Genomic DNA, 127829 nt, shown 5'->3' with positions numbered 1-127829 from the left:
GAAGCGTTTTCTTCTCAAATCAAATATAAGCACTTCGAAACGTGTCGAACTTCTGGGGACACTTTTTCTCTATATGAAGAAATGATCATAAAATTGGATGAAGCCTGAAATATATTAACACTAAAATATTTTCATGTTTACAGCGATGTTTCTTTCCTGTGTCGTTTGATTTGATTTATTATGGGGTTTATCTCCCTTTCCCATTTCTAATTCAGCCTTGTCATCGCCATTTCTTTCCTTTTACACAATGTCGATTTTGGTTAACTCGTCACATATCATTGACGTGAACACGGATTATTAATTTGTTTATCAGCAATAATGTTTACAATTATTAAACGTGGAAACGATGAATAACAAGAACAGCAGATGCTGATTAGCATTTTCGCACCGAGAAGTTAGTTCCATTTAATGTTAAAGGTGTTTGGACATTGCATTATATTTAAAAATAATAATAATAAAGAATAAAAGAAATTCTTAATAAAAATTCATAGTCAAGAGATTTTAAATTAATTTTGTAGGTGAGAATGTATGTCAGTTTTTGCAGGAAATTATATGTCTACGAAATGTATTAAACAATTTGATTAAATTTTTATTTTTTTTTAAATTGGGATGTTTATGATCAGATTACTTAGCACTAGACTCCATTAATTTCAGTACAAAATAAATCTACGAATTTGTATACAAGCAGTTTATTATCAAAAATGCAAACTTTTCGAAATGGAGTTGTGCATTTATTGTTTTGAAACAAAGGTTAAGTCATTTCCTTGGATGCCCATTAGTACGTTCTTCATGGCTATAGTTTGAAGAAAGTATATTACTCCATCAGCATTAACACTTGGGATTCCTCTTTATTTTGCCGACTACGAAATTTTTAACACGTAATCATAATTATTTGATATTATACATATGTTTGCAGGATTAAAAAAGGAACATCACAATGGGGAAAATATTTCAGATATCTCTATTTGAAGTCTCTTTATCTTTGTTCTTACCGGCAAAATGTACAATGTACAAAATCAAAATGACAATTTACAAATCGTCTATTTCAGTCTGATCAGTAAAGCACCAGTCGAAATGTGTCAAATTACAAAATAATATACAAGTTAAACATTTTTCGAAAGACATATGCTATTTTTATTCTGTTCAATTGTGTCACCTGTTTTAGAACATAATAAATATATATATTTGATAACAAAAAATTGCACAAGCGGCCGATTATCCCCTTTTTTTCGTATACCCACTATAAAAAATCACATACGTTGTACTGAGAAAGAAAAAGGCGATTGTTTCCACTTACAGCGTCTTGTAGAACCTCTCAATGATGAATTTGGATTTCTATTTTGATAGTTTTGGTTTTGAGTACTTTTCGTATATAATTATTCTTTGGATAAATTTGATTCTAATGCTGCTGATGACATATTACCCCACGAAACACGTGTACAGCATATAGAAATTTGTTTTTTATTCAAAGACCTGGGCCATTTGTCCTTGAAGTCCGACTACTAATAGGGTCAATATCAGAACGTATTTTTGCACTCTGTGATTAAAGAAGAGCACACTATTATTGATGGCCTGCTTTGGCTGATCTAATTGTTTTTGGTTAAAATCACCAAACATTATACCTTATATAGCTTATTGATATTTAGAAGCGCCCCTAGCCCAACTGACCTGATAGTCGTTCCAACATTACAACTACTGCTTATTGTTTTCTCATTTTGTGTTATGGTCAAATTTTCTTTTAAAATAATGGCACTTATTAACTTTGGTAAGTTTTTTTCCTATTTCGTCAATGGACAGTTAATTCGTATTTTCCGTGATTTGATGTTATAACACCTATTGTCCATGGATTCCCCAATCGGCTATATTTAACCGAATTTGAGACGGATTTAAAGATCCTAATTTCATGTATAGTAATAATTTTTCCATGAACAAATTAACGAGAAAATTGACCCAATTACTCACTAATCAAAACAACTTATCAACTATGCGTAATTGATTAAATGAATAATACCAAAATACTAATAAAGGAAAGGGAAAAAGTCAAGTGGTCAAATTAACTATAATAGAATAAATTGGGGTAAGTTAATCCTTCCCAGGGAGCCTGTTACAAAAACATAAATTCATTATATTCTAAGTACTCTCTTTTGAGTTGAAAAACATGCATAATACGAGGCAAATTATTAATCGGTCTTTAAAACTTTCCATATGAAATAGTTGATAAACGGTAGAACATATTACATGAATAATGTTTGGCTTTTCGATTATTTGAAACGTACAAAACAGTGCATTGTCTATATTTTTTACTCATTTGATTAAAAAGAATTACAGTAGAAAACCATATCATCTATCTATAACAAATACAGTTAAACGGCAGAGTCAGAACTTAAAAATTTCTTAATACTTTCATGACTATTTTTTGAACAAGTCTAAAGACAGTCTCCAAATTAAAAAAAAAACAATATAAGTATATATTTATATTTTTTACCCTCATGAACATCATTACAAAATTGGTATTATTGTACTATCTAAGTGTAACATTCAATTATTAAAAAAAAACACTTGAAACATATGTCAAGTTCTTCTCATAGACAAATGTAAGTGAAAATCAAAATTTAATAGGGAGTGAGTTTCTTTTTACAGAATTTTGAAAACCAAAGGTTTTGACTTCAAAATTTACAGTTCAATATTCATAGCAAGTACCAAAGTAAGGTACCAGGTTTTCTAACGATTAGACATTTAAAATGAATATAAATGTAATTCATTTTCAAGCTAAAATATATAAATCTACAACTATTTCTCCTGTTAAACAGTTCATAAAAGTTCAGTAAGTTGAAATAAAATATACAAGCGTCAAAATTACATGACTACATGAATAGAACATGGTAAAAATAAGCGAAATTTATTAAGTATCCTCTCGTCCTACAAAATGTAACAGTTAAAAACTCTTTGTTTAAAAAGCTAAAATACATTTTAGTTTGCCATGACCTGTTTTGAGTAAGACTTTACCTACTGTCTAATGCTAGTTTAATACCAAAAGATAATTGATGTAAACATTCAAAAAAGTTAGTCAATTTTAGATTACAAAAAAGGAAAACAGTTCTTTACCTATATGTTATAAACAGCAATAAAGTTGATGACTGGCATACCAATACATTGTGCGAAATAAAAAAAAACTTACTGGGAGTGTCGTTCAAATGACATATTGTTGATAAAATATAGAGCAAAATAAAATGGCAGATATTTCATGTATCAAAAAAAAAAAAAAGAATTAAACATAATCTGCTTTATAACTGACCAATATTCAGTATACTGCTTCATAGAAGAAATAGGCAAAAGGAAAAGCATATGGTCATAACGCAGTGATGATCTTTGTATATATAAAATGTCCTATTTGATAAATGAGGAAAGTGTAATGTTAAAAAAATGTGGCATCCAAATAAACACACTTTAATGGTGTGCAAGTTCATCGGTACAAATACGTATGTTTTTGTTATAATGCAACTGTAATGATATGTATGGCAATGGGAAAGACTCCATAAATCTGTTTATTTGATTTTTTAAAGTAAAATATTACTTACTAGTTGAGCGAGAAAAGCTAGTATACTGTGGTACGTCACTTTAACATTAATATTTTGTACTGCAAATGCTAATTTTATCTTTTCTGCGATATGAATATTGTCCGCATGAAATTACAGTACATTGATCGACGCGATATCTAGACATGACCAAATCTCTAGATGATTAGACGATCCAAAAAAAAAAAGTCATGGAAGACAATATTACAACAACCTCAATATGATTAATATGTATCGTACGCAGTCTTCATTGGAAAACATAAGCTAATTCTCGTATAGCAGGCGTTGATTCGCCAAACATATTATATTCAAGGGACATTTAATCTAGTCATATATATAAATATATATTTAAACTGGCGGTTCACACGTTTGTGTAATGTTCTTTCATCAAACTGGGTTATACTTATTTCATGTTGTTTCATCTCAAATATATAACAACAACTTTAGACAGATGTGTAAGTAATAACAAGTTATAACAGTTATATACCATCATTAAGTTCTTTTTTTTAATATTGAAACAAATATTTTGCCATTCCTTTACTTATTTATAGTTCTTCGGTAGAACTGATCATTGCTGGAGTTAGCTTCCTATTTCGATATTTTTGGTTTTGAGTACTTCTTGTATGTTTATTTTAATGTATTTACTTTCAAAGTTCTAATGCTACTCCTTGAAACACGTGTACAGCATACCGAAATTTGCAATATTTACATGATTGGTATCATTTAGAAACCAGTGGGCCGATGCCACTGCTGGTGGAACATATGTTCTCAAGGGTATTCGCCAACCTCATAGTTAGAGTTGTCTGACCATACCGGTCAATCACGTGGTTACAATATTGAAGCTCTTTTGCAATATTTTGTTAGAACTTCCTAGTGCTGGATTTGACTTCTAATTTCGATGTTTTGGCTTGAGTATTTTTTTATGATTTGAATTTGAACTTCCTAAGTTCTAATACTGTTGCTAACAAAAGCACGTTTACAGTATATCAAATTTGTAATATTTATATGATTGGTATTTTAGTATTTATAAAATAAAAGCGACACTTGATCAGGACAATGTAGTTTGGAAAATATCAGAGAACATTGATTCGTCGAGGTTTACTAAAAATAAACGCTTTGATATGAGCAACTCGGCGGGTGTTTCTAGATAAGCAAAGGACGCTAACCCGACCGGTGCACCTAGTCCATGCGCCCAGTTTTTAGTGGAGTCCGAGTTGCTCATTACTTTTGTTACTCTGTATGTATGATTTTAGTTACTTTATGTTCTTTGTTGTGTATGTCTGGTCTTTGTCCCTGGATTAAATTCTTTTGATTACCGCTATAAGCTTGGTTCCCTTAATTACTCTTTGCTAGGCTAACACTTGGACGTTAGAAAATATCATAATATAAAACAGACAATGTATTTTTAAATGTTCACATGTCGTGTTTATATTCGTATCACTACGCCTTTTCAATCAAGGAATTTGAAAACACCCTCACACAATGAAGTTCCTTAATGTGGGTGCAATGTAGCAATACTTCCTTAAAAGTGTAATCAACTCAATTGTTGAATAGTTACTCATCCCCATGGTAAACGAAAGTAAAATTGAAAATGCTATTCTATTGTTATTAGAAGTATATTCAAATGCGCTAATTGATTCCCAAAGCCGCGATAATTTGTCGTGAGTGTGTCTTGGAGACTGTCGCAATTTACAACGATCCAATCAGATGACAAAAACATGTCATGTGAGTCCTTATACGGAGGCCATTATATATGAGAATATAAAGTATTGAGACAAGAACTTTATGTGTGGGAACATTGGAGATATTTTCAATAAATAGTATGCTTTCTTTCCATTGACAAAATCATCCAGAAAGGTAACATTTTAAACATCTAACTATAGTATTGCTGTTGTATTTATAACTTTTGAACGTTTTTTTTTTTATTAACTGCAGGTTTTCTTTCCATGAGGAACAACAGTATTGCCTTTGTATTATTTATGATGTATTGTTAAAGAAGCCACGATCAACCGAATTGCCAATAATATTCTTTTAAAGGAATTACTTTTTTTAAAAGAGAATTTCTCTATTTAAAATTGTGTTGCCAGTTTTGTATCAAGCTAATCTGTGACAAGTATATTTTGCAAACTGTAATTTAGGCTTTATTTGACTCTGCTCAACTTCCATGGCAATGTAGAATTCAATACCTAACATATTATTTTAACTGATGTAATAACAGCACAAATACATCAAGAGACCTTCACAAGAAAATCGCTTAATGTTGAATTTAAATATGTGTTCGTATGAACTTGTATTCCCTTTCATTTCAAGGCATTTTGTATCTTAAGTTCATCGGGAGAAACGTCAAGAAAGTTCACGTCCAAATCATATCACAGTTTTACATATACCCTAGTAGTATCATATTACTTTCCAATAAATGTTTGGTGTTAATTCCAGTTCTTAGTTTTGTAGTATTTTGTTTTAAACTCACCGATGTTATTCTAAAAGCCTTATCGTGTAATTGACACTAGTTGCGTCATCTTTTTTTCAATATTTCAACTACGTATAATATGTAGAAATGCAGTCCTATCCATATCATATATTTATCTTCCGTTACTATTGTTTCAAAAAAGATCAGGTTCTAAATACGATAAAAGTTTTTTTTATATATTCCACGGCGACAAGTGTATAATGTTATGCTTTTTTTAATTCAAGAATTCTTTTTCCAAAAACAAGAGAAAATCAACATTTCACTAGATAAGAGAGATACAATGCATAACAATGAAATACAATAGGTCACCAATAGAACATTATTCTTTAACAGTAGATAGACTTTAAATTTAAGTACTCATTCATTAGGGAACTTTAAAGTGTAATCAGTTTCAATGTCTAATCCTTCGCATATTAAATAAACATAATTTTAATACGCTATGACTTGATTCGACATTTTAATGTTCCCTTATCACCCCGAACGAGAATATACACACAGGGGATAAAATAATTGCATAATGTCGCTTAAACAGAGAACTACTACGGAAACAACAGAAGATTATCTGACAACCAAAGACAAATTAATGACATTTGTTGTTAAACAAATGTAAAAGACTTAACTAGAAAACATAATGGTGAATATATTTCTTAATTACGGTAAAAGTAAAATTGCGCTTAAACCGTATTAGATACAATATAAGAATCATTTAATTTATAACATGAAATGACAGTTTTTTTTTCAATCATTAACAAGATGAAATGTTTTGTATTTATGAAAAAAAAATAATGAAAAGTGCTGCTTTTGATCCTTTTATATACGTTACGTATATTTTATACTTATGATATTCTCACTCTGTATGCTTATATAATTGTTACATCTATTTTCAGATTTGTAAATAATGAAAGCCATTTCACTACAAATATGTATACTAGTGGTTGTGACGCTAAGTTTGCCTTGCTCAACACAATGGGCACATACATTTGGATGGGGAGGGGCTGGAAATGGAAAAAGATCTGCACCCTCCTACCAGGAACCACAATGTCAAACAGATTCTGATATCTTAAGGATTGTCTCACAACTCATACAGGTAATAACATATAGATTTAATTTTATATATGGATTTATTTGTTGCTAATATAACGGCGATATCCTACTGTTTCCAGTCCGTGTGCGATTGTTGGAGGCCTTGATAATGAAATTCTTCTCTTATTTACCATTTGTGTATGTATTAATAAATCATTTCAAATTCGGGTATTGTTAAATCATTTGGTGAAATTGATATTAGGTGAAGACTGTGTGCCTGAAGAGTTTAAGTATTTCTTTTAAGTGATTTTGAATATGTATATATCAATCTTGTATGTTCCAATCTGTGAGTAAAAAAAATCAACGTTCTTGGATTTGCGCCTAGGGTATTGATTCAAAAGTATTGATTCATCGGTTTTGCACTTAAGTTGCTCAAGGATGCATGATTGATTTCATTGTTCATTTAGTTTGATTGAATGTTAAAAAGATTTGCTTTTCATTTTGCTATTACAACTTCAAAACGTATGTCGTCTTTTTGGCTTAGGTTGTAAAATGAGTTAAAACTTTGGGAACACGTAATACTATAGACTTTGTTCACAATGATCCATTGTAAGACACTTTTATAAAATCAAATAAGTATTACCTGCATCATTTATCTATTTTTTTAAAAGTAATTTGAGTAGTTAGTTGACGCGCGATTTGGTTTGTCCATTACTTCTCCTATGTTTCGGGCCTTTTACTTTATCACTAACAAACGAGTATATATTTTTTACTTGAATCTCATATATATATTTATATATGGTTAACAAAAGCTATATTTTATATAGTCAAGTTGGCCGAGTGGTCTAGAGCGTTGGACTTAGTGCGGGCGGTGTTGCCATAGATGTCACAGCGGTACGAGTTAGAGTCCCGCGGAGGGAACGACCAAAAATTTGCATCGCAAATTTGACAGTTCTAACATCGTTGTGAATTTTTCAGACCCTTCCATAAGGTTATGTTATCTTCCTTGTATCAATTTGATCCGATGGAGCAGTGTAACGAATAAAGTCGTCACATTCTGAGACGTTGTATATATATATATATATATATATACATAAAATTTAACCAGAAAGGAGTGTTGTAAATTTTAATTCGAACTATTATCTTTCAATTCTTTTACTACTCCATGGATCCTGACATTTGCCTATGGTCTAGTACATCAAGAAACAATTATTCTGGTTCCTTCATCAAAATGAATTTACCATTTAACATGGCCGTTATTGAAGAATACTGTGAAAGTTCATTTAGTCGTGGAACTAATTTTCGTGGTTAAGGGGAAATATATTATACTTGGAGATTCTTGAATTCATTGGTATTATAAACCCTTGCAATATGTAATGAGAATTCTTATTTCCTTTATCATTACTAATTATTTGTAATCGTTTACTCAGTTCACTACATTACATTGTATGTAGATCGTCTCAGTCTCATGTGTTCACGTTTAGGCCATGTTGTAGGACTTTTTACGATTTGAATCATCTCACAGCTGACGCTTTGGTATTTTTTGCCGATATTTGTCAACTCTTTCATACAAACAAATGTAAACGTAGTGAACCAAATTTAACAAAACCTTGAAAACCACGAAAATCAATAAATCTTTCAGTTAACAATTTAAGCGACAAATGCCATATATTCGAATTTTGGACACAAATTATTGAAATTTTATCATGCATTGATGGTTTAATTTCAATCAATTATCTGAATAAGCATTTTCAACTGAGGCACACACTTTCTTCCAAGGCTTACTATTATCTTTATAATGTACTGACAGACAATCGGTTGATGTAACTACTACTTTATACAATTCTTAAATATTCATGCCAGAAAGACGACAATAAGGAAAAAAATAAGCGAAGAGATAAATTGAAAATATACTTAAAATCGATTCAAAGACGCGAGAACAACTGAGTACAAATGCAATAATGACGTATTCAGGCATCTCATTGACTTTATTGGTAGGTCATCCCGGGTCATCACTTATACGTGTATAAGTTTACAATGTTCTTATATAGTAAAACTTCGACTTATTGCAGCCTTGTTAAAATAAGTTAAGCCAGTCGGTAATAAAATTGTTTAGGGATTAGCCTTATATTCACGTACATCATATTAAATCTTCATCTTGGCAATGTCTTGTAAAGATTGTTATAAAACTCACAGATTGCAACTTTAAAAGGTCGCTTTGATTATACAACTATGCTATTGGAGAATTGTCAATTATCGGTTTTCTCTTTGACATAATTTGATAAATTATTGACCATCCTTAAATGTTGATTAATATTTGGTTTGGACTGTTTTGATAAGTTAACGTTTTCTATTGAGGTTTGTTTTACATTTGTCTCGTTGAATACACAGGAATGGTCGGTATTGCTTTAAGATATTTACAAAAGGGGTAGATTCGTCTAACACGATTCGGGCTCTGTGTTTTTGTAGACTTTTCAGTTAACTGTACATGCAAGACTTCATGTTAGTTTCAAAATGGTATAAGCACTAGTGCATACTGTTAATAGCATGCCCCCAAGTAGTTTGATAAAATTTGATGTTTACTGATGATTTCGACCGGTGGCAATAATTATGCTGCCCGTTTGTGTTGAAGTATACCGGAAATAATTTACCGTAATGGAAGCGGCAGGTTAAGCGAAATTAAAACCATTACTTACTGTCTTTACCAAGTCAGGACGATTGTTGTCAACTTCCCGGTCCCTGATTTTGTTGTACAGACTTACATTTGCTGCACATATGTCCTTAATCTTTTTGTTTATGGTCACACATCTGTTTCATTTTGAACACTAGTTTTGTACTTATGTTAATTATAATATTTCGATAAGGAAAACAATATTCGAAGTAGACTTTGTTATGGACTAAACATATCTTTTTTGCTATAACGATTTATGTTACTCACCATATTTAAAAGCTTATTTGATAAAACTTGAATATAAAGGCTTGGTTTTGTCATTTAGTTAGAAGCAAAGAGATTAAAAGCATGTGAGGAGAAAAAGATTAAACCACAAGACATGATACCTGACTATGAATAGCTGAAACAAACACGTTTTGGTTTCACAAAGGTAAGCAACAGGACAATTTAATTTATCAATGACATTGAAGAATCTTTACTAAATCGTATTCACAAAAAATTTTTCGGATGAATTAAATCTTCTTGGAAAACATAGAAATCCTGTGTCAAATCGTGTCAATGACGTAAAGTCATGTTGACGTCATAATAGAAAATATCTACAATGTTCTGTTGTTTTAATTACTTTTATTTGAAGAACAAACTAGAAATGCTAAATTGCACATAACGTATAGCATTTACTTTTTCGAGTTTGATTTTTTAAAATGTTTTTTTTTAAATAGAATGCATAATTTACAGAATTATAAACTTGAGATTTGTTAAAGAGGAGGTCCTTAGATACCTGGATTCCACTATCCGACATTCAATTCACGAGTTTTAACATTAGACACCTTTTCTCTTTCTTCCTAAATACTATAAAAGAGTATGTTTGTGATTATAAGCTACATGGTTATGTGCCCATTATTTTGCATGCGCTTCTCTGAGGCGCGATGACATCATAATGAATTTCCTGTACAAATGGATTGTTTTCTAAACATAGATCGAAATTGGTTTAATGCTGTTTTGATAAAGAATATAATTCGCACAAATAAAATGTACTTTATAGAAAAGCAGAGGAAGTACACTTTATCATCAGACATATACTTTAAAAAAAAAATTTCAGGTGGAAAAAAATCAAAGGATTCAAGAGACAGCTTAATGCATAGACTCTGTAAAACTTTAGGCTTTCGCTTAAAAGAATGTTATTTATTATTGGTCTTATAGAAATTGTATGTTTTATTCGCTTTCAGATTAATGTTAAGGAATGAATCAAATTTTAAGTTTTTAAAGAAGTTGTATGTTGTTCATTTCTTTTAATATTTGTTGCAGTCAACCCATAGTAAACATGAAAAGTTTAACGTTTCCTACCCGAAGTATGAATAGCTATGAAATGTAACCTTATTTTGACAAAACAAAGCTTCTTTGCTTTCTTTTCAGAATTGTACTCTTGTCCACGTGGCTGAATCGAAGTAGGGCTGTATGAATTGTTTTCAACATATGAGATTTTTATTCTACATCAGAAACATTGAATATTAAAACAAGTATAGGTGGCTGAATCGAAGTAGGGCTGTATGAGTTGTTTTCAACATATGAGATTTTTATTCTACATCAGAAACATTGAATATTAAAACAAGTATAGGTATAATCATAAAGACATAAATATTTTTTGTTCTTGATTATTTGTATTTTGAAGTGATTTTTGTCATATAAAAGGCTGTTTTCATATTTTCACATATCCTGTCTGAAACTGTCATTGATGCAATAAACTCGATAGACTTGATTTATGGTTAAATTGTGATAAATGAAAACTTCAGTTTCATCCTTGAAATAGGAACCTACGCAAATCAATGATGAAATGTTGCTTACATGTTATTTTTAGGAATGTTAGAGAAACAAAATATCTCTGTCTTTTACTTGTAGTCATTTGAAAAGTATTGTTTAATCTTTAAGAAATATTATTTCGTTGTCTGTGGCCTTTGTTATATATTTCGCTACATAGTTTCTATCGTTTTAATCCGTCAATATGCATTCTAAGCTATATGCATTCACGTCTATTGCTTGAAAGTTTGTTCATTCAATTCCATTAGTATAAATTAAAACTCTTATTTTGGATCTATTTTTAAGCTTATATTTGTTTGTTATTTTACAACTACCATTTTTCATGACATTTGATAACTACCTAACCCTCCAACAACTCAACAAGCTAGTTATTGCTATTTTCTTGGAGGATGAATAAAATGTGCCCATTAGCGGATATACTTTTCTCATACATGTGTATGTCATGTAACGCAAAGCTAGTTTCCATTAAAAACAGTGTAACTGCAATCAATGTTTATTTCAGCGATTCGGAAACTTGAGTAAATAGCTTTTGGTTCATTTTTCAGTGTACAACTAGTTATATTTGGAGTTTGCAAGAACTTGTCGATCATATTGATCTTCTGTACCCTTTTTAAACTTTTTGGGTATGTTCTATAAGACATGGTATAATCATATCTACATCCTTATCATATTCATTTTCATATTTTTGTTCTGCATATACTAGCGTGCAAAACTACTTAGTGGGCGTTTCCAAATAATGGGAGAATACTAATCGAACATTTTTAATACATAGGACTAGTTTGGAAATTCTATATTGATGATTATTTTTCAGTTGTTAATTTGTCTGTTAAATTTCTCTTTTATTTGTCGTCTAAATTATGATTTGAAATAACTTTCTCAAACTTTCTTTATCGATAATGAAGTTCAATGTTGAAAATCCTCTGAAAAATTTCATTTATTCCAGATAAGTATTATGTTCCTGGGGTTCAGTTAGTACGCGCGTATTATGGTATGTATCAATGATTTCTCAAAGACGAATTTTAATCATTCGTCACAGAAAAAGAGTTGTTTGAACAAATAGTTAGAGTGAAAATATGCAGTCTGTCAAAGACAAAATATTTTCACATGAAAATAAAGACATGTCTTTTTGGAGAAAGAGCCTGCCTCTTTAGGACTTATGGAATTTAAATAGCCCAAAACGTGTTGGATGCTAGCACAATTCTTAACAAATAGTGCGAATATATCATGGTTACTTCTGCCAATTCTGTCTTTATACAGCTGCGGTTGCAATGCATCTTTTAATCAGCGGAAAAGTACAGTAAAAAAACTATTCAAATAAACTCTAATCATTGCAGCGACCTCGACCTTCATTAAAACAAAGAAAAGGAATCTTTTATTGCTTACTTAACATTGTTATGACTATTGTGATGCATGTGAATTAATTCAATGTTTTAAATGTCTCATATCTGTCTGTTATTCAAAGTTTGGCTTGTGCTACAAATCACATGGGTAAAATATACACATTGTATGTATTAAATTCGCATTTTTTTCTTGATAGACATGTCCAATCGAATATGCCTTTTCCCCAAACTGATGCTTTTTTTCATTTGCTTGGACTTACGTTGCTATTCACAAGTCATTGATCATCACATGAAATTAGACTCGCGATAGTCAAACTATTTCTTGCACTACTGATGTTGTACAAGCATGAATGCTTAGTTGTGCCATTCACGCTTAATCGTACATTTATTTACTCGTTTGTTTGTTTGAGCATAAATAAGGAACTCCTTCCTTTAAAATTCATCTTTATTTACCTGTCTTTAGTGGGGGTTTTATTGCCGCCCGTTAATGTATATGTCCGTAAGCTCATGAATTGTTCTTTGTATGTTGATTTATTTTGGTTTATCCTACTTTATTTGTCTATGGATTTTTTTCCTGCTTTCCCAGTCCCTTCGTTACTTTGCAAGAATAAATAAAAAGAATAAAAAGTTATTTTTTTTATAAAAGGTTCTTTAAATAACCATGAAACATGTCATTCCATCTAAGGCCCATTATACAGTAATGAGTATTCTTGTAAATATTTTACAAGTTACAAAAAAACTTAAAAGTGTACGTATAAAATTTACAACGAGGAAAAAGCAAATCGAAAACACTACGAAAAACAAATAATGATAATGAAATAATGGTAAACTATTTTTGAGAAATGCAAATACGTATATTGTACCGGAAGCGTTTATTTTTTCATGGGATGTCTTAATTAAAAGTCAAACATAGAAAGATGTTACAATAAATCAAGGAGTGTATCGGTGTTGAAAGACATTGTTAAGCAGAGAACCAAGCGTGCGCAGCATCAGAATTAAAACTTTTTGGGGTAACTGTTTCTTTACGAAACTTAATGAAATTCTGAATTCTACATTTCATCGCGACCTATGACTAAACACAGTAGACAATGGAAGAATGATATTTTACAATGATAAATTATATTTATGGAATGTTCAACAAGACAAAAACGTATTAGTGAAAACATAACAATGTATTATTTTCCCTTGACATGAAAAAAATAACACACACACAGAGTTATTATCTTAAGTGTCATTGGTGAGACAAATTTGATAAACTTATCTAAGCTATCACTGGATCAAGGGACAGCGGATTTGAAAGATGTATACAACAAGAAGAATCAACCATATAATATTTGTGTTTTAATAGGTTTTCATAACTATCTTTAAGACCTTTATTCTCTAGGTTTTTTAAGAGACAAATCAGGTTGTAAAAATAATCGGCGGGGAAACAGAATTCATGAATTGATAAACTCTGGACAAAAGTCAAAAATGAATGTTCGTATAACAAATGGCAATGTTAAGGTAATAACCGGAAAGTTGGAATATATATATAATAAAAAATCGACTACGGTACTGATAGACGGGATAAGACAGACCCTAAGTTGATTTTTAAAATCAGATAGTGGTATTGTGACACTTTCAATGTATTGGCACATAAACATTGAAATTTCATGCTTGACTTGTCAGCCGCAGCCAGCCCAGTGGTGTAACGGTTCGTCGTCGTTCATTGAAGACCCATGGGTAGCCTTGAGCTGACATTATTCACCCTGGTGGGGTTGTCTCTTCGACATGTTCACCTATGATTTTTCAACTCTTTATACTTCTATTCCCCATACTCAGTTAAAATCCCGACTCAAAAACATTAATCATCGTTGTTATTCAAAAAAAAGACGGTACACCTTGATACAAATATGTAGTTCTTGGTAGAGATTCCTCATACTTTATAAAAAAAAAACAATTCCAAATCATCTCCAACTATACCGAAGAATATGTTTTCAAAATGCTAGGATTTGTTCTCGACAACATATTTTTCCAGTGTGGTGAAGGTGTTTTTCAACAAACGGTCGGCATTCCAATGGAACAAATTGTGCTTCTACACTTAGAGATCGATGGTAAAGAAAACTATTGACCAAACTATACGACAAAGGCGTTGACTTTTCATTCTGTATTGTAAATGTTCCTTCCATCTCAGGCAACATATCTTCTGCTTCTGCTTAAGCTTTTTTCATATCACATCTCAAACGTTATGCCAGAGCCTGCCGTAACTACGCAGATATTTTGTATCGCACTAGACTTCTTACAATAAGACTTCAGGAACAGGGTTATGTTGCTACAATATTAAACTCATCACTGCAGAAGTTTTATGGTCGTCATCATGAACTCGTAAATCGTTACAATGTATCCATCTATACCATGAAAACTGATTTGATCAACATGTCATAGTTTCCCTTTCCTCTTTCTTCTACCCTGGACTTTAACTTTTTATGAGCATTTCTGCTGGTGTTTCCAGAAAGGCAGAGGGCACTTACCATACCGGTCTGGTTCATGCTACCAGTTTTTAGTGGAGTCCGAATTGGTCATTTACTTTTGTTATTTTTGTATATATTAGTTTAATTATGTTTGTTGTGTATCTGTTTCTCATGTCTGGTCTTTGTCCCTGGATTACATTCTTTTGATTTCAGATAGAATCGTTGTTCCCTTGATTACTCTCGCCATATCGATTCTTCTTATATTATATTTAGCTCATAAATCGAACTTTATATTCAAGGTTTGAAGCGTCTAAAGATAGTACGAAGCAAAAAAAGACAAGAGAAAGACATTACAAATAAAAATTAAGGAGCTCTCAAAGACGATGAGTCCAGCAAGTTAACAATTGTCGCTATATCACTACTGCAAATATCAAATTTGTTTCATGTACATTCCCTTTCCCAAACTTTGTGTACGAGTTGAAGGGATATCTGAAGGAACCTGTTGTGCAAACGTTTTAACGTATACTTATTCATTATCTTAGTACCGCCTTTCTTTCTATTTTTCTTTTTTTACAGAATTACTGTTCGTTTTCATTCAAATGTAATTTTTATATTTTTTTCAAATTATTACAAATGTTATTTTTTTGCTACAGAAAAGTAACTGATGCAAGTATACTTGACATGGACTATGAATCATATTTAAAGTTACCGAAATTGTTCATTTAAATAAGCAACTCATGTACGGTAAAGGAAATCATTGACATTTTCAGTAGCAGTCTTTATAAAAAGTCAAACAAGATGTGATGTCAAACTCCCACGGAAGTTATTGTTTTGAATATTTCTTATTCAGAAACAGATATGCACCACATAAAGCCACAGTGTTTTCATTTGCTTTTGCACTTTAGAGATAAAAAATATATAGATTATGAATAAAATTGGCAGTTTGCAAGTTATCGTTTTTTATTTGGTTTGATTTGGCTGTAATGAATGTAATATTTTCTCAAATGCAGCCAGGACTATCGTACCGTAACATATACAGACCGAAAAAAAGCATCATTTGTTAGGTGTGTTTTTCTGCACCATAAATCACCTCTACAAAACACAGTGATTGTATTTTGAATGGACTGGTGCTTAAACTATTATCATGAATACCAAATTTTGAAATGTCATAAGTGGCAATCATTTACAATTAGGTATAGACTATCATGTCAGCAACAGTGCAGTGGCAGATCCAGGAAAATTTGTCATTTTCATGTGTAAAATTGACAAAAGATGGCAAATAATGCCCTAGCACCACTCTTTTTTCTTAGAAACCCCGGCTGGCACCCCTCCTTTTCAAAGAGTCTGGATCCGCCCCTGCCCTGCAGTGCACGTTATGAGGGAGTTCTAAATCTGAACTTCAACTTTCAGTACATAACTCTCATTATAACAGGGCAAAAATCAAATTTGTTTTCATACCTTTTAAATGGCTATTGCTGTAACAAGCTGGACTGAATTACAAATAAACAGTTTCTTTTATTAGTCAAACATTCGGTCGTTTTACACACCCTTTTAAAAGATATAAATTAATGAACATTTTAAAATAAATGATGTCTGAATAAAAAAAAACCCGCAGAACACGACATCACAAGCAGAATTATTTCGATATTAAAGTAAAATGTTGAAATGATGTGTTCTGTTGAATGGATTCGATTTAAATTCAAGTAATTGCTGGTTATAAAAGAAAAAATGTTCTCATTTTGCAATATTTTCTGACGCTAAACTGATGATAAAACCATTCCAAGGTGTCAGAAACAGAGAAACAGAAGTTTGGTTTTTACTTATTATCATTTTTCGTTGTACTTGTTATTTGCAAACGTTCTGAATAAAGGTAAGAATAATTCCATGTTAAAAAAACATTAAATTAAAAAAAAAAAATTACACACAGAAAAAGAGACTTATAATTATATTTGATTGCAGGTCTATGATAGAAACAATAAGTCAATAAACAACAAGCTCCTCTTACAACTTTTAGCAAAAACCAGGTGAACGTCCGGTGTCATACAATATTAGTTCCGGTCTGTTAGCGGTTCCGGTAGGAACCTATATTCTGTAATCGAGGTTTCTACTTCCGCGTATAAATCTGGTTCCGGTATAAACAAAATAAAGATGTACGCCTACATTTCACCTTCCGATTACAATTTTTACCAAATGTTATGAAAGGAAGTGAATTATTTAGAAAGCAGACAAATTAATATACACTACCTGATGTTATAAATGTTATTACAAAAGTCATTTTATCTTTTAATGTGAAAAAATGAGGACGGTCTTAAGAAATTTTGACACTTAATTGGATCATGAGTTAAGTGAGTATTCCGTTCCTTCTATTAATTATAGAATTCATTTTAAGGAGAGTGCCTAATTATTGAATTATATAGATATATCTTTGAATATTAATTAATCAACTGATATACAACATATGAAAAAAAATCAGAGCACATACATTCATTCAGCACCAATATTGTCACGTGCCACCCATTTAAATGAATAAAAGAATATATATTTAGTACCGGGCATTGTACCAGAGTTGTTCTCCCTGAATACAGAAGAAGCACCTTGACAATGTGAAATAAGCCTGAAAAATCTCACTATCTCTGTTTATATATTCTGGATAAATGTTTTTGTAAATGACTATATTTTCTTTGGTTTCCCTGGCATTACTCAATTGAAGCAAATACGGGGATACCAATACTGTATACAGACATTATATTTTCCCCTTTTAGATTAAATGCGAATGCGTTTTTCGTGTATAGGTGCTGTACCCAGCCACTGCGTTCTACAATATACCAGTGCTGTATCTAGACCTACATATGACGGACGCTTATTGATGATCATATGTGTTCAATTCTCGACAAGTGCGTGCGTCCTCAATCTCCCTTTGCTAGTCCTTATTCAAGAAAGCAAATGCAATTCTTGTTCAGAATTACTTGTATTCGTCCCTACTTTAACGGTAGCAGCCCACTTTGGACCACTACAGGCCAACGAGTCACAACACAGACTAATTACAAAACTGATAATCATTGGGAGTTTTTGCGGTCTTGACTATCCTTAGGATCGACAACCCCTTAAGGGGATTCTGTTAGTAAATGTTTGTTAGTAGTTGAAGATAGCGGAGTCCAGTCTTCGGGATACCCGACAGAACTCAGTCAGAGTATGTCCTACCAGCGGCTGGGCTGCTCTGTTGACGCTCTGGCCTACTCCCAGACCCCACGTGGGTCCGAGAGCGTTTCCCCAGTCTTACAGTTTGGGAGTACGTCAACGTGTAGAGTGTTTTAAAAACTACGCACTCTGGTTTAAATATACCTGTTTATGGATTATTCCATTATAATTATGGACGATTCCAACTTAAGTAAACATCCTATCGTTTAAATTTTTTACAAAATAATAATTTATCCTAACCCGAAAAGCTTCTCACTGTGGGTTATGTACTTTACTGATCGGATTATTTACGCATTTGAACACCTTCCCGTGATTTTGGAACCAATACTCTAGCGATAATCAAAAGAATGTAATCCAGGGACAAAGACCAGACATGGAAAACAGACATACACAACAAAGACCATAAAGAAACTAAGATAATACTTACAAAGTAACAAAAGCAAATGACCAACTCGAACTTCACTAAAAACTGGGAGCATGGACCGGGTGCACTGGTAGGTAAGCATCCTCTGCTTTTCTAGAAACACCCGCCGAGTAGTTGTTCATAAAAAGTCAAGTCCGGCGAAGACGTAAGAGGGAAACTATGACACGTTGAACACTTCAGTTTTCATGGCGCAGGTGGATACACCATAACGATCCACGAGTTCATGATGACGAGCATAAAACTTCTGTAGTGATGACTTCAATCTTGTAAAGTATTTCAAAGATCGTCAGGCGATATATTTTGAACATAATTTCATTACAAGATCATGCATAACTAAATTCAAGCCACTGTCTGGAAGTAGTCTTGTTAAAGATCAAGTTCAAATCAAACTTACATGAATTTTCTACTAGTTGTGTTATCTCTATCCTGTCTATTCTCGACTTTTTTCACTGAATGAATAAAAATATGATGAGGGATGAAATTTTAAAAAAGTTATAGACGTATGATATTAATCACTATTATTCATGTTAAAAGAAAGTACTTTTTTTTAAATCCTAGAATATATTTTTAGGCAATAACTTCATCAGTTTCTGCTACAAAGCACATTTCATACACTTTTGCACTCAATTTTTACTGTCTTGTAGTTTCTTGACCCAAAAATGTGCCAATTTTTGTCAATTTAACAAAAACTTCTGGCTGTAATTTCAAATGTTTGCCTTCAGGCAGCAACCATTTGACTTTCTTTAGGGATGCTTTGGATTATATTGGAAAACACTTTGTTCCCAAATGTCGAAAATAAATTTTGTGTTTTACTCCCAGCTTTTTATAGCTTTATCTGTATATTTGATTTTTTTTGACCTCACGAAAAAATTCCTTTCCACTCAAATCCGCCCCAAAATCAATTGGTTGCTGCCTTACACCTTACATCCTTGAATATAAATGTTTGATGAAAATCATTTTATGTACCTAAACCATTTTCTTGACTTATGCCGAACATTGATTTATTTTTTCCCATTGATATATGCAGATTAGTAGTAAAAAAATAGTTTAAACACTCTGCAAAACTAGTCTTCTTGGCCTTGTATGAAAATTCATAATTTTCTTCTCTCTCTCTTTTTTTTTTTTTTTTTTGGGGGGGAGGGGACTATTCTGTCTTCACTGTCATCGAATGCTACTAAAATGTTTATTAAAGTTTTTACTGCTTGTTCAAAAAAGTGTTGTTTTTTTCGTTTTTTTTTGTGGGGATTAAGAGAAATTTCTCCTGATTCTTTTGACTTTTTGAGTTATATGAGGTACTAATCCTATGGAATTGTGTTTATTTGCATTCTTTTGAAGCTTATTACTTTGTTAACAGATTAATTACCATCAATTTCAACCAAAATAGTTCCTTATAAGAAGGAACTACTAAAAGTTTGAATAACGCGATGTCTGGGCATGATTCTGGTTTAAGTCTTCAAAAGGTGAAAACTATAAATGTGTTTCTTTAACCAGTTCACCATCATAAGACACCATTATTACATTTACATTTAACCTTTCCATACATATTCCATGTATGTGAAGCAAAGCAACAACAGTTTTACCCCCTCTCATGTATTGGGTGATTTTTGTAAACGGCAGAAAAAATATGACTCGGTAAACAAATCGGTTTTTATGGTGTAGATGGTTACACCATAACGATCCACGAGTTCATGATGAGGACCGTAAGACCTTTTAGTGATTATGTGAAGCTTGTAGCAACACACCCTTGTTCGAGAAGTCTAATAGTAAAAAGTCTAGCATGGTATGAAAGGTCGGCGTAACTTCTGCAAGCCCTGTCATAACGTACAGTCGCATACTTTGCAAAGCATTGATGATTTGACAACATTTTAGTTTTTAATATATAAAAAAAAAAAACAAAAAAAAAAACAAGGAATATTAATTTCAAACTACTTTCTATTTTTTTTCTAAAAAGCGGCAATGATTTTTCATGGGAAAAAATTCCAAGAGATAATTCGGGCAGGACGCCCAACTGGTAGAATATATAGCATACAAGAGGCTATCAACCCGGATTTTTGGCATTGAATTTTTTCCTAATTAATTACGAGAGTGACATTCGTAATAATCAAAGTTGCCTTTTGTCATGAAACAAAATATCCAAATTTGATAAAATTCTGCCAAACAGATTTTCAATTTAATGCATGGACAATTTCAAGCTGCTTCAAGGTGTATATTCCCAAAGTAACAACAAATTTTTCTTTAGAAAATCCTGATAATAAAATGTATGTTCCAAATGGTACAGTAACAGAAAAGATGTATGTTTAAATTGTCAACTTTAATTAATAAAGAAAAATGATTATCATTGATTTGTGCTGTAGTCCTGAAATCATGCAAAAGCAGAAATTAAATTCGATTAATCATACTAAATAAAACAAAATGATAAGCATCTACTACTCCTGGAACTACAGATGACATTAAAATCATTGCTAATTTATAGTTTAAAAAAATCATTAAAACAGGACTATTTATGATAATACAACAGTTAACAATTACCTTAAGTTCATATTCCATAAAATGAACTGAGTCAATTACAATTATTTCAAAATAGAATTATGGCAAGAAGTCTTGCTGAATTAATTTTCTTTATACATATGAGACAGAAAGAAATGTTCTTCCTAAATTAAAATACATCATTACGCAATTATAAAAAAAATCGGTAAGGTTTACTAGAATCTTTTTGGCAATTTTTTGAAAATAATAAAATGTAAATTAAATTCAAAGAAATTGATAAGAAAGAATATAATAATTTACTCGCTCACTAAATGTAATGATATTGTTTTTTTTTCCTGAAAACCTAAGCATGATAATCATAAAAAAGGGATACAATAAATTTTATACAAAAAAGGATAATATTAAACTTGGGGGGATTTAAAAATCATTTTTGAAACAGTTCTTTTTTCTTCATAGGATCAAAAAATGGTCTTCAAAAATAACATTTAGTAAACATATAAGATACATTTAACAAAATGTGAAAAATACATTGGTTCATTGAGGATTTTTTTTTCATTTAATAAGTTGCTTCAATTTAACAATCCACAATGTAATAAAAACAACAGTGATGTACACCAATCACAAACATTTTTACCAACATCATACAATATGCAACTTCTTCATTGAGGGTAAAACTCAATCAAATGATCAATACTTGAACTATGAATCATGCAAAATGTGATACATGGTTGGAAAGCCTACTTATTTTTATTTTTGATATTTTGTATAAAATGTTGTTATGTACAGAAATTAACATATGGCTTTTCATATAACCCTTGGTCGTAGGAGATATAAATTATATAGAACATATTGCAGTAGACTTTAAAAGAAAAAAACTCTGTAAAAAAAAAACTGAAATTCAACAGAAACTATCAGATTTTGAATATTTTATGTGAATTATCTCTTAAGACCATACAGATTGAAATGAATAATTACATTCCATCTTATAGACCCATAAAACAACATAATAAGAAGATAAAAATGTGTAGCCTTTTTGGGTTGTCTCACATATTACAGAATATGCATGATTCATACGACAACTGCTACTTCATAATTACAGAAAAGACAATTCATACTTTATATCTGAAAAAATCTATAAATAAAACCCCAAAAAATTAAAAATTACATTTAAATATTTAAAAATATCTTGTCCTTGGCTATTGTATTATCAAGTTGTTAACAAAAATGTTCTCGTAAAGCAGCTTTAAAAAGTTTTATTGACAAAAATATTTATCTCTATATTTAAAACAATTTAATAATTTTGTGCACTTTGATTTAATAAATGATGATGCCCTACGGTATATTTTTCGGGGAATATTCTATGTCCTACAGGTATAAATCAAATAAACAAGTAAAATGACGATAAAATCATCAAAACAAAACACAAATCACAGAGATAAACACACAACACATCAAACATTTATAAACAAGGTCAACAAAAAAACAAGTAAAGAATAAAAATTGCGAAAAGGCAAAAATATTTTAAATAAGCTTGAAGCTCATATCAAAAGTAACAAAAATTTTAATGATAAAAAAAAAACAAAACTATAAGTTAAAGGACGGAATTACATGTGAGATACATTTGCCCAATTTCAACCTTTGTTTTCTGTATGTTTTAAATTTAAAACACTTTAAAAATTTCATTTGGCCACCAGGAATATAATTTTTACCTGAAATAAAAGCCTAAAAACTACCTCTGACAGCAACAGACCTGGTTTTATGCCACTTTTCATGTTTATAATTATTATTTTTTGCTCTTAATTTTTTTTGTCAATCTTCAGGGTTCTTATGGCTGATAAAGTCTGGTTTGATCAAATTCAGTTAAATCAACTGTTTTGTTCCTTACATCAAATGAAATTTTTCAGATGGTATACATCTTAAGTGTCAGTCCCTGTAAGAATCAGACAATAGGTGAAACATGGCATGAAAAAAACATCATTTCTATAAGTGTAATTTGACTATTTGCACAATCAGAATCAAGGAAAACAGACAAGATTTTCCATATCATGCTGGACCATTGAGTTACAATTTCAATGAAATGCACTGAAAATGAACATTTCAAGGGCAGATAACTCTGTCAAAAATCTCATTTTTCTAAGATTCTATTGAACAATTTCCGAGCAAATCCAATGACGCAGAGATCAAATAATGGTCTTTTCAAATAGATAATGCATCCTTGAGTAATATTTTATTGTCAGATCGGTGAGGTTTTGACAAGCATATCTGATTTTTTTTCCATTTTGCCTGATTTGTACAAATACTTACACTTAAATAGGTTAAGAGCCTCAGCATTAAGTATAGTCTTGATAGGGATAAAGCATAAATGGCAAAAAGAAAAAAAAACAATAATTTAATTAAAAAAAATATCAGATTTTTTAACACATATCTAATCTAAATTTACCATTTTAATTAGCAATAAGCAAACAATAAGCAAAATCCCTTATCCCAGGTAATGTAATCAATTCTAAAAAGTTTATGATCTTACAAGAGAAAATAAATTTAGATCAGATAGAAAATCTCTTCTAAATCATATAGACCCTAACAACAACAAAAAATGGACATTTTGCAAATTCTACGTGTTTGCGTTGTTTAACCAAAATGTATTTTTGAACATAAATAACACAATGTGCTACAAATTTATGGAATGTTTTTAAGAATGGTTTTAATCATTTGGCAAGAATTTTTTTTGAATTATCATCCATAACAATAATTTCAGGAATGTGAATCAAATCATCTGATAACCTTATGAATACAAAAAAATAGCAGAAAAAATATTTCTAAATGATGACAAAGTTGACAATGCAGTATACCTGTTTGCAGTAAGGTGTGACAAACTTAAACCACTAATAAACAATATTACAGTTTGTTCTGCTTAATTTCACCATGAAATAGGGTCTGAACAAAATGACTTCCAATTTACAACTACTCTTTTTCTTTTTGTTAGCAATAGAAAACAATAATATCTGACAAACATGGTTGTTGTTTCTCGTTATTGTTCAAATGAGGCCTTCAGTTCAATCACCATCCTGTTAAGTCATTCTTTGGGTCCGAGTGACCAACCTTGTTGCTGTAACATAAATAAGATAAAAATATGAAGTCTATAGTAATACATTTTTGGCATATATCATTCCAGCATTGATTAACACTGTTTTTTTTTCAAGCTTTTGCAAGGTGTGGCATATATGGTATTCTTATAGGACAACAATTTCCAGTCTTCATATTTAGAACAGGACCTGATGTCCTTGACCAGTAAGTTATGATAAAACTATGTAACTCAAAAGAATAAGGAGGAAATATGAAAAACTTGAGATTGGGTGCCAAGGGCCACAAAGCTTAATGTATACACAAGTCTTAAACACTTAATATCACAAAATCTGTAAGGAAGGTTAAAGTTATCATTGTTGACAATATTCTCAAGAATTAGTATACTTCAAGTTTTGTGGTGCCTTGATATCAGATTAAACATTCAAAGCCTGGAGCTAAATTTAGAATTCATCCCTAATGTCTTACAGCATCATTCCATAGGTCAACAGATAGTTTAGCACCCTAAAATATATGTTTTAATGGTTGAGGAAAATGTGATGTACATCTTACTGCAAAATTTTTGATAACTTGAACAAATGTGTTTTTTTATTACATGTATTTGACACTTATTATCTTGACAGTTTTTTACTTACAAATAATGATACTATAGCATGACCTTAATACTCATTTGTATTAAATTAATTGAATGGGTGTCATCAACAAATAACTGACATTGAAAATATGGCAATCTCATTTGATATTAAATAATGTGCTAATATAATTACACTGGGCCAAAACATTGTTCTGTTGAAATAAGACTTTTAAAAAAAGAGAAAATCAGAAACTTCGTCACTTAACAGACCAATATAGATAGATGCCAAATACCTAGGATATGGGTAATCTGACTTAATTTGTATTTTACTGTAGATGTTCCAGAAGTAAATACATGTTATTTATATATGCTAATCAAAATACTGATAATAATATTATCAATGGCTACTTGTGCCAGACTAAGATAAATTTTATCCATTGTTTTCAAATCTATGAAGTAATCTTCCTGAAATATCTATTGAGACTAAAAATATGCCCAATGAAATCATGAAAAAAAAACACTCACTGTTTGCTTGCAAAGTCTGGGCTGGAGCTGTGTCTAAAAAAAAAACAAAACAACCATTCATTAATTTGTATCACATTATTTAAAACTACAGATGAGCTGAAGTATTGTCTCTTTAAATACTGAGAAATATTCAATCAGTGAAAAGATAACCAACAACCAAAGTTAAAAAACGAAAAATTGAATACAATTAATTAAGAATTGGCTATGATAAAAATTTAGTCTATTGAAATATAACATAAATTTTCCATGTGTATATTGTTTATTGCGTGAAGTGCAAAATTTTTATCATAGCCAATTCTTATAAATTAATTTTAAAACATATTTTTATCTTTAAACATGAGAAAAGTAGAGCTCTGAATTTAACTGAATAAGGGCGTGTCAATATTTTTTTATCCATTGAGATATAACAAAATTATTTTAACCAATCAGATTACAGTGTTTATCTCAAATTAATTATTCAAAATTGTGCATCTTTTCAGAGATCAATGGATGAATATCTCAATACTAGAAACTGAAGCAAAAAATATCATTTTGAAATTCCCACCCCAATTTTTTATTTTGTCAATTTTTTTAGGGGCAGGAGGGGATGAGAATCTATTATTTAATTTTATTTGGCCTTTTATTTCTTGGTGACCAAAACAATGTTTCTTCTCTGAAGCTGATGATGTGGCTATGGATTTAGAACATATATATACTTCAAATAGCTAAAATTAGGCTAGCAAATATCTGGTAAGAAATAAAAAACTAAAATACTTCCACCTGCCCATTTTTTGTGAAGGTTTGATGAGAATCTACCATTCAAGCTTATTTAGTCTTATGATATTAATTCAACATAATAAATATATTACAAAGAGACCTGTAGCAAGTCTAATATCTTCTCAGAGTCCCGGGTATAGAGAGTTCAGAACTCTATCAAACAAACTACACAATCTTAAGTAACTAAATTTAACTCAAAACACAATTCATTGTTAAGACATATTTAAATAAAACTTTATATACTTTAAATAGTTGTATATTAGAAGCACACAAATCCTTTTCAGTACATTATCTTTAGAAAATTAGCTTAACTGGGAAATGGTTAAAACATTATCTACAAATATGGTCAGTGATTATGATAAAATTTTAGACAATTCCCTTACTTGTTAAAAAGAAACTAGTATCATGTTGAAAATAAAGACAAGAAAATAAATATATAAATATTACTGGACATGCTCACTCATCCAATTACAAATGTTTGTGAAAATCTTATTTTTATGTCAATGGCATACAAGCACATTATCCAAATTGATAAGCTCAGGTTTAATAACCTCACCTTGAGTGTTTGTTCTCGCTGCAATTTTGAAAATTACAGAATGTCAGCATAAACATAGGTGTGGCCAAATATTTGCAATAAAAATTACAAAAGGCTATAGAATTGAAACTTTAATGTACTAAAATTACCTGACACTGATTCAGACATTGTCTTACTATTAAAAAACTGTAAACCTTTACTTTTGTTTTCATAATCTCAAAACTAATATATTTTGTCAATAACAAGTGGTCTGCTTCACAAAAATTCAGGCCAAAAAAAAATAATGTTAGTAATGGTGTCACTATGCTATTTTCTATGACAATGTCACAACTTTGATCAATTTTACAATGCTCACAACTTTTTTTTATATCCTCCTGTTCACATGGGATACAAGTAATTTTTAAAAAAAGTAAATCATAATTTGAATCCTATATCATCCTGTGGGCCGGTGGCCTTGGGATGATATAGGAGTCTCTGGTTAATACAGCACGTGATACAGATTTTGACATGTAATATTCAGAATCTAATCATTAAAGTCATTTGGGATTATTTATAAAACCCTAAATTTTTTGAGACTTTATATAATTCCTTGGCAGTCAAATTCTAAGTTATATATATATGAAAATACATGTACTTTGTATACCTGATGACCAATGATGCCATTAATGAACTGACAATTACTTTTCTTTAATATTTTGCACAAATCTCAGGTGAATAACAACTCAACTAAAAATTTTTGAAACAACTACAACAAAAAACTTTAAAAACTTCAAATTATGAGCAAACCAACCTGTTCCCAAAGCGTCTTATTCCTCCTCTATTGAAAACATTATAATGCCGTTTTAGGTCTACGTCTAAAAGGTTCACAAATTTTTCATATAAGAAATAGTGTCAGTCACATGTTCATAGACTTGATCATAATATTGCAGCACTATTATATCTAGTAGATGCCTAAAAGTTTACAAAATACTTCCAGAATGAGAATTTAAGTTGGTTATATTTTCACAAAGGTCATGATTGTTTGTAACATATTCTCTTGCAGCTATACATCAGTGTAGTAAGCTCATTATATATTATCTAAGTTGAAATGGAAAAGCTAAGGCCAAGAGCAACATCATTTTTCTCAATTTGCTTTTTTTTGGTACAAATATATTAAATATATCTAGAAATCAACTGAAAAACTATTTACATTTATCCTGAACATCTGACGTAGATATTTTTTTACTGGTTATATTGGGAAAAAGTGTGAGAAAATTTTACAGCCATTTTCTCATTTTTCAACTAAATTTGAAATATCAATATCTGAAAAAGGCAAAGTTAACAAACACTTTCATTGTTATTTCTGGAGGTTATGAGGTAAAAATATCTGGATAATGTAATAAAATCTTTGCATTTTTTTTCTTCATGTGCCACACCTAATATATATTTTGCCTTTACACAATTTTGTTTTTCATCAACTGAACTTATGCACATATACCACATGCAGACAATGCTACTAGTGAAACTTTTTCCTTGCATTTTGAACAGGCAAAATTTAGAACTTTAAAAGCCGAATCATGGATAAAAATTAGGAAATACAAGCTGGTAGCCCAGACCATGTTTTTGTTTAATATTTCCTATATGTTCAACAAAGTTTTACCCAAAAGTTTGGTTGCCCAACTCAAAATCTAGTAGCCATTGGCTACCAGGCCACTGTTTATATTTTCTTCCTGCTGGATACATTATAATCAAGATATCAAAGAAAAATCTTACTAATTTTGTAAAGAAGTGAATATTAATACCAGTTTGTGTACTAGTGATATGAATACCTTATAAACAGTAATGATATTCTAATTTGACACCTAGACTTTAATATCTACAGGAATTTGTGATTTTGCAGAAACATGGGTGCTGCTATGATCTAAACATGCTTTTTTAAAGACACTTACAGATCATTGTCAATTAAATTATACTGATCACAGCAGTATTCAGGGGGACCAATACTGCCACTGGAAGTTATACACAAATCTAAATTTTAAACTACCATTAATCAAAGGACTGGTGTTAAACAAGAAAGTCTATGTAAAGATTCACCAGCAATTTCTGATTGCTTAAATGATTAAAACCTCTGACCGAAATAGGAAACTATGATATAGCATTTAACATAGAACAACAAATATAGAGTAAATTAGGTTTGTTATTTTGCACATTATAAATCACTGACATGAAACATGTGAAAAATGTTCTTGTACAACCTAGCCTCATAAAATGTCTTTCCAGAATATAGTAATTTATTTAAGTTTAAAGATATAATTACTTTATTAAAATGCATGATTTATAGAAATACAAAACCATTAATTCTCACTTCATAGGTGAAAAAGAGCTTAGTTACCTGTTAACTTCTGGTAACTGGCCACCTCTGTAATGATAGAAACAAATTCATATTTTATATTTATTGATGACATAGGCAGTCCATAAATGTATAAAATAGAATATTTACATTTTTAGCTAAAGTTTATAAAAGTCTTTGGTATTCTACTTCTAAAATTTGAGGTAGTGGTTACAAAAAACTGATCTTTAATTTTGAAAATGTTCAAGGAAATAATTTCCAACACTATAGAGCTTAAATAAGCAAAGTTTATTACTTTCTGCTCGTGTTATCATATGACCAGTTAATGTCTGGTGATATGAATATTTCATATCCATGCTATCTATATCATACAGTCAATGGTAGATAACTCACACTGATCAAATAGAACTCAACTTTTGCCAACAAAATAAATCATTTTTCATTAGTTATAATGCAAGTTTTTGAATTTCATTAAACTTATAAAAGATCAAACAAAATTGAATTTTAATTGTATAAGTTTATACTAACTTATTAAATTTGAAAGTAACCATGGCATGAAAATATATTCAGTAACTAACAAAATCCTAAATAAGTAATAGGTGAATATACTGTGGTATTTACAAACCCTTTTTCATAGCTGTCATCAAAGTCATGCATTTTCATCCTTCTGTAGTGCTTGGCTAACTTGGTAGCAAATATAATACTTGGTAAAAAGAAAAAGATGCACCATCCTAGTCCAAACCAAAATCCATTCTGAAAATAGTTCAGTCTCATCAGATCATTTTACTTTACAATTTTTCAAACATGCGAACTTGAAACTTGGAATACTAATAATCATCATGGTTTGTTTTCTTTTGAGGTTAGAAGCAAACAACAGGTCAAAAGGCTTCCTAGAAATAGATCTCAGAAAAGCTGCTTTAAACTTTAAATAGTGCAGTACGGAACAAAATTTAATACATTATAGTTTTGAAATAAGTCATATTGTAATACCATAGTATACTAACCAGAGTATCCACTAAGTATTTACAGAAAGAGACAACAAAGATGTCATTATAGAGATTCCAGACTGGTGTACAAGCTCCTATCTCATTGTTCAACTGAAATAAAAATAAGTTAAAAGAAAAAATGCAAATGCTTGTATTGAACGGTTCATATTATTTCTTTTTCTTAATTAGAGTAACACTATGAACAAAAGTTAACAATGCCATTCCTAATATTTCTGTTGTTGTTTATTTTGATTTAAGTAGCACTCCAGCTAAGAATCATGCAAAATGTGATACATGGTTGGAAAGCCTACATATTTTTATTTTTGATATCTTATTTAAAATGCTTTAGTAAACAGAAATTAACATTTGGTTTTTCATATAACCCGTGCTCATAGGAGATAAAAATTGTATAGAATGCACTGTAGAATTCGAACGTAAGGGAGATAACTCTGTAAATGACACTCAAATACAATAGAATCTATTGGATTTTCAATGTTGATTATCTCCTAAGAGCAGGCTGATTTGAATGAATAATTACATTTCATAATAAAGACCCATAAAACAACTTAATTACAAAAATAAAAATATGTAGCCTTTTTTGGGGTGTATCACATTTTTTGCATGATTCTTACAAAGACAGCTACTTAAACTTTCAAAGAAGTTCATCCTGCCTTGAACATACTACAAATGGTAAATGGTCAAATACTGGAATATGGCATATTACTGGAACATTACATGAATTTATAGATAATAAGCATTTCCCAACCTTACATGATTCTGCTGAGCAAATATTTTGTGAACATCTATCTATACTTACACCATCAAGTGTATCATTGACCAAGTAATCAACAACTTTCAGTATTCTGTTGGCATAATTCTTTACTTCCTAAAGAAACAAAGGTCATTATTTGCTATTTCATCATTTGTGTTTTAACATAAACAAGAGCCTCTCGAAGAGCCTGAATCACTCACCTGGCAAACCATGCCCTATTAACTAAGTAAAGGTATCAGGCTTTGTTACCATGTTAGACAAAAAAATCGCTGAATAGAGCATATATTGATGAAAGCCTAAGGCGCTATTAAATGTTGGCAGTGCCTTCAAAGTGTTTTTATAACCTCTTCAAAAATGCGGGCAGGGGTCAGGGATGGTTTCAAATACTTTATAAGTAATCAAATACTTTCGATTACTTTTTTTTTGTCAAATGCATTACATCCCAATATTTTTTTGTCAAATGCATTACATAGCTAAAATGTAAAAAGTTATAAATCTTTACTTTTGTTTTCAAAATCTCAAAACTAATTTATTTTGTCAATAGCAAGTGGTCCGCTTAACAAAAATTATGTTAGTAATAGTGCCACCATGCTATTTTCTATGATGATGATTTTTAAAATGTATTGGATTTTTTAAAAATACCTTTGAAAATGTAAATAATTACTTTTCAAATACTTTATGATTTGAAAGACCACATTATATGACAAATAAACAAAAAAATTACCTAAACAGTCAAGCAGACATCACAAAATCAAATTGCAAATGAATTTTTCTTTAACATTTATCACTTTAAAAATAGAAAAAAAAATCATTTCACTTTAAAAACACACTATTTTTTCATGTTATGTTTGACACTATCTTAAAAAATTTTAAACGATCAGTTTGTACAGTATATCCTAAAAAACACTTATGCTACTTTTCATTAAATTTTGTGTGAATAGATTTCAGAGAATATTTTCAAAGTTGTACACCTGAAAAATGACCAAAAAAATCAGTTTCTGGGCCAATAACTCATATATCAGGTGACAAATCATTTCATAAATTTTGGCATAGGTCCGCCTTCTGATGGTGAATAATATTACATGCCATCAGAATTTTGCTAAATTCAAGTTTTTGAGTTATTTGCAAAAAACTGTATTTTGACCCTTATGTTCTATTTTTAGTAACAGCAGCAATGTTATTTCAAGGATAAAAAATTCAAATATTCATTATGTGCAGGATACCCTAAGAAACAATCATACTTCCTGTCATTGTATTTGTTTCAGTAATTTCTGAGGAGATGATTTTTTTAAAGTAACAACATCAAAAACAGCAAAAAATGTCCAAAAAGGGCAATAACTCCAACATGGGTTAACAGACTTTCACAAAAATTTGACCACAGAGAGATCTCATCATGCTGAATATTTACTACATGTCAGAATTTTGTTAAAATCTAATGGTTTTGGAGATATATGCAAAAAACTGCTCTCTGACCCCTATGTTCTATCTATAGCAACAATGGCCACATTTTTTTTAACTGATCAAAAATCCAGTCATTTCGTGCAGGATACCCATAGAAACAAACATGCTAAGTTTCCTCCAAATCCATTTAATAGTTTCAGAGGAGAAGATGTTAACATTATAATTAACGATGAAGATGTTGAACGCTAAGTGAAGGCAATAGCTCAGCTAAAAATAAACTTGGTATGTTTTCATTATACAGGGATGATTTTACGAGGTCTACAAAGTGGAAATTGGCAAAATCGGAAGTAAATATACAGTAAAAAAAGAATCATAACTGTAAAATTCGGATTTAAAAAAATCATCCCTGATTATAGCAAAATTATTCTCTAATATTACGTGCAGCTATTTATTAGAGAATAATTTTACTAAAAGTTTTGCCCATATAACAAATTTCCTGTATAAGTATAAGTAAATCTCATAACTCAGAAACAAAAAGAGAAAATATAAATACATTACATGCCCATGAGATGGAATCCATCTCTGTGGGCCCTACTGTGGTAAAAGTGCTGTGTATTAGCCATGCATAAAATCATTAATTAGATCTTGAGGTTTAAGTTCAAGTAACTATGGTCTTGAGGTGATCTACATTCCTAGCAAAAAGTGGTAGGCCCTAATACAAAAGGAACAAAATATTAAAAAAAATAAAAGCATCTCGTAGCCATATGATCCTGCTGTCGCAAAAAAGAGTTGAAGTGCAAAAGTCCCATCAGTCCTTTAAAATCTGTTGAGTCAAAATGACGGGAGGACATGACCTACTACAAATGACAACTAACAATCCCACAAAATTTGAACAAGATCTATCAACTGTCTTCCTAGGAGTTGTGTCCACAAGTGTTACTGGAAGCATGGACACCAGTATTTTCTATGTCCACTTATATGTGTTTTAGGGGTGTGGAGGGGACAAAAAGTATACAGGCGTGAACTAAATTTATGCATTAATGAAGATATGCATTGGTATGGCAATCCAAAGTGGACAAAATTCAATATTTTGTAATATTAGAAAATAGTTTTTTTAATATTACAAAATCATTTTTTTAATATTAGAAAATATTTTTTAATATTATAAGTTCATTTTGTAATGTTCAAATTCCATTTTTTAATATTATAAATTCCTGATTTAGTAATATTACAAAATATCACACATTTAGAAATATTACAAATTGAATTTGTAATATTAGAAAATGAATCTGTAATGTTAGAAAATGAATTTGTAATATTAAAAAATCACTTTGCAACATTGCAAAATTGGTCACAATTTTTAATATTACAAAACGATTTGCTAATACTAAAAAATTGTAATTGAATACAACAAATACATTTTCTAATATTAGAAAATCAATTTCTCATGTTAAAAAATCAATTGAACTATGATTTTTTAATATTAAAAAAGGGTTTTGCAATATTAGAAATCAAATTTGTAATATCAAAAAATATTTTTTCAATATTAGAAAACACTCATTTTTGTCCACTTTGGCTTGCCATACATTGGACTAAAATATTCTTGAAATCTCTGAGTGTATTTGTGTTTTTGATTGTTTGCACAATATGTACACAAGTCAAAAGTGCAATGCATACTAGAAAATTGAAAACTACATTTCCAACTTCAACACAAATATTAAAATAACCTTGACAAATTAAAATGCTCCATCTCAAGCCTAAACTCCAGTATAATGGCAAATATAGAAAAATTACCTTAAATCCATTAGAAGCATAGAAATCTACCCCTTTTCCATTACTTAAGTATACTAGAAGAGGTATTACTCAAAACAGTTTTTACAGACAACTGTTTTCCTTTATGATAAAAAGACAACAATCTTAATAATACAACTTTGATCAAACCATTCCTAATTACTGTCTTACATCTTTAATTGCCTGAGATCCATTTGTCTGTAAATAGGTCTGGGTAGAGTTAAATGCATCAATAGTGGTGTCCACATTTTCCTGAAATAAATTATATTTTTGTCTTGCAATTACTAATAATAAACTAGAAATACTATGAGCAAGCTTACAAAAAGAGTAACTACTGCATCAATTAACCTTCCAATTAAAGTTTAAATAAAATCCACAGGGAGGTTTTGGAGGAGTTTGCCGTTACAAGATTTTCATGTCAATATTTCCTTCAAAATAGTTTGAAAACTAGACAAAACTGTGAGAAACATGGTTTCTTTGGTAATGAGTTGTTTCATACAAATCTGAACTCCTCAGCTTTTCTCCACAGACAAATTTTTAGTGTAGCGGAAATGGCTGAATAGTTCTGATTGGTTTCACGCCTTACCTGTCATTACTTCTTAGAGGGGATAATAGTATTGTTAAAAACCTTGAGATAATGTCTTTGACAACAAATGGGAAAAGAAGTGGAGATTTATGGAAGGGGCAAAACAACTGCATAAGAAACAGAATTCAACAGATGAAAAGAGGCTGCATATAAATAAGATCTACGATATGGACAAATAAAAACACAAATTCCAAACATCATGCCAATAAAATAACCAATGGTTGGAAATATTGTCCAGAAAACAACACAATTAAGAATACAGTGTGTGCACAACTGATATTGAAAGAAAGGAAGTCTATGTAACAGGATCATTAAATTTAAACTAGATTCACTTTTTGCACCAGTCAACGATAGTCCAGATATGCATGACATTTGCTGAGCCATTTTTATAATTATTATAGATTGTTAAATAGATATGTACTTCTGGTAATAAATGATCATTTTTATTATGTCTTTTCTCACATCCAATTTTTGCAGGACCAGTAAATTTTCTGTAGGACCAGTTGATTTTTAGTCTACTGGTCCTGCTTGCTAGTTAAAATTCTAGGTTAATATCTACCCGTTGATATACCCCCAAAATTTTTTTTATCCACACGAAGGGAATAAGAAAAACTGATTTAATATGAATTTATAAAAAAATTTATTTAATACAGACAAAACATAATACTGTGAATTCTGAAAGTATAGCAATTTTCATAACTGCCAAAATGATTACATTGTATTCACAATAAGGCCACAGTTTTTTTTTAATTTATTGGTTTACAGATTTTTGACTGGAAGGAATCACGTTGGTCGGATAGAAAAAAAAAAATATAAAATGGATATCTACTTTCTTATATTCTAAATATTTTTTATTTTTTTATTTTCAAAGATTCCATTATCTAACCTAACATAGTTTAGAAGTGGGCATGTACCTTCACATCATTTATAAACACATTCTCATTCCAATTTTTTAAGTGTCCAATAAATTTAATGTGCAATACTTAATGTTAATTTCCTCTATTTTTTGTTTCTATAGCCTTCCTTGCAGTTAAAATTTTAAACAAATTAAATTGACTAATGGTTTTTAAATCTAAAAAATACATAAAAAACAAGTAATTTGTCAATTATTGGAAGACAAACTTATCTTTTTTTTCACTATGATTTCCCTTTAAAATGTCATTTAAGAATTGTTTATAAAATTTCAATAATAATGGAGGGTGAAATTGTCTTTAGAAAAAAAAGAAGGCAACAACATTATGTTTTAACTGAATTTTCTCAATTGTTTTATAAGTTTTCTTGCATATTTCTATACAAAACATAGCTTTGAATGTCCCGCCAATTATCTCCCCTTTATTATCAACTTCCTGTTGAGAATAAAAACAAACCCACAAGGTTTTTAAACTTAAATCATTTACAGGAACTGTTTATATTCTTTTCAATAAAAGGTATTTTAATTTTATCATCTCTAGCCAGTGTTAACTTATTTCCCAAACTACCAAAACCCTTAAACATGGTTTTATTGATGTGGTGAAATTTAAGCTGCTATTTAAAATAGTATTTTGGAAATTCTTTCAATCTTCTCACTAACTTTACTTTGTCAAGTAGTTGAATGAACAAAACTAGAAGCAAGCGTTGTCTGGTACTTAATTACTAGAAATCATGGACTTGAAATCCATCTCTGTGGGCCCTACCCACTCACCAAATATCAAAAGCCCATATCATAAGACAAAAAAGTTACAGCCTGGACATGAGGTTGTCACAGAAAAACAGGAATTTGACCTTGAGGTCAAAGTTCAAGGTCAAAGGCTACTAATTATGGTATGGCACACATTGTCTTTAAGTGATCTACACACATGTCAAATATGAAAAGCCCACATTGAAAGACAAAAAGGTTACAGCCTGGACACAAGTTTGTAACGGATGGATGAATGGAGGGAGTGATCAATATAGGGCGACCCCAACTTTTCATGGAGAGGCCCTAATAATAAAGTTTTGAAATCACTGGTATTAAACTGATAATAGCAATTGCAATTTCAATTATCCCAATATGGCGATGGCAAAAATGTTTTGAAGTTAAGCTCTTCAATTCAGCCATTTGGCAAAAATAGATTTGTCATATTGTGCTAATTTATTCACTATGTTTGAGTATATAAATTACTATTATCATTCAAGACAGAACCACTGTATCATCCTGAAATTATAAATGGAGATTTCCTGATTGCTAAGACCATTATATTGTACCAATACAACATAGCACGTAATAGTATTAAAAACCATTAGTGTAGTTATGCTTAGCAACAACATATTACATTTTAGAAAATTGACTGAAAAGATTTTTACCTATATTTGTTGTTGCAATATTGGGAATATTGTAATTGCAATATCTAGTATCAGTTTATCTTGTTTTTTTTTCTGACTGTTAGTAATATCAATTCAGCATAACATAGTGATATGTGTACAGTAGACAATAATACTCACTGAAGTACCATTCACAGCTACCTCTAGGGCATTAAGTTTACTCTCCAAATCACTCTGCAATCATGATAGAAAACAAACAGGATATTATCAGTATTAAATGTTTGCAGAGAAAAAAATTGTAAGGACATTTTCCCAGGGATTCTGACCACAAATAAGGCCAAATTAAAAATGCGGCCATATGTCCAAATTTTCATATGTCTTATGCAAAAATGCAAATTTCTGTAAAATGGGTAAAGAAAAGGTACAAAATAAACAACAGAAATCAATGAAATGCAATTTTCCACATATTTGGTCTAAAATGAACACTTTGGGTTGGAAATTCCAAAGGAGCACCACTGCAACAATTACAACTTATGATTTTTGTGTAGTGTGGGTCATATTTAAATGCCTAATTATAGCCGTTACTCTGGAGTACTTTTTAATGAACAATATACAAGGAAAGTTGGCCCAAGTCCCAAACTGACTTTGATTTAATACAGTAAATGTACCACAGGACTCTTTCTACTGTAAAAACACATTTTTTTGTTATGTATATTAACTAATATGATTTAAAGCTATGCCTGTGATTCTTTGTTTATGTTGCACCACCATGATTCTATGGGCAAAGTCTCATTCAGTGGGGAGAATGTGTAAGGTTTTCTGGGAAAGCTTAATGTATCTCTACATAGCCAATAAGTTCCAAATTATTAAGTAAATAAATATATATATAAAATTGTATCCAGACAAAACAGTGCCTTCACACTTGCACAATTGTCTACTTCTATGTCAACAAATTTCTTGAATTCCGTAAGAATATATTTAGTCATTCATAGTTCTGGTCTTACATTCTACATATATACAACATCGCTGACGCTCCAGCCATAAAAATTAGTCAAACAAATCCATAAAACATGTGACCCCTGTTTACCTTCCTTAAATTTCTCCTTTATTTCAATTAATAATTACCTTGCAAATGTATACTTATTTCAAGTACAGTTTTTTTCTACTTTATTTTCATAGGTCACCTTGAAATATATGATCTGTAGTTGTTTTCACAAAAAGTTGTAAGTGTAAAACTAGACTAAAGTAATGATGTCATAATAGATTATCACATTGTGATGTCATAACTTAAGATCAATTTTACCCTTATGACTTTCGTCTACAAATCCATGTCATTTTTCATATTAATAAACTAAAGTGATCTATTTTCATTGATTTGTCATTGATAAATATTAATCAGTCAATGATCAGTTTAGTAGTTGAGTTATATCCTGGTTATAATACAGCACCAATAAACATTTAACTGATTTCTTACCATTGCACCATTGAAAGCTGGAAGTTCATTATTGTTAATGGCATCGGTTTCATCTGCTCGAATGCTGAAATTAGCCTTAAAAAAGAAAACAAAGACAAATTTAATAGCAAATGTGTAAGGTGTTTTTTAAGAATTAACTGGAGGGGTGGGTAGGGTGGCACCTCTTTTTACATTTGATGGTTGGTTGTTATTTAAGATGGCCTTTACAATGAAAGAAATAATCAATTAAAATTGTATGCATGGTAGGAACAAATACAATTACTTATGACATTGCCGTAATACACAACACATATTTTAAGAAAATTATCAAAATTAACAATTATGGTGAAATTTAAAAAATTAGATTTGTTTTAATATTTGCTTTGTAACTGTATGTAGATCTGAATCTAATTGTACCTGTGTTCCAGCAAGGGCTCTCAATTGGCTCGACAATTCAGTTAAATTTATCTTCATAGAATCCTGAGCAAACTAAAAGAAAATTTGGAAGATAAAAAATTATTCTAGCATCAGTGAAAAAGGAACAAAATTCAAATCAAATAAGGCTATAGTATAGACAGATTAGGTTCTCAAGCACTGCCGCATCCCTAAAACACCCCCTGGTGGTGACTATTTTTCCTCTGTGAAAAAAATTAATAATCCAGATTTTTGTCATATCCGGGCTGGGAAACTGTTAAGGTTTTATAAATTTGTCATCAGGATCTTTGTGTGCTTAATGGGAAGGTTAGAAATGTTTCAGCAAATTCAGTTATTTAACATAGATTAAAACCATTCAAAATTGTTTCAAGGAAAATTTTGATGCAATGGAGTATCTATCATACACGTTTTCCTTCACATGCATGTTTTCTGAACTGCATAATAAATTTTTATCAGCTTGAGTGAAATATTTCACAGAAAAGTTTGTATACAAATTTTCTTCTGAAAAAATAATTCCTGTGCAAGAGCCGTAACTTCTGTAAAAATCATTCAACCGTGACAAAAGTCATACTTAATTTGTAACTTCTCATAGTAAGACTACATACAAAAGATAAAATCAATAAAAAAAATTACTTAATTTTTCCACATGGTTTCCGAGAAGACCTTCAGAATTATTCACAAGAAAAAACAACAAAAATATCTGTTTCAGGGGCTTTAACTCCTACATCATGCCACAAATCATTTTGAAAAATTTGGATATGGGTCTATCTTCTGATGGCAAACAATAGAATTTCACTAAATTCAACAGTTTTGCACAAAACTGTATTTTGACCCTATGTTTTAATTTAACAAACAGCTGCCATGTTTTTTCATGAAGCAAAAATCCAAACCGTCAATTTGTGCAGGATACCCTTAAAACAATCATAGTCAAACCTCCATGTGTCGAATTCAGATTAGTCAAAATCTCTGATAACTTGAACTAATTACAAAGTCCCAGCAAAACTCCCCTTACCCTAATACAATTTTACCTTGAATCGAAACCTCGGATAAGTAGAGGTATTCAATCAGTCCCCTCTATAGGACTTCCAGGTTAATCAACCCTGATGTCTCAAAGTCAACTAATTAGTCGGAAAACTGATTGCTTTATTACAAATCGTGATCAAAGTGTGTTTTAACGACTATTAGACTGGCTTTTAAATTAATTAGTTGATACTCTTGATGGCCTGATTTGTGTATTTTATTAATTTAAAGTTAGTGAAAAGCAACAAATTTTATTAATTACATATCAGAATTCACACTAACAGTGATATCGGATATTTTCATATGAATTGTAGGGTATCTTCAATTCGTTTCACTAGTGAATTTGAAATTTTATCGTAATAATGTAGAGCACATGGTTTGATACTACTCCTGATTGTGAGTAGCATGTTATGAACTACGAAATTTTCAATACAGAAAAAATAAAAAGGAAATTTCACTTAAACACTCCGTTCAGTATTTCAAACATGATATACAACACACAAAAAAAATATCCTCTGATATGAAACGCAAGACATTACCAAGTAGCGTGTAAAGTGAAGTGCATGTACATGTACAAGCACAACAAACGATGTAAATGCAGAAACAATCATTGACCAAACTACTAGTATTTAAAGTTTATCCTTGACCTCAAATTACTCGAACCTCGGATAACTCAAATATTTTTGCATGGTCCCTTTGACTTCGACTTAACAAGGTTCAACTTTACCTCCTTTCATTGAATTCCAGTCAAACTTCGGTAGCTCGAACTCCAAGGGACCATTGAAATGTGTTTGAGTTATTGGAAGTTCATATATTTTCGGATTTTTTTTCGTTGCTGGTCCAAGTTCGACTTTATCGTTAGAAATTGCTTACTTCCTACGAAGTTGTGTTAGTTCATGGATCTTTTTCATTCGCTTTCTGGAGATTATGTTGATTTGTGGACAATAAAAATGCTGTGTTCGCTTTTAAAAACATTCAGAGTTTGAGTTCCTTGGTCAATAATTTGTTTTCATCTGATTTTCCCTCATGCTTTCATCATAGCAACTTCAGAAAATTCTCGAACTTCAATCAGTGTCATGTTAAGATCAAAACTACCTAATAAGTGATGACTTAAATATTACCTGTAATTAACTAAAATGGCACGGATTAATGATAGGATTTCAGTTTTTCACAACTTTTATTACCCAAGCTGACAAAATGGCTAACGAGTTCGAGTTAGTGAGGGTTATTCTCTAAGATTTATCACTGAAAGGACCAACTAGTCAGTTTGAGTGTTCGAGAAATCCAAGGTTATTTATATTGGTTATAAAGGAGAAAATTTTGGTACTTTGAATTGTGTTTGAGAAATCCAGGGTGTTCGAGTCATCGGAGTTTGAGCGAGTTAAGTTTAACTGTATGTAGATTGATATTGAGAATGAAGCTATGGCGACCATTTTTTTTTCTCTGACGGATATAACTCAGTGAAACTGTAGGAAACCATAGGACTACTACAACGTCTTTCGAAAACCACAATCATTAGGAATTCTAGAGTTTGTATAAATCTGAATTGGCTATATATCACAGCGAATGAAGCATAAACCAATCCCACAAAGACGTCCCGAGTGTCATTGTCGGGTTGGGACTAAGATACCCCCCTCCAAAAAATAGAAAAAAACATTAAAAGTATGGCACAACTCACATTAAAGAGGTCAATTTAAAACTTATATGAACTTTTGATAGATATTAAATCCCCTCAAGATGAACTGAAAGAAAAGCAAGAGTCCTTCCAAAACATTGTCCAAAATTGAATCTCCTCACCAGAAGAAAAACTTGATAATAATCTATGCAGCATTCATGAATATTTCAAGAAAGAAATCAAAGAAGTAAGACAAGAACTAGAACACAACTCTAAGGTCACTTTAGAGTAACTGAGGCCAATAAACAAACCAGTACACTTTGCTGAGACCTCTGCCAAAAAAAAAACCATAAAAAAATTCCTCCGTGTATAAATTGATTTTTTAAGAATATTAAGTCCGACGATATAGAGAATACAGAAGACTCAACTCATTAGAGAACAAATGTCGAGATGATTATTAGAGAAATAGATGCAGATAATGTGGAAACTATAAATGTAAATGAAAACAGACAGACAATCCGAAAATGAAACAGGCGCATCCCATAAAAAATTATGATTAGTCGTGGTTGTTTACTTCCGGAATGATGAGTCCAGATAAAATGTGCTGATCAACAAGAAGAAACTGAGACAAAGCAAAAGGTTACCTCACATATACATAGTAAACAAAAGTAAACATAAAATACAAACTGAGGCCAACCTTCGTAAGTTGCTAAAATCAGTACCAATGCTGAAAATGAGAGGAGGTCGAGTTGTGGACATCCGACTGCCAGGTGAGCTAATAATCAGGAAATAAGAAATTATACAGATCTTTGTCCCTCCACTTGTGTACCATTAAGCTCAGGGAAAAAAAAAGAAACTGCAGCTGTCCTTACTCATATTATTGAATACCACCTTTGATGCCATTTATAATTTTAGGCAAAGGGAGGTAACCTATCTGCCCAAAAGACTAATTTCCTGTCTCATTGAAGAAAGTAAAAAAAATGTTTCTCTTGCTTGAAAAAAATTAACAAAAATCATGGAAATAAATCACTCATTAAAATAAGTTCATAACAGAACCTGTTCCCTGAACTGTGTAAAGTTGATATTCGCTGACGTCTTCAAATCTTCCAGCTGTGTTTTTAAGTCATCTGTAAGTATCTCTAAGCTTGATAGGTCTATGTTGATATTATCCACTTGACTGTTCACATCTAGGGACTACAACAGTAAGGAAAGTGAAGTAGGATACATTCTGAATGTTGGGGTTCTATTTCATTGAATTCTGCAAAACATCTTGTATACTTTTTGACATTATAGAAAAAGCAAAAAAAATTAAGGACACTAATTGGGACAAAAAAGAAGAGAAAAATATATAAGGAGTAACCCTTCTATGCTCCAGATACAATCTTTAACCCTGGCTCACCATGGGGAGACAATCAAGAGGCTCCTTAATCGCTCAAATGGTTGAATTTTGCCTTTCAAATTCTATTTTTAGTAACAGCGGCCATGTTTTTTTCGACGGATAAAAAATCCCATCTATGCAGGATACCCAAAGGAACATTCATACCAAGTTTAGTACCAATTGATCAAGTAGTGTCAGAGGAGAACCATGACAGACACCAAATGATGGCAATAGCTCACATGACGTTCAGCTAGGTGAGCTAAAAAGGAGTTTTAGCCAGGATATAAATAGTTCATAATATACACATTTAAAGAATAATCAAGGGAACCAAGGTTATAACGGTTCAAAGGGACAAAGACCAGACATGGAAAACAGACATACACAACAAAGAACTAAAGTCATACATACAAAGTAACAAAAGCAAATGAGCAACTCGGACTCCACCAAAAACTGGGAGCATGGACCAGGTGTACTGGAAGGGTAAGTGTCCTCTGCTTTTCTAGAAACACCCGCCGAGTTGCTCATAAAAAGTTAAGTCTGGGGTAGACAAAAGAGGGAAGGAAAACTATGACTCGTTGAATAAATCAGTTTTCATGGTGCAGATGGATACACCATAACGATCCACGAGTTCATAACGACCATAAAACTTCTGTAGTGATGACTTCTATCTTGTAGTAACATAACCCTGTTTCAGAAGCCTATTAGAATTCTAGCGTGATACAAAAAGTCTGCGTAGTTTCAGCATGCTCTGGCATAACATATGAGTTGTGATATGAACACTCCATACGCAGGTGCTGAAGGAATATTGCCACAGATGAAAGGAAAGTTGACAATTTTGAATGAAAATTATCACACTTGTCATAAAGTTTGGTCAATAGTTTTCCTTTACCATCGATTTCTAAGTGTAGGTCAAGATATGAGGCTGACTTCACAGTGTCTGTAGTATCCTTTATTTCAAGTTCTTTAGGGTAGATGCAATGTATCAAATCCCCGACTTTACATCTTTTAGTTCTAATAAATAATAGCTTATATGTAAAATAGAATAAACTTAAATAAAAACAAATTCTAAAAACCAACTCTTCTATCTTACTTTTTAAAAGATATTTTGAGAGTTCATCTAAAAATATCATAGATCAATTCTGCTCTAACATCATATCCAAAACGCAGATAAGGTTATGTGCCCTATTGAATACCAAAAAAATATGAAAATGTTTTTAGATATCCATATGGAGAATCTTTCTTTTTTAAATTAAGTCAATTTATAAATGCATTATACTTTTTTCTTATTTTTAACAAAATAGAAAGTTTCCTTACCCCAGATATATTAGTCAATGCTGAAACATCAATCAAGTCCTCCAACTGGAAAGCAGAATATGCAGATTTTCCTGCTTCACAATCTCTGAAAGTTACTAGATATATATTAACTGTTTTTTGGGGTTTTCTTGGTTTTTTTTTTCTTCAATTTTTAGTAAAACAAGTTTTGATTTATCACATGTATGAAGAAATGAATAGATATAAAATCAACGAATGTCACACACATTTACCTTTTTTGAAATTTCAAGTAAATACTCTTTTTAATTTCAAATGACTTTTATCTAAAACATTTGTAGAGTAATCTTATCAAAATACATTCCCCAATAGTACCTAACAAAGTTATAAATTCAACTGGATTGCTGTACACATAGTTGTATACCCCAACCCCTTATGAGACTTTAATTTGCATATGTCCAATTACTACAAAATTTATCTACCCGGTATTCAAAATGGCAGTATAGTATTCATAGAGTCAGTCTCCTTAAGAATAAGGTAGTGGGTGAAACATGGTATGGAAAAAAAAAACACAATTTTGAAACATCAGAATCAAAAGGAAAAAAAACAACATTTTCCACATCATTTTGGTAAACTGAGTTATAATTTCACTAAAACCTACTGAAAATTAACATTTCAGGGATAGATAACACTGTCAAAAACCTTTTTTTCTAACATTCTATTGAATATTTTCTGAGCAAAGCCAGTGATGCAGAGATCAAATAATGATATTTTCAAATAGAGAAAGCACCCATGAACATAATTATATTATCATATACTTATAGAAAATAAGTATCATTTCTTACTGTATAATAAAGCAAGTTTAGGGCCATAAATTTGATATTTTTTCAAGATTGTCTAAGCGGGCTGATATCAAAATGTTATAACATGCTTTGGAATGATATTACAAGGCTTTCCGTAATTGATATTACACCCCTTTCCGTAAAAGCTCGGCAATTATAGTATTTGTTTACAATATGGCGTCTAGCAACAAAGCAGACAAACAGCTGGGTATGATGGAAACAGAGATTGACGATACCATAGAATATATAGAAGAATATTAATACAAAACGTAAAACTCTGAGTGATATGAAAGTGCTATCCTGTTGGATGGAAGAACATTCAGAACAACGTCAAATTAAAGAAATTCCAGATCCCGAACTGGATAAAATATATTGGCAAGTGACAGGAAATATAACAATTAACTTTTCAAGTAAAGTTCATGACAAAAAAAAATATCAATAAAAATTAAAATTTTCAACATCAAATATCTGTTATTATCCCTTTATTATTTAATTGTTGACAAATAAATATTATGTTTTTTGGTATTTTAAAAATGTATGATTTAATAGCCTTATTTTGCACATCTATTGTGAAGCAATTGGGTTAATAATACATGTGATAATCTGATATTATCAGACTGGTGGGTTTTTGACACATTTTTCCCATTTTGCCTGATTCTAAAAAAAACTTGCACTTAAAACTTCTTTCCAATGAGTATTAACAATTATGGAAGCAGTCAGGTGTTTTAGAGGAGATCACAGGCACTCCAGGAAATATACCCTTTCCATGAGTAAATGCTTGAACTTACCCAAGAACTTTCTTAAGAGTCAAGGAATGTGATGAGTTCTGAAGAATGACTTTCCCTAGCAAAGAACCACTTCCTCCATACATGGAACTGTATATTACATTATCCATTGCCTGGAACAAACAAATATTGAAAATGATATAATACAATATATGTAACTGAACCAAGATTAAGATTGTTTTTCCACACTCCATACAGCAGTTGGAGATGTCCAATAACTGGAAGACCTAAAGGGCCAGAATTCTTCCCAGGAACACATTATTTGTCACATGGATATTTGAAATAAAAAATTTAAGAATTTCTAGCAAATGAACCTTTTCCCTGTCTGCGCAAGGGTCTTAAAATATAAGCCAAAAATAGAGCATTTAATGGTGAAAAAAGAGAGATGCCAAAATGTTCAAAATGACTTAACTCCTCGTAGTTTCCATTGAAGCAAGTGTGGACACATTATTAGTTATTATCACAATTATATTACATGAAGAAAATGAGATTATAACAAAAAATGAAAAAGTCTCAGAGGTATTCAATTTTTGTAAATGTTGCCAAAGAAATAGGTAAAGATTATAATTTTGATAAGAGTAGCCACCCAAGCCTTCAGAAGATTGAAGAAAAGGACTTTAAACAGAATAACTTTGAATTTGTTCCAACAAATGAACCTTTTGTATCAAAGGTCATTGACAAATTTAATGTGAAGAAAGCAACAGGAGTTGATAAAATATCAGTTAAACTCATGAAATATGGCAAACCATCCTTAGTGCCAACAATAACTAAACTAGTTAACCATTCAATAGAAACTTCAATATTTCCAAACAGGCTAAAAGAGGCACAAGTCACTCCATTATTTAAAAAGAATGACCCTTTTACAAAGAGCAACTACAGACCAGTCAGTTTACTACCTATTCCATCAAAAATATTCGAAAAAGTTTTAGCTGAACAGTTGTCTACTTTCTTTGAAACTATTTTTGATAAATTTTTATGTGTATTTTGAAAAGGTCATGGTTGCCAAACAACATTATTAAGGTTATTAGAAGACTGGAAACAGGTGTTAGATAATAATGAATATGTGGCAGCCATTCTTATGGACCTGTCAAAGGCGTTTGTCTGTCTGCCACATGATATTTTAATTTGTAAGTTATCAGCATATGGTCTCAACAGAAAGTCTACTGACATGTTATTATCATATTTGTCAGGGTGTAAGCAACAAATAAAGATTGGCTCTTGTGTCAGTAGCTGGGCAGAAATTCAAAAGGGGTTCAGCAAGGATCAATTTTGGGTCCTTTGCTGTTCAATGTGTTTATAAATGACATTTTCTATTTTATTCAAAAAGGAGATTTATACAACTATGCTGATGACAACACATTATCTTTTCATTTGCCAAATTTAAATGAAGTAATAGATGTACTACAATCAGAAAGTACTATTTTGACAAACTGGTTTCACTTTAATTGTATGCAGGCAAATCCTGAAAAGTTTCAGGCCATAGCTGTTGGCAAAAAGACTGTTGATAATACACCCACTTTTGATATTGGATCTGCAAAAATAAGCTGTGATGAAACTGTAAAATAATTATTGGGAGTAGACATAGACTTTAAACTAAATTTTAATGTCCATATACAGAACTTGTGTAAAAAGGCAGTGCAACAGTTAAATATTTTAGAAAGAGTAGGTAAAAACTAGAGCAAAATAAATTGACTAACGATATTTCACACATTTATACAGTCAAATTTTAACTTTTGCCCACTATCATGGCATTTTTGTTCAGAAGGTGATACTCAAAAAATTGAAAAAATACAGGAAAGGGCTCTAAGATTTGTTTATGAAGACTATATTTCAACATATGAAGATCTTTTAATCAAGGCAAAAATGCCAACAATGTATATAAAAAGAACAAGAACAATGGCAATAGAAATATTTTAAAAAATACTTAATTTAGCACCTCGGATCTTATCAAATCTTGTTGAAAAGAAAGACCAGAAGTATAATTTTAGATACACAAATTAATTGCAGATTCCAAGTGTGAAAACTACTAGCTATGGCAAGAGATCTTTCAGGTATGCTTGCACCTGCTCTTTGGAATTCATTTCCAGAATCTTTCAGGCAAATTTCAAATTTTAATCAGTTCAAAAGTCAATTATCTTTCTGAAATGGTTAAGAATGTACTTGTTTTGTATGCAAAAATTCAGATTAAAATTTTCTTACTGATGCAGCATACCAACCACACATACTAGACTTCTTTTTATTTTGGTTCAGTTTTATTATTATTTTTTAGTTACTTTGCTTTAGTTGCACGATAGCTTTATTCCTTATCTGCTTATCATTTTATTCTTTAGCTAGTAGTAGTAGTATTTTTTTAGTGTTTGTATACTTCAACTGCTTATATTCTCGCATCATAGTACTGACTGATATAATTATTTGTTTTTATGCTTGTCTGAATGTCTTGTGTGTGTATATGTATGTCTTGTTTTACTTACCTGCATGATTATGTATGACTGTAAATATTGTGTTTGTTGGTTCAAAAGCTCACAAGAGCTTATGTTTATTGTTTTATGTCTTGCCAACTTTAAATAAAGCTTGTCTAAGTCTATGTCAATGTCTATGTCTATTTAGAATAAGACTTACAGTTCATTATGGACACAATAACTTGTCTTCATATAGCACAAAATTTGAAATTCAATTAAAGTTAAAAAAAGTTCTGCTTTTAGAGTATTAATCAAAGACATTGGCATTTGATCCCTATAACAAAAAACCTGTAAGAGATGTGAATCAGACTGAAAAATACAGGGACGTATTTTCATAAGGAATGCAATAAAAATAATTCAAAATTGGACCCCCAAAAAAAGCTGATTTCTTTGAGTGTGGCCCAATTTCGTGCACCTTTCACTCCAAAACAGCTAAAGGTAAGTCTAACCTTAAAAAAAAACTTTTCAGGCAGAATTTTAAAAGGAACACATTGGCATTTGATTCAAAAATCTTTTCTATCAATTCTAATGACAACACCTATTTTCCCCCATTATCAAAATGGGTTAGCAAAAGCCTCCAAAAACTATAAGGCCCTTCAACATGTCCCTAGGAGTAATGTGTTAAAATTTCAATGAGATTGGATAAGTTTTACTCAAGTTAACATAAACAAATGAAAGTTAATAGATGCCAAGATGCAGAAGACAACGACGACAACAACGACAGGATGAAAGTATTATGTGACCCAAAATTTATTTAGCAATTGTATAAAAATTAAACTTGTGCGAGATAACACAGATGTTTTTATGAAGATTTTATTGACAATTTGTTAATAAAAATTGGTCTGCCGATTAAACCGGAAGGTTACAACAGATTCTAATATAATATTGTGACGGATATGTATTACGGTAGAAAAGTAAATAGATTTGGCAATATATGATAGATCAGACATGTAAGAAGAAGAAAAAAGATTGAAATGTTATTTTTACTGTATTGTAAGTTAGAGAGATATACATGAACAACACATGCGTACTCAATCAACCTCACACATCCAAGTTTAAAAAAAAAACATTTCTAATTTATGATACTCCTAAGACAATTTAGATGAATTAAAATCAATTTTACTTAAGATATCACTTTTAATCAATTCATTCATTCACCCACAATGTACTTATCTGTTGACAGTTCATTAATTACAGGTGAGTGATCAATCAGCCCAAGTTCAGAGGTTTCAAGGATCAATTAATGTAATAATTAACTCTTGATTGGCAGGGGTCTGTTTATACAGGTGAAAAAATACTTAATCATTAAGGGAAGAGTTCCTTATTTGGAACTGACAGGATTTTCTTTATACTGGTAAAATTACTACAGTTTGAATAGGAAATTCTACGGGACTTTGAAATTAGTTCGGTTTAGAGTACAATTCCATTTTCTCAAGGTTTGGTTTACATAGTTTTCACTGTAACATAAAAATCCTTTGAGCAGTTTAGGATGAGATCTGCTTATAAAGTTTTAACATGTAAAACCCTTCATTTTGATAATCTCCCTTTGAAGCAGTGCTCGCCTTTAGCCAGTAGCCAGAAGCCCAGGGCTAGTCAAAATTGATTTGGGCTAGTGAAATGATGTGTACATTTCTTGTTTCGGGCTACTTGAATCCTATACAGTCCTCTATTATTCAGGCTAGTTTTGAAGGAAAGGACTGTTGAAGTCTTCTGACAATATATGTGTTCCTTCGTGCACATCTACATTTGATGCCAAACCTTCCTATAAAATTACATAAAAATCCCTTGAGTGGTGAAGGAGCAGTTGCGCTTAAAAGGTTTTAACCTGTAATTTTGAATATCTCCCTTGAAGTCCTCTGACAATAATTATGTCCATTCATGCACATTTATATATAGGATGCTTAACCTTCCTATAAAACTTCATCAAAATCCCTTGAGGGGTTTATGAGGAGTTGTGCTTACAAAGTTGTAATATGTAAAACCCTTAATTTGGATTATCTCCCTTTGGAGTCTGCTGACAGTATTTATATTTCTTCATGCACATCAATAAATAATACTCACCCTTCCTATAAAATATCATCGAAATCCCTTGAGCAGTTTAGGAGGGGTTGTGCTATCAAGGTTTTAATGTCTTCTATGTGTTTAATTTCAAATTTGCATATGGCAACATATTTGATGATTTTGGTCTATTTTGATATGATGTCCTTTTTAATTTGAAGAGTTTAAATAGCATAAATCTATTCTTCTACACAGAACTTACATATTGTAGATCTGTTAGGTCTGGATCAGTAATGGGTTCACAAATAAACCGGTGCAAAGGAGATCCAAGAATGAAAATTATCATTGTTAACAGCATCAGCAGTGAAGAAAAGATAAAAACAAACCCAACAGCCCTGTAAAAACAAACAAGACATAAAAAGGCTTCAGTTTAAACAGTATTCAACATCTCCTGCACTGTTTTCTTCATTTCTTTTTTTTTATTTATTTATCTAAAACATATTTCATGCAGCAACCATAGAGAAATGATGTGCAGTAATCCCTTAAATTAAGCCTTGACATAACATGGTTGTAAGAATTTAGTTTTAAAAAAATAGAAAAAAGTTCTAGTATTTATAACTCAAGGTCTATTATGATGCTCTTGCTTAAAATACTGTCATTTATCTGATTCAATGTCATAAATGATTATCCACTTGTTTAATTGTTACGATGTAAAAAGCTATTTTTCAATATGAGACTTCATCAAAAGACAAGGTGGTTGCTTCCTGTAACAAAACTTTATCAACAAAGGCATAATATAACTTACGCCATGAACATATGGCCACCACAACTTGATAATCCTGATCTTTCAGTAGGGGCAGCATCAGCACTATGTCCACATACTGCAAACATCAGACCAATCAGGAGCAGTACAACTATCAACAGGATAATACTTGTCAGTCCTATTCCTCCATACCATCTAAAATAACATCGAAGATGGAAATAAATATATTGTAAACATGTCAAGCATGCACACCCAGGTGTGAGATTAATCTGGAGAACAGGTCAGAGTTACTAGAGGTAATTAATAGATATATAACCTGGTATTCTAAATTACCATAAAAAATTGTTACTAACCACTTAGATAACACTTAAATTAATTATAATTTGTGCAACATACAAATGTGTTACAACACAGGGATGATTTTGACCATTTTCAAATGGCTCCCCCATCATGACAATTAGGAATTTCCAAGATTGTAGGAATCAATACTTACTTATTCAATTCTGATGTGTTAAACATTGCAATGGACACCCCAAAGACATGTAAAATTAAACACTAACATAAGTTATCCACCAAAAAATTTATTCCTTAAATCTGCCTCAATGAACTCACCAGGAAAAATACCACAAGATTAAAAGTTGGAGTTCCCGCTAAAGAAGGCTGGACTTCTTCACAGCCTCAGTCAAAATTGTGATTAAAAGATCTATCTTAAACTTAGGCTACGCATATTTTATAACGCTATACTTAGAATAAAAAAAAAAATAACATGGCCCAGTCATATGTATTTGCAAATAATTGTCTTTATCTCACACCCTATTATGTAATGTATCAAATCAATGAGACAGATACATGCCCCATTAACTGCAATTAAGACTGCACATGCTATCATTACCACAGATGCTTGAACAAAAGTAGCACAAGTATAACATCTCTCCTTAATAGGCTCCCTGTAATACTGGAGTTTATCATTTAAAACTAAACTATTGTGTATATATCCATGAGATATGAATTAAAGAAATTCAAATATGCGTAGGCTAAATGTGTTATTAATTCTTGAAAGGCTTAAATTGCTTTGATAATTTGATAACTGGATAAATCCTTATAAATTACCTTAAATTTCTTGGTAGCTCCTGTGTGTGTCATTGTTTTTATGTTTGCTAAATACATACCTATACTGGTTATAGTCTACGCCTAATTTTGTATAATTTCCAATCGTATCCTTGTATTGACCAATATTGAGACTACCAGAGGTCTAAAATATAAATGTTACATAAACCAGCACAATATAAACATTAAGATGCTATCTTTTTTATTTCAACATTGTCTCCACAATCAAGACAAAATAGTAGTAACATTTACTTAGAAAACAAACAAAAAAATACATCTGACATTTTTCATCCTGGAGGGGTTGTTGTCTCTTTGATTTATTCACCATATCCATTGTGTTTATATTGCATTTTTCTTTTCTAATTTTCAGGAGATAATCTATAGATTTAGACTTACACTAGATTTAAAACTTTCTGCCTGATCAATCATTGGTTGTATTTTGTCTGTTACATCATCAACTGTCTTTTTTATATCTATAAAGCACCAAATAATCATATCACTTGATAACACACACCTTTGTTCGTCTTAAATCATATATTCAGTGTTTATAATACCCAAGTTTCTCCAAGACAATTATTAAAATAATGTGTATCTTTCACTTTTATATATATATTAAGGCTGATAGTGTAAGTTATGAGCTCCCACCTTTCAACAGAATCTACTGACTGTCTAAATAACCATAGACAGTTACAGGTGCTTTTAACATTTTTGTACCATTTTGCTTATATATATATTATGGGAAAATATACTTATCTTTTTCAGTTTTTATGGAAGTCATTCAGTGGTTACTAGGTAAAATCTATTTATTAGATGAGACTAAAACTATATTAGTCTCATCGTCAGTCAAATTATTGATCATTAGACTGATTTTAAAACTTTTGTTATCATTAGTGGATGGATTTTCCTTTTATGGTCATTTGCATATTATTCATTCAAATATTTTTATCAATTGCGGATTGATTTTCTATATTTCATCTTCATTTGGAAATTGCTGTTTCGGTGATTTGGACAAATGGCTTTATCCAATCATGAGTAGTCAACATGAGGCGAAATCGTACAATTGTTTTTGTCCTTAATTAAAAATACATATTTGTGTATTCCTAATGAATAGTAATATTGAATGATGGTATTATAATTCATAACAAAATAAAGCTTTAGATGAATACTAACAAAGATGTAAAAACAATAACCATATGTTTAATAATTTTTGGGACTCTTGATTCAATATTTTTCTAAACAAGTTGCCTGCCTCCCTTTATTGCCCACTACCACTTAAGTAAAGATTTTTCAGAAAAAAAATGTTTAGTTACATTTTCAATGTTCCCCTTCCCATGTAAATAAGACTTTGAACACATCTTAACTGTAGTTGTCATAGTAATACATATATACCTGCAACTGTTTGATTGGTCTCATTTTGAACTCTCCACGGAATGTCTTCAAAACTTTGTTTCGCCTAAAAAAAAAAGAAGAGAAAATTACAAAAAAATTAAAATAAGAAATAAAGCATTAATTATATATGTGTGTTTTCTCCTGTTTTAGAGTTAACATGGATGAATGAGCATATTTATTTACAGATGTTATGAAGTTAAAATTTTGTTTACCCAGTGAAAAAAAGACCTATTACAATATAAATGTGTTACAAAGATGTCTTAACCTGGACAAAAATATTTACAAACTGATACAACATTTACTTGTCACAAAGGACATTTAATGTGATTTCCAATAATTTCTTACTAATAATGGCCACATGCTTTGACAAGCTTAGTATTTTGTCCAAAAATGCTTGATACAACAAGCTTGGAAGTCTTGAGTTTTTGATACTTGAGGCCAATATGTCAAAGAAATAAAATAAATGTAATGAAATCAAGTGCTTTTTCTAATTTGGTAGAATTAACACATTATGACTCTTTCAGGACTAAGGTTTCCATGTCATGCATAGGTGAAAAACAAAAAAAAAAGGTATTGTTGGCAAAGTATGCACACATTTACTTATTTAATGCACAACATTCATGATGATTTGACCAAGTTCATTTTCAGGGCCAAATTTGACACAAACCAAACAAACCCCTTTGTAAGATACACCCTACATGCTAGATAAAGCCAAGTTGATTACTTTATTCAGATATGATTTTACAATGAACAACAAAGTAAGAGGAAATTGGCAAATTTGGAAGTTAATAAATTGTAAAATAAAGAATCATTACATGGAAAAAAATGGAAGTCCATCAAAAAGCAGAGGAAAATCATCCCCGTTTATTATCAATTTTTTAAAACCATCATCTGAATCCCCCCTAATGTAACTAAAGGTACCTGAATGATGACAGCTGACAGATTCTGTGTTTGCACTGATGATATCTTGTCCAACTGATCAGACATATCAGGAAACTACAAAGAAGAAGGTATTTCAAAAAGTATAAACATCGATAAAAATGATTCAAAGATCTATGACAATATGCTTTTCTACCAGTAAGTTTTTGGATAAATTTCAAATTCTGAGTCCTACAATTGCATTTATATATCTTGTAATCTAAAAAGTAAGTCCAGCAAATGGAAATCTGAAATTTTTACTTTTAAAATATTGCATACTGTTGCTAGTAAATACTTTTATGAAAAAATATGTTACTTGATATATAATTTTCAAAGCATTGAAAAATTTGTGTAGAGAGTAAATACTAACTGCATCTGCATCAACTCCCGTCTCAAGCGAAGTCACATCTATGGAATTACATGATGTACCACATGTAGTCTTGTCAGCCTCTATGTTTGTTTTTAGAGTGGATGCTGCAGTTGACAGTGCTGTTGCATTAGATTTCACAAAGGTCAAACTTGTGTTTAGATCCAATAATGCATTGGCAATCTCGTCCACTTCTATGTTTATCAACAAAAAAAATGTATGATGACAAATTGATTTAACTGATAGATTTTTAAATTTAGAATGATTAACCAGAGGTACAAATAGGGCTAAATTTTAAAATTTTAAAGTCAGCTACAGCAACCTTAGGTGTCATAAATTAGGATCATGAAAAAGAATTGCTAACTCCAATGTAAACTTATTCACCAAACTTTTTAAAACTGTTACATACTGTATATAGAAAGGAATGAGCTGCAATAACATTCATTTTATCTTATTTCTTCTAAAAAAACAATCTTTCATTTTCATACTTCTATATTTCTATACTCAACCTAGTAAATGAAAGAAATTTCAAAGTTTTGTAAATAATAATGGTATCTTACTAGCAGCAAGGTCATTGGCACTATTGATAGCTGTATCTACTCCACCTGATGACTTCAGTATATCTCTGACTGGTATACCAACTATGTATCCTATACCTAAGAATGTCAAACATTCATTAACTTACTTCAATAGCAAGATTTCTGAAATTCCAATAAAAAAAATGTTCCCATGTCATGCTTTTATATTAACAGAATGTATTAACATTCAAAAATGACGCCATGGTAAAATATACTGATGAAGCATTTAATATGCATTATGAGGAAGTAAATACACTTTGTTCTTTTCCAGCATTTTAAACAAGATTCTCATCCATAAAAAGAAAGCCATAGAAATAAAAAATATGTTTTTTCAGAAAGAATTTAACTTAAATTCAAAATAGTTGAAACTACAGCAAAATTATTGTAGTGTCTCTGAAAAATTGTAGAAACCTGTCTTCGGTTGTATCATCAATAATATAATTGTTTAAGTAACTTTTATTCTAAAAGGAAAATGATATAATGTCCTTGTATCATCTATAATTCAAGAACCTAAATGAGCATGCTCACATACCCCACAGGTCCCAATGTTGGATACTAAAGTAAATTTGTTCGTAAGAGAAATACATGTTGAAGGACCCCGATAAAAAAAGGAATAAGAGTGTTTTTAGGCTTTAGACCCTTATCTTCTAACTAAATTCTGTTACTCAGAATGGTAGTTTCAAACTCCAGACTGAGATTTCTTTGAGTTTTAGTTAATCCAAAGTAAATATCATCGTATCAGAACAAAATGTACCCTTGACCTGTAACTTATCATGGTGAACTTATATACCAAAAATCATGTCATAATCTGCAAGCATTTAGAAAAAAAAGTCCAAAAAACGGTTATTTCTGTGAATTTAGCTAAGTTCAAGGCCTGTAATTTTGGTAAAAATCATCAAAGCGGAACCAACTACAAACTTGTCCTTAAACTTATCATGGTGGACTTATACACCAAAAATCATGTCAATATCTGCAATTATTTAGAAAAAAGTCTGGAAAACATTTTTTTCTGTGAATTTTGCTAAGTTCAAGGCCCATAATTTCTGTAAAAATCGTCTAAGTGGAACGAAAGTTATACTTGACCTGTAACTTATCATGCTGAACTTATATACCAAAAATCATATCAATATCAACAAGCGTTTAGAAAAAAAAGTCCAGAAAACTGAAGATGGACTGACAGACGGACAGGTCAAAAACATTATACCCTTCGCAACTTCGTTGCATGGGGTATAAATATTTTTACTGAGAGTGACAATAATTGTACAAAAATATAAGTCAAACTGTCACTACAAAAGAAAGTTCACTGTTCTTGAAAACTGTGATGTCCTGGTTCCTTTTGACAAAGAGAACAAAATGATACCAAATTTAACCTGGTTTAATTTACAAAGTACTTACTATCTAAGTCTCTATAGATGACATCTCTAGTAAAATTGAAGTTGGTTTGAGCAATATGTTTGATTTGCTAAAAAAAGGGAAGGTATACAAGTCAAAAAAAGACATTTAAACAAAATAGCATATAGCATAGCATCCCTTCCAATTGTACAAAATTGATTAAGTAACTGGTCTTTGTCATATGAAGTTGAAAATTAATGAAATTATAATTTTTTCTAAAGAATAAGTATGTTGACTCTAGAATGTTCAGAGGGAAAGATATGAATAAGAGCAAATTCATAGATGATAGCACTTAACTACCACAAATTAGTTGGTCGATTAGAGGATAATAAAATACTTAAAGAGACAGATTCTCAGTTGAAAGTGGTGTATTTTCTATTCTTATAATATGGACAGAGAACTCTAACCATAAATCATAATCCCTTTGATGGTTGTTAAAATTGAAAAAAAAAAAAAGTGAATTATTTACTGTAGAATACTAGTTAATCCCATCCAACCAGCTAACAAGTTGTTTGCACTTCCAGGTACAAGGTTTCATGATACATCTCAAGTTAACTTAAATAAAACTTTGCCAATCAATCATGAATCCTAAAGAGTGTCTAATACTAAAAAAATGATTTTTCACACTTAGCTACAATTTTCTGTGATTTTCTAACTATCATCAGCTCTTTTGGACATCCTAAATAACTGTTGTACTTACTCCAACAAAAACATCAATAAAAGTATCAAGGTCATCTAGAGCGTTTTTAGCTGATGTGTCAAAGGTTGTCAGTGTATCTGTCATCTGATCATTGGATATGTACACACAAACCATACCAGCTCTAGAAGATGTAACGTATTATTTAGAACTACTATAAACACTTTTAAGAATATTAATTATATCTGCATAAAAAAAAGCAATCTAGCACTTACATAAAAAATATACATATGAAAGAGCATAGACCTAGCAAACTTGCAAATCACCTAGGTTTTGTATTACAAAAAAATAAACTTTTAAACAATTGTGGGAAGGATTCCAGTTGTCTTACCTAAAATAGATATACTGCCTGTGAATTTCACTTTTTAAATGAACGTATAAACTACAGTGTTATACTTCCATTTATTTATACTTACACCGTAAATGCTATCAGTACAAGAAGTATCACAGCAAATGTCCTTCGTTTACAGTGGTTTTGAGCATCTTTTGGACTTTGTTTCATTTTACCACCACAGTTGCTGCAACAACATCGACAACAACAGAAACAACAGCCAATGAGAGGGAAGATAAATATAAACAGGAATCCTATCACAATTAAGGCACCATATCCTGCATATTGTTTCACATACTGTAAAGAAAGAGATGAATTTAAGTATATCTAGCTACATATACCTTAAAGAAGAGTTACACTTTGATTGTGAGAGAAAGGTGTGGCATATTGTTTCATCAACTGTATTCTAAAATTTGTAAAGCTATGAGTTTGACCTCAGACGAATGACCTTAAAAAAACTTTTAAGAAGAAAGACATTCACCAAGTTTAACCAAAACTAATAGTAGAACATTTTTATACCATGATTTAATAACAGATCTGGAAGTGGAACACTATGCAACTTTCATTGATACTTAATAAATAAATCACAGAAACTCCAGTTTATCATAGTTTTACCATGGGCTGACCATTTATGCTGCATCATTTTACGCCTTGCTATGGCTGAGGATAAAATGATGTGGCATAAATGGTCAGCCCTTGGGAAAACAATGATAAACTGGAGTTTCTGAGATTTATTTTTATTCTAATACGACAATAATGGTACTTTTTACATTTTTGTGACCTATTACAGTAACCGCATATTTTTCCATATTTGGCTGTACACTATATGCTATGTCAATTGAAAAGGTCACTAGTAAAACTTTTTTCAAATTTAAGTTGAAAACTAGACAAGCCACGTTATGATCGATCCCTTTGGAGTATTGCCCCATGCAGGTCCGGGTGTTAAAAGAATAGGCCTGCAGCAGCGCTAAGCTTGTCGTAAAAGGCGACTAAATAGTGCTCAGAAACCTAGCCGGGGGCTAGGCGCTCTGCCCACAGAGCAACTGGGATGTGTGCCCCAGATGGCGGTTTGGGGTACCTCTGGCATGTTAAATGCTGGGGTTGTCAAGCTATAAAACGGAAAACCTAACAGCAAACCATAGTGGTGCACCGTGTTGGGAAAGATGTCACGTTCCTCGCACGTTAAAGAACACTGCTGTGGTATTCGATAGGAGTAGGAACCATGGCACTCCGCCACAGGAGGCTAAATTGCCCGTGTGCAGGATCAAAGATTTTGATTCCAGTAAAATACTCTAAAAATTAGTGATAGATTAACTTAATTTCATGGGTATCTAAACTTACAGTATTTGAGCTACAGCTCTTGTAGACTGATTAAACATGCACTTATATAGAGGTGTGATGGGCCAAAGGATTTGAATTTTTAAAGAACTAGATAGTTGGACTTATTTCAATATTTCATAGGGGTAGATCATTTCAATATTCCATAGGAGAAAGATTGTAATATCCAGTTTTCTCCTCCAGCAGTTTCTGAGCTACTGTCTTGAAATTTGTAGGATTTTTAGGCTGCTATATTTCTTAACAAAGTTTCATATGTTTACAAAATGGCTTAACATTTATCCAAAATAAGATACATGTAGATGATTTCCCAATCTTCTCTTCAAATTTCATTGCTTATGGCTGTCTTTTTTTTTGTTATATCCCTATGGCTAAGTACTAATAATTCTAGCTAAAAGTACTATTATCAAATTCAAGATTTTGTTCATTTAAATCATTAAGATAGTTTTGAAAAAGGCCAACTGATTGCCTTACCATTATACCAATAATTTCCTTCTCTTGACTAGTTTCCTTAAAACAGTTTATAGGGGCAATTAATGTATCAGGCTGCATGAAAATTATCCTCTGCAGTGACAAAAAGTTGATATAACTCCTTTTCCTTTTCAATTTGTATCATCTAGAATAAATGCACCATTGGGTCCAAGTGAAAAATATTTACTTGTGCATTTAAACTTTAAATGTGTCTCAAGGTCAAAAAAACACCCATAAATGATTGAACAGCATTAAATGCCACCAAATAGTGAACTACTGAGAGTGTATATCCTACTTACCTGAAGCACAATATTTTCATGTAGTTTACTTTCATTGCAACCTCAACAAATTGCAATAAAAAGTCAGTACTGAAAGTGATAAATAACTTTTTATTGCAATTCTATAGCTGTTTAGGTTGCAATAAAGGTAAACTACTTGAAAATATTGTGCTAAAAGTTAGTAGAATAGGCACTCTCAGTAGTTCATTTAATTATTTCAATGATTGTCTACAATGTTACAAATATAATTTTTATGACATGCTATATAGATGTAGTATTTTTTTCTAATTTTAAAAGGAGAAATTGGCTTAAAAATTTAAAATCACTTTCAAATTTAATTAACTTAGGCATAACTTATATATAACTTATAACTTTGTTTTTCCTAACTATCAATTTCTTCTCTTTGAAAGTTACAGTAATTATTCCATTGTTTAGATCAACTAACACATTTCATAATTTTATACACAAACATTACACTACAATATATGACAGAGATGACTACCAGTTATTACATGTAATATAGATTGGAATCTGGTAAGTGTTGTAGGGGTAATCAAGGGAACAAGGATTCAAATTGTCATAAAAAAATGTACTACCAGGATAAAACTTGACAAGTAAAAAAGACACAAAGAACATGAAATAACCAATAACAGGAATGTTAAAACATGGACAGGTCCACTGGTAAAATTGTAGTTATACTATCAAAATAATTTTCAACACAATATTTGTCTTATTTATCTCAAATTGAAGAACTTTAAAAAAAGGTTTACATGTACCCCATGCTCTCATAGTGTTGCCAGGCAAACAAAATGTAACAAAACAGAACTGTCATACATGTACATACATGTACTGCATATGAACGTCATCAAGATTTGTAATTTGACCTCTTTTGTAAATCTGTTTAACACTATAGGAGTCATTCTCAACCCTAAAAGTGAACAGTTTTCCCCTTGGAACCTCTGAACAAAAATACATCATTATATGCATGTCAATATGCTAAGCTCTTCCTTTTGAGTAAAAAACCATTATCTAGTTAAGTAGAAAGCTGAGAATTATGTTCACCTTCTAAAAATTCTAATATTTTCTTGATTTAAAGTATATTAAATTTGTATAGTATGCACTTTTTTATGTGTAGAGTTAAAAAAAATCATCTAATGGTTTAAAAAGTAGTAGTGATGATAAAAAACAAACCTCTCTATGCAAATATGTCAAATAATAAAATTGCTTAGTAAATCTTTTGATCTACAGTAAAAAAAAACCCAAACTTTCCAGATCATCTAAAATAGAAAATTCTTATGTTTATGTTACAATAGACTTCCTGTAAATATTTGAACTACATACAAAGAGATTTTTTTTATTTTATGTTCCATAAAATCCTTAAGCAAACTATGTGAGATATTAAAATGAAAAGTTCTGCAGTTATTTGAAATTTCTAAATCTATGTTATACATCAAGATTTTATATTTTAATGCTTTGATTTGAATCTTTTGAACTTTGAACTTTGTAGTGAAGTTTTTGTCAAACCCTGCATAGAGAAACATATTTTACATAGTATACATCAAGCACTGAGAGATCTCAACTGCCCTTCCTGGTTAAAACTGCTGACTGTACATGCAAAAATTATAACATTACTGATCACAATTACAAATAATTCAAGGGTTAAATTTTAAATGGAATTATTGCATGTTGTATATTCAATACAAAGGAAGTATTCAGGTTCAAGCTGTTGAGGCATTGAATGATTATTATCAAACTAACTTAAGGTTATCATAGTAATATTTCAACTCAAATCTTTGTAACTTATAGTATCGATTAGATGTATAAAATATGGGAAATTGCATTGTAAACAGTAATTTTATTTGCATGATTCAAGCTAAAAAATATGGAACTGAATAAATTTTCCTGACAGCTTTCAGAGTATCTATTTATTTTTCACAAAAAAACATGAACTGGTTTCATTTTGATTATTTGCAACATCACTCTACTTGAGTTTTTTTTTTTTAATTTCAAAATAATACACCATTTGCGAGTGTGCTTGACAACCATGATAATAGTCTAGAGTGAAGCACAATTATCACCATCAATATTAATCAATATCTTATCACTTGACTACATGACATTGCTAAGCTTTAGTCCTAATAAATTCTTTTTTTTTCAAAAAGGACTGTTTTACTATTTCTGATCCCACTACCTATTTCTTAATTTGAATTGCCATTTAATATAGATACAGAATAGGTATTTTTTCACATCTAGAGAAAATGAATGTAATTAAGGCCTAAAAAATCACCAGTGCTTCTGCTAACTGTACCAACACTAATTTTTTTGTGCATACCCTTTTTTGGCCATTTTCTAACAAGCACTACTAAGTCGGAATAAGTTCCAAAACAAACCAGTCAGAAACTTATGAAAAAAAAAGTTTTTGTCTACCTACTGACCCAATTAAGCATGTTTGTGTGTTGGTGGAAACACAAATATAAGGTCTTATAAATAAAATTTTAATTATTACGTAAGATTTCCCAATTTTACTTAAAAGTATTAAAAAAATGTACATTTTTGGCACCTTGTGAACCATACATGTACAAAGTACATGCAGTTCCTTCACAAAATGGAGTCAATCCTCACAAGTCTTGTTGTATGTGTAAATTAATATAGGCTCATTCATTTTAGACTAAGTTTTTTTTATAAAAATTTTTTTTTTCTCCTTTTGGTCTTTAATTTGTAACTCTCTGCAGCCACTATCACCAAAATCAATAGTAACCTTCCTCCAGCTGTTAGAAACATGTTTTTAATCTGTTATGTCACTGCACAATTTTTTGTGGAGGAATAACAAAAAACTTGTAGAACGCAGCATAATATAACCACAGTGGTCAAACCCTGGACAGTTGGGGCAAGTGTGGACACAATATTAGTTTTTGACACATTTAAGCAAAGGGACTTACAATTCATTATGGACATAACAATTGGTTTGGACGCTATATTCAAAATTTGAAATTCAAATAAACATTTTCAAAATCAGACCAAAACTAATAAGTAGATTTTTTGGGATGTTGTCCCTTTGACCCCTTTTAACTCAAAAACTATAAGAGATATCTGAAATCTGATTGACATCATCATTAGGAATCCAATAAAAAAAATTTGAAATCGTACTAAAAATAAAAAAGTTGATTTTTTAGGGTGTGGCCATTTTGATCCTCTATATTTTGAAAACCATAAGAGATATCTGAAATCTGATGAAAAAATGCTGACAGGGATTTTCATAAGGAATTCAACCAAAAACAAGAGGCTCGCAGGAGTCTGAATTGCTCACCTGGTTATTTTTTTCTTTCAACGAGGAGTTGTCCAACAATTTCGACACTAAAGACTTTGGTAGGACTTATCATTTCATCAATGAAAGTTTCTTTATATCTATGATAGTTTTCAAGATATTGGCTGAAAACAGCTAAAAACATTTTTCGCCTTTCAAAGGCAATTTCTCTAACAAGTAGTCGTCTGATAGCTTTGATGCCTGCACACTATTGTAGGCCTTATCATAAGGATCATTTCAGCAATTGAAAGTTTCTTTCTATCTATCATATTTTATAAGATATTGGCTGAAAACTGTAAAAAATGACATTTTTTTTCACCTTTCAAGGGCAAGAACTCCAACAAAGAGTCAACTATGGTCTCACTAACCACTTCCAGGTCAAATGGCCACCCCCCTATGTAGTACCAAAAACACACTGAACCTAGACATATGCATTGTAAGTGCATTATTTGTGTGTATTATGATTAAAAGTAGTCAAAATGAAGCTGAGAATGTGTACTTTAAAATCATATATGTAATTAACTACAAAAGTGTATGAATATTGTTTACATGTGTGAGTAATTTGCCTCCATGCTGACAGTTAGCAGAACAGGTAAAAATGTGGATTTTCAGTATTATTTATTCAAGTAAATTTTGTGAAGAATTTCTACTATCATTGTACCATTAGCATAATGATTTTGGAAGCCTTATTTTCCAAGCTTCGCAACGGTATGCAACTTTAAGATGTCATTTGTCCTGGGAATTCACAGTGAGACTTTGAAAATTACTTTTTTAACATGTAAAGTAATGGAAACGTTAGAAGTGGTTAGTGAGACCTATGATCCAATGCAGACTTTTTGTAGGCCTTATGAATAGGATTATTTTGGCAATTGTAAGAATTTGGCTTCACCTAACTTTTTGGAAAATAAATGAGAAAAACTTCTGACTGACCCTTTTGTTCTATTTTTAGTAACAGTGGCCATGTTTTTCAACGGATCAAAAATCTCCATATTAGATATATGCAGAATACCCTAACACATATTCACACCAAGTTCGGATCTAATTAGTCACATAGTTTCAGAGAAGAAGACTTTTGAAAGAAATAACATTGAAAATAGGAAAAAAGGGCAATTACACCAATATGTCTCAACAGAGTACAATGAAAATTTGACCAGAGATATATCTAATCATGCGGAACAATTTAAGACCTAAAGGTTTTAGAGATATATGCGAAAAACTTCTTTCTACGTTCTATTTTTAGTATTATGGTGCCATGTTTCTCTACAGATCAAAAATTCTACATCAGGTCTATGCAAATACCCTATGTCTATGAATATTCATACCAAGTTTGGTTTAAATTGTTCGAGTAGTTTCAGAGGAGAAGATTTTTGAAAGTAATAAAATTAAAAACAGCCCAAAAATATTCAAAAAGGGCAACTCCAATATGGCTTAGGTCTCACTAACCACGTCCAGATCAAATGGCCACCCCCCATGTAGTACCAAAAACACACAGAACCTAGATATATGCATTGCCTCCATGCTGTCAGTTAGAAGAAAAGGTAATCCTGTGGCTTTCCACTATTATTTATTCAAGTTAATTTTGTGAAGGATTTCTATGATCATTACACCATTAGCATAAAGATTTTGAAAGCCTTATTTTCCAAGCTGGGCAATGGTATGCAACTTTAAGATGTCATTTGTCCAGGGAATTCACAGTGAAACTGAAAATTACTTTTTAACATGTAAAGTAGTGGAAATGTTAGAAGTGGTTAGTGAGACCTTAATGACAAAACTTTGTCCACAGACAGATCTCATCATTCTGAATACTTTTACACTTTCAAAGTTTCATTATCATTTTGAAAATTATGGCATAGGTCTGTCTTCTGATGGTGAACTATATTATTTCCATCAAAGTTTTGCTAAATTCAACAGTTTGAGTTATTTGCAAAAAACTGTTTTTTGACCCCTATGTTCTATTTTAAGCAACAGTGGCCATCTTTTTTCACATAACAAAAATCCAAATACAAATTAAAAATCCAAGTATCCTCTTTTTGCAGGATACTCTATGGATACCCAAGTTTCTGAATAGTAGTTTCAGAGAAGAATACTTTTGAAATGATAACATAAAAAATAGCCAATAATGTTGAAAAAGATCAATAACTCATACATCAAATGACAAATTTTCATGAAAAACTGCACACAGGTAGCTCTCATCATGCTGAATTTTATCCTGCCAGATTTGCCTAAACCTAATGTTTTTTTTAATAGCAAAAAAATGTTTTTTGACCCCTATGTTCTATTTTTAGTAATGGTGGCAATGTTTTTCAATAGTGATGGCAAAAGCTCATTTGGCTTACAGCCAGATGAGCAAAAAAGGTAAATCAATACACTCTTTGTATCCATTGTCAGGACAGTGTAAGGTCAGCTCGACCACATGATTGCATCACCAAATCTAAGTAATCAAACTTCTGATTGACATCAAATTCGAATATTTGACGGTCTCACTGTCTATGGTCAACCAGTAACGATTGACAAATAAATGCAATATCCCACAATAGTTTCCACCCCTTCATGAATCTGGTTAAGAAAGGTTTCATTTGTGTACTAAGTCCTATGGGAACATTGTTTAATGAAAGATGATTCTTGTCAAGGATCCAAAAGAAAGCTATTAATTTTGTAAATTTCTGTACATGTAATGAAGCAGCAATGTTGAAAAAAGACCTGAAAGATATATTGATGGAACCAACACTATTCTACTTACATCCATATAATTTGATGTAACATCTGTGATCAGTGTACCATTGATGAATTTATCGATCAGGTCTACAATAAAAATTTCAAAAGTATATAATTTTATTGTAAGTCAATCAACTTCAATGAGAGTAAAAGCATTGAAAAAAGCTACAACCCTCATTGTATTTTCAGTATGCTTATATTTGATTGTTTTTTAGGGGTTTTTTTTCTACTGTAAAAAGGAAATAAAAATTGTCACAGCTAAAAGCAACATGAGGCTCTCAAAGAGCCTGAATCGCTCATCTGACAAACCATGCCCTATTAACTAAGTACATGTAAGTAAGTAAATGTATCATGCTTTGTTATCATGTTTGACAAAAAAATTGCTGAAAAAGAGTATATATTGATGAATGCTGTAAGTTCAACTGTGTACCTAAGGTACTGTAAAATGTTGGCAACTGAAAATTAGCACAAATTAAAAGGCCTATTGCAATCTGCCATCTATCACAATCAGTTACAAATAAGTGGTTGGAAAAAAAAAATATTGCACACTCAATTTTTTTTTTACATGAAGTGACCCATCACGGTTCAAGTATTTCATCAAATTATTTTTTTTTATTCTAATTTGTAAAATCTTTTCTTTTAATCTACTGTTGTATAAAAAAATGCAAACCTGAAGAACATAATATAAAAATTCCTACATTCTCATCAAACTTTTCTGAAAAATTTGGGCAGGTGAAAAACTTTTATTTTGTATTTTTCCTACAGTAGCACCTTAAAACTTGTGTTACTGAATTGTTATCATCATCCATGTGTGCTCAGTGATCAATTTTACCAGCACAATCTTATTATTGCAGTTCTATCAAAGTATTGTTTCTCTATTGTTTGCTACACTGGTCACCCATAATTATAGTTTTTGATCAATTTTTCTAATGAAAATGTATTAGCAGTGAAAAAACAATGATTTACAAACTGAAAATTACTGAATGACAATTATTTTAAATCAGGTCTGGACAAACATGGAATATTTCCGGAAATTTGAGTCAGTATTATTTTTCAATATGCATTTCGAAAATAAAAAAGAATCAGGGAGAGCATAAAAAAATCAGGATGGGGAGACTAGAATCAAGTAATTCATATTTGAGTGATTTTACTGAAAATTTTGAAAAAATATGAATTGATTATTGGTTATTTTACATAAATATGCATTCAGGTTGATAGCTTGTCATTGTACATAGGTGACTTCAACAATCAGAATAAAATTGAGCTTTAAGTCAAATTTAATCATTTTAATTATTTCATGAAAAGTAGTTGATGTCATCAAAGTCTAATTAAACCATTTAAAAATATGAAACTATTCAGAATCTGTGTAGTTTTCATTAAATTTATATAAGTTAATGCCTGATACCAGTGATACCTAAAGATTCCTCCTAAGTGGTCAATATTTACATGTACATAAAATCCAGATTTATAATACAATTTTTTTGTACGTTAAACATCAACAGATAAAAACCACTGAATCATGGCAGAAAAGAATCCTACAATCACCTGCAAATCACAAGCATTATTTCCAAAAATTCAGACATTTCATTATATAGTCATAGACTATCATAGTCTGACTAAAAACAACAACAAAAAATCAAATATACAAGTTCTGCACACTCATTAAATTTTGTTGTTCTACAGCACTCATGATCATACTTTAGTTAATTAAATTTTGAATTATTGTGATGTTTTCATTATTATGAAAAGTGGAACCAACTCAAAATCACAATGATAAAAACTCACATCATGAAACTTTCAACATGAAAGATTCAGGATTTTTTTCAGAATTGCAAAAATTTTCATCACATTCAACTCAAATTAAAAAATTGCAATAATTGATGCATACAATAACTTCTGAATTTACAGTTGTCAATCTTTCCAAATGAATATCCTACATTAAACAGGGGGTTAGTGAATACCTTTGATATTCATAATTTTGTTAATATATCAGAATACTTCCCCCAATTATGCATGTGAAGGCATGAGACACATTGTCTTTTAAAGCATTATGGTTGGATCCAATATCCAATATTTAACAAAAAAATCAAACTAAATTGTTATGTTAGATACATTATAACATCCTAAATATTATTTTTTTTCTGATGGCCTTTGCACTTTGTTAAAAGGGGACCTGACCTCCTTAAACATTCTGAGAAAATTGAAATGAAATACATGCAATGGCCCACACCATTTGCTTAAATTGCCCTTTTTTATTTTGGTCAAGGGAAATCTGGCAAGGTGATCTAGATCACTAAGCATACTTTAAAATTACTTCCCTCTAGTGAAGGCTAAGCACCCCATGACTAATAGTGATGTTTACATAGCCTCCTCAAAACAAAGCTTTAAAACTGCATTTGATTAGTTTGTGAACATAGTACAGCAATAGATTTAATTATTTGATTAAGAATTATATTGTTTTAAAAATGATAAGCTTATAACAACCATGCATGTTTGATGTTGGAAGAATATCCTAATACAAATACTTGCATGATTACAAAACATATATGTTGGAGATTTATCAAACTTAAGAGACAATTGACAAAAGAAAATTTCTGTGAACAATATACATGTTTTTGTTTTAGACATGTAAATGTTTGTATGAAAAGAATCAAGGTCAGTAGGAGAAACCAATAGAGAACATAGTTGATCTGCTGATCAAAGATGCCCCTGCATGCCATTTTTTTAACTCGCAAAATGTAAATGGCAATAAATATCATTCAACTTCATCAGTATTTCATGAAACATAGAATTATTCTAAACTTTAAAAAAATATTTGATCAAGCAATTTTTGAAATCATCTTTCAACCAAATATGGGATGAACAAACAGGATGTTCAACAGGATGTGTGTATGTACATGTATGTATTCATAGCTAAAGTGTTCAAAGAGTGATTCTTATGAAATTTGGAAATAACAGCACATTTTGAACCTACAAGAGACACTAAGATACTGATGTATATTTGATGTACATTGCACACGTATGTGAACATGAACATGTATCTAATATTAATACAATTTTGCATTTCTAAAGTTTGAGAAGAGGTATAACTATTGTCAAGAATATATCACAATGGACAACTGTTACCGACATTACTACATAACGTCATTATTGTAAAACGTCTAACCATTGTAACGTCAGGTTGTATACATATGTTGAAACTGAATACAAGTTGAATCAAGCGAACGTCTTATTATACTAAAAGCGAAGTACTAACCAACCCAATCCCAGATATATGTGCCGTGACCAATGGAGAAATTCAAAAACATGAGACAAGGCCACAGAAGTGCCGTTACTAAACTTATCAACAAAACAGAAGAGAAAATTCGGAACGATATCAGCACAGCAGAACTGTCAGTAATCACTGATACTCTTACCAAGAAGCAGAAAGTTTTACATACTTACGATGACCAGATACTAGAAGAAACAGAAGGAGATAATGTGGAACAGGAAATCTCAGAAACTGACGATTATAATCTTTTTGTGGAAGTGACAATTCAGAAATTCAAGGAAATATCACATTCATCTGGAATAGTGACTTCACCCTCAAATCCTCAAATTCGCTCTTTCTCTCATGCACAGCTTTCATACCCACCCTGTGACATGAATCAAAATACCAATTCCTCTATTCACCTACCACAGCAAATATCAGTACATGTATCTGACCCACCCGTAGACCCCTTGAATCATTCCGCAGGAAATATGACAAATCATAGTAATAATGCCACAAGATATCATCACAGACTTCCAACTTTAGAACTTTCAATCTTCTCCGGAGATGTTATGTTATGGCAAACATTTTAGGAATCATTTGAAGCATCTGTACACGATAATCCCTTACTGTCAAATATTCAGAAATTCACATACCTGAAAGCTCAACTTCATGGTGCAACTCAGAGATGCGTATCCAGATTAGCCCTAACACATGCAAATTATGACCAAGCAGTTGCATTACTCAAGAAACGATTTGGCCACAGAAGAAAATAATTGATGCTCATATGCAAAAGTTAGTTGATATTCCCAGTCCAACAAAGTCATTGAGAAGTGTAAGTATATTCTATAATAAGATAGAGACAAGTATCAGAGGTTTGGAATCCCTCAGACAGAATCATGAAACGTATGGCGCACTTTTAACTCCCATCATATTCAGAACGTTACCGTCAGAAATGAGAAAAAATCTTACTAGAGTCAATGGTAATAATTGGGACATTAATTCACTCAGAGAGGCAATCGAAAAAGAAATACAGTCAGAAGAAGCAGGCTATGACTTATTAGTTAATATTGATGATACAACTCCTACCGCATCTTTTGTAACGATAGCGTCTCACAAAAATAGTTATAAATCACAGTCTAGGAGGTAAGATAATACACAAAACAAATACCACAAAGTTATGCGCATACTGCGACTTGCCACGCCCATCAAATGATTGCACAAAAGTACAAGAGACCGAAGCACAATATGCAGCAACAGTTAAGAGGAAAAAGTTATGTTACAATTGCTTGGGTACACACAAGGCATCTGAATGTCATTCTTGTTATACATATAGAACTTGTGAAAAGAAACACCATACTAGTTTATGTAACTAAAGAAATAAACCAGTAGACCAAGCTAAACCTGTTACTGTCAATGCAGTAAATTCTACCAGAACTGAAGCTGTACCAGTTTCTACAGAGGTTTTGTTAAAAACTAACATTTCTCCAGTGTGGTACAACAATCAAAATACCATGGTTAACATTTTACTTGATGAGGGATCGCAGAAGTCGTTCATTTCTGAAGATCTTGCCACAAAGTTGCAGATAAAACCCCATGGAACTACAACAATAAACTTATAAACTTTTGGAGCCACCAATCATAACCTCAGGAACATGGACAAAGCAACTATTTACCTAGAAACTGAAAATGGTGAAGTATTACCAACAGAAGTACTCATGGTACTGTTCCCATCAGCTATGTAGCTCATTTTGAGCCTGCCAAGCTGCCATACTTAAGAGGACTTAGACTAGCACATCCGACAACCAATTTGAAATCAATTTGTTGATTGGTGCTGATCACTACTGGCAAATAGTAGAAGATGAGATCATTTGAGGAGAAGGCCTACAGCCGTAAAATCCAAACTGGGTTATCTTATTTCCGGTCCGTTAATAAACAGAACAGCAGTTACAATGACAACAATGATGCTGAATGTATTGCTAGACCATAAATTGGAGGAACACAACTTAAAATGATTTTGGAACTTAGAATCGATGGGCATATCTCAACACAATACTCCAAAGAATGCAGTCAACTTTTATGAGTCTTAAGGAAAGTCTGGAATGACACTAAAAGACAAGAAATATTGTGCAAAATTGCCTTGGACTGATGATTGCAATGATATTCCAACAAACAAAAATATCGTACTGAAATGGACAGAAAACGTTATCAATAGACTAAGCAAAGTTCCAAATATGCTCAAAATGTATGGTGAAATAATAAGTGACCAAGAAAAGCGTGGAATTATAGAGCGAGTATCAGAAGATGAACCAACCCCAGAAAAAGTTCATTACAAACCCCCCACGCTGTAAAGAAAGATTCATTAACTACGCCCATCTACATAGTATATGAGCTGTAAGGAATCACAAACTAGTGCCAGTTTGAATGATTGTCTTAAGTCTGTTACGCCAGTACTCAATGATCTGGCTGGAATTCTTGCACGTTTTCATCTACATAAATATGCAGTTTCTACAGATATAGAAAAGGCTTTCCTACAAATCCAATTACACAAAGATGACTGTGATGTAACTAGGTTTTTCTGGTTAAGCAACCCAGATGATGTAACAAGCCCGTTACTGACATACCGTTTTAAGGCCATACTATTCGGGACTACTTGTTATTCTCAATGCAACAATGCTGAAGCACCTGAAAGCAAATCCATGTGAAACTACAGACACACTGAAGAAAAATATATACCTTGACAACGTACTTTTGAGCTTTGAAAATGAAACTCAGATGATGACATTTTACAAGGAATCATGTTCCATACTTGCGAATGGTGGATTCAATTTACACTCTTGGTCATCTAACAGCACCTTGCTACGCACCACAGCAGAATCTGAAAACACCATTGACAAAGAAGACCTGGTGAAAATATATTAGGACTACGTTGGGAAGTAAAATCAGATAAAATCTTATTCCAAAATTCATTGTCAGAGCCCCAACAAGTGGTTACAAAGCATGATGTCTTAAAAGAATGTTCAAATATATTTGATCCCCTGGATATACTTAGCCTGATTATGGTTCGAGCGAAGATTCTGACTCAAAGCTATGGAAACACAAATTAAATTGGGATACGCCTCTACCTGACAACATGTGTAGTGAGTGGAAATCTGTACTTACTGATTTAAATGAATGTATTAAACTTGAGATGCCGAGATACTACTTTCCTGATTCAGACAACTTTAATGGAGTAACTAAATTACACATTTTCACAGATGCCAGCCAGCCAGCATATAGTGCTTGTGCATACATAGTTCGAGGATATCATTCAGCACTTGTAATGGCAAAAAATCAAGTAGCCCCACTTAAGGTTGTAACTTTACCAAGTATGGAACTAATGGGAGCAGTTGTAGGAGTCAAGCTTGCTAAACATTTGATAGACAATATAGGACCTATGCATATCACATTTTGGTGTGACAGCCAAACTGTCTTGAAATGGATAAGCTCCACAAAACCATTGAAGAAATTTCTAGCAAACCGTGTTACCAAAATCAAGGAATCAGTTGATCAACAGAATTGGAGATATTGTCCCACTAACACGAATCCAGCAGACCTTTTGCGAGGGGCATCACTTCTAAAAACTTCATGACAAATCACATCTGGAAATATGGACCAAAATGCCTAACTGATGAAAGGAATTGGCCTGTATGGGATGGTAATGTAATAACAGCAATGCTAGGAATAATTGAAGAGGAATATTGTGATTATACAGGGGTAGATACATGTACAATGATATCCGTGACTCAGACAGATGTCAAGGGATTGCAAAACATCATACACTCAATCGATTCAACAACTTGAGGAAATTACTGAGAGTGACCACATATGTATTGAGATTCATAGAGAACTGCAGATCAAGATCAAACCGCAATATACGAGCAATCACTGTAGATGAAATAAATAGAGCGACGACCATGTGGATACAAGACGTCTAACATTCAAGTTTTCAGGAAGAAATCCAATACATGAACCAAACTTCAAATGGTAAGAAACTATTGATTATTCACCAGTTAGGGTTGTATTTAGACATAGTTATGATGCGCTGTGGAGGAAGAATCGATAACTTAACTGTAAGTGACAATGCAAAACATCCCTACCTTCTACCGATGAAACATTGTTTCATCGTAAAGGATGCTAACGACCGACAGCTTCACGGAGAAGTAAATTCAACTATTACTCAATTACGTCAAATATACTGGATACCCAGAATCTGACAATATGTGAAGAACATTTTGCGAACTTGTGTTAATTTTCGAAAAGTAACTGGGCGACCGTATTCTAAACCGCACCCTCCTCCTCTACCAGATGTCCGCTTACAAGACAATGCACCTTTCAAAGTAACAGGAGTTGACTTTGCTGGTCCACTGTACATTAAAACTTAATTGAGTGATCAGTAAATCAAATGATTAAATTTTGTTGTTCAACTTAATTTAATCATTGCAATTGTTAATCATTGTATTAAACTTTAATTGCATGATTAAAATACAAGTGCATCCCATAATGCATTTTAAATATCAACTTCTGGCACTTCCTTTACTTTAATTAATATAACCAAATATTGATAATGAAGCATATCCGTCTTAAATATTACATTTCTATGTGACAAAAATAAGTTATAAAGTAAAATAATGCACCAAGACTCATTTCTGAATGGTTTTGTAACAACTTACACTTTTTTTCATAGTCTTAAATTCAAGACATGAGTATTTCATATTGTGGCACCTAAGTACATGTTATTGAGATTACATTCACTTTAACTTACTAAAAGTAAAACTTTTAACTTTTCAAACTTTTTTTACATTGTTTCAAGGTCAATGGGAGATAACTCTTTACCGGGTGATACTAAAAACATGAGTTTGACTCTGATTCATTATCGCAAACTGTGTAAATGGTGTTTTAAAGTTTCAATTCAGGTCCAGTGGGTGAATTAAATTTAATGACATGATCAGCATTTTTAATGATTCATTAAATTAAATGACAAGTTGAACAACAAGTTAATTACAAAATTAATTTTAATCAATTGATTAAGGTATTTTAATTACTAATTAAGATTAATGACAAGTTGAACAACTGACTCCTGATCGTTTGAAGTCGAAAGCATACATTTGGTTATTTACATGTGTGTCATCCCGAGGTGTGCATCTACAAATTGTTCCCAACCTTACAGAAGAAAGTTTCATTCTAGCATTTAGACGATTCTTAAGCCGCCAATCCGTACCAGTGACGATGATATCAGATAATGCTACCACTTTTGCATCAACATCAGAGGAAATAATGGACATAACTGGTTCCGTCACCATCCAGGACCGATTGTGTACACTACGAAGTAATTGGAGGTTTATACCTAAATGTGCCCCGTGGTACGGGGGGATTTCAGGAACATATGGTTGGTCTTACTAAAAACTGTCTACAGAAAGTGTTGGGCCGTTCTTGCGTGTCAATGGAAAGTTTACAGACAATTACCACAAAAATTGAAGCCGTACTTAACGACAGACCAATTACATATATTTCAACCGACATCAAAGATCAAGAACCACTAACTCCGAGTCATCTTTTGTGCAGCAGGAGAATTTCATGTTTACCATACAGATAGTCTACAAATAGTAATATTTGACAATACTAATCGTTCACATTCTGAACTAAAAGCTGAAGTGAATCATATTAGAGACATTATTCGCCACTTCTGGAAACGTTGGAAAAGTGAATATGTCACATCCTTGCACGAATTCCACACGACTAAAGGGAAAAATGATCAATGTGTCAAAGTTGGGGACATTGGTAAAGATGGGATGATCCCCTCTGTTAAACTTTGAAGACTGGAACTACGAACCACCCAATATCAAAATTGTACCTGTTGGAAGTTTGTTCAAACCAAACAGAAATGACACATACCAACAGATATGCCAGGATAATAGCCAAGCAAAGAATCATAGAATGGACTTCATATTTGACAACCAATTAGTGATCATAGTGAAAATTTTGATATTGAGTGACTTTAAGTTCAAAGTGATTTCATTTTTATTTCCTCCAAGACTTTAAAGTTAACGTTAATTGACAATATCATTATTGTACAGTAATTTCACTTCAATTATTTTCTTTTCAATAGTTTAATCATTTGATGTTTTTCCATCTTTTCACCGGCCCCAATGTCAAGAATATATCACAATGGACAATTGTTACTGACGTTACTACATAACATCATTATTCTAAATGTCTAACTATTGTAACGTCAGATGGTATACATACGTTGAAACTGAATACAAATTGAATCAAGCGAATGTCTAATTATACTAAAAGCGAAGTACTAACCAACCCAATCCCAGATAACTATGTCACATCACACATGTACATGTAGTTTTTAAGAGTTCTTTAAAAAGGTCACTAAGTTATGAGGCATTTAATAAGATAAGGAAATATTTAATAAATGTTACTGTTTGTAGTTCTATGTACATATATTGTATACATTTAGGCTTTGATTTACCATACATAGTTAAAGAGCGACATGTAAGTTAATAACCAAATAAATCAACTCTTAGAATCAATACTGTACATTGTCATTGACATAGAAACTTGATTCAGATCCACATGGTCCATGTACTTTTATGTAAAGCAGTGTTTGTTAAAGTGAATTACTAACAGATGTTGTATTTGAATTGGACAGTTTTTATATATATGAACACCCTTATATAGATGTAAATAGTTTCCAATGAAAAAAAAGATAAGATGAAATGTTTTTATAAACTAGAGCTAAGCTCTGAAGAGCCTGAATCGCTCACCTGGCTTCACAAGCAACATGCTATTTTTTTGTAAAAGCAGCCAAGTTTTTTCTAGAGTAAAAATTCTTAACACTCAAACCTGAAGAATTACCATATCAATTTTCATTGAATTCTATCCAGGAGTTTCTGAGGAGAAAATTTGTGAAAGCAATAACCTAAAAACAATACTGTATATTCTCATATGAATGACTTTAACCTACATCATTCCCAAAAAGTGGTCCCAAAAGAAAGGATTTCTGGAAACTTCATTCAAGTTTGAATGTAATCCCAAAGACAATGAAGGTTATATAATGATGCCAGGTAGACTGACTGATAAACATTAAATACCATCTACAACTTTACTGTGTTGGGTATAAGTAGAATGAAATAGTAAAATACAATGGAATTGGCAACACTGTGCAAACTCCATAATACTTACTCCAGTCTAATCCATATGGGAATACAGCTCCATTTATAAATGCCTTTGTAAATTTATACAGAGGTTCCAGGCCCCTACTATCATATTCTATTGCTCCTCCTTTATAGGTTAGATTGGAGGGCATAGGTATTGGTGCAAATGTCACATCACTGTTCTGGTCAGCTGTATTTCCTACAGAATCTGTCCATGAAGTCCATGACAGAACTGGATCAGCAGTATAAACATTTCTAACACAACATAAAGTAAAAGTTAAAACTATCCATCTCAACTCCATTCTTAGTCACTTAGAATATCCTTCCCTATACCATTTTGTGTTCTTTCCTAGTTAAGTGAAATCTGAAAAAAATAGCGTGACATATAATTACATGTCAAGGCACAGAGTTCAATTTAAAACTTAAATTTCAGTATAAAGTGAAAATTTTAAATAGCTCACCTTTATTTTATGTGTGTGTATCTAAAGCATTAATTTACTCCACATAAATATTTGAATCCTGTTTCTTTGTTTACACTTGCAACAACCTGGATTTATAATATCAGTTCATAGACACTTTGCAGAAGTAATAAATATAACAAGCTTGACATGTACAAATACATTTAACATAAAATTTAAATTATGTCTAGAGGAAACAAATCTGTTACCATCTTTATGCTCAGTTTATAGATGTGCTAATTGTATGTGCTATAACAAAAAATATTAAAAAAACATTTCAATGCTGGAACATGTATGTTCCTATATTGCAGTGAATTGGAAGAAAAATGGTTTAAAAACAGAATTAAATGCATTTAAAAAAAAGAGTTATATTTATAGAACAATATCATCCATCCATGTACTTTAACTGGAGTTACACAGTTTAATTCTATGAAATGATTGGCTTTAAACCCTTAAATTAATAACATTCTACCTTTTGTGACTTGGAGCATTGTTGTAAAACTTTACTTAGATTGAAGTTGTCATATGAAAACAATGTATCCATACCATTACCGATGACAACAAATACATCATGCATGGACAACAGCCCCTTACAATTACAACTGCAAAAATTTTGCAGCCATATAAAAAGGTAAGGCTTGCAAAATTGTACATCTTATTTTTAAACTATATCACATTCAAGTACTATGCAGAAGAAAAAACCTTCATCTGATACATGGTGACATACATAGACTGAAAACAGTGTATACCCTACATTGGAAGAACATTCAAGGATCTCTGTATTATAAACATTTGTATCTGTGGTTTGATCCTTACCACATTAATAGGACTGTGTGCTAGTGATTATTATCACAGGGATTGGATATGCGCCTAGTGCAGGGGGAGTCGAAGACTCTACTACTGCCGCTGACTAGCCTACTTGTAGATGAAAAAGAAAGCCGAGTGCGTAAGTCTTTCTTGTCAGTACAAAGCCTATACAGTGCCTCCTCGCGACAGCACACGGTAACTAGGGTCTAGTATCCTAGGCTAAACTGTAGAGGATCTTAGAGTATCAAGGATCCTAGAGATGCAGTGTGTAGGCCCATCGGCGTGTGGATACGCCCTAGCACTCATCAACCTTGATCCAGCTATGGGTTAAATAGCATCACACTACTGCCTTGTAGAAGGCTTTGGACAGTCAAAGGCTATGGGAGAAAACCCAGACAGAAAATCCGTAAAGATGGTACTCGTTAGCATGGTGATGCATCCATCTAAGGGAAGGATCCCCCTACAGAAAATCTACTGGTCCTCCAAGTTATGGGGGTTAAGCTTAGGGCTAACAACCCTAACTTGTAAAAAAAAAGATATGTTACGGAAACAGCAACGAAGAAAAAATCTACAACTGTGGAGGAGAGCCCCCATCGCACCAACAGTGGAGCTTTAATGACTGTAGGTAGAAAAAGCCGAGAGGAGACTACCAACATGACTAGGGAGGCCCTCAACATGGTAAAAACCAATACAAACATCGGGTGTTGGAACGTGAGAATGTTGTATGCAACAGGCAAGCTCGCACAGATAACAGCTGAGATGCAACGGTACAAACTACAAATTTTAGGTGTCAGTGAAAGTAGATGGACAGGATCTAGAAAGATAAAAACAACAACAGGCGAAACAGTACTATACTCAGGAAGAGAAGATGGGAAACATCAGGAGGGAGTAGCCATCATTCTAAAGAAAGGAGTAGACAGAACCCTGATGGAATGGAAACCAGTCAGCAACAGATTGATCATGGCTAAACTGAGGGGTAAACAAGTTAATATGACGCTACTTCAGTGCTATGCTCCTATAAATGATGCCAGCGATGAAGACAAAGATGCATTCTATGAGCAACTTCAACAAGAGTTAGATCAACCCCACATCATGACATTAAAATAATCATGGGTGACCTGAATGCAAAAGTAGGCAATAACAACTTGAACTTTGAAAGAACTATGGGTACACATGGATGTGGTAGTATGAATAAAAATGGTGAAAGATTAACTGACTTCTGCAACATCAACAACTATGTCATTGGAGGCACACTATTCCCTCATAAGGATATCCACAAGTTAACGTGGTATTCACCAAACTTAAGAGACAGAAATCAAATTGACCACATCATGATAAATGGAATGTGGAGACGATCTTTGCTAGATGTAAGTCAAAAGAGGCGCTGATGTAGAAAGTGACCATCAACTTGTTACAGCAAATATCAGACTCAAGCTCAGAGCAGCTGGAAAGAAAGTTACAACCACTCGTTATGATACAGAAAAACTTAACATCTTGAAGGTAAAAAATGACTTTTCAATAACACTCAAGAATCGCTATGAAGCGTTAAATATCTTGGAAGATGTTGTGGATGATATGGATGAAAAATGGAACAAAATAACCGACATATATACAAAAACAAGCGAAGAGTGTTTAAGTTTGCAACAAAAGCAAAAACATAAGGACTGGATAACACCTGAAACTTGGAAAACAATAAATAATAGAAGAGAGATTAAAGCCAAAAGAGATAAGACCAAATCACCTCGGCTAAAAGAAAGACTCCAACAAGAATACAGCTCAATACAAAAAGAAGTTAAGAAACTAGTTCGAACAGACAAACGGAATTTTATGGAAGAACTAGCAAATAATGCAGAAGAAGCAGCACAGAAAGGAGAACAGAGTAAATTATAAAAAATTACAAGAACTATATGTGTCAAAGACAAACAGGGTAACATATTAACCTCAGAAAGCGCTCAAGAAAAAAGGTGGACAGAACATTTTGAAGAGTTACTTAACAGGCCACCACCATCTCAAGAACCGGAAATTAAAGATGCAGAAGTAGATCTTGACATAGATATAGAACCACCAGAAATATCTGAAATCATAACAGCAATCAAAAGTCTGAAAAGTGGCAAAGCACCAGGTAGTGATTATCTCAATGCAGAACTCTTTAAAAACGATTCATACCTATCCGCAAAAATTCTCCATCCCATCTTCCAAGATATCTGGAATAAGACCAAAGTATCAAATGAGTGGAACAAAGGAACCATCATAAAATTACCAAAGAAAGGGTCATTAAATGATTGTAATAACTGGCGAGGTATTACTTTGATTTCTATCCCAAGTAAGATACTAGCCAAAGTTGTCATCAAAAGGATTGCAAGATCTGTAGATGAACTATTGAGAAAAGAACAAGCTGGATTTAGACCAGGTAGAGGCTGCATCGACCAAATTTTCACGCTACGCAATATTATTGAGCAGAGCACTGAATGGCAGAGACAACTCTATATTAACTTTATAGATTTTGAAAAAGCTTTTGATAGCATACATAGAGAAAGTTTATGGAAAATAATTAGATCATACGGAATACCACAACAACTTATAGACATCATCAAAAGTTTCTACACGAACTTCAGATGAAGCGTCGGAAACAACAGCGACATGTATTTCAATATAAAAACTGGAGTCCATCAAGGCTGTGTTATGTCATCAACACTTTCCATCATAGCCATTGATTGGGTGATGCGACAAACAACGAAAGATACACCAAGAGGCATCAGATGGAATACCTTCTCCATCTTGGAAGATCTAGACTTTGCCGATCACATAGCTTTGCTTTCTCACACCCACCAACACATACAAGAAAAGACCACGAAACTTCAGAATTTTGCAGGACGAATTGGGCTAAACATCAACAAAAAGAAAACCGAGGTTATGATGTTGAATGTAAACACACCAACACCTATCAAACTGCACGAACAATGTCTACCTTTTACCAACAAATTCACATACCTCGGTAGTATAGTTACAACTGATGGAGGTGCGGAGAGTGACATCCACCTTAGACTCTCAAAAGCAAGAGGAGCATTTAATAGCTTGCAACCTGTCTGGAGATCAGGACAGTACACTGTCCGCACCAAACTAAAATTGTATAACAGTTGCGTCTTGCCTATCCTGCTTTATGGGTCAGAGTGCTGGAGGATAACAGAGTTAGACCAACACAAACTCTCAACCTTTCACACCAGGAGTCTGAGGAGGATCCTAAGAACATTTTGGCCTCTTAAGATCAGTAATCAGGACCTCCTTAACAGATGCCAACAAGAAGACATGGCCACCATCATTATGAAACGAAGATGGAAGTGGTTAGGACATGTCCTGCGAAAAGACCCAAAAGACAACACAAAAACAGCCCTATTCTGGACACCTGAGGGAAAACGCAGGAGAGGACGCCCAAAGATCACCTGGAGACGCACCATTGAAGCAGAAGTCAAAGAACATAAGAAGACTTGGGGCACATTACAGAAACTTGCCAATGATAGACAAGAGTGGAGGAACTTCGTTGCTGCCCTACATGCCAGTGGCGTAAAGGGCAGTAAGTAAGTAAGTAACATTAATAGGACTACTTTAAAAATGGCAAAAATTTTAAAATGTGTTCTGATCATAATTTTTTTTTTTTTACAAAAATAAAAAATGTGTGCATTATCAGCAAACTGTATTCAAAAATCAATAAAATGCAATTACATGCACTTTTCCTCTTGTCATTAACTGCCTGGAAACAGGTTAATAAAATCTACAGATAACAGGTAAATTGTTTAAATAATTGATGACTCATTCCAGAAATAACAAATGCAAGAATTAATGACTTGAATCATAATAAGATATACAAGAAACTCACAAAATCCAACACAACAAGCCTTAATCATTGTCTGTTGACTACAAAGGGAGAAATTTTTTTTAAAAATATATCCATGAACACAATCAATTGTTAATTACAATGAAATCAATCTAGTGGATTTGTGTGGACAAAATGTTCCTACATGTTGAATATGTAAAATGCATGGGTGGGGGTTAGATTTTGAAAATAATCTGTCACTGATTAGGTAGAAAATAAATAATCTGGCCTCAAATACCAGAAATTAAATAGCCTGATTTACAAATTGCTTGAAATTAAATATTCTGACTTTTGATAGTGAATTGAAAATAAATATTATGATCTTGGCTAGTAAACTGAAAATAAATATTCTGACCTGCGCTAAACGTTTAAAAAAAATTTGGCTCACTTTGCTCCCCATCATTTCATAAATTACAAAGGTATACATGTTAAAATACGCCACAAGTTTTTTTACAACACCTTAATAGCATCCAGTTGCAATGTTAAATACATGTACATGCATGTAAATGACTTTACTGGAGTAATGTGTATTTGAATATTGCAATTGTAGATTTTATTCATATACATAGATATGCAAATCTGTCCCCTAAAAAGTTCCATTGCAACATTTCCAACTAAATTTGGGACATATTTAAGGTCTAGGAACGCCACCTGTCCGATATAGTATATAGGCTATGCCTTGTATTATAGAGAATGAACTTCATTTTACATTGTCTTTAATAATAAACATAAAAAGTAACACATGCTTTGCTTTAGAACCCAAACCATATATTTTGGTTACCCAGACATGCACATTCAGAGAAAGAGATTAGACTCATTTATGAGTATGGAAAATAAATAATCCAGCCAAGGTTATGTTGAAATAAAATAATCTGACATGCATCAGGCTGGAAATAAAATTACTGATCTGAAAAAACTTGCCAGGCTCACCCCTAAGAATCTAATGGTTGTCCCCTTACCTACAGCTTGGATATTGTCAGTGTAAATAGAGGCTCTAAAGAACCGGAATGGCTCACCAGGTTCGATAAGCAACATTATACTTTTGTAAAAGCAGCAGTATTTTTTTCTTGGATAAAAACTAATGCTCAGACCTAAGAAACAATCAAATCAATGTCCAGTAGTGTAAAAGGAAAAGATTTTTGAAGGAAATAAAAATTAAAATAGTGAAAAAAATTGTCAAAAAACAGCAATAACTATAACAATGGCTAAACAGATTTACAAGAAAATTTGATCGCAGATAGATGATTTTAGTTACTTTATGTTCTTTGATGTGTATGTCTGTTTTCCATGCCTGGTCTTTGATCCTGGATTACATTCTTTTGATTACCGCTATAACCTTGGGTCCTTGATTACTCTTTCATCAGATCAAAAATCCCTTTGCCATACTATGCAGAATACCCAAAGAATCACACATACCAAATTTGGTTCTAATTGGTCAAGTAGTGTCAGAGGTTTTGAAAGAGTTTTGAAAAATTGACAGACCCCAAGTTATGGCAATATTTAGCTAACATGTATGACCTTTGGAAGTAATGTGATGGAATGATTATTGTAATTGTGTTAGTGCTAATAGTTTGAATTTGAGCTTGTGAGACATTAAGCCATATATGGAGGAAGGCAATATTGGTGTTGATAAGTCTGATTTGTACTAATTCTGTTCATTTTTTCAAAAAATACATGTACTATAACCAAAGTGTCAAAATACAAAGAAAATGTCCAGAGTATCCCATCATAGAACTGCAATCCTCATACAGATTATAATAAAGTCAACTTTAATCATTCTAAGATTAGTTAAATAACTGATATTCACCTCTATTGTAATTCTTTGTCTTGACAAAAACAAAAATGAAAATAAAAATTTTAGAATATACAAAAAAAATTCCATGGGTCTGAACAAAAATACTGATTTTTTTACTGTTTTTTTTCTATTAATTCTTTTAGTTGATTTAATTCTTTTATCATCATATAAATCTTCATAAAAATGCTTTCCTACAGGTCATTCCCTACCAAAAACATTTCATTAAGAAACCAACTAGATTGGGTAAAACACCAGTCAATAAAATATATTTTAGCTATGATTCTGATGTTCAAAATCGTTTTAATCCCCTAGACCCATTGTTTATGACCACTTTAAATTCTTACCTTAGATAGCAAAGTCCAACATTGTATTATGCTAAATCAGTACCTTGATCTCTAACTACATCTTACAAAACAAATAATCAATAACAAAGTCAGGTGTTCATCCACTTTCCAGGTAAATCAAATTACTTCCACAGAAATACTGAAAACTACCCAAAAAATCATTATTGACTGACTTGCATAATTTTTACAAGTTTATTTATAGACTTGATAATGATAGTTAATTTCAATAAAATATCTGACAACTGCATGCATGTAATTTAACTATAATGATAAGTGCATATTGATGCAAGTCAATCAAAATATCACATTTTACATTTTTTTCACTGGCCTATTCACTTAAATTGTGCAAATGATTTATAAGAGTTGAAATTTAGGTCTGTCCTAGTTAAACAGCAAATATTCAAAGTCTTTCTAATCTTAATGTTGGATTAAGAGCTTAGAGGCAAGAGTGTCTGTCATCTATGTATACTGTTTACATATGTGTATAAATTTTGGCCTCCCAACATACAATGAATATACACATTTATCAATATAATTTTGATAAAAACATGTACTACTCATGTACATGTACAAGTAAATCGAAGTGCTCCTATTGTTTGATAATTTGATGATATTTGGTGGAAATCAAATTTTAAACATTTTAAAATTTATTAAGCTTTCAGCTTTCCCCCACTGACAATACATGTATATGGACATTTCAGTCAAGAACTAAAACCTCAAAATTTTCTGGCAGGTCATATTTTTTGTTCTAACAAATTTTTACTTTGGACAGAGTTACAGAACTTGAGTAATAAAGATTTTTTTAATAATTGAAGAAAGATTATACGTAGGTGCAGTACTATAGTTGTGTATAAAACAAGATTGCTGCAGTGGCTGTATGCTCCCTGCAACTCGTGAAATTGGATATAAAACAGAACAATTGAAGTCATGAAATCAAGTGACAAATTTTCAACATAATATTTGGAGCAGGAAAAACCTCCCTTATTTGAGTTACAAGAAGCAATTTGGCAAGTATAAATAACAAATATCTCTTCTACAGGGATTAATAACAAAACTGGCACCCATAATATACATGTTTCATGGTTACAATTGGTCAAGTAGTGTCAGAGGAATAGATTTTTGAAAGAAATAACATTAAAAATAGCAGAAAAACGTCGAAAAGGGGCAATAACTCCAACATGGCTTAACAGGTTAAAATAAAAATTTCACCACAGATTGATCTCATCATGCTGAACACTAGCACACAAGACAGAATTTTGCTAAACCTAACGGTTTTGGAGATAAATGCAAAAAAAAAACTACTGTTTGACCCCTATGTGCTATTTATAGTAAGGGGCGGCCATGTTTTTCTACAGATCAAAAATTCTCATATTAGTTCTATGCAGGATACCCCAAGAAACATTCATACCAAGTTTGTTTTAATTGGTCAAGAAGTGTCAGAGGAGAAGATTTCTTAAAGAAATAATATTAAAAATAGCAACAAAAAAAAAACATTGAAAAAGAGTAATAACTCCAACATGGCTTAACAGATTAAAATGAAAATTTCACCACAGACAGATCTCATCATGCTAAACACTGAACCCTATGTTCTATTTTTCATGACATAGGCCATGTTTTTCAATGGACCAAAAATCCCCACATCAGTTAGATAGTTTAATCACTCCACTACCCAGTGCGTACATTTGACCAGGACACCAAGACATTAATTAATAGATTTTACCTAGTAACCACTGAATGATTAAAAAAAAAAATTCAAAGAAATATACATGTAGTTTGATGCAAAGATTATTCTATTTCCCAAATAATACAGATATTAAAGCAAAATTGAATTAAAGTACTTTCGCAGTACTATTTAACAATAAAATTTAATCCAGGAAAACTTTTAATAACAAAACACTGATTGCATTGTAAAAACACTTGCCCATGTTCATGAATTTTTAATTCTGTTCACTATATGTGAACTATATTCAGGATATTATCCAATAGAATGAAATATTTATCATGTGCACAATTAGGAAAACCTCTACCTTTTTCATAATGAATTATAGTAAATAACATTATTCAAGTAGTGAAAACAATTTAATAGGTGTGAAAAATTTTCCACAGTGAAATAATACCCTCCAGAAAAAAATTAATGCTAAACGATTTCCACAAGATAAGATTTCATCCTGATAGAATTATGTCTTACAAATGTACCTGTAGAAGGTAAAGGATTTTGTTTAAACAAAATTTTCTAGCCAAATTGGTTTGTCATACAGACGTGAGAAAAGTATTCAGTCACTTATAAATTTTTCCTTCTGTTTCTATGCAAATTACCTATTACATTTGTCATAAACCTCATCAAACTACAAAAGTTTAATTTCAACATTTTTCTTTGTAATGGTAAAAAATGGATCAAAGATAATTATAGTCGAATTTCTTCAAACAGGAAGAAGACTGACAGGCCTAAAATCGTATCCCACAATATGGGACCTGTACCTGATACTGGATACCAAATAGAAAGAGGCTGTGATCAGTAGTTGTTGTGAAAAGTGTTACAAAAACAACATCCCCACCTGCCCACAGCCCTTACTAACATTCACATACTATAACCCAGCTTTCACATACATGTGAAATTTTGTCAAAAAATTGTCAAAATTGGTTGAAATATATTCCATTGACAACTTTTTGAAAAAGTATGATTTACATAGAAAGTAATAAGAAATTTAGGAGTGACCAATTATTCTTGTCACGTCTCAGTAGGCCTGCCATAAGCTGTCTAGAGAAACATCCTCTATGGAGATAGTTTATTTGAGAGGTGAAACAGCAGCAGGTCAATCCGTCCCCATACTTTTCCGCCCCCAAGTTTATGCGTCCTCAAGTTGTTCTGTCTCAGGTGTTGATCCGTCCCCTCTAATAATTATATTGTTTAAATTTATGTGCAAAAACTTCAGCACCATATACCGAAATTTGTTCTTTACAGGCAATTTTATTTATGACTACAGTCATCACACTTTCAAGGTAGGTACATGTAGCTAAAAATTTAGATACTTTATAAGATTTTCTATATTCATTCAGAGACAAAGATATGGTTTGCAGACTGTTTCATTTACATGTGTATTATATACCTTCACAAAAATTTTGATTATAAAAAGTAATTGGAAAACAATAACACTTTAATGATAAATAATGGTAAAAATAGTAAAGGACATTCAAAAACATTTTCACACTACAGTTATTACATGTACTATCTTAATTTTCCTTAAGGTTGGCCAATATACTAAGGAGAACAAAGTCATGTCCCAGAAGTAAAAAGTGACTGAAATTCAGGACTTTTCCAGTTACGAGAAGAAAAAGTTTGAATTTCAGTTTTTCTTTAATAAATTTTATTGCCACCTATAAGAAAATAACAATTTCTAATAATAATATTTTATGAACTATTATCTATTTATTTTCATAAGTAGATACCAGTAGATAGACAGATATTATATTTTCAAGTGCAGGTTGGCATATATAAACATAACATCACATTCATACATAGTCATCATACACTAAATATATTTATGTTTTTTACCAACCAGCCTTTAGAGGCTTATGATGCAACTATCATTTTATTAAATAACACTATAACAATAAAGTTGAAAACGATAGCACTTTCCATATATATGTTCATTTCGTGCATTATAAAGCTAGGGCATCATTGCTTCTAGGAATATCTAGTGGATATAAACCACTGAAATCCAAAAAATCTATCGTAACACAGTTTTAGCCAATCATTTGCACGATATGAGAGATGCTGACTATTCCTATACTTGGTTTAATTTTTTGTTTTTTGTGCTAACATATATACTCAATACTGTTAGACATGGTTTGCACTCATATATGGTATTTGTAATTCATGACAGACTGAGGGGTTTGTTAGAGTTAGAAATAATAGCCTGCCCGCCAGCCCAAGACTGGCTATTTTTTGGCAGGGCTGGCTAATTTTAGCAAAAATCTATATAGCCATATAGTAAATTCATTAAATGCAATACCAGGTGATTTAATGTCGATCCATGACCTAGTGATCCAATATGTGATATGCACGCTTATATTGTACAGCATACAGCATTTGCTGAATCTTTGACCCAGCAAAATACTTCTAAAATCAACACTTTTAAGTACATGTAAGACAGACAGGTAAAACAACTTATTGGTACATGCCAGTCAATTGATGAGAAATCTCCAAGGCCAAAAAATAAAGTTATGTTTCCAATCACCAATCTGAAATTTTGTATGGTCAGTAGGTACTGATTTATTTTTATTCAAAACTTCTGAAATGAAATAAGTCATCATAGTGACGCCCAACTCAGAATACAATAAAAACCAAATATGCAAAGACTAAACTACTAATAATTTTAGACTTAGTCCACGGCCAAATCTCTTTTGAGATTATCCACGACCAAGAGCGCACTCATGTCATGTGTGTTTACAATTTATTCTAAGTACTAACAACCAGTATTTCTAACTCTTTGTTTTTCCATCTAGGATAAAAAAAAACATCTTTGGCTTTATTTTCTTCTTTTTTTCTGAAAGACAATTGGCAGACTTTTTAATTATTATTTTTTCAATATCACAAATTAAAACTTTAGGGTAGGGGGTCTGAAGTAGGGTCGGTATGTGACCAGGAACATTTTTTAGGTCTAACAGATGGTCTTCTTATTATTCTAGCAATGCTAGAGGTTGTCTGGCAAGCTATTTTCTGACTTAGGTTGGGATATGGAGGAACAGAATACTACATTGTAGTAGTAGTCTATATATATACAGATAATATGAGGTTTGGGTTTTGCGTTTTAAAAAGTGGTTCTGAAATCGATTTTTTGTTCAAATGGTTAAATATTTTTTCAGTGGAAAATGCTCATAAAGCAGTCCAGGGGGTAAGTATAGATTCTTTAAATTGCATTTTATTTAGGACTAATGTAAAAACAAAGACCTTGTAGATGTAAATTCTTAGCAAATCACACACTATTAAGTTGGTCTTAAGGAAGAGTAACTGACAGGTATTTTAGGGAATTGAAAATGGAGCATTCCAAAACCCTAAATTTGCCTTTATATATGTATAATGTCACCGCAAAACATTGTATATTGGTATGGTGGTGACAGTGGCTTCACTGTCGGTGGCATCCATGTCGTCATCCATATTCACTTGGTTTTCGTGCAGTGACTTTATAGTTATGGTTGATTAATTGTTATGAAATTTTGATATGATTTTACTAACTACTAAAGATATGCTCTTATTTGATTTTGAGTTTATGGCCACTACTGTTTTAAAATAAAGGACATCCATGAAACTGACAAGATACCACATTGTGGGTTTCTGTCAATCTAAAAAAAAAATTAGAGTCCAGAATTTTATCAAGCTAACCTATATAAAGTAAAATGGCCAATCCTTAACATGACATAGCAAGTATACCTTCAAGGAAGAAGCATTGTACTATGTATATGACTTGTCTTATGGCAATTCATATATACATCTTAAATCAATATTTATCAACATGTGCATAATTCAATCATTGATATCAATAAATGGAGAACTTTTCTAGACAATGCAAACATGTTCAAGACAAATCATATGTATGTTCAAATTTGCTCTTTGGGCAATACCAGTCTGTGTCCATACTTGCCCCTTGGGCAATGCCAGTCTGTGTCAACACTTGTTACAGTTATAACATAAAAATTTGAGATTTTTATATTGTAAGAATAATCAAGGGAACCAAGGTTATAGCGGTAATCAAAAGAATGTAATCCAGGGACAAAGACCAGACATGGAAAACAGACATACACAACAAAGAACATAAAGTAACTAAAATCATACATACAAAGTAATAAAAGTAAATGAGCAACTCGGACTCCACTAAAAACTGGGAGCATGGACCAGGTGTACCGGTAGGATAAGCGTCCTCTGCTTTTCTAGAAACACCCGCCGAGCTGCTCATAAAAAGTCATCCGGGGTAGACAAACGAGGAAAGGAAAACTATGACCCGTTGAATAAATCAGTTTTCATGGTGCTGATGGATACACCATAACGATCCACGAGTTCATGATGACGACCATAAAACTTCTGTAGTGATGACTTCAATCTAGTAGCAACATAACCCTGTTCAAGAAGCCTATTCTTTAGAGTTCTAGGGCGATACAAAAAGTCTGCGTAGTTTCAGCAAGCTCTGGCATAACGTATGAGTTGTGATATGAACACTCCATACGCAGGAGCCGAAGGGATGTTGCCACAGATGAAAGGAAAGTTGACAATTCTGAATAAAAAGTCATCACATTTGTCGTAAAGTTTGGTCAATAGTTTTCCTTTACCATCGATTTCTAAGTGTAGGTCAAGATATGAGGCTGACTTCACAGTGTCTGTAGTATCCTTTATCTCAAGTTCTTTTGGGTAGATGCGATGTATCAAATCCCCGAAATTAGGATTGTTTAAAGATAATATGTCATCTATATAGCGGAAACTGAGATTGAAGGATCTAGCCAAATGACATTCTTTCTTCCTGATCAGATCAGCTATAAAGTCAGCCTCATAAGAGTGAAGGAATAGGTCAGCAAGTAAAGGAGCACAATTTGTTCCCATTGGAATGCCGACCGTTTGTTGAAAAACATGTCCACCACACTGGACAAATATGTTGTCAATTAAAAATTCCAGCATTTTGTAAACATCTTCCTCTGTATATTTGGAAGATGATTTGGAATTATTTCTTACAAAGTATGAGGAATCTCTACCAAGAACTATATATTTGTATCTAGGTGTACCATCTTTTTTGGAAAAACAACGATGTATAATGTTTTTAAGTCGGGATTTTAACTGAGTATGGGGAATAGAAGTATACAGTGTTGAAAAATCATAGGTTTTAATGCTATTATATTCAGATAATAGTCTTGAACTGATTGTCCCCAAAAGATCTTTCGAATTTTTTAGGATCCACATTGAATTAATACCACTACGGGAGTAACAAGCATTGTGGTAGGATGTAGACCCTCTTTGAGAGTTGTGAGTATAGAAGTTAAAAGTTTTGAAAGAGGTTTGGTGGTACATTTGCAGATCCAGCTATGAAACATTGTTTGTATGGATTCTTGTGAAGTTTAGGAATCCAGTACATAGACGGTAAATCACAATCATCGTCCTTGGTATGGTTTTCTACAATCTCTTCTTTGCAGAGTGTGGTAGCAGTGTAGGTCTTATCACTGCTATTATTTTCTACGTCTACCTCTGATAATAAACATTGGATATAAAACGTTTTGCAGACAAAAACAATGTATGGACACATGGGGACGAATCTACTGGGGACAGATCCACAAGAGGACAGATCTATTGGGAACGGATCCACACGGGGATGGATCTGCTGAGGACTGATCCGCTTGGGGAAGGATTGCCATAAAATTGGTGAAAAATGCTTGTTTGGGACTACATTTGACCTCATTCTGTAGGATTTTGAGATGAAAGGTTCAGGAACATCCATATCCAATATTGCATTGGATGCAAAAGCACTTGTTTCATATCAAGGGAAGGGAAGGGGATACTATTTTCAAATGAAACAATGCAAGTGCGTTCGAGCATGAGAGAATATTCGAAGCCGACGAACTTGTTATTGTTCTTCTTGTTTCTCTTTATAAAAGGGATGAAGTTACATAATGGTATACATATAATATCGTATTCGCTTAAGTGTTTCTCAATGTACACACCTTTACAACTACTCAAACCTTTTTACCATCTTCAAATTGCACCGCCGTCTGCTTGAAAAAATAGACAAATTAATTCTGTCACTATTCGCAATTGTCTTTAAATCACAAATATTATCTTGACTTATATTTGATTGAGAAAACATGAAACACTTGTTATATATTGTATAAAGGGTTCATCAATGATCACAGACAAAATAACTTTATGGATATTCAACAGTCAACTTTCAAGATTTCAGACTCAGTGACGGTCAGTCAGGGGCTGACATCGATGGAACCCCGTAGCTGTCATCCAGATTATAATTCTTGATCAGACTTGTAAGTATAGATCTAATATGGACATATGAAACTTCGCCCGGGAGTCAAACCGCCGTCCCTCAACAATTTGGCTTAAAATTTCAACAGACCTCAGCGAATAACTAGATCTATAGCCCAGAACAAAACGCTGGAATTAAGTTAATTCCAGCAGTTTGTTAATAACCCGGCCTTTTCAAAACCACTGATTGTAGACCATGCAGTAACCCTAATAATTCAGTCGTTTAATTCCACTCACTATCTTTCCCATCAAATGTCACGTGAAAGAGGAAAAACATGGGACTTGGTGAACAAATTGGTTTTCATGGTGCATTTGAAAAAGCCATAATTTATAACGGTCCAAACACAAGACTTCCTCCCACTATTATATATAGGCAGCCACACTAGTATTCAAATGCACAACGAGAACGGTTTGTTCACAGTGTCGTACTTTTCATCTTTCATGTGAAATTTTACGAAAAACTAGACCGGTGTTATTAGTAATAAAGAAAAGGACGATGGCCCCAGTTTGTTGCTCATTTCCTTTTTTTTTTTTTTTTTTTTTTTTTTTTTTTATGTGTGTGTGCATGATTCTTGTTTTTCGTGTTCATTGATGTGTGTCTATATTCTTTGTCGAGTCGTTTTCCCTTTGGTTGCTCAAACAAAGAATTAAGCAAAAATTTCACATATATTTTACTAACTTTATACATAAACCTGTAATTAAATTAATCATAGGTCCTTGCTTACATGTATACTAGTGGAGCTGCATATTTGGGAGGAAGACCCTGTGGTCCAAACGGCCCAACTTTGATTGCGATTATTTTTTTTTAAATCTTGTAATTACATAGATAAATATTTACTCAAATGAAATAGATCTAAGCCCAACTAAATAGACCCTTTCGTGTAACTAACTAAGGGTTTTTTTTAACATCCTTGACTACCCTATCGGGTCTCGCACGGACGGGTTTCGTGTTACTTCAGGGCTTTATATGTACTTCATGCATGATGTCACTCATATACTCATCGACTATACTTTGCAGTTAATTAACACGAACGGATCTCAATATTATGTTGGAATTCTCTGATGTACCGAACTGAGCATTAAACGTATTCTCTTGGACCAAGGCCCTGAGCACTGACACCGCAATCCCACGCATTTATTTGTAGAAAAAAAACTGAGTTACTCAAGTATACAACATAAATTTGTATATTGTGGCGCCAGTGATATTTTGAAGCTTCTGCAAGTGCTTTTGTGTGTGTGTGTGTGTGTGTGTGTTGTTTTGGTTTTTCCGGGGGGGTGTTGCATCATCAGATAGGGTCAGTCCAGAAATTCCGATGATGTATTATTTAAGATTTGAAAGACCCCGTTCTTTTTTTTTGTTTTGTTGTGCTTTTTTTCAATATTGTGTTTTTTTTCCCCCGAAGATTTCAAGAAGCCTCTTGACTAATCATATACCTTTGTTATTCTGACCATCCATAATTTTACTATTGAAGTAATATATTTATAAACCTTAGCATAATGATCATATCTGCTTCAATTTAAAGATAATATTGCGTGATGCTCATTAAATTTATACAAATATACATTTTAGTAATATGCTTTGTTGCATACTTTGCGAGAAGCCCGGTTAAAATTAATAAAAAGTAAGTCACACGCTGTATGACTAAACGCTTCAACATTTGTTTGGATTGTCCAATTTCTTTCATACAACCAGGAAGAAGAACGGGAACCCTTTTTTTTGGACATAAATTTTTTTCTTTGTTTTTTTTCGTTTTTGTTTTTGTTTTTCAATTATTATTTAAAGTATACAGATACTTACTGCGAAGATTATTTTTCTATTCTTAAATAAAAAATATACTGTAAATACCGTTAAGAATATCTAAGACAAACGTAAAATGTTTATATATACTATTTTTTCCTATAGTTTATATGCAATATACAATGTATTCAGTATTGGAACATACAAAGGATTAGCAACTATAAAGTGCATTCATCTGATACAACTACATGCACACTAATATAACTTACCAAATGTGTGCTAAATAATTTTAAATCCAGCAAATATAGCTACGAAAATGATTTTAAATGTTTCAAAAATTTAAATTATTAATGCGTGAACCGGAACGGTGATGTAAAGCCCCTTTAAAGGCCCTTTGTTGATATGATTTGTTTATTCACATGTCGTTAAACACGTAGCAACATGTTGCGAAAATTGCCGTAAACAATGTTGATCACGTTTCAATATATACGGTGTAATTACACCTTTATCTCCTTGTGTGATTTAATGAGGTAGATTTAATAAAAATACAGCCAATTAAGGATGTACCTTCAAAATACCCAAAGACACGTAACGTACATCAATTGCGTGTTAGAAAACTTATTGTGTGAAAAATGTTACATACAATCTTAATTGAACAACCTTCCGACGAGCAGTTTAAAAAAAAATAGGTGAAATTTGATTAATTTTGTTGCAGTTAAATTCTAAAACCTTGAATATCAGAAGACCATACATTTCGTTAGCATTCTGGTCAGGATAAGATAGACTCATATGGAGGATGCAATTTAATTCTTACAATTATGTATATGTAGTATATATTTATGTTGTAAATTGAAGTAGCAGTCCTACTTTTATACACACCAAACCACACGCACTTTCCGACAGAATATTTTACTTCCCGTCATCTTCTCAACTCCACTTTTAGAATTTCTGAATCCATGATGAGTGTCAAAATAAAGAGTTTATAGTAACATTATTTTAATTACGTCTTTGACAAGACCAAAGGAACGGTATCATTGAAAATATACAATGAGATTTGGTAAACGACCTCATTATGAATAATATCAGATTCTGTTTAATTGAACCATATCAAAATTAGCCAAAACTGAATATATTGATACAAAAAATGGTTATAATACATACTGTATTATACAACATTAACAAAACAAATATAGTCACGCAAATTAAGAAATAACACTAGCTAATTAGAGAACCATTGAATTTATCCCGTAGTGTTATTTCATAATTATTTAAAATAGGTAGCATAACAGACATTAGCTGATCCTACACAGGCAAATATTTTTCACGTGAAATTCATGTTAATCGAGCCTCACATGAAATTAATATGATTTTCATGTGAAATTCACTAAACACGAATTTCATGTGAACATTTCGTGTGAATTTCACTTGAAGGCTCCATTCACCCGAATTTCACGTAAACTCTGTCACTTAGTTTATTTGCTCAATTCAAGTGAAAATCATGTGAAATTCATGTGAAAATTATGTGAAATAATTTTGCCTGTGTAGGATGGTTGCAGCGGCATTTTGTATGACAAAAAAAATGTTAATTTTGTGCATGTTTTGGGGCAAAAAATTCATCAATAAAAGCCTGGAAATACCCCATTTTATTTTCAACCCTTTCCATAATCTCTGTATCCCCGCCTGATATACTGTACATTTAATGAAAAGGTAAAATTTCCAATAAACTTGATATAATATCGTACACTTCATGTAATATATTTTCTAGCTTTTCTTTTTTGTAATTGGTACAGATGCAAACCGTGGCCTTATTTCTAGAGGACGATTCACCCATACTAATATTCATAGCCCCAAGTATATATACCCCATGAAACGACTACGGAATAATTTACAAAAAAATATATTTTTTTTTCATATGACTATTACAACAATGCTTTTTGAACTGTTTTATATAATTAAAAGTAGCACTGCATTGTGAACTAATGGGAGAGCAGTAAGGTGCAAGTGTTCAACTTTTAAAGATTTCTAACGAGTGTTTTCAGACTGCATTTGCACATTTTCGTTTGATATCACCTACATATTTGATGTAAATACGATTCTTCTTTATGACTCCAAATTACCCCCCTCCCCACAAAAAAAAAAAAAAAAATTAATAAATGAATAAATAAAATCACAACCGCAAAGTTCATTCTAATTCATTCTGTACCATATCTAACTAACAAATATAAACATTAATACAAATGTATTAGAATTTCAAACTGTCCTTACATCATCAAAGCTGAAGATTAATTAAATACTTACTGTTGTGGTTAGGTACCTGTACAACACGTCATTGGAAGGAAACTATATAGTAGCCAAATACTTCCTACTTTTTGTTTAAATGCTGTACTTGATCAATTTCTAAAATCCACTCCCTTTTAAAACATTTCCTCTAATATGTGTGCTTCACCCTTGAACCCTTGACATACATTTAACACTTAAAAATGTCACACAATTTTTGAGTTGTCATTATTTCCACTAGTGAATACTTAAAATACCTCTACTAATAGAAACTAATTATAAAAAAATAAATATAAAACGAAAATTTAAAAAAGTTGACAAAACCAACTGAGAATAAAAAAGACAAAACAAGACGAAAAAAACAAACAAACAAAAACAGCACAAAAGCAAACAATATAAATGTAAAAATAAAACCAAAACTACAACAACAACAGCAATAAACCGAAGCACCAGAGTCTCTCTAGAAGATACATGTACATTCAAAGATTTACTGTATTATGCAAGAGGGTGCATGAGTGGCCGTCTCCCTAGTGCTCGAGAAAAACTGGGAGGTCGCTGGATTTGTCAGCGGGCCTCCTGTTCGGAATTTCTTGATCTGCCACTCTTGTAATTTAAAATAAAAATCAACATTTTCAACTTAATAATGACTGGAATGTATTTGTACATGTGTAAATTCTCCCTCTTCCAATTCATTTAGTTGAATTCTTACGACTGCATCAACTATAGAGGCTTCTGTTTAGGTATCGAAATAGAGGCTTATCAATGTGTAGTCTAGGTCCTCACTAACAAACACACAAATATCGCAAAATTAGAAACAAGCTAAAGATAACAAAACGGTCGCAAAAATAATAAATGAACAAGTTAAGAATCTTCATACCAAACATTTGGTTTATCAAAGTGTCAAGGAGAACTTTAAATTAAAAGGTCCTTGAATGATAGCCAGAACAGTAACGTCTTTGTTTTATACTCGGCCTAATATTATTAGTATAAGTAGAATTTGTGTTCTGTTATAGGTGGCAAATTACGCATGTCACAAATTCTTTCTAAAGTCCTTCAATATAGACGGTACTTCGAAATACAATGTACTATGATACCTCAAAATGTTCACTCCTCACTTTAACCTCCCTACCAAGTTCTACTATAATACAATAGGCTCATGTGTATAAACCTCCTTCTTAAGTTATCTTATATCATGTTATAGTGGGATTCAGATTGGGCACCATTTCATCAGTAAATGGACAAGTCATTTTTATACGACCGCAAAAATTTGCGGTCCCATAATGATATGATGCTGCTGTCATTCATATCGTCCTTGGTTTTCGTGCAATGGCGTGAATACTGATTAGTATGAAGGAATGAGAATGAGATAAAGGATACTACAGACACACTGAAGTCAGCCTCATATCTTGACCTACACTTAGAGATCGATGGTAAAGGAAACCTACTGACCAAACTTTACGACAAACGTGATGACTTTTCATTCAGAATTGTCAAGTTTCCTTTCATCTGTGGCAACATCCCTTCAGCACCTGCGTATGGAGTTTTCATATCACAACTCATACGTTATGTCAGAGCTTGCCGTAACTACGCAGACTTTTTGTGTCGCGCTAGGACTCTTACAGTTAGGCTTCTGAAACAGGGTTATGTTGATACAAGATAGAAGTCATCACTACAGAAGTTTTATGGTCGCCATCATGAACTCGTGGATCGTTATGGTGTATCCATCTGCACCATGAAAACTGATTTGTTCATCGTGTCACAGTTTTCCTTTCCTCTTTCGTCTACCCTAGACTCGACTTTTTATGAGCAACTCGGCGAGTGTTTCCAGAAAAGCAGACGGCGCTCACCCTACCGGTGCACCTTGCTCATGCTCCCAGTTTTTAGTGGAGTCCGAGTTGCTCATTTACTTTTGATACTTTGTATGTATTATTTTAGTTACTTAATGTTCTTTTAGAACTGAAACGATAGCATAACAAAAGAAAATATCACTTAGAACAGCTTAAACGCATATAAACAATTCACAATGAAAATTTAATCCTACCCCTCCGAGCAATTTCGACAAATGATAGGTGACCAGAAAAACAGAAAATATGCCGTGGTCAGAAGAAGAAGTATTGGTGTTTTAACCAGCTGGAGCCATTGTGAAGAGAGCACAACTGGTTTCTCAAAGCAGTTATTCAAAGGGTTTGAAGATAATTACAGACAGCGTTATTCCATAATCTCATCTGCCTGACAATCAAGGTTTATGATGATCTCCGGCATAGACAATGTGGAATATGTAACAAGCAACAAAATGAAACTAGCAGCAAAGTGAAAGTGGGGGAAATAACGATCAAGAACAATCAATAGACAACAACAACACTGACACAGCAGATACCTACACTGAGAACAACGAAAACATGTCAGAGTGTGGTGATTCCCTAACTGAACATCACACCGTCTTATCTGAAATAGAAAAAGATGTAGACACACCTCAAACATTTGAAAAAATGCCTTTCGAACAAAGTAACGATCATTCAGAAACTTCAAATGACACAGTGAAAAACGACAAAGAAATAGATGAAACAGTAATAGAAGTAGAAAATAAAAACAATCGATCATCTTGTATTATGAAATGCTCAGAGGAAGATTAATAAAATATGTTAGAATGTATCATGTGCAAAGGCTAGGTGTATTTTATATGCACACGACTACTTGCATATCAAATATAAAGTTAGCCATACCCACATGCTGTAAGTGGGTAGAGGTTCTAGAAAAAAATTTAAACAAGTTTGTTGAAAGCAAAAAACCCAATCGATACAAATAGAAAAGAAGATCACAGAAAACCAAAGCGAATCGGATGTCAAAGAGCTAGTCAACAATTGTTGAATCTTTTAAGAGGGCGTCCACGTAAAAGCCAGATAGTGGGTGGCACATATGACAAATTTTCTTCTAAAACTTTTCATCTATTTGATGTCGCAAATGCATTCTGTCTCAAAGCTGAATGATGGTTTAGGGACTGAAATTGGCAAAATTTGCATAGTGGCCGACTGAGCCCCTAAAACAGAATCCAGTAGTCCAACTAAAAATTCTGCTAGCCCAGAGCTATTTTTCATTTATAATTGGAGAATATTTCAGTAGCCAGCTGGGCCAGGTCAAATTGTAGGGGCCGTGGGCTACTGGACCCCTGCTAATTTCTATCCATACGATTTTTGATTAACAGCAACGGTTGAAGAGAAATACAATACATAAAAAAGCATTGAAATTCATTGAAAAAAGGGAGATACTTCTTTCTTTTTGTGCAAAATTTGGTTTCTTTGCAAGGGAACTGTAAAATCATTTTCTGAGCCATCCATTGTCGATATAAAAATTGTACATTGGACATATATATGATATAAATATTACATTGGAAAAAAAATCATGGGATAAAAATTACCATGTGCCATTCATATCATAGGAACTGCCTGGTTTCCAGATGGACCGTCACTTAAAAGCTCATCGGGAACATAGACTGAAGTCACAAAAGCTATAAAGACATTAAAAAATCCAAAGCAGGGGGTCCAGTATTATACTAAACGAAATGTTAAAATATGCATGGCCAAACTGTGCTTGCACCCTGGTTGTTAAGTGTTTAATAAAATATTCTCAAGTAGACTTTTTTTTCCTATAAATTGGAAAGATCAAGGGTAAGATCAAATGTTTATAATGTTATAATATCAATGTATAGTAATGTAGAGTGTGTATTAAAATAGATTTCTTCTCTATGCAAATCGGAATGCACGAGGGAGACAATTTAAGCCTCAACTTGTTCAATTTATGTATGAATGACTTGCCCACATATTTTGATATAACCTGTGACCCTGTAATCGTTTGTTCGAAATCGTTAAACTGCTTAATGTATGCTGACTATATGGTATTAGTATCATCCAGTAAAATGGGGCTTCACTATAAATAGATCACACCAATTCTCTAATTATTGGAGAAATTGGGATGAAAAGTGAAGGAAAAGTCTATATTGATAATAACAATATAGAATGTGTACAAAAATATATATATATCTTGGAATAACTTTGAATAGCTGTATCAGGAACATTTTCATATGCAAATGAGGTTCTGTACAAAGAAGGGATGAAGGCTATGTTTAAATTAAGAAAAGCCTTTGACGAAAAAACTAAACAATGATACAATGCTTCATTTATTTGACAAACTAATACTTTTATACCCTAATCTTACAATCTCAAATTCAGACTGATTTTTACACCATAGAAGTTTATTACATCATATTTTCGAGTAAGCTACAGAAAGTGATCTTTTGTCGTTATCACAGGTACCTTGGATACCATGGTTTCGACAACCCCTTTTTTCTTAGACTACCAATATTTCTGCCTTATTCGTTATTCTGATTAAAAATCTTTTTTTTATGGGTCAGTTTCTGGGTCCATTTATTGAAAATACCACGAACAAAATGTATAGTTTATACCAATATCTAATAAAATTCACTTTTAATGTACCATTCAAAAGTTAATCCGTAAAAAAGATAAATTCATGATAAGTTTGCATCACACGGGAACTTAATACACATCTCCAGTGTCGCAGTAATAGTAAAGACACACTCAGATGAAATACATGAGTGAATTCACGACTTTATTTTTGTTTTGTTTTTTAAAATTTCATTTAACAATGAAATCTAACCAAACCATTCTTCTTAATGATTTTGTAGATAGTGTAAACTTAAATGACAGCCTTAGAAATGTTTGTTAAAGACAATTTGACATGTGACAAAATTTTCAATTCAGAGGAAATCGGTTTTGTTTGTTCAACATTCTTTGGAATTTCCTTAAAATCCAGTGACAGAAAATCTAAGTAACTTCCTTAATATATCAATAATCAAAAAGGCGTTTGAAAACTTTGTCAACTGTCTTTTTATAAAATAATTGTTCCTTATGCAACAATGCAAGTTTCAGTACAGAAGACCGACAAGTTAAGCGCCTATTTTGACTGACCGACTCATACAACATTTATCGATAGTCGTGTAGTACTCGACTTGGTTTTAGAAAAAAATATTTGTGTTTTAGTGCTACGGTATCTCAATAGTTCCGTAAAGGTTAAAAGTAGTACGCATGTTATTTTTAAAACAGTATCACATCACAAGTTTTCAAATATTATCTACGACATAGAAATTTACTATTCATTGACCACTTATATATAACCGTCAATAATATCATCACACATTTGATCTTGATACGTGAGTTTGAAATGGATTTGTCAAGTGATAATGTAATAACATACATCATTACGAAAAATGACATATATATGATGCTTCTGAGTGTCTTGGATATAAATTTTCAAAATTTTCAGATGTTTCTAAAGGAAATAATAAACTTAATATTTATAACTCTGATAAGTGACTATAAAAAATCAGTGATAAAATATAGAACTTTCTTCAATTCAACTTGAACAAAACTGTTGTTTTTCCTTGTTTTGTTGACATTTATTTGCTGTTCTTTCTAAATTAATGATTATTATGCATTTATATTTAAAGCCATAAATATAAGATGAATTGGTCATTACACGGCAGTTCAATACCACCCCGGTATAGGTCTTCGAGCCATATTGGCCCTAAAATACGTCTCAGGCGATATGGAAAATGCCGTGTATCAACCTAGTAATAAGATCTAATATTTCGAATTTGTACTTAACATATAACAGGATTAAAACTTGAAAACAAATAACAAATTTAAAAAGATACATGTAAATATTACTGACCATTGCAAAGGATTGGCTTAAAATAATAAATAAATAAAATGTACGGACAAATTGCAGGGGCGGATCCAGGATTTCAAGTTAGGGGTTATACATAGAAATAATAAAATTATTTTTGGGAGTACCTATGACACGAGAAAAGTAGCTAGCAAAGTCTTTTATAAAATTCGTAACATGTAGAATTAACCAGCTTTGACGTCGATGTTTATTTAGCCTCCAATCAAGCTTCACTGTAATATCGATCTTTAAGTACAGGTTAAGTAAAATACAATTCTATATAAAATCTATACAGATACACAATACGAACATTAGCTCTTTTTAGCTCTAAAACCGACTGGGTAACGTTGAATACTTTAACAATTTAAGGAGTTTGGCTAACAAATACCCCCCTTGAAAATATCTCTTGACCATCTAAGGATTCAAACTTCTGTAAAGGAAATAACTTATCAATAAAAATCTTAACGACAAATATTAGTACATTCCTACATACAAATATATTTACACTAAAACCTGTGAAATGAAGATTGCAATTTACATAACAATATTTCTTTTTTGGGAAGAACATGACTTGATTTGCAACAAATCGCGATATTTTCATTCCTGTACGGCATGACATGCTTCTTTTACTTCAGTACGGAAAGTTGCCAAGTACGATGTTATCTGGAAGAATGGTAATTATATCTTTTCGAAATTAATACCTTCGAAGTGATATATCTATAATTCCATTAGTCTGTAAGTCAACATTTTCACTTGCACAGGAAATTAATCACTTTAAAATCAAGTACGATTTGTGTTATGATTTAAGCTGAAGACCTTAAACGCTTATAATAACAATATAAAAGTCTTTTAAACAAGTATTTCAGAATATTATAAACCAGAGCACTTTAGTTATTAAATGTCAGAATATAATTAATGTAAAGTCAGCCTCATATCTTGACCTACACTTAGAAATCGATGGTAAAGGAAAACTATTGACCAAACTTTACGACAAACGTGATGACTTTTCTTTCAGAATTGTCAACTTTCCTTTCTTCTGTGGCAACATCCCTTCGGCTCCTGCGTATGGAGTGTTCATATCACAACCCATACGCATACTTTTTGTATCGCGCTAGAACTCTAACAAATAGGCTTCTGGAACAGGGTTACGTTACTACAAGATTGAAGTCATCACTACAGAAGTTTTATGGTCGTCATCATGAACTCGTGGATCGTTATGATGCATCCATCAGCACCATAAAAACTGATTTATTCAACGGGTCATAGTTTACCTTTTCTCGTTTGTCTACCCCGGACTTGACTTTTTATGAGCAACTCCGCGGTTGTTTCTAGAAAAGCAGAGGACGCTTACCCTACCGGTGCACCATGCTCCCAGTTTTTAGTGGAGTCCAAGTTGCTCATTTACTTTTGTTACTTTGTATGTATGATTTTAGTTACTTTATGTTCTTTGTTGTGTATGTCTGTTTTCCATGTCTGGTCTTTGTCCATGGATTACATTCTTTTGATTACCGCTATAACCTTGGTTCCCTTGATTACTCTTCTATTCCATTTGAGGCGAGGTAACTGTATTTTAAATTTTGATTGTAGGATAAACGAAGACACTCGTTCGATTTTCTTTTATTAAAATCAATTCAACAGTTACTGTTCTTTGACTGTGTGTTGCCTTATTTTTAGAATTATAACAAGTGAGGACACAGACTAGTATTGCCCGAAGAGTAAATTTGAATATACATACGATTTGTCCTGAACGTATTTGCATTGTCTAGAAAACTTCTCCATTTATTGATATCAATAATTGAATTATGCGCATGTTGATAAATATCCATTAAGATGTGTTACATGTACTAAACATCTAAATGGGGAACAAATTCCCATATAGATTGCCATAAGACAAGTCATATACATATTACAATGCTTCTTCCTTGAAGGTGTACTTACATGGATGTGTTGAACTTGCTATGTCATGTTAAGGATTGACCATTTATTCAAGTTAGCTTGATAAAATTCTGGACTCTCAGGTTTTTTTTTAGATTAACAGAAACCTACAGTGTGGTATGTGTCAGTTACATGGATGGTCTTTATTTTAAAATGGTATGGACCATTAACTCAAAATCAAATAAGAGCATTTCTTTATTTGTTTACTAGTTAGTAAAATCATATCAAAATTTCATAACAATTGATCAACCATAACTATAAAGTCATCGCACGAAAACCAAGTTAAACATCTTGGTGTTACATTTAGTAGCAATGCTAAATGGAACGATCACATTGAAAACGTTGTAACTAGTGTTAAAAAACACTTGAATATCTTGCGAAAGCTAAAATACCAACTTAACCGTAATACATTAGAGAAATTATACTTAGTTTACATTAGACCCATACTAGAATATGCTCCTGAAGTCTGGGATAATTGTGGGGTTTGTCTTTCGTCTAAATTAGAAAGACTTCAATTGGAAGCTGCTAGAATAGTGACAGGTTTACCTATCTTCACCAACTCAGAAAAACTCTACGGAGAAACTGGTTGGGAAAAATTAGAAGTGAGACGTAATAGGAGAAAGTTAAACATGATGTATAATATCGAACATAAAAATGCACCTGCATACCTATGCGATCTAATTCCACCTAAAATCCAGTCACTTACAAATTACCCACTTAGAAATGGAAATGACATTATGCAGCCTTTTTGTAGACTATCTGTGACAAGCGAGTCGTTTTTTCCTTCTACAATTAAAGAATGGAATAAACTCGATATCTGCACGAGAGAACTAGATTCAATTTCTAAGTTCAAGCCCGCTTTTAAAAGTAATACAAATATCTTGCAAGTTCCAAAGCATTTTTCTTTTGGTCCACGGAAACTAAATATTATTCTGACCCAGCTAAGACATTCTGTATCTTCCTTAAAGCATGACTTGCACAAAATGAATATAGCGGATGCACCTTTTTGTAGATGCGGAAGAATGGAAGATGTTAATCACTTCTTTTTTCATTGTCCGTTATATGATGGAATAAGAGCACCCCTTTTAAACCACATTAACTGGATTCCTGATACTTTAACAATAGATGTTGAACTTTTTACACGTGGTAGTTTGGAATTAACATATGATCAAAACATAAGTTTATTGAAGCACGTTCTAGCCTTTATCAAAGATTCTGAGAGATTTTCTGTTGTCTAATAACTTGTAAGATATTACTTTGTGTACCCACTCTCCTACCACCATCATCACCATCATCATCACCACTACTTTTCTGTCAATTTTTTTTTTTTTATTTCTTTTCTCTTTAAATTTAACTGATTATTATAAGTATACACAGTTGATGCATGCTCAATGTCATTTTGTTATTGTATATTATATTGTATTTAGGAGAGAACCTCGTAAGTGTGATTCACTTTTGTTCAATCCCTTTTGTTTATATGCAAATAAAATATGTTTAAACTAAAAGTGAATATGGACGACGACACGGACGCCGCTGTCAGCACCATACCAACATATAATGTTTTGCGGTGACACTATTATATTAAATATATATATATATATATATATATAGGCTAATTCGGGCTTTGGGAATGCTCACAGACATGTACTCAACAGATAACGTTCGAAATTCTTATGAAACAAAATTACAATACCGGTATATGAAGGGCTTTAAGACTAAATCCATCGATACTGGTTCACAGTTAACACTTTAAAATCAATATTCCAACTAAATTGTATATCAAACAATTTTAATCAACCTCTAAATAGTTATATACATTTGTAGCCGGAAAAATGTTTCCTTGGACAAAACTGTATACAACTTGTTTTGCAGCTGTATAAAATATATCCAGAGGCAGTGCCAGTATCGTTTGGTTTCAGAACCAACGTAACATGTATGTACAATCAGCATTTCAAAACACTGTCATTGACTTTTCTTTAGAATCTCTATTTCATTAAATCCTGTTAATCTTCACAATTTAATAAAACTTAGTTATTTTTACGTGTGTAGTATTAATGTCTTGATACTAAATAAAACCTTCATCTTTTTAACAGACAATTAAAGCGATTTATCCATATTTGTCTGTCTGCAAATATAATAAAAGAAACATTTATATTTAATACTTTCCAAAAAAAAATCATTTTTTTTAACATACATGTAGTTGTATACCAATGCCTGCATTTGTTGATTGAGTGTATAGTGTTACTCTTCATCTATAATCATATACAGTAAATCTAACTGTGCAATTCAAAATCAATGCCTATTGAATATTCTAAGAAAAACATCATCTGACATCACTATTGCTATAAAACATTTTTAAAGAACATTGCATGTGCAATTACGTAGCGTGCGGTGTTAGTGTCATTTTTGGTAACGTCGAAAGCGTCAAAATTTAAATTTAATTGTTATACGTAAAAAGAAGTGTGCTTATTATTTTTTTTACATTAAATAACACACACGACATGTTTTATCATTTAATTATCCGATTCGATATTAATATTGATTTTCCGTACGTTTTGGTCAATTGAAATGATCAGATTACATCCTGATATGGTAAATAGTTTGGTATCAACCATTTAAAAATGATTTGAAGGAAATTTTATCCTATGAGAAAAATGTTAGGAATTATGAAAACAAATTTCGTGATGCGCTAAAAAAATAAAAAAATAAAAACACCCTCACTAAAACAGAAAGCCAACAAATCTACAAAAAAAAGTCAGTCGTACCCCCTCCCCCCTGAAATCATATTGCAAAAGCGTATAACATGTATGTTGATATTTCCGAATACATGTACTCGTTTCGGAATTTTATAAGGTATGTTGCTAAACATTTCGAACAACCAAAACCTTGGCAAATCTCCCTCTTTGAGAAAATTTGAGCGCGAAATCTCGCGTTTTTATTACACGACGAAAAAAACTTGCGGTCGTACAATGTTATGGCGCAGTCGTCGTCCGCGTCGTCGTATTGGTCTGGGGACACTTCGTTTCCGTGCAATAACGTTGGTTGTGGTTGACGAATTGTTCTGAAATGTTAGTATGATTTTACCAACAACTAAGAAGATTCCTATTTAATTTGGACTTTGTTGCCCCTGCCGCTTTAGAAAAAGGGACCAAAAAGGGTAGAAATATGTATTTTATTAAGACCCATGTAGATTGGTTTTATTTTCGATTTTAAATATTCTATTTTTAATGTGTTCTTTATTTAATTCTGCTTAACAAATGTACTGCAGATTTTATGTGTTTTGGACCGTTTTCAAGTTATAGGGGTCAAATGTCAAACGCCTAAAAACATTTTCATAACTTTTTTTTGGTCCGATTTCGAAATATTTGATTTCATTGGATTCTTTATTGGATTCCTCATTAATGATCCTATCTGCATTCTTCAATCAGATTTCGGATATCTCTTACGGTTTTCGAGTTATAAAGGGTCAAAAAGGCCACACCAGAACAAATAATTTTTTTTGCTTTGTTTCTGGTCCGATTTGAAAAAAATAGAAAAAAATATGTTTGCAATATTTGTACAGCTTATCATATCTTATAGCTAAAATAATTGTCAATAGGTAATTAGACGATCATGAAATACGTTGATTTTACAATATTTCACTAGCGAATGTTCAAGCGCGTGTCTACACATTTCAAAATACTTTGATGCAGGCACGCTGATCCCGATTTCACCAGGACATCATTACATATGAACAGACAGGAGTGCACGCAAAAGGGGGGGGCTTTCTTTTTCCTGTTTTCTTTTCAACGTTTCTTTCATTATTTTGTCAGATTCGCTAAGATCGTATTTTTTTACTTATTCATTACGTCCACAATCGTTATAATTTAATCGCACTTCCGAGTCTTTCAAATATGCAGAAAAAAATATTAGTGCGCTTTAAAACCGTAACGAAAATTTGGTTTTGTTGTCCCTGTAGAAAAGCAAGATAATTGTTATTTAAAAACAAGATAAACTAACGTTTGCTGAAATGATTATGTTTTTGTGAACTGAGTGGCATGTTGAAAATCTCTGAATGTTGTTACCATATCAGTTTAAACTTGTCATTTTAGATGAAGTTACTCATAGTTCATAATCTCTGGTGTGTTGGAATGCACCACTGGGGGTCACGGAAATTAGTTGTGGGTGCAGGCTACAAATTTAACAGAGAAATAAAAAATTCCAAGGATCCAAATGCTGTCTGCATTTGGATAGAATCAATATTAGAGCATACTTAAGAAGGGATGATGCCTATGTTATATCAAAAATTATAGATATGGGTTTGTCGCGTCAATGGTTGTTAAGACCGAATGACGAACCCATCGTAAAGAATAGAAGAACAGGACCACAACAAAGATGCTCCATTGTTTGCAAGACATCAAGCCCTGAACTTGAAAAAGTTATAAATGTTTTATCCCAATACGGATATTCATTTGAAACTAAAGATGGGTAATTCTTGAATAAAACTATGACTTGGTGCAACCTGATTCGTTGAACTTCGTAATATTTAAATCAAACGTATAATAAAAATAAATTTCCATCAACGATTTCTTGTGAATTTGATATCCTTAGAGTTTTATTACATAATGCCTCTCATTTTAGACTCAAGTGGTGTCAAAGCATAATTGGGTCAACATTACAGATTGGATTCACCGTAACACCAACAACATGTACAGTTCAAACTAAGAATCATGTAGAACATTAAATAAACTCTTCATTTAGGCTATATAGAAATAGAAACTGTTTATATCTCAAGGAGGACCATAAGGTGCTTTAAAATTCGAATACCTAGTGTAGATCTATTTTGATTTGTATATGTTTTTTTGTATCAAGTGTTTCGTCCTTAAACTTTGAATTGATAAACCATATACAAAAGCAATATGGAGTTACATTCATGTTATGGGTCTTCCTTCTCTTGGCGAGTAAGAATGAGGTGACCAACGTTGACCAAAAGATAAAATTAAAAAAAAAAACGTTAGTGAGAATGGTCACATTACCTCACGTGCCCACATTTGCTCTTTTAAGAAATCAAATCTCTATACCCTTCCAAAAAAAACAAACAAACAAACAAACAAACAATCTCCTTAAACCAATTAATGTAGAAAACAATCACATCTAACCCTTTATTGCTACTTATCATTCACCAAAGTTTTAATGAAATCGGTAAAAAAAAATGGAGGTGCAATGAGACAACATAACGGATGAACAGAGGGACGGACACAAAAATTGTATCATCGCAGCTATTTGAAATTATTCATTATATGGTAAACCTTATATGGTAACAATACATTAGAGATTATGGTGTGAATAAAATCAGCTATGATAACAATCATACCGACCCTTTTTCTCTTGTAGATGGCAAGAAAAATAAAAGGAGTTTACAACAAACATTTACTTAGAAAATGCTATCAAGGCTGTACATTCTAAAAGAATGTCTATAAGAAAAGCTTCAGAACATTTTGGTATAAAAAGGTCAACTCTAGGTGACCATGTATCAGGGAAGGTAAGCAGTCGTAAAAGCGGTAGAAGCACCGTGTTTAGCGCGGAAGTTGAGAACCACATTGTTAAAAAAGCACAAACTGCATATAGTCAAGGTTTCGGCATTTCCAGAAAGCAACTTCTTCGAAAAGCAGGCCGTTTAGCACAGACTATGAAAATCAAAACACCTTTCAAAAATGATACCGGGTCAGGCATGGTGGGATGGGTTCCGAAGACGTAATCCTGAATTAGTTCTAAGAAAACCAGAAAAACTCGCAGGTACGAGGGCTAGAAATTTAAACCAAGTTCAAGTAAATAACTACTTTAAAGACTTGGAGAAACACATAAATCAGATGTCTCTGAATGACAAACCCACTTTCATCTGGAACATGGATGGAACTAATCTGAGCATGGAGCATACAAGTCCGTCCCGGGCTTAGTCTCTAATACTAGGGAGTCTGTTGCAGTTGTTGGGTGCGTTAGTGCGTCAGCAGTTGCCATGCCTCCGATGATTGTAGTAAAAGGCAAAACTGAAAAGTATTTGAATGGATTCAATAAAACCGAAGGTCCAGAGAATGCCGTTTGGTGGTATCAAAAGAATGCTTGGATCGACGCGACAGGATGCTTGAAATGGTTCAGAGATGTCTTCCTACAACACTGTGAACCAGAAAGACCACAACTGAGACCACAGCTGATTCTGGTCGACCAGCACAGCTCCCACGAAGCGTTGGATCTAATAGAGGTGGGGGGCAAAGAACAGTTAACTATTTTAGCTTTACCAACACATACAACTCATTATTTGTGCACTCTAGATCGTACTGTATTTGATCCATTCAAGAAGCATTACAACTCTGTTTGCGACGAATTTACATCTCTTGCACCAGGTAATATGGTAATGAAATGGAATTGGCCCCGCTAATGCAATCAGGCTTTCTATCTCTCCTTCACTCAATGGAACATTCAAAGCGGTTTTAAAGCATGCGGCGTATACCCACTAAATCCTTCCATCATCCCAACTGAAGCTTTCATGCTGGCTGAGCCTTCTAACAAAGATATTGTTGTAAGAGAACTTGAAAATCAAAGACAAGCCACATACCGTTTCAACAACTCTTAAAGATAATGAACCCATTTATTGTACCACATCAACAGGTACATCAGATAAGTCCGATAACGTAGAATCAGAGCTTATCCCTCCGTTTGATGGGGATAATCCTGCAATTAACTTAAAACTGCATTCACAAATCGCACTTGACCAGAACAATGAATTGACCACTCAGGAGCGCAGCGAAGTTGAAGACATCGTCAACCTCTCCATGTTGATAAGCAATACTCCCGAGTCCGACCTTAGGGTTATTGATCTACCACTATTCATGCCCCCTGACAACACTGGGGATAATAGCCGAGTTTTAAGCAATTTTTCAGTCACGCACAATAGTAAAAACCAGATCTCCGGTGATGATCCTCTGGTCATTAACCATGATCAAGTCTCCACCAAAATCTGCCCATTGGAATATTGAGATTTTCCTTTCAACCAGCTACATTTGAGGAACAACAAAAAAAAAGAAAAAGAAAAACAGTGGACATAGACCCTTTATCTCACCTGAGTTTATAACTGAAAAGAGGAATAAAAAGCTTAAGAAAAAAGAGGAGATGGCAAGGAAACAACATATAATGCTGAGAATAGAAAAAAGACAGCACTAGAAACATTAAATAAAGATTACATGTAAGATTAAACGAGATCCAACTTGTATCTTCGGTCAATTTTAAACATACTGTATATACTGAATGTTGACAGAATAACTCGTTTGTTCAAACTGAGCTTTACAGTGAATTTATGTGAATGGGTCTGGAGAGAATATTTGTGAATTTAACAAAGTATTAAAAAAAAAAAACAAAACGAAACAAAAAATTAGAAAACTCGAATATCAACAGATAAACATGACGACACTTCAATATTACCCACCCTAGCTGTGGAGAATCCCATCTTTTCTTCTAAGCTTTCTATTTTTGTCATAATTGATATCGCCCTATCTAACTACAGGCATGTGGTCTTACAGTCTGCACCTCAATATTTGCCCGTTGTTTATGCCCGAGTTATCAAAAATATCAACGGCAAGGCAAGAGAAAGATATAGAGGAATAAAAATGAAAATATATCGTTTATATAAATATCAGGATCAACAAAATTAATAAATACATAACTTAAACAAAAACAAAAAAGACATTAACAATTATTGTAAAATCACGTGAGTAAAAATTCCACTAAATCATAACTGAACAAAGTTCAATCATTAAAGACTTCAATGAACTCAATAGTAGTTATTAAACGAAAATATCTACAGATGTGGACCCAGAAAGAACTGCATCTTTTGTCTACAGACGCGGACCCAGAAAGAACTGCATCTTTTGGGGAGATTTTAATTTCGTGCAAAATTATAACAAATAGACTTAAAAAAAATCAGTATCCGCCCAAGGGCACCCCTCTTTATTGGAAGATTTGTTATTTCTGTGTGTAAAATTGACATGAAAATAGCGAATAATGTCCTAGCACCCCCTGAGGAACCGCGACTGGCACCCATCCTTTTCAAAGTGTCTGGATCCGCCCCGATCTATAATGTTTATAGATCTAGACTACGATTATTTCAAAATTTCTACACATTTATATTATATATCTAGAATAATTAGTTTTATGTGTATTTTTCAATCAATACAGTACCAAAAACCAACGATCGGAAGGCGTGAAACAGTAAATAAATGCACTCATTAAACAAGGTATTGTATGCTTCGTTTATTCGTGCAGGGTGTCCGTTTTTCCCCATGTGTGAGTCCGGATTTCCCCGTCTATGTCCGAATTTGTCAACAGCTGATATATTTTATAAATGGTTCTTGATTTGCTAGCCAATCATAAGCAGGTATATGAAAATAGATACTTTATGCGCAGAAGATCCTCATCTTTCGCAGGGAATGATTCGTCATCACCCGACGCCTTCCGAATAATAAAATTTGCATGCAGAAGTGACGAATCTGTAAAACGTCCGAATTTCCCCATGTTTACCATAGTATCGTAACTTTTCAATACTTTTTATTGTTTTTAAAATTGACGTTAAAAGAGTTTTTACGTCGCAAAACAGAACGTTACTTTGGAAACGTCAAAAAATGCGCTTTGTGACATTTTTGTTAGACATGGTTTTACAAATATATATAACCCATTTGTTAAACCAAAGAAAAAAAATGAAATGATAAAAACATAGAGGAGGATAATACACTTTTAAGTATATGAAGAAATCGACTCAACACCATTTGCCTTTTTAACAATTCGTTCGAATTTCGCGAGGTGTACGCGTGAATAAATAAAATGTACAAATTTTAGATGTTGTGACATGTTGGTTAGACACAGACAAATGCTGCGCTTAGATACATGTTCAACCAAGTACCATTATTTTTTAAATATACTATCTGCAGCATATATACATGTAAAATTCAAAATTTCATAGTTATTAGTCCACTCAAAGCTAACGAAATAAGCTTTTGATAAAGACTTTATAGGACGCAACGTGTAGAAAACGTTGGGAAAAAGACAACGTGACATCACAACATACGTGCTTATTTATCTACTATTAGACAATAAAACTCATTATTTTTTTAGAATAAACATGATATTCTGAATATTTATATAGTCCTTTAAGCGATAAAATATACTTTGGTAAGAATACTATTCGTTGTTATATTTTACAACCGTAAGCAAGAAAGTAGCAATGGCCAACGTCGAAAAAAATAAGATTTATGACATAATTGAAATACGGACAAAACGGCTTTTAACAAAAAGACTGATTGAACATTTTATATATATTTTCATTGGGGTTATGTAATAAATTGTCAATATAGTTAATAAAAGTCCCGATTAAAAAGCTGTTCGCATAACTTAAAAAATATCTAACATTTTGTCTTCAAATCGGTTACTTTCCATTTTTACAATGTCCACATCAAAGGGGAGACATTTGTGATATGGTAATACGCTTTGATCTTATCATTACGTCATGACAAATATGACATCGTCTGCAGCACAAATGGCTCCTTAAAAAAATGTTTTATCAAAATACGCCAAGAAACAACTTAGATATATTGGTGTTACCCATCCACATATGAAAACGGACGTTCTTGTGATCAAATGTTGCTTCCCTCCACAATTAACCGCTTCTTTCAAAGATTTATGATTGTAATCCTAAAACAACAACCATTTTCTATCATTTTAATATCTATATTGCCTTTGATAACTCCACATTCTAATAGCAATATTTCGGTTTTCGTAACAAGCTCAAGTTCAATCAATTGTGTTTTATCTTGCATGCACATGTGTATAATATCATAATAAAATGAGGTCAGACCACCGCCATCAAAATAAAAAATATCTCAAGCGCCGAATCCCAAAAGAGATTTGGCCGTGGTTTAAAATTATTACAATGTAGTTGTTCAGTCTTTGCATATTTGGTTTTCATTGTATTCTGAGTTTGATTCTGAGTTTGGTGTCACTATAATGACTTATTTCATTTCATAAGGGTTTAAGTAAAACTAAATCCCTACCTACCGACCCTCCAAAATTTCAGAATGGTGATCGGAAACATAACTTTATTTTTTTCGGCCTTGGAAATTTCTCATCAATTGACTGGCATGCACCAATAAGTTAACTTACCTATCTGTTTTGCATGCACTTGAAACTGTTGTTTTTATCTCGGAAAGTATTTTGCTGGGTCAAAGATTCAGCAAATGCTGTAGGCTGTAATATATAAGCGCGCAGATCACAAATTGGATCACTAGATCACGGATCGACATCAAATCTTTAATGAATTGAATGAATGAACGTGCCCACATGACTACTATAATTTCCCCGAATACACCATGACCAACATTCACGGTTATGACTATGCTCAGGGACTGTGTAAACTCTTCGATGCTTTACACCGTTCGTAAGAGACCCAAAAGATAGCCATGGGCGCCATGAAACCCCTCAGTCCAGCATGAATTACAAATACCACATGAGTACAAAAAGGGTCGAACAGTATTGAGTATATATATTAACGCGAAAACAAAAATTCAACCAAGTATAGGAATAGTCAGCTGATGGTTAACGTCTCGCATATCGTGTAAATGATTGGCTAAAACTAAGTTACCAAAGATTTTTGGGGGGATTTTTATGGTTTATATCCACAAAGACAGGCGAATTATCAACTCAGTTATCTGCTAGAAGCAACGATGTTCTAGCTTTATAATTCACGAAATGAAGGGTGTAACGGATATACGGAAAGTGATATCATTTTCGACTTTATTGTTACAGTGTTATTTAACCATTGAACCAGATTGATGGCCGTATCCTAAGCCCTTCTAGACTCTTCAATCCTTCAATGGATTTTTCACATCGCTTATTCGGAATAACCGTATAATAAGTTAATGCCATTCTGATTTTGATCCGAACTACTTTTTCTTTTTATTTGCATAACAAGGTCAACACCATTGACGCGGACGATAGGGATTACCAAATTAGCATCAACATCTCTTTCAAAACTTCCTTTAAACTCCTTGGAAAAGATCATTATGTAATGTCACTATCCATCTTCTATTTAGATTTTTTATCCATAATTAATGTAGTGTACTTGAATATGCCATTGACTTCGATACGAGGTATCGATCCATTCTGTATCTGATGAACATTTGTTTATGAATTTGTGTGATTTAGTAAGAGATACAATGAATTTCATCTTTTTACGAATCGACGGCATTTCATTGTTTCTGTTACTTAAACTATTAGGTCTTTTGTGTAACTCACGTAAGTTCGCTTTGGGTATTCGCCTCATATCTATTTATATATATTGGATATTTTCAACATTACTGTATTCATTCGTTTAAAGACATTTCGAGTGGAACGATGACCTACAGCTGCTTTGATCCATAGCAAGAGGTCGATATGCGAACAGTTGATGGTATAGAGTTCCCATGACATGACTTGACCCAAGATACAGATCGTCAATTCTATTTTTTTTTCGATTCCGATCGGCATTTTTATCACGATATTGTTTTCCAATAAAAAAGCTAAAAGGTTTGTCCCCATTTCTTTCTTATTTTGAAAAAAAAATCATTTATACATATGTGGTCTTTAAAAGTAGCTATCATATTACACACAATAAAGTGCATGTACTACTATTTACAAATATGATGCCCCGTGCAGGTCCGGGTGTTAAAAGAATAGGCCTGCAGCAGCGCTACGCTTGTCGTATAAGGCGACTAAATAGTGCTCAGAAACCTAGCCGGGGGCTAGGCGCTCTGCCCACAGAGCAACTGGGATGTGTGCCCCAGGTGGTTGAATGGGGTACCCCTGGCGTGTTACATGTTGGGGTTGTCAGGCTATAATACGGAAAACCTGACCGCAAACCATAGTGGTGCACCGTGTTGGGAAATATGCCACGTTCCTCGCACGTTAAAGAACCCTGCTGAGGTATTCGATAGGAGTAGGAACCTTTGCGCTCCGCCACAGGAGGCTAAATTGCCAGACCTTACCCATCCCCCCTTTTTCCAGTGGCAATCAAAATTTGTCGACCCTATTATCCTTGTGTCCCATCCTTTTTTTTTTCATTTCATGTTCATTTTATCATCCATTTCATGTTCATCGTCTGAATATAGCTGAAATATTGCTGCTCGGACGTTAAACCCCAACAAACAAACAAAAACAAACAAATATGACACACTAAAAAGGGTTTATACAGTAGCCGGGCATGTGAAAACAGGAGAGTGCTTGCAATTTCTCATGCATTACATTGGCAAAATGTCCATCTAATTTTTCGTAAACTGTGATACATCATAGATGTATGGTTGCATGTAAGTACATGTATCAGTCTCTATGTAGGAATCAAACAGTATCTGTGTGAAACATGCTATGCAAGGACCAATCATTTAGGCACTGTAATTTGATCATTTGTACCATCAGAATCAAAAAGAAAGACGCCATTTTTTATTTTATCTTGTTGAAATGAATTGAAAAGTCATTAAATGCACTGAAAATGAAAATTCCAAGGTCACGAAACACTCTCAAAAACCTCAATTTTCTAACGTTCTATTGAAAAAGTACCAATTACGCAGTAATGCAGTGATCAAAATGTTCCTTTCAAATAGAGAAGATTTCTTGTTAGAATCTTGTAAGATCTTCGAATTTTGACTTTCATGTTTCAAACTTTTCCCATTTTATCTGACTTTGTCAAAGACTTATTCTTCATTATATGCATATTTCAAATTATCATTTTCGTTACGCATTTATTTGCGGATGAGTGTATTGTGCCCTTTTCATATGGAAGTATTATAGTATTAGGTTATAAGTGTGGTCGGCCGGTTGCTCGTCCGTTAACAGTGATTCGAGAGGTTTTATGGAAATAGTATAAACAAAGTCTAAAAGTTGTCTTGATAAAAGGAAACTACCATTCTTGCCTTCCCCTTTTTGCCTTAGCAGTTCGATTTCAAACACTGAAAACAGGAGACAGATAGCTAAGACATTTTCGTAGCAGTTTTTTTTCGTATTTAAAAAAAAGTATCGCTTCTCTCGAAAATGTCATTAATTTAGTTTAACTTTTTTATTAATTAAAAGTAACTATAAAAATGATAAATTGTATTCGGGTTAGTTTTCTTGAATTTCTGTCCAGCACACTGGTCGGTAGCAAAATGCCTCTGGTCAATGCTATAGACGCCCAAGCAACAAAAAAATCCTATTTAAACGGTTTTCTTCCGACCAACAACCGCAACGCACATCCATGTACCATTTACTGTCTTAATAGATTATTGATCTAGTTATCACTTCGAAGCAAGCCAAGTGTACAGTTAAACGCCAATTCGTGATAAACAAACTGACGAAAGGACTAGGAAACCCAACATAGATTCTCAGATATACATTCAGAAGTCAACGTTAATAAAATGACTGAACCTTTTCGCTCTTTTTAGACTAATGGTAATTAGTGGTGTACTGATAAATCGAACAAACTTAAGGCTTACACTTTCTGAAAGCTACTCATTGAGTTGTTTTTTGAAAGTTTTGTCTATTTTTTTTGTCCACCGTTGATTCGTAAAAGAGAATCCACTGTTAAAGCATTAGGTTGACGTTACAACACCTTACAGAGATTACATAAAGGTGTGTTAGACTTTTGAGTGATCTCATAAAATATTTAAAAAAAAAATTATTTAGCTTATACGCTGGTGCATTTGTTACGTTTCACCAAATCCGTTCCTTTTCAACCAAAAGCAAGGTAAAAAAACAGTTCTATGGTGCATGATTTATATCTTGTCTAATAAAAAATCGTTTTTTATTAAAGGAAATTCATTCCAAGGTTTCCGGTTAAGGAAAGGATTAAATAAAGATAATTCGGTTGATACTATGCAAGCGACCAATGGTACCAATTTTTATTTTCAATTCGTTATGAAGCCATCTACAATTTTAATATATGAGAAGTATAACAATAACCACATAAAATTATGCACGATCAGTTTTAGTGACAAAGCTTAGTATACGTGGCGCCGAATGGGAATTGATCTTTTTGTAATCAAAATCAATTATGTGTCACAAAAATCAATTTTGTGAAACAAAAGTCTATTTTTTGTCACAAAATTCAATTCTGTGAGACAAAATTCAATTCAATTCCTCACAAAAGTCAATTATTTGTCACAAAATTCATCCTCCCAAGTGGATAAGGTACGAACGTGCACGGTTATAATAAATGTGAAACAAAATTCAATTCTGTGAGACAAAATTCAATTCAATTCCTCACAAAATTTAATTCTGTGTCACAAAAGTCAATTATTTGTCCCCCCAAGTGGATAAGGTACGAATGTGCACGGTTATAATAAAGCACATAAGTGAAAGAAATATCATATATAGTAATCGTATAACCCACCGTGTCGCTTAATCATCTAAAGAGAGATCTGTTTGAGCGTTTGTAAACAAAAGGGAAACGAAAGCTAGACACGAACTATGTCGGTTTTTCATCTCGCCCGACCTGTTCCACTCAACCGAATTTCTTGTGTCATACATCAGAAGAATCGGAATGAAATAAGGAGTCTATCTGCATCTGGCAACAAATCGTAAGGGATAGTGGAACAAAATAATCGTTCGCCGACTTTGACAGATTAACAAATTTCACCGCTCAACATATTTCTAATATGATTTTCTTGGCTAATCTGACGAATTATTTCTTTTTCCAGCAAAATTTGGGGCAAATACATTAATACAAATTATCTTGTCAAATTTTATCAAATTTGGTTGCGATTTACAAGTCGGGCAAAAGCATTTCATAGTTGAGTTGAAAGATGTCAGAAAATGGTCACGTGATTCACCAGGGAAAATCCCAATAAATCGAAAGAAGAAAAATCGCGTATTTTAAAACCTGTTTTCAGGGGGAATCCAGGATTTTAGATTAGGGGGCGGACAGTTAAAATAGACCCTTTTGTGTTAACTGTTGGATAGTCGATGAGCATGCGTAGAGCATGCTCAATATACACTTCCTTTGTTCTACCCAAGCCCTACCTCGCGGAAGTGTATATTGAGCATGCTCACCAACTTACTACAAAAGGTCTATCGAAAGAAATATGAGGTAAATTTTTTGAACTATTCCTCTAGAGTGGGTGCAATGTAGACATCTTATGTGGTAAAGTTAGCAAGAAATTTAAAAAATAAAACCTATAACCGCATAACTTTACCCCAGACAACCCATGCTTTGCAAATTTTTTGTTGTTGTTTTTGCTGGTTTTTTTTTTGGGGGGGGAGCACGCGCGCCACGCCCCCGCCTGTATCCGTCCATGGTTTTATCAACAAATCTCATAGAAAACGTTTAATAGCAATTTTTGTAATTTCAAACAGTTTTGCTGTAGAATGCAACTTAAAAGTTTTTTTTAATTTCACTTAAAACGGCCTTAAATGTCCTGCGTTGCTCGAAGTAATCAGAAACCTGCATCTGCGAGGCCCGCGGTTACTATATCCAATGAGAAACCTTACAAAATCGTGATGAGAGAATTCATTTGCATATTCAAATGATTCTGTGAACTAATTTACATACAAAATAAACTTTTGTGACAAAATTGAATTTTGTCTCACAAAATTCAACTTTGTGACGCAAAATTGTCTTTTGTTTAACTTTGTGACAAAAAAATTGACTTTTGTGACACAAAATTGAAATTATGTAGTATGTTATAAAATTTGTTGAACAAAGTTCACCTTTGTCTGTACAAAATTGAATTTTGAGTACAAAACCACAAGAATCCCATTTGGCGCCCTGTATAGTATATATGTTTGGTTACTATGTCGATTTTGTCCTTGGGTTAGATACGATTCTTTAGGCTCACTTTAATAATCACAAATCAAACAAAACTTCTACTTTTATAATGCTTATTCGTTTTTAAGGGGATTCTTAAGAACCCTAGGACCCTCTGGCTACAGGTGTGATTGATATCAGCATTTGAAGAGTGCATTTTGAGATTGTACTACAAGGTGACATTTTGTTGGTTGTGACTTGATCTGATTAAAAACTAGGGGTCATAAACAAGCATTTTCTTGATGTCTGGATGATAACTTGAGTAAAACAGAACTGATCTCTTTGAAATATTACCACAATGTGCCTTTTCTCCAAAGGAAAGTTCACACTGATTTGAACGAAATGAGGGCTACATTGATTCTGGTGAAAATTGTTTTCTCTGTAGGAAAGTTCAGATTGATGGTTCAAAAAGGCCTCATTGATTTTGGTGAAATTCTCATCCTGTGTCAATACAATCAAAATTTAAAGCTCTATCAACCTTGAATAGTGTGTCCATACCAGCCCCTACCTTTTCAATGTTCAACCCTGAAGTCTTTTAAAGCTGTCGTATATATAGAGGACGTGTTTTACTGGGTTATGGGATATTTTTATTATTTTTTAGAGTACAAAGATTTAACTGTATGATAAACACTGTGTAGATGTGTTATTTCTTGCAGGGAATTACAATGTAGTTATCATTGTGTTACCAGGTCATTTGGGTACAAGTTAATTCTGACATACCGTTTCTTATTATACCAGGGTAGTCAATTAAAATTGTATTACTTTCAAATATTTGTAGTAATATTACTAGTCCAATTGGCACCGAGTGTATTATGAATGAACACAAAACTGTCTTAAAATCTCAACACAAAACTACAACATACTGACATTGATTGTGTGGACCTATTGATGGTCACAACGTTTACACGTTCATCTGTTATAGAACAATATATTATATAACACTAATTCTATTTTTTTATTTTGCAGTCTCTGAAGAGCCAATACTGACCAACAGGAAACTGTTGCTTTTAATAAATAATTACTTGCAAGAAGATTTTTTTTTGCGTTCTTTCTCCTCAAGATACAAAATGTCAGGAAAATGGCACCAACTTTACTGCTTTGAATTTTTACAGAAGAGTGTAAGAAAAGTTCTAATTCATGTAACCTCATGTAAACTATCAATTACTTTGCAACTTCATTTCAGAGTTGTGGAACTTTAAACATCCTTATTCAATGTAACTGATAAATACCACACTGTTAGTTTCTGTTAAACTAAACAAAATCTTAAGAGTCCAGATTTAGAGGAACAATCCTACATTAAGCCAAATGGTCAATCATTAAGATGACATAGCAAAGTTCAACACGTACATGCAAGTACACCCTCAGGAAAGAAGCATTGTAATGTATAAGTATATTATAACTTTTCTTATAATATATAAATGTAAAGTTTAGTTTCTGAGAAGCAGGACTTCAACCCTGAAAACAGGTACCTTCCATTTCCTCTTTATCTAGCAGAGGAAATATCATCAATCATTTTACCCCCTAATTTTAGTGGGGGTTTATAGTGATAGAGGTGTCAATCCTTCCTTCCGTTAGGCAGAGGAGTTCCCATATCTTAATTTAACTCCTCCTACACCACTTAATGGAATTTAATGAACTTTTAGAACTTTATTCTCAGTTTCCGCTATATAGATGACGTATTATCTTTAAACAATCCTAGTTTCGGGGATTTAATACATCGCATCTACCCCAAAGAACTTCTTGAGATAAAGGATACTACAGACACTGTGACGTCAGCCTCATATCTTGATCTATACTACGACAGGAGCGATCACTTTTCATTCCGTATGGTCAACTTTCATTTCATCTGTGGCAACACTCCTTCAGCACCTGCCTATGGGTTTTCAGATCACAACTCTTAAGTTATTCCAGAGCTTGCCCGCTAGACTTCATACAATTATGCTTCTCGAACAGGGCTGTGTTGCTATAAGATTGAAGTCATTACTACATAAGTTATATGGTCGTCACCATGAACTCGTGGATCGTTACGGTGTATCCATATGCACCATGAAAACTGATTTGTTCAACGTGTCTTAGTTTTCCTTTTCTTATTTGTCTACCCCGGACTTAACTTTTCATGTGTAATTAACTCGGTGTTACTAAAAAAGCATAGGACGCTTACACTACCGACGGTGCACCTGGTACATGCTCCCAGTTTTTAGTGGAACCGAGTTGCTCATTTATTTTGTTACTTCGTACATGTATGTATTATTTTGTTTATTTTATGTCCTTTGTTGTGTTTGTCTGTTTTCCATGTTTGGTGTTTGTCCTTGGATTACATTCTTTTGATTTCCGCTAGAATCTTAGTTCCCTTGATTACTCTTTCATAGAATCTTTTAGTTGCGAAAATAAGATATTTTGCGGTTGAATATGGTGGGGTAGAGAATCACAGCGGCACCCCCTAGACAGAAGTATTGAAGTGCCACGTCCCCCCTCCCCCAGGCAATTATTGCTGTTAATTACCACATTTTGTTTTCCAGCCAATGCAAACACATTCAAACAAAACGAATTTGCTCTTCGGGCAATAGCAGTCTGCGTCCATACTTGCCCTTCGATTAGCGTTTTCATGGAAATAGGGATCATTTCTAAATATTCAGCTTTGAAAACAGTTTGCTTCCATCAGAAAAGCACAATGAGGTTTGTAAATATTTTAGCACTGAAAGAAAGTCAAGGTATTTCCCTTTACAATAAAGGTCAGAAAGTGTTGCTTACTTAAAAAGAATGGGTTAAAATCAGTAGAAATAAATAAAAAACAAAATAAAAAATAAAAGAAACTGATTATGAAATATTTAGGTCTTACAAAAAGTTTGAAAGTAAGAAAAGAGTGCTTTATTTGCGTAAACAAATTGTAAGCACAAAACTAGAAAAAATGACAATTGACATATTTTTATAATTGGAATGGATTTTGATGACGCTGTCATCGCCAAATGTGATCATTTTTTTCTAACGCAAAATGCACTACATGCACATTATCATTACACAGTTTATCAGTTATTGATGAATTCTGACACACCTAACTATACACACAAATGTAATCAAATAGTTACATTTACTACACTTTTCATTTTTTTCTTTTTACCTACTAATATAAAGTACAAGAATTCGGATAAATTCTGTTTTTATTCATGTTAACATCATATGGGAATTTTTGGGATTTAAAAAAAAAATTTATACTCGAAATTATTCTCAAACTAGAATTTCGTCATTGATGAACATATTTCGAAGCAAGTTTTTTAAGAAAAAATATGCTTTTTACATGTTTTCAATCAGAAGCATCTACAACTAATACTGAAAACTTAGATTAGTCTTAAAATGCTTATATGGTTACGGAAAACATATACAAAAACATTGTGGGTGGATTTTTTTGGGGGGAAATATGTCGAAACCAAAAGATTTCATCCATCTCAGTCTGTAAATAGAAATGGAGAACCTCCACATTTACCTAATTTTAAATGATAATATATGACACACACACACAGTTTAAACCCTTTTCTTAAAATAATTTCATTTATTTTTATTTCAAAATTTTGGCCATTATTTTCAATCAGAAACAGAACTTATGAATTCATCCTATGAGACGCGATCATTTATCAGTCCTAAGTTATCTGCCCGATTGCGGAAAAATAAATTTTGAAAATTGTATCTTAAACAGTTTTAGATACACAAAAACCAATAGCTGCAGTACTATTTGAAACGATTTGAAGTGTTCCTAGTTACGCGTTTTCACGACTTAAAATGAAACGATTCGGTTGGTCACTTTAACTTTTAAACCGTTAGTCGTACAGACTTGGGCCCTTCACTGTTGATCCTAGATGATATGTTGAGTGTTTAAAAATGTTAAAGCCAAAGGTCAAAGGTCACTTTGAAATTTGACTTTGGCCTTGTTCGAAGCTATTTGAAATTGATTAGCATGAAAATATTTGTCTCGATGAGGTTTTTCTTCCTAATGTAGAGTTCGAAGCGTTTCAATGAAGAGTTTTGACGTTATAGACCGAAAACGAGTATTTTTACTGATTTCTGTAGGTTTTTTTTGCTTAACAGTCACAAACCGTTACAGATAGAGGTGCACTGCAAATGGCAAATATATTCAGAATAAAAAGCTCTTCAAGAAAAGTAAGTGTATATTCGGCATTTTCAAAAATTGTGAGAGTTACTGCCCGAAAAAATGATTTTTTATGCTATTTCAATAGAATCTGTTAGAAATTTTTTAATTCACTTTAAAGAAAGATACCATTAAAAGGATTCATATATATTACAAATCAGGAGCATAAATGCTACCAAGAAATTCCAAGGGTAAAAGGTCAAAGGTCAATGTCGTTCGCTTTAATAGTCAAAAACTGTGTCGGGAAATGTTTTTTTTGCCATTTTTGCAAATATGACACAAACTACTTCCAATCAATTTAGAAGCATGGCTCCACTTCCAATGATATGCCGTGATATATACATACGGTCAAATTTAACGATTTTCTGAAATCGGTGAAAATGCTACGATTCGCAAAATTTTCAAAAATTGTAATTTCTTTTTGTTGTATTGAACCTAGGATACCAAAATATCATCCAAACAATCATTATATGCCTTTTCCGACCAATTTAATTCAGGTCTTACCCATTTCAATGGGATTTTCTTCCGATTATTACTTTATTTTTCGCCAGACAATTTTCTGCAGTTATGGCTCAACGTATGAGTAGTATAGTATGAGTTCTAGCCTTAGTATTTTTCGGGTGGGGTCCTGGTGGAGTACTCATATGCGCATGCGCATGACGTCACATCCCGTGGCCACGGACCGGAAGTGACCGGTAGGGGATATTGGGTGACCGGAAGTGGACCCATGACCACTGAAGGGAACATTGGGACCATTTGATGTAGGAAGTGGATGTTAAAGGTAAGGAGGGAGGAAACGACCTCCACAGGTATCCTCATTAAGTGTCCTAATTAGTGTCATTATATAGTATGGTGTAAACAGCTAAGGATAAAAAAGGGGGAGGGTATTATGACTAGAGTTATCTTTCTTTGTTTATATTTTTTTTTATTTCTAAATTTTCATTAACGTTGATTGTTTTTTTTTTTATTATTATTATTTTTGTAAATTCATTGTAATTTCATTGTCTTTGTGTAATAATGTCAAATTGAATGGGCACTTTTAATAGATTTTAAATTTTTATTTGCATTTCTTTTTGTTCAATGGATTGTGTAATTTGAATAAATGTCTCATAGCTTTTGAATGGTGTTGCCTTTCATATCACACACTCAATCTTTTCATCGATTTCATCCGTGTTATGGGGCGCTATCGGGTAAACCGATTTCTTTTTTAATATATATTTTCAATGTTTACATGTCGCGTGTACTTGATTTGACCCGTTATGGAGTTCTATTGGGTAAACCATTGATTTGTTGATTTTTTTCTATATATATTTTTTTGTAGTTTGTTTCCTACGCCCTTTTTTGTTTAAGTTTGAGACTTGTGTGCTCGTTTAAAGTTTTTCTTTTGTTATTATAAGGAGATTGAACTTTTTACTGCTATAGTATTTTCGATATTTGCATGTCGCGTACACCCTTTGAACGTGTTATGAGGCTCTATCGGGTAAACCTATTTCTTTTTCATACTTTCAATGTTTACATGTCGCGTGTACTAGATTTGACCCGTTCTGGGGGTAAACCTTTCAACCACGGAATTTTATTTTTCTCTCTATAATTTCATTCGTGTTTTGTTTCTTACGCCCTTTTTTATGTTTAAGTATTGTATGATGGTTTTTTGATAAAGAGATTGAACTTTTTATTGCTATAGTATGTTGTCAAGTTACTTACACTCAAACTTCGACCCATGTTATAAGGCTATGATAGTAAGTATGTTTGTTATGCTGTAGCTAACGGTTTTAATAGGTATTATCGGTTTTGAGCACCCTGTTTTGTAAGGAGGTCTTTCTTCAGTATAGTTTTATTACACAACAAGATTTTTTTCTTTTATATTTTATTTACAATTCATATTCATTGTCCCATCTTTCGGGGTGTCGTCTGTATTTCAAATCTTGGTCCTGCTCAATGGTCTGTTCCATAAAGTGTTCTTCTTCCCCTTTAAATACCTCTTTACGATCCGAGCTTCTTATGATTCTACTTTACTATGAGTAGTCTTGCCGTTCGAGTATCATTGGCGTCAAGGCTGTTTTTTTTTTTTAACTCTATTTAACTTCCAATTCCTTTCGTTCCTCCGTAACATGACTTCTCGTGGTGTTCGTTGAAAATCCCATATAGTTTTTCATTTGTTTTGATGAACTATCTTCTCACTATATAAGGTTCTGGCATCGTAGATTAATATGATTCATCTTGCTGAACTTTTGATTTATTTTTTTATACAAGGGTTCTACTCTGGTTTCCACTGGTATTTGATATTCTGACGTTGTACGTTTTTAATACGTCTGCACTATTTTTGTTCCGAAATCCTCTCTATACAGATGAGTTCCATTTATAGGTGTCACATCTTTTTTTGGTTGGCTTTTTTTTCTTTCCTCCAGCTGGTCTACCACAAGGTCATTTCGGGGCTTCACTTTTTTTGTCAGTTCATTCCTTGGTTTGCATTGTGCATTTTCTTTCGTCAATTGCACGTGTATGACATCACGACTGGTGACCTCTTCTAATTGAATCCCTCGACAGGGAACTATCTTGTAAATCTTTATTGCTCCGGGTGCGTCCATTTCCTTTGCGAGTCGGCCAAGAAATGACCACACATCCTTTTTATCTCTATTTATACCTTTCATCATCCAAGAACATATCCTGAATTTCCCATGGGAAAATGTTGCCTCTCAATCTCAAGTTGTCGAGAGTGCCCAGTTTCATATCGATCAATAAATATCCGTGGGGTTTGGCGGTGGCATACTCGTACGATTTCATAAAGTAGTTTGTCTTTTTAGGAAACATTTGTTGGGCCATGGTCATGGCCTGGGATACGTCTCTGGGATTTTTAAACAGAACCAGGTAATGGGCATTTAGACTGATGGTTCTGTGATACTCGTTTTTGTTGAACAGATTCTGGACCAACAACATGACACTTATATTTTTATGGTGAGAATATTTCGTGAAGAGATGCGAAATAGATTCAGTGACCGAATTCATAATATCGTCTAGAACAAGCAAGTGTCTCTCTCTCTGGGATCCAAGGTGTCAAGGTCGGGGAGTCCTTGTACAAAGTTGACATTCTCCATAGATCCATAAATGGTCTGGTACACATCGTAGCACCACGTTATTCGATCGGGTCTAGGCATCATCATGAAATGGTCGTCCAAGTATCCTTTGGGTACGTCAAAAGCAATGAAGATCGTCTGTCGGGGTATGAAAACGTTTTTGCCAGCTGGGTCCTTGGTCAAGCTTTCTTGAATTTCATCCTGGATCGATTGGCGTAGCCCCTTCGTATAAGGGTCTTGGCATAGTCCATTCATCAAAGTATCTGTTTTTTTTTTCTTTTCTCAAAGCATATTGGTGTAGTTCTCTCATCGAAATATCGTAGTCCGATAAACCCGTTTGCATCGATTCTGTCTTTCTGAGGTTGTCTCTTGCTGGACAGGATGCGTATGTAGACTGTATTGGTCTGTTTGCATGGTTCTCGTAGCGTGATAGACGCAGTGATTCTTGCGATGGTCTAGAATAAGGAGAACACCTGGTTTCACTCCGATGGGGTACATCAATTAAAGCCTGGTATCCATGAGTTTTCCTAAAATGACGTTTCATATTATACCTTCTTGTAAAGATCATCTTGCATTCTGGACAGGTCGTAGACATTTTGTAAACGACGACCTTCTTCTTCGACAACTGAGAACAAAATGATAACAATTCCTTTTTACTTTTATTTTTAAGGCTATTTTTGCAAGTCTTCTCGCTGATGTTCCTTCCATACTCTAACCCCACCCTTTGAGGCTATGTTTGGTTCTTTACTCCCCCCTTTCTTTCTTTTGACCCCTAATATTGACTCTTGACTCTTTACTCCGACTCTTGACTCTTACGTCCGACTCTTACGACTCTTGGCTATGTCTATCTTTAACTCTAAACCTTCAACCTGACATGAGGTTTCACACTAGATGGTTATTTCTTCAACAATAACATTCATAACACAAAGGTCTAACACCAAGCCTTAACCAATACAAAACCTGCGATAGACACAAGTAACCCTGCGCAATGCTGAAGATTCAACCCTAACCTTATACTTAACTATACACTTGACCATAATCTTAATCCTAACCCTAACCCTTACCACTAACCCTAACCTGAACTTAACCATAACCCTGGACAAACATCAACATCTGACCCGAACCTTAAATATAACCCTAAGCCTAACCCAACCACTTAATCATAGGCTTAACCCTTGCCATAGACTTTATACCTTATCTTAAGGTTGAATCTAACAACTCTCTTGACACTAGACCTTATCTGAAACTCTAACCCTAAATCTAACCCTAAGCCAACCCCTACTGACCTTAACTCTGTACATAACACTAGGCATAACCCTATACTTAATCATGCACTTAACCTTAACCCTAACCCTTATCATTAACCCTAATCCGAAGT

General features: G+C 32.5%; 3 protein-coding genes, 2 long non-coding RNA genes and 1 pseudogene across 17 annotated transcripts; 5 read left to right on the top strand and 1 right to left on the bottom strand.

Moving 5' to 3' along the window:
• The first annotated feature begins 5346 nt into the window (after positions 1 to 5346).
• On the top strand, positions 5347 to 11258 carry LOC148622623 (uncharacterized). 2 transcript variants are annotated; one of them, XR_015920879.1, is made up of 4 exons: positions 5347 to 5432; positions 6933 to 7132; positions 10065 to 10169; positions 11153 to 11258. It is a non-coding gene; the product is annotated as an uncharacterized LOC148622623 (long non-coding RNA). The 2 variants fall into 2 exon arrangements; XR_015920880.1 differs by lacking the exon at positions 5347 to 5432 and adding an exon at positions 6549 to 6679.
• A 6157-nt stretch (positions 11259 to 17415) lies between these two features.
• Positions 17416 to 30263, top strand: LOC148622622 (uncharacterized). The gene is made up of 3 exons (XR_015920675.1): positions 17416 to 17689; positions 24654 to 24741; positions 30113 to 30263. It is a non-coding gene; the product is annotated as an uncharacterized LOC148622622 (long non-coding RNA).
• On the bottom strand, positions 21263 to 95919 carry LOC148622619 (prominin-1-like). Of its 12 annotated transcripts, XM_088572565.1 has the most exons (30): positions 95752 to 95919; positions 93514 to 93534; positions 76455 to 76790; positions 65994 to 66055; positions 57951 to 58162; positions 57538 to 57658; positions 56841 to 56907; positions 55428 to 55523; positions 54871 to 55061; positions 54504 to 54578; positions 53583 to 53646; positions 52590 to 52666; positions 52256 to 52338; positions 51129 to 51281; positions 50586 to 50718; positions 45870 to 45979; positions 44285 to 44369; positions 42649 to 42786; positions 38940 to 39011; positions 38544 to 38618; positions 37250 to 37303; positions 34375 to 34455; positions 31057 to 31125; positions 30258 to 30350; positions 29879 to 30006; positions 29296 to 29322; positions 27715 to 27741; positions 26946 to 26963; positions 25634 to 25666; positions 21263 to 24559 (listed from the first exon to the last, which is right to left on the bottom strand). In XM_088572565.1, the coding sequence occupies exons 3-30, from the start codon at positions 76726 to 76728 to the stop codon at positions 24511 to 24513; spliced, it is 2667 nt and encodes an 888-aa protein (XP_088428691.1). In that variant the 5' UTR covers positions 76729 to 76790; positions 93514 to 93534; positions 95752 to 95919; the 3' UTR covers positions 21263 to 24510. The 12 variants fall into 12 exon arrangements, 11 of the variants coding, with proteins under 11 accessions (XP_088428691.1, XP_088428688.1, XP_088428687.1 ...); XM_088572562.1 differs by lacking the exon at positions 93514 to 93534; XM_088572561.1 differs by lacking the exons at positions 93514 to 93534; positions 95752 to 95919 and adding an exon at positions 93723 to 93872.
• On the top strand, positions 78346 to 78798 carry LOC148622621 (protein CFDP2-like). The gene has a single exon (XM_088574136.1). The coding sequence runs from the start codon at positions 78346 to 78348 to the stop codon at positions 78796 to 78798; it is 453 nt and encodes a 150-aa protein (XP_088430262.1).
• LOC148622620 (uncharacterized) lies at positions 78801 to 80310 on the top strand. The gene is made up of 3 exons (XM_088574134.1): positions 78801 to 79058; positions 79222 to 79570; positions 79637 to 80310. The coding sequence occupies exons 1-3, from the start codon at positions 78801 to 78803 to the stop codon at positions 80308 to 80310; spliced, it is 1281 nt and encodes a 426-aa protein (XP_088430260.1).
• A 13153-nt stretch (positions 95920 to 109072) lies between the features above and the next one.
• On the top strand, positions 109073 to 110627 carry LOC148622618 (uncharacterized; annotated as a pseudogene).
• The last annotated feature ends 17202 nt before the right edge of the window (positions 110628 to 127829 follow it).

The sequence above is a fragment of the Perna viridis genome, chromosome 3 (assembly GCF_037379345.1).
Source record: "Perna viridis isolate PV_CMFRI_1.1 ecotype Kerala chromosome 3, ASM3737934v1, whole genome shotgun sequence".
Taxonomy (NCBI): domain Eukaryota; kingdom Metazoa; phylum Mollusca; class Bivalvia; order Mytilida; family Mytilidae; genus Perna; species Perna viridis.
The sequence above is the reverse complement of the archived record's forward strand: the minus strand, read 5'-3'. Positions and strand labels throughout refer to the sequence as shown.

What these genes read in the sequence shown, in the direction of transcription:
- LOC148622619 (XM_088572565.1), bottom strand. Translation starts at nt 76,728, where the DNA reads ATGGAGTTGAGATGGATAGTTTTAACTTTTACTTTATGTTGTGTTAGA. An exon ending in TGCCAATGACCTTGCTGCTA is followed by an intron (nt 55,062 to 55,427) that starts GTAAGATACCAT and finishes TGATAAACATAG; the next exon opens with AAGTGGACGAGATTGCCAAT. An exon ending in GATGACAGCTATGAAAAAGG is followed by an intron (nt 29,323 to 29,878) that starts GTTTGTAAATAC and finishes CTATCATTACAG; the next exon opens with AGGTGGCCAGTTACCAGAAG.
- LOC148622621 (XM_088574136.1), top strand. Translation starts at nt 78,346, where the DNA reads ATGACTAGGGAGGCCCTCAACATGGTAAAAACCAATACAAACATCGGG.
- LOC148622620 (XM_088574134.1), top strand. Translation starts at nt 78,801, where the DNA reads ATGGGTGACCTGAATGCAAAAGTAGGCAATAACAACTTGAACTTTGAA. An exon ending in GGAGACGATCTTTGCTAGAT is followed by an intron (nt 79,059 to 79,221) that starts GTAAGTCAAAAG and finishes ATAACACTCAAG; the next exon opens with AATCGCTATGAAGCGTTAAA. An exon ending in AGCACAGAAAGGAGAACAGA is followed by an intron (nt 79,571 to 79,636) that starts GTAAATTATAAA and finishes TATTAACCTCAG; the next exon opens with AAAGCGCTCAAGAAAAAAGG.